Genomic DNA, 144,179 nt, shown 5'->3' with positions numbered 1-144,179 from the left:
TGGATCCCACATCTAGCGCCACAACTTTCAAGGTTCCCACCAGCAAGATGGACCCTCAGACACCAATGAAAAGCCAATGGTGCTTGCATTCATGACACACACAGGATTCTAGAAAACAAAGAGGCAGTTCTTCACAGGCTTGCTGAGGTTGTCGGCTCAGAGCCCAGCACAGAGGGAGCAGGCGAAAAAGCCCATCTCCCAGTCTTTCCCTGCAAGGGGATTGGTTGCTGCTTTACGAACGGCGATCTGAGGGTCCAGTTTCTAATCTGTGCGCATCTCTCGTATCTCATCTCTCGGGGCTAGCTGCAACCTGCCCCGGAACCCAGGGAAGCCAGTGGGCACTTCCTCCACCTTCTCCCAACTGTAGCCACCAGATCGCCAACATCTCTCTGGGAAGAGCTTGTGCACATGCCTGGTGCCCCTGCTTCTGTGGCTGCCAATCAGGGCTACTGTATTGAATAATTATAATTTGCTAAGGGAGTTGAACTGAGGGTTCTTGCCAAAAAAGAAAAACAAAAAGGGAATATGTGAGATGCCTGATGTGCTAACTTCTCTGGCGGTGGGAATCCTCTTGCGATGTGTGTGTATAGCAAATATCAGAGTGTATTTTTTTTTAAAAGATTACAGGTCTGTTTATTAATTATACCTCAATAAATTGGAAAAATAAAATAAATAATAATAAAAATAAATGCAGTTTAAGCCTCCTGAAACCTCAACTCTTACTACGTCCTCCTCCCCTTTTTCTGTTCATCCTTCGCAAAAGTAGCTACTGGCCTGAATTTTTGCATTTGTAATTACATGGCTTTTCTTTGTAGTTTTTATTGCAGATGATTGTATTTTTAAAACACGTATGCATATATGCATGTTGTTTAGATTTGCAGGTCAACTTTTAGCACATTTTCTACCAAATCCTAACTGATCTCCTGGCTGATTTTCCCACCTCTTCATTTATCCTATTGCCATTCTACATACTTCTTCTTTTTTTTTTTTTTTTAAGATTTATTTATTTATTTGAGAGAGAGGGAGAGAAAGAGAGCGTGTGCGCAAGGGGCAAAGGGAGAGTGAGAGAGAGAATCCTCAAACAAAACCCCCCTGTGGTGGGGCTCAATCCCAGGCCCCTGAGATCATGACCTGAGCTGAAATCAACAGCTGGACGCTTAACTGACTGAGCTACCCAGGCGCCCCGATTCTATGTACTTCTTTTCTTTAGTCTCTGATCAGGTCACATCAGTGCTCCACAACCTTCTAGGACTCCCGCATTCGACACTGAATTAATTCCCTTCCCAACCTTGATATACTGAGCTTTGCCAAGTCAAGTAATTTCTCTGAGCCTCAGTTTCTTAATCTGTAAAACGGGAATGAAAATACTCACCTTGCGGCGTTGTTCCAAAGACCCAATGAGACAATTATCTAAAGTGCAGCCCTGGGGCCTGACACATGGCCTGTAGGAGTGCAATACACTGGAACTAATCTTTTTATTTTTATTACACCTCCCTGAGCTATTCTCTTTTTTTTTAAATGATTATTATTACTCCTCTCTGAATTTTTCCCCAAGCCATTGTACAGAGCCCTGCACATAGTGAACACTCAGGAAATGGTTGCTGAATGTGAAATAAACCAGTCTCAAGCAACTCACCTCCAAGCTGATAATGCCCGGGTGGGGACTCCTCTATTTATTGGTCAAACTCCAATGGGAGGTTGGTATTGCCTATTCCGAAAGGAAAGAGAACAGTGACAGTTGCTTTTGCTAAGCAACATAAATAAGATGTTACGAATCTTTAAAACATTTTCAGTAGCAGCGTGTGGGTATGAGGCAGGACTGGGCTGCTCCCCGAGCTGGCTTTTGTCAAGCGTTAGCTGGCTGCCCTCAGAGCAGAGCTGCCCTCTCGGGAAGACCGCAGGATTAGCTTCTGTCCCAGCCGAAGGGAGGGAACCCATTCCTCTGGTGTGCACAATTGCCTCGGGGCCTGGAATCCATTCTTTGCCCAGTTGCCAAAGGACTATTTTAGATCCTGTCCAGTTGGCAGGAGTCCCTGGTACGCCCATGTCTCTGTGTGTGAACTGCTCTCACTTGCCTCTAGAGAACTGCTGTCACTTGCCTCTTCCCCTCGGGATTTTCAAAGAGGATGGAAGAAATTAATGGCTACAAATGATGGAGGCCCTCTAGTTATGATTTTATTTATGCATAATTTTGACAGGTTGTCTCCTCATTGAGAAATGGCATGTTTTCTATCCTTTGAGGAAAAATTGTTCTCATTAATCTGAGAAGTGGTACTATTCATGTTGCTGGAGTAGAGGACATGTAAGCAATCTTAGCAAAAACACACCCCAGGAGGCCTGTGGTCCCTACAGAACCACTTGTCTTTAATTTGGTTTGTTTCCCCAGTAAGTCCTCAGCCCGGCCTCTCCACTAACACTGTCTCATCTTCAGACTTGCAAGGGAAAGTCAATGTTTGTTCTCGAAGGAGGGCCATGTTTTAAAAACTATGCACATACTGGAAAACAGAAAAACTTGCATACATGTACAATTTCTTTAACTTAACTGTCTGCAAATATATTTCTATACATTCTAGCAACAAAAAAGAATTGTGTTCTGTGGGGCGCCTGGGTGACTCAGTCGTTGAGCGTCTGCCTTCGGCTCAGGGCGTGATCCCGGCGTTATGGGATCGAGCCCCACATCAGGCTCTTCTGCTGAGAGCCTGCTTCTTCCTCTCCCACTCCCCTTGCTTGTGTTCCCTCTCTCACTGGCTGTGTCTCTCTCTGTCAAATAAATAAATAAAATCTTTGAAAAAAAAAAAGAATTGTGTTCTGTGAGAAAAAAAAGAACAGTGTTCTGTGATGAGAAATGTATATTAACTACTCAAAAAAATGATTAAAGTTTATCTGTCTTCTATCTTGGGTAGCACAGAATAACTTACCAAATGTCAATGGTTATGCTAACATTTACTTTAGCAAAGGGATAATTACAAAGGTTGAAAGCCTATTGAACCCATCAGATTGTCCACACATCAGCCGGTTTTCATCCAAACCAGTTTATAATCTAAACCAGGGAAGTCTTTACTTTAGATGTAACCAAGGTCATGACCTTTTGTTTTTTGTTCTTAGGAAGATTCTGTGGCCTGAGTGACCCCAACCAAGTTTCACTTGTCTCTGAACTTTTGAATGCAGCTCTGCTGCTAATGTCAGCAGGACGAAGGTAAGAGCGGACCAATGGTTCTAGTCGCAATTTCCACTGATAGAAAATGTCTTTATGGAGGCAGACAGGGCCTCTTGTGGGTTAGAGCCCAGAGGAATTGTCAATTACATTTGTATTTGTACAACTATATTCATAGGGTCCTGAAGGGATCGTCTCCATTTTTGTATATTTTGTTTGAAAAAACAAGTAACTCACAAAATAACCCTTTCCTCAGAGATCTTGGTTGCAATTTGTGATTTGACATTGAAAATATAGATACATCGGATGGTTGGAAACTTCTTGCTGACTTCCATGAAAAAGCAACCACATATCTCTCAGATGCACTCCAGCATACACGAGCATATAAAGAGTTGCCCGCCCGGTGGTATCTTTTTCCCACTGGCGCTCAGCTCTGAGGTGCTTTGTCTTAATTTCAGATAGAACCTCACTAGGGAGTGGCCTCTACCACTGAGGCTTTGCCCTGCCCACGCTTGGAATTATTAAGTAAATAATCGCCTATAGCAACTGGACAACTTCCTCTCTAAAGAAAACGGGGTTTTAAAACAACTCTTTTATGCACCTAAAAATCCTGTGTAAAATAATAACTCATACTCACCCATTATGTAATCTTCAACCTCTTTGAAGCCTACCTAGAACACCTATGTAGGTCTGCTATGCAGTCAATGAAGTTTGAACCCTCATGCTTTCGGCCAAATCTTACTTTCCAGAAAGGGCAGGTGGCCGTTCCAACCTTCTCCTTTTTATCATTGCTTCGTTCATCCATCCACCTGACATTTATCAAGAGACTCCTGTTTGCTGGACACGACACTGGGCTTTATCAACCTCAAAATGAAGAAGACACTCAATGGAGAAAGTGACTTTGTAAGCAAGTCATTGCCACAGAATCACATCAGGTGCTCGTAGGGACTGACCACCTTGCTTGAAGGATCAAAGAAGTTTCCACAAGGAGGTAATATTTGACCTCGATCCTACAACAGTTTGCCAGGCAAAAGAGAAGGAGGGAAGGACTTTTCAGTTAAAAAAAAATATCAGCATGAAAGTGCAGGGTGATATGGGGAGTATTTGGTGGTACAAGGTGGGGAGTGACACATATGCACACATATATAATCCAATGCCTGCTGTATGCCAAGCCCTGAGCCAAGCGCATTTGCATGCATTGTTTCATTTAATTACATGACAACGCTATGAGCTAGGAATTCTTAAATCCCCATTTTACCAATGAAGAAGGTCAGTTATTGTTGCTACGTCACAGATGAGGCTCCATTTTCCAAGGTCCTAGAGCTCATTAGGCGTCACGAACACTATAGCTTTTGCTCTCAGTGACCGTACAAGCAGGTTCAGACAAGGTGATAAGGGTCCAGTGGCTAAGTTTCAGAAAGACAATGACACAGCAAGAATGTGGAGGGAGGGGTGGAATGGGAAGAGGCCAGAGACAGGGAAACCAATTAGGAAGGCATGAAAAGGGTCTAGGTAGGGACTGGTGGAAACTTGAAAGAAGGCAGGAGTGATAGAGTGGCAAAGGTGGGGTGAAAGATAATTCAGAAAAAGAAGAGAAAGGACACACGTAGAGTGCTGGGTGGCCAGGGTTACCAGATTCCTTGTTGCAAGCCACGGAACGTATGTATTCGATCTGGTTTAAGAGGAAGGAAATGAATTCGCTAAATCATAGAGAGCTTGTGGAGTCTTTGGAAGGGCCAGAGAATCAGATTTGCAAGTTTTGCAGTAAGAGAAGCATCTGAATTGCTTCTAACTGCTCTCACGGAGACCCTGCTCTACTGTCATCACTGGGCTTAAGGACTCAGGCATCTAGGCACTGGTTTCCTATTGCTGCCATAACAAATAGCCGTTACACGCGGTAGTCGAAGACAACGCAGATTGAGACTCTTACAGTTCTGGAAGTCAGAAGTCCAAAGTGGATCTCACTGGGCTTAAATCAAGGCGCCCGTGTTCCTTGGCTTATGGCACCTTCCTCTATCTTCAAAGCCAGCAGAACCACACCGTCAAATCTGTCTTTCTCTCTGATTTCTGCTTCTATCACTGTGACTCCTTCCCTCACTCAGCTTTTGTCATTCCAGGGCCTTCTCTGACTCTGGACCCTCCTGCCTGCCCCTTATGAAGACTCTACAGAGTTCATCCGGTCCACCCAGATAATCCAGGATAACTCCCCACCTCGAGGTCCTGAGCTCAATCGCCTCCACCACTCGAGTCCCATATTCATATTCAGGCTCTGAAGATTCGGACGTGGACATCTTTGGAAGGCCGTTATCCTCCCTATCATAGTAGGTCCTTTTTCCATTTCTGGGCTCTTCCAAAGGACCTCATAAGCCCTGTCTGTGAAATGCTGGATGTCACCGCATCTATCCTTTCCAGAAGGCATCGTGCAGTCCTTCTTCCCATCTGTAGCTCGCAAATCATGGTCTCATGTGGTTGTATGTGATCAGAGGGGTCTGGATCATGTGCCCAAACCTTAGCTGGAGGGGAGGCTTACAAAGCAAGCTCTGACTTCCTCCTTAGGGATAACCAGGCTTCTAAGAGGGGGTGTTCCGAAGATGCTGGGTGGTCAAAAATATGGCAGATGTCAACTCAGCCCAGTCAGACCTTGGGCTGTGGCATTGGTTTGGTTGCCAATATCACACAGAAGAGGAGCATTTGCAAACTGGAACCAGGACAGCAGGGTTGGTGAGAGGACCTGACACCATGACTCAGGAGTATTTGTAGACTTGAGGTCATACGGAGAGTCTTGAAAGGCATGTGTGACTGGAGTTTACTAATGGTAAAGAAAGGGCTTGCACAGGGAGGAGAGGTTGGACTTGTGTGTTTTCGAAAGGCAACGCCAGGACTTCGGGGTGATACAGCAGCAGCGTGTTCTGCCTCTCAACCAGCACGCTCCAGAGACAGATGGGTCACCCCAACAGGCAATGGGCTTGCTGCCACTTAAAGTTTTGAAGCAGAAGCAAGATGACGAGATATTGGGCCACAAAGAAGGGATTCAAATATCAGATGAGAATTGCACTAGATGACTTCTAAGTTATCATCATTTTGTTCTTACCCAATAACCCAGTTATTGGGGGATAACCAAGGGTCAAATCACAATTTTACATGGAAATAGTATTTTTAAGAAGAACATGCTTGATATTTAAACTCTTGCCCTTATATTTAATTTTCTGATTCCCGATTCCTTACTTTTTTTTTTTTAACAGTAAGTAACATTTTAAAACAGTATAGCTTGTTCCCACTCTGCCTCCAAAGTCTGGTTTTTATCTCAGGCCTGCTGCCGTGTTAGAGGACTTGACGTGCCTTTTGTGTTCTGTAATGTCTTCATCTGAACAACAGGCCTGGAAAGGTCGATCCCCCAGCGCTGATGCCAAACGTTGACTGGATAGAAGTTGATGAATGTACATAGGAACTAAGTGGTTCCAACCTGCTTTCTTTTTCTATGTATGCAATTCCCTGTCTGCATTCCACGTTTGGTAGAGAAGCTCTGGTCAGCTGCCCCAGTCTCTCACCTCCGTGGAGAGATGGTGGTGGCAGGCATTGGGCTGAGAGCGAAGGCCATGCATCTTTCCAAATGGCTCACAGGCCCACACATGGACACCCACCCACAAAACGTGTTTTGGAAAGTTACTTTGCAAAACTGAATCTAAAGGAAGGAACTGCACACGTTTCTAAGCTACGAGTCAAGATGTTTTTGCTTGGATTTAACTTAGCCTTCTTTTGTCCTAATCCAAACCCCACAGGGCTTAATATGTCACAGATTTCCTGAGTGACCCAGGCACCATAAGTAGAAGGCCCCCCTTTTTGTAAATGGTAAAAGCAACTTCTGTCCATCTGCAAAACACCATAATGGATAGGTTTGCAGATTGCATGCTTCAGTTTCTGAATCTGTCATGATCTAGTGTGCAAAGAGTGGTGTGTGCATGTGCGTGTGTGTGTGTGTGTGATGGTGATGAGAATAGAGAATGGGGATATAGGAAGCAGCAAAAATTAAAAAAAATGTTCTTAGTGCTCTGTTGATCTTCGTCTACCAACCATCACCCCAAATCACAAAAATTATGTGGTATATTTATAGGCATTTTTTTCTTTTATTCTTCGAAAGCATTCCTTCTGGGTTGCTGGGTTTCAGTCCTGAGCAGGCAGCTATGCTGCACCAGAACAGAGGGAATCTTCATGAGCAGCTGTTGCAATCAAATAAAATTTACAACGAAAGACACTCTGGCAGATATTCACGATAGAGATAATACTTGCCTGCACAGTGATTAGCTGGAAATGCTAAGCAGCGATTCTCATAGATGACTGTAATTAGTAATCTTTTAACACAGCTAAACCAGCTCGCACTGTCTCTTCTTAGCAGGTCTCTAGAATCTATAAATAGAATATAGGAAGCCTTCCTTCGACATTATAGGCAGCTTGATTCTCCCTCAGAGAGCCCCCTTCCTTTCCTCTTTCTCCCTTCCTCATTCCCTTTCTCTCTCCTTCCCCCACCCTTCTCTCTCCTGCAGACAGTCCAGCCCAGACACGACTTTCTCTCTTTCTCTTTAAAAGAGAAAAATTTTGCCTCTCACCCTCCCTCCCCCCACCACCAAACGCTGGAGTTCCATATGTTGGTGTCCTTGTCAGGGAAAAAGCTATTTTCCTCTTTCTGTGTAGGGAAAAGCCCAGTTGTTCCCTACTAGTGTTTCTTCCCTGTGTGTTGCCTTGACTTTAAGAGAGAACACTTCATTTCTGGTCACCAAACCTGTGAAGGTTTTTTTCCCAGACCAAACAATTTGAGACATCAGCTGGGTGTCCTACATCATAACTCAGTTCTGATACTCTCTACCTAGAAATGTGGTTTCCAGCCACGTCAGGCGAGATTGACTTGCTTTTGCTTTAGGACCTAAGGGAGGAGGAACAGGCCAGAAGAGGGGGCCAGGAGCATCCACCACCGAAAGGAGGAAGGGTAGCAGCTAGACTGTTTAATCTTTATGATTGCCAACACTTTCAACATAGTATCTGACATTCAGTCAACACATATTAATGGAAGGCCACCTCTGTGCCGTCACCGTTCCGGACTCTGGAGATATGGAGAGGAAAGGACAAAGTCCCTGACCTAGCGAAGCCTCTATTAGCAGAGGAGATGGGCAATAGACAAATAAACATAGAGCAGAAAACCAGCTTTGCAAGAGATATTTGCAGCCTTTTTGGCCATCCTGAATCTGAAACTCCATCTTATATCTGGATGTTCTGTACCTTATGGAATCTTGGGAAGCAGAGCCCATGGGCCACGACATAGAAAGAGAAATCTCCAGATAGTAGTTTGACCAGCCTCCCTTATAGAATGAGCCAAGACCCATGGTCGAGGCTGGGCCAGTCAGACACTCCAGCCCATACTTGGGGTCAGGAGCCGGGGACTCAAGGACACAGGGTCGCTGGTGGTGCAGTGTCTGCAGGAGGATGGGGATTGCAGTGGGTATAGCAGAGCTAGTGTCTGGGACAGTGGCCCTGGTGAACTTCCCTTTGGCAGCAGGGCCACAGAGTTCTCACCAACTGGTGTGATTTACGCATTGCTCTCGGCTATGAACCACTGAGCCTCCCTAACTGTTCCTTGAGCTTCTATTAACAAATCCCTCTTCTCCTTAGACTGGCTTTCACCTAAGGACAGGTAACTCCTAACACGGGGAGTCGTAAATGCAGTGACAAAAACAAAGGCAGATGAGGGACTGGAGAGTGATGGGAAGCTACTTTAAGAGCAAAGTCATGTGAAGAACTGGGGAAAGAGAACCCCAGAGAGAGAACAGCAGTGCAAACGTGAGGCAGTAACAAGGCTGTGAGTCTGAGGAATGCCAAGAAGAACAGAGTGGCTGGAGCAGAGATTCGGGCTGAAGTCAGAAAGCCACGCAGGGGCCGGAGCCGGTGAAGCTGGCTAGACCATTGCACGAAGTTTGGACGTTATTCCACGTGTGAGGGAAGCCCCTGATAGTTTTGAGCAGGGGGTGACATGTTCTGGTAGCTAAAAAGATCAGTCTGCCTGCCGTATAGAGAATTGCCTATAGCAGAGCAAGAGTGAAGCAGAAAGACAGAGACTGTTGGGGTGGTCCAGGAGTGAGGTGGTGTGGCTCGGTCTCCATCAAGCCTAGGAGGTTCGAGGGTGGTGGGATGAGGTCAGATAAGGGAGGCATTTTGAAGGTGGAGTTGACAGGCATGTGGATTAGATGCAGACTCTGAAGGAAAGAGAGGAGTCAAGGATGACTGCAAGGGTTTGGGACCGAGCCACTTACTGAGGTGGGGAAGATTACGAGAAAGGCCAGCCGGAGCACGGGGAGGGTGGGAACAAGAGTTCAGCTTTATGTTCTGTTATGTCATCTGTAATGCTGCATGGTCTCTTTAATTTTGGATGAACTATAGGTTCTTTCACCAGCCCCCTGTCGTTCATCATGTGGGTTGTTTCCAGAATTTTCCCCATATCAAAATTCTGTTCTAGCAAAGCTTTTTATAATGAATATGATTATATTTCTAGAAGTGAAATTTCTGGGTCAAAGGATGGCTTAAAGTTTTGATACATATTGTCAAGTTGTCCTCAGGAAAACCACAGCTAGTTACATTCTACCAGCAACAGATAAGTATGTCCGTTTCTTCACTTCTTATCAATGTTGACAATATTTTAGAAAAAGGTTATAATTTGACAAGGCATAAATCACATTTTACTGCTGTAATTTGTACTTCTTTGATGGCTAATGGGTCCAAACACTTTTAATAGACTTATTGACTACTTTTTCTTCTGTGAATCATTTGCCCTTTGGAATTTTTAATTGGAATTCTACTTTTTTGTTCTTTATTTGTAAGAGCTATTTATATATTAGAGATAGGAAAATTTGATTTGTCATTTACTTGGAAATTGTTTTCCTGATTTGTTGTTTGCTTTTAAATGTAGTTTATGTTTAATTTTCAAAATGTACATGTCACCCCCCTTTAAGAAGTTGATTCTGAGGTATTTTATATTTAAAACAAATTATGCCATATATGGCCCTTTTCATTATATTTTGAAGTTTTTTAGAACTAGTGCAAGGTATTAATATATGCATATTTATTTTCCAACTGACTCTTACCTGATACCTCTTTCATACTATTTTCTTTTAGATTCTCTTTGGTCTGCAGTATTGACAATCATGTCACCTACAAATAATAATTTTCATCCTCTTTTCTTCTACCCTCTCCCCTCATTTTATTTAATTGGCTAGAACCTCCTCATCATTGTCAAAATAGCATCAAGATGGCCACTGCCTTCCATTCTTTCTGACCTTTAACACGGAGGCCCCTATTTTCTCACTATTGCACAGGGTGTCAACTACTGGGTCTACATTAATGCTCTATTACTCATTAGAAGTAGTCTTCTAAAAACAAGAGTGAATTCAGCTTTAGATCTAGTTAGTGTGAAACAGCCGGGAGGCCTCCCAGTGGGATGTAGAGTCAGCAGTTAGCTATAAGACTCTGGAGGCCAGGGACAAAGCAAGAGCTGGAACTGAAGGGTTCCTCAGGACATGGAGGGAATTGATGGCCGTGTGTGCACATCCCAGAGTGAGTGTGGCTGGAGAAGAGAGTCCTCGGGACAGGTCTCGGGGACCCACAGGGAAGAGAGGACAAAAAGGAAGTGGATCCAGCAAGGGGTCTGCAAGGAAACAGGAAGAAAACCCAGATGGCAGTATCCTGGAAGCCGAGAAAAGACAAAAATTCACAAGGACTCTGGGGGACTCCGGGGGAATGCTCATAACCAGTAGGTAAAGGGACCAGGGACCGAGGCTCAGGGACCTTGGGCCACTCCGTTCCGGGGCTCGTTTCAGAGGCCCTGACTCCAGAACGTGCTTCCGTCTGCACAGGGCAGGCGGCACTGTGACCACACACCATGCCCGCCCCCTTTCTCTCTGAAAAGAGCCCTTTGTAACTTCTTTCCGAAGGAAACACCTCCATCAGGGGAGGAACATTATTTGCTTCCTGTTAGAACAGAGTCTCACTTAGGATCAAGTTCCATGCCAGCCCCATGCCCACAGGGAGCAATGAAGGGAAGAGGAGGAAGGGGCCCTCTGGGGGGTGGGCAGTTTAGCAGGAAAGGTTCTGGAGAGCTCAGAGCATGGGGGGCTGGAGGCTGGCAAACCCAGCCTCTTTCAACCAGAAATTCTCCCCTTTCCTCCACCCGTCTGTTCTCTTGAGAAGCCTGAGAAGAGTCATAAAGGCTCTCTGTCTGAGCGCTTAGTGGGTGGGTTCCTTTGACCCTTAGATGCCTGCCAGCACTTTCCAGGGAAGGTTAAAGCCGACCCATCTTTCACTCATTCAGCAGCTCTTCACTGAGCACCTACTTTGTGCTGGGCCCTGTGCCAGGCATGTGGACACGGCACGAAAGACAGACTTGGGTCATTTCCCCCGGGAACTTCAGGCTAGTGGGAGGAAACAAACCACCACAGAAACAGCTCTCTAATCACCAATGCAGCAAGGCTACAAGGGAATATTCCCCGGGGTGGGGAGTAAGATGGAGGGAGGGCAGGGAGTCCTGTCTGAGGAAGTGATGGAATCTGTAAAAACGAGAAGAATCCGCTCCCTGTGCTTTTAGAGGCCAGCCAGACACTGTCGTGCCTTGGCCAGGATGCTTTATGTCCCCAAAGCCCAGATCCAAGAGTGGAGGGGTGCTTACTCCTGGCGGGAATTGAGAAGCTGGTGCTTGCTGCCCAGAGTCCCTGGCGTGGAGCATGTGTCTTTCTAGGGAAAGCAGCCCGAGGCCCAGGAACCAGGGCCAGGAGACACCCAGGGCTGCTGAAGCAGAAATGATAATGCCTACCACCATCCACAAATATTTCTGAAACTTTGGTTAAAAGAAGAACAGAGGGGGGCACCTGGGTGGCTCAGTCAGTTAAGCGTCTGACTTGATATCTGCTCAGGGTCCTGAGCTGGACGCCCCCATCATGCTCTCTTGCATGCTCTCAAATAAATTATATAAATCTTAAAAAACAAACAAACAAAACCAGAGGGTACTATGGTAATTTTATTTTTAGTGTTTTGAGGAACCTCCATACTATTTTCCATAATGGCTGCATTAATTTACATCCCTCCCAGCTGTGCACACGGGGTCCCTTTCCTCCACATCCTTGACAACACTTGCTATCTTTTCTCTTTTTGATAATAGCTACCCTGACAGGTGTGAGGTGATATTTCCTTGTGGTTTTTATTTGCATTTCTCTGATGATTAAAGATGCCGAATACCTGTTAGCAATTTGAATTTCTTCTTTTGAGAAGTGTCTATTTTTTTTTAATATGTCAGAGATATTTCAGTAAGCTATTTAAAAAAAGAAGAAGAAGAAGAAGAGCAGAGGGACTGTCTACGCCTGTTGTGAAAGTCAAGGGAGAAATCCCACATAGGCTTCTGTAGGGTTATGATCTTCTCTGCAGCTGAAGTACACCCCCGCTTAGCCCGTACCCCACAAACGTGCATCCCACAGACTCACACACCCGCCACCTCCACACATGGGCACACACACCCCTGCAGAGGGAAAATGGTAAAAACGGGGAGGAAAGTAGAGGCTACCTCGATGAACTGATATCCTTTGGAGTCAAAGTTCTTTTATTTAATTTTCTGGAGAGCAGAATATTAACCTAAACATTCCATTTATGGTTGAAAATACCTTAGTCCCCAGTCTTCCATGAATCTAATACACCAAAGGTTACTAAATTGTTCATGGACCGGTGAGGAAATTGAACACTCAAGTCTTTTATTCTGAATTCCAGTGTCACTGTGAGAAGATTGTGCCTGTAGGAGGTTGGGTTGAGTGCATGGAAAAGATCAATGAGGGCTTATTTGGATACTGGGCCTGATCATTCTCAAGGCGTTTACTGGCTTCCAGCGAGGCAACTGTCCTGTGAATTAGGTAAGAAATATTTCAGTTTTTAAGATGAGGAAACTTATGTCCCAAGATGTTAACTTGCCCGAGGGTCATATAATTAAATTGTCTTGTTTTGTTTTTCATCTTGACCACCATATTCCTCTGTACTGTCTTCAGCCCTCTGGAAGTCATATATATATATATATATGTATTTTTTTAACTGCATTCATAGTTGTCTTAATATTCATGTCTTCCTAAAATTATGGTGCAGAAAACAAAATCTGACAAGTAACTCTAAGTTTATTGTTTGTCTGGATAATTAAATTTTACTATATTTTGTTTTAATCCTGTTAATGAAATTTTGCAAGTAGCCACAGAGTTTTCCTCTGGAGTCCCAAATGAAACACACATGGGTCACATATACACCCAGCTCAGTTGCAGGGCAGGTCCAAATTCCTCATTTTCAACCTTTCATTGGAATGAAAATCTTACTTTTTAAAAATATGTCTTTCTTTCAGGTTTTTTGGGGTCTGTTTGTTGTTTTGTTTTAATGGCCAAGGAAGGGAGGTGGGGGGTGGGATGTAGGGCCGCATCTTGGTCTCCTTTGACAATCGTCAGCGCCATCTACTGTCAAGAAATAAAATCACAAACCATTGCAACATCTTGTCCACCAAAAGGAGGGATTATGTAGTATGGAAAGACAATTTTGTACTCCTGGGGACTTAACTAATATAAATTCGAGTACACACATTTTTATTTTAGATCATGAATCCCTTAAGCAACTTACAGAAAGAACCAGGTGAAATTAAAATAAAATTATTTATGTAATGCTTAAGAGGACTAACTTTGGAAGAGGAAAAAATGGGCTCTTGGCCAAACCACTTAGTAGATATACGGCTACCTTTACCCTCAGATTTTCATCTATAAAATATGAATAATTATAAGGTCCTTTTGTGGATTAAATGACGTATGTAAAACTTACCCCAGAGCTAGCAGAAGAAGGTAGCTGTGTTCTATGACATTTACTGAGCACGTGCTAAGTATCAGATTGTGCTAGGAATTCTTCACGGCAATTCCGTGAGAGGGAGAGCTTCTGAGATGGCAGACACCATGCCCAGGATGATACAGCTAAGTGAGAGACAGTTTTAAACCCAATTTTTCATCTGTTTCCAAAGCTGTTCTCATTCCTGTCAACTCACAAAACATGGCTCTGAATTCCCTTCTGATATATTTCTGGGGATGTTCACTTTGGGGGCTATCATGTATCAATATGGGCCCCACGCTTTGGGGTCTGATGCATGTATCTCATTGCATACATGTGCTAAGTTTTCCTGACCGTGCTATACATACGTATATTTAAGAAAGTAATTTCAAGGGGCACCTGGGTGGCTCAGAGGTTAAGCATCTGCCTTTGGCTCAGGTCATGATCCCAGGTCCTGGGGTTGAGCCCCACATCCGGCTCCCTGCTCAGCGGGGAGTCTGCTTCTCCCTCTCCCTCTGCCTCTCTCCCTGCTTATGCTCTCTTGGCCACTCTCTCTCTCTCTCAAATGAATAAATAAAATCTTGAAAGAAAGATAGAAAGAAAAAGAAAGAAAGAAAGAAAGAAAGAAAAAGAAGAAAGAGAAAAGAAAGAAAGAAAGAAAGAAAGAAAGAAAGAGAAAAGGAAAGAAAGAAAGAAAGAAAGAAAGAGGAAAGAAAGAAAGAAAGAAAGAAAGAAAGAAAGAAAGAAAGAAAGAAAGAAAGAAAAAGAAAAGGAAAGAAAGAAAGAAAGAAAGAAAGAAAGAAAGAGAAAGAAAAGGAAAGAAAGAAAGAAAGAAAGAAAGAAAGAAAGAAAGAAAGAAAGAAAGAAATTAATTAATTTCAGGGAGACTCTTAGAGAGTTTGACATGTAACCTTGACCGTAACCAAGGATGAAAAGGATGACAAGCCTTCAGGCCCACGTGTCCTCGTAGCATTTTACTCAGACCTCTCTGTTACTATTATCTCACTGTGTTATCAAAGTTTTTTTACAAAGCCTTTTTCTTCCTGGGATAGAATTCCTCAAGGGCAGAACTCATGCTTGTTAAATGAATGAATGGACGGATGAAAAATGGTGACATATTATTTCTCCCAGGACAAAGAGATGATGGCTCCACAAGCCCTTACGCTCTACCCCCTCCAGCAGCAGTGATCATTCATTTAGTTTATTGGCTTGAACTGAATTGTCCTTACTGACAAACCACAGTAAAGTGCCATCCTTCCCCCTTTTTGATCACGACGTCGAGAGAGAATTTCTTTAAATTCAAATGTCTTCTGTGGGAAAACTGAGAGGATTTTACTGAGATTCAAACATACCAACAATTAGAAACTGATAAAATGCATATATGAATCACAAGACTGTGTTGCTAAAGTTGCTTTTACACCTCAGGGTGTTCTGCCACTCACGCGTTAAAAAAGAAGAAAGCTACCACCCAGAAAGGCTTTGAGCACTGAGTGAGATAACACGCACAGATCATCAGGGACAGTGCTTACTCACTTCATCCTTTCTCCTTCAAGGACATTTCCTGAGCTTCTACTATGTGCCTGATAGACAGTGTTTTGGGCACTGATGGTAGACAGTTAACAAAATAGATAAAATCCTCCCCTCAGGAAGCTGACACGTGAGTTGGGGAAAAGGGGGCAGGGGGTGGGGAGTATGGCAAGGAGGGATTCTGACAAATGAGCAAATGAATTGTGCTATGGAGCAAAGCAAAGGGGACAGGAAACCGGCATGCTGGGAAGGGCTAATTCAGCTAGAAGAGCCATCGAGGTCCTCTCAGAGCTGTGACACTTGAGCAAAGAGCTGCTGAAGTGAGAGAGTGCCCCACGACAATGTCTGGGGAAAAGCATTTCAGAGAGGACAGGGAAGATAAGAGGACAGGAAGATAAAGGCTCCCCTAGGGTGGAAAGATGCCTGGCTCAGTAAATGCCTCAAGGCGTTCCTTCACACCTTCGATTCCACACCTGAGCCCTTTGGTTTTCCCGATGTGGCTCCCATGATCCCATTGATTTAAGCTATGTAAATATTGGCCATGTCTGTGTAGAGACACCATCAACAAAGACCTGGCCCTTGCCATATGCCTCCAAGGCTATAAAGAAAAGTAGCCAAGGTGAAGTTCTCTGTGGCAAGACCATTCCTGCTTCATGACTACATGATGTTGTAAAGGATGACTGGCTAGACCACAGGACCCTACTTAACGTCTAAAGGGGATGGAATGTGGGACATTTGTAATAGCATGCAGTGGAAAACAACTCTGTTAGCAGTGTATAACACAACGTTCTAAATTCCATTTCAGCTCTGACAGTCTGTAATTCTATGATATATAAAAGGAGCAAAGGGAAAATTCATTACCTGTACTAGGGGTTGAATGAGTCTTTGTGGGTTGACCTGGAGACCCACAAACACTTAGAACACTCTCTCTACAGAAAAATGAGTTCTGGGTTTCAAATGCTAGGCTTATAGACATTCCACACACAGACCATTCATGAATCAGAGCCTCCCCCCGGGGTGGGTGAGAGCGTCCCTGGTGGCAATGGGCAGGAAGAGTTCGAGAACAAAGCCCAGAACCACGGTAGCTGCAGCCTTATGGGGAAACACTCATGACAGAGAACCCAGTTATAGAGTCCTCAGGGAGCTGCCAGCTGCAGCATCACGTGGCTACTAGTGTCACCATGGAAGGCCAGCAAAACGGGCTCTGTAGGGTACACGGCAAAAACTCTGTGGCCAATGGACGGGGCTCTGGACAGAAGTCTAAAAATGTTAATGCGCTTTTCTCTCTACACTTTGGGGGTACGTGCCCTTTTTTCCCGGAACAGCCTGAAGTGTCATCTGTCTCTAGGATTAAGATGGTTACAGCAGAAACGCCAAGTGGCAAAGAATCTGATATTTTGAATAATAGCTTTAGTTATTCAAAATAGGATTTTGTAGCAACACACTAAGCCTAAAACCCAGGCTTAATTCAGAGAGGGAGAAAGTTATTCCACATTCTTTTATTTCCTTCTTTGACATATGAAAACCCATAAGGACCATAAAAGTCCACATAGGAAATAAAATAGAGATGAGAGGAAAGTCTTTGTCTCTAGACCCAGGCGCTGGTAGGAAAGGGAAAGAAGTTGATGGATCAGGTGAGACAAGCTTCTTCATACTCACTTGGTACCAAGATGCTTGCACCAGTGACGGTGAATCAGCTCCCTGCTTCATTCATCGAGAAATCTTCAAAAGCCTTAAAAATTTGGCTGAACTACACCCTGTGCTTACTGATAACAGCAAAAATGGAATGACATTGAGGCCAGTATGTTCAGTCCAAATCATCCTCTTTATTAGGTGTTACTATGGATGCTGATGCGTAACAGAAACATTTGTTTCTTGAGGGGGCACGATGGTGGTCGGGGGGGGGAAGCTTGAACTGTGACGGGAGCTCGTAGCGTTTCTGCAAGGTGAGAAACCACCTTAGTCCCAGCTCTCGTCGGTGTGAACGGGACAGCCCACTTGCTTCTTTGTTTGACGTCATCAATATTTTTAACAATCATAACACTTCCATGCACAGAAGGAAGGCAGCAAGTTCTTCAATGTTAGAGCAGATCAAAGGGCACACATGCAAGTTAGGAGCTTGGGATCACGGTTTCTACATACGTGGTGACAATAATTGTAAGTGAGGAAGATGGTGATGCTGGTACGGCCCACCGAAGAAAGGCTGACGCGCCTTAAGTGTTCGGTACGATGTTTTGAATTTTTCCACTGAAAAGATGTTCACACATAGGAAATCGATGGATATGGAATCCATTTCTGTCATCAAAGAGCTTTTAAATATTCCATAGTTATGAAGAAAGAAAATACTAGAATTTTTTTTCATTTTTAATTAAACGTATTCATATTTAATATTTAAAATATCAGTAGATGGTACATATAATTCATAAATAGATATACATACACTGGGGGTCGGGGCTTTAACAGTTTTGCTAATTGGGATGCACATTCCATAACGTTTGGAGTCCACCAGATTACAAGATACAAATATCTGGATATTTTAGCCTGATGCAATTAAAGATTTGATTTCTTTAGTTCCCACTTGTACTGATTCCTTGTGGTTATGTCCCACCACAGGTGTGTATCTATATGGAAAGAGAATGCTGAAGATACAGACCCAATCTCTCTAGACAAGTGACCATGATTTCTTACGCCGAGGTACTAAAGTGCTTTCTGATTATGATTTAGTTCGCCACATAGCTTAACAACAGGAAAAATATGTGAAGAGTCCAGTCCATTGAAAACCCAGTTGCTGACATTTTGCTCTTTACTCCAGTCTCCTGAAGCGAGTCTCCAATGTGTGTTAATCTCTCAGAGCTGGAGGAATCTGAGGCCTTCCTTGTGGGGATTCTGGAATGAGGTGACCCGTCCATGAGTGATCCTGCAAGATCTGCCAGCCACCAAAGGCTTTCTTTTAAACCGGTGGTTTCCAAACTGTGCTCCCAGAGCCCTGTCCTTCCCCGATGTTCTCCATTCCACCCCACCCCCAACTCACGGTTCTGCCTTCATCTAGTGTGTATTTTCAGCTTTGGCATAAGATTCGTTTCTAAGAAATGACTGCCCTACCCACGTGCCACCATTTGTATCTGCTCTCAGTGCTGAGTTCCCTGGTCTCACCTAATCCCACCTGGAGATCTACAGACATGTCTTTTCTTCAGTGAGTGTGTCTTTACCAGGCTCCATTTGTCTGTCCCCATTTCAGGCTGGGGCTCCCTGCTCTGGGTGCTCCTGCCTGAACACTCCTCCCCTCTCCCGCCTCGGATCCTTAGGAATTCCTGGACTCCCTCAGACGGCACCTCTGTCCACTCCCGCCTGCAGAGGCTCTCTGGTCCTCCGAAGCGCCTATAGAATCTAGCCCACTCTACACAGTAGCTGCTTGGTCAAGCTGTGTTGATGTGAATTACTGATGAAGGAACAGGAGGAAGTGTTAGGAAATCCCATCAAAGGCGCCAGTAATAAGACTTTAATTGACTAAAGGGTTGTCCCAGCTTAATATCTGTTTTCTGGTTGCTATGGAAACCAGGCACTCTGTAGTCCTCCATGTTTTGAAGCCCAGAAGATTGAGGACAATTGGCTAGAGAGAATGCAGCAAAGAGACCATTGCTGGAAAAGTGATCTGGCCTATTACTCAATTTGCTCATGGGTAAAGCCAAGGGGACAGACTAGATGACGTCTCAATCCCTGGGCTGGTATTCAGCCTGTGTGTCCCCACAAGAGTATTCCAGGTCTTAATATGTTGAAACACTTTCCTACTGGTGGGTAGATGGCTGCTGGCACATTTCCCCGCAGGGCTCCCCTGCAACCTCCCTATCCTCCCTGTCCAGACCCTTCTGCGCATTCTCATTCCTTCCAGATCTCCCAGATCGGGCAACAAAGGTCTAAAGCCTGACTCAGCAGGGGACTGCCAGACCCAAGCCAGCCCTGTAGACATGGTAAGTCCCTGCCATGCCCACCCTGGTCAGGCCCGCACCATATTCAGCAATCCAGCCTCCTTGAGTCCACAATGGAATATGGGGGTGGCCCTCCTCGGAAGGTTTGGCTGGGTGGGAAGAGGAAGACTTGCTCAGGTCCGAAGCCCAGACTGTGTCTCCATCTCTGTACTGGTGCATTGCTCAGGTAAGGCCTGGGAAAGCAGGAAAAGGCACGATCCACAGGGACAGGCTTGGAGTCTGCAGCCGAGGAGAGGCGAACACATCCGAGCTGGACAATTCATGGTTCGGTGGGACATTCCTCTGTGAGGGCTGACTTTAAGCTGCTTGTGCAGATGTATTTAGTTGACCCAGGCCATGGCCAGTGCATTGCAAACTCAAGGCTACTGTTGGAGATAAAGGAAAGGTTTGTATCAAAATTCAAGCCGCGGGAAGGGATTTGAAGCTCAAGTCCACAGAAATGTACCTGAAGACTCAGAGAATTAACTGGATTCACTTTTCCCTCCTTTCACATCCTCTTCGGTACTTGTATTGATGGCTAAACCCTGGCATGATATCACAGTGTCGTACAATGCTTTGCAGTCTGCACAGGACTCTCACGGGCACAATTGTATTCGCTTCTCACAACCACCGCACGCTGGGCAGTAATGATTATTACTCATTTTACAAATGAGGAAACCAAGGAATCTCAGAGAGTTGCAATAACCTGCCTGCAGTCCTTTTGAAATCAGGCCCTCAGACTTTAAATCCAATGTTTCCTATTATATTGTGTTGTTTCTTAAAGTCCTTTGAACAAAGACAGGGCCCTCTTTTGTTTGACTTAGCGGGAGGCAGCCCCGTGAAGCTTTGTGATGTCTGCTCATTCCTTTTTTTTTTTCCCCCAAGATTTTTATTTATATATTTGACAGAGAGAGAGCGCGCGTGAGCACAAGCAGGGGGAGCGGCAGACACAGAGGAAGAAGCAAACTCCCTGCTGAGCAAGAGCCTGATGTGGGACTTGATCCCAGGACCCTGGGATCATGACCTGAGCCAAAGGCACACACTTAACCCACTAGGCCACCCAGGCATCCCTGTCTGTTCATTTCTGAGACAGCTAGATGAGGTAGAGTTTGCAAGGAAATGTCAGGCGCTTGCTGCTTTATCAGTAAAATGGTACATAAATGCATGAAACTCCTAATAAAAAATACAGGAACCCATCCTTCTTTTGTTGTAAGAACTTACTGATTTCTCTATGGATAAGTACAGTTCATTGCAATGTTGCCTTTTTAACAGCAAGTGAAATAAACACGAAACCCAGCAGTAGAAAATTCACTTGTTGGATACGTACCTATAAGCAAGGAGAAAGAATAGGATGACAGATTTAGTTCATGGGGAAGAAGATTTCCCAGGATTTGGAAAGAATGCAGAAGAAAGAACGGCGTAGTACTCTGATGGAAGTGTTGGGAGAGGCGACAAATTCAGGCGACACAAGTTTGGTAAGCCTGCTAAGGGAAGGCATTAGGAGAAACCTTCAGACATTCTCATCGTCGCCTGTCTGGGGTTTCTATGTGGATTGTCTTCTGTGGAGGAAAAGACTGAATAACTTTTCATGTAATTTCCTGGTTTTATGACCGCCTTACCTGCCATTTGTGTCAGGAGGGGAAGACATTTCTGTGCTTTCAGTGGCTGGTAGGTGAATTCGTCTTCACGGGAGGCTCATCCTTGTTGGGGAAATACTCAGTTGGGCCACTCAGAGCAGATTAGTCTGGGACGGGGTTGGGGAGACTGGCCAAGGCCATGATGCCACAGGGAAAGGGCAGGCGATGCAAGGAGATGGGATTGTCTGCTCCCCATGGACGGAGGGAGGTAGAGTTAGGAAGTGGGGTTGGAGGAAGAGGAGAAGGGAAGATATAGGAGATGTCAGGCTGTGGGGTGTGGCATCCGATGACCCCTTGGACTCCTCTCTGACACTATTAACTTTTAGAGATGACTGAATAGAAGGACTAGTTACAGAAGCTTCCAAGGATCTGAGTTTCCAGGTTGAGAGGGAGACAAAACAAAGCAACATTTGTGAATGTAGGAGCCCAGCCTAAATGCCCAAAGCACAGCTGGTCCTAGCTGACAACTGGGTTCCATAGTTCGTCCCTTTAAAACATTTTTTTTTAAAATATCTGAACCAGTACACATTGTATGCTTTGTTAGTATTCAAATTTGGGGTGAGCTGGTACCAGGTATCTTTTTGGTTCTCCTCAACTCAAGGCACCATGATTCCTTTTATGCTCTAAATTGTAGTTTCTGAAACTCTGGTCTTTGAAGGCCCTCCAGGTGGTCTGTGGTTGCCCAAATGCAATGAGTAGGTTTTGTTCGAAGAGTATTTTCTGCTAGAGATTTGAAGTCTCCATAAAAAGCATACAGAAATAGATATTTGGTGATTATAACCACAAAGATGGTCACATGCTAAGCAGACACTTCAAATGGTGTGGTTGTGGTGGTAGTGGTGGTGGTGGTGTGTGTGTGTGTGTGTGTTCCATGGTTGTAAGCAGAGGTTTTGAGGTGGGTGGTCCAAGGGATTCTTTCAATGTGGTTCACAGTCTGAAATCTCACTTGGGATGAAGCGAAGCCAAACACTTATAAGACACCAAGAAATCAAACCACTTTGTTTGAGAATCTTTAAAATTGGTATTTGAAACTGATACTTCAATTGAGAAAATATCTTGACCCTAAACCTTTGCAATTTCATTTCTGACCATAATGGAAGGATATCTTGGCCACATAACCCTCATATCCAATTTTATTTCTAGTAGTATAAGTAGCTACTCAGCTTTGAAGTTTAGTGCTGAGCCATATTTTAGGGGAAGGTTTGGGAAGAGATTGGCTAGGAAATCCATCCTCAGAAAAGGTCTTTTGAAAACCTTCATTAATCTTTATCACCATACCTATCTTCTAACTTCGTTGAAAAAAAAAGTAGTATTCTACCCATGGGTTCAAAACCATGGCAAGAATGTAGACCATTCAGATAGCAAGAACTCGTGACAGTAGAGTTTTATTTTATCCCCAGATCATAAAAAACAGACATAGCTACAGGATGATGAAAGAAAAAACGCCAAGGACACCTTCAACAAACCGAGGTGAAAAGGAATTCCCAGGATTCCATACCTTCATGATTTGGCTGTGTGTGCCAAAACCTGAGATAGCAGCAAGACTTGAGAGAGGAGGGAAAGACTGGAAAGATCTATGAGCCTGAGTATCTATAAATGACCAGCCTAATTCATCCCTGAAAGAAGAGAGCCATGTTAGGAGAACCTAGGTGAGCAAATTGAAAATCATCCAGCAAACAAGGCTCCAGTCGGTAAGATGGCGGCTGGGCTGTGCCGCTGTAGTGGTCTGGATCACAACCCCTCAAATACGCCCGTGTTCTAGACCCTGGAACCTGTGAATGTGTTTCCTTACATGGCACGAGGGACTTAGTAAAAGTAATTAAGTTAAGGATCTTGAGATGGGGAGGTTATCCCAAGCTATCCAGGTGGGCACAATATAACCACAAGGGTCCTTATAGGAGGAAAGCAGGAGGATCACAGTCAGAAAGGAGATATCACGACCGACACAGAGGCTGGAGCGACATATTTTGAAGATGGGTGAAGGGACCACAAGCCAAGAATGCAGGTGCCTCTGGAGGCTGGAAAAGGTAAGGACGTGAACTCGCCCTCAGAGTCAACAGAGGGAGTGGGGCACCGCCAATACCTTGATTTTAACCAAGTGGAACATATTTGGGATTTCTGACCTCAAGAATTGTAAGCTACTAAGTTTGCATTTTTAGCCACTGAATTTCTGGTGATCTGTTATAGCAGTAGTAAGAAACGAATACAGTGGAAACCACATCTCCCAGAATCCCCTTTCCCGTATGTCCTGATTAGAGTTGGCCGAAAGACAAACTTGGACAAGATTCGGGAAGTGAGAGTAAGTGAAGTAAGAGCCATTTCTCTCTGACAGTCTTTGTGATACGGTGCCCTGCAGGGTCCATCCCGGTTGGCCTCTCTCTCCTGTGCTACATGTCTAGCTCTTCCAGACGACGGGCCCTGCTGAGCCATGGCAGCCCTGGGCCTCCCATCAGGTGCTTAGGTGTGAACCCACGAGGCCATAGCAACGCTGAGGCAAGAGCTTCCTAGAGATTCCCTCTACGAGTTCCCCTTCATGGCCCCGCTTCAGCACTGGACAGGCTTTTTGGATTCCATTGCATTCTCCTACCTGTCCTGTAAGATCAGAGCCTTGGGAGGACTTGTTCAATAATGTTGGTGTTTCTCCAAGTGATTCCACCATTTACTCTGCAATGAGTGGATTTTTCTATTGCCCCACAACCTCAACAACACTTACTACGGACTGATTCATTTTGAATAATCCATAAGCTATGTGCTGATCTCTCCTTGCGGCTTTGCATTTTTCTAATAACTGATGAGGTTGGGCATCTTTCAGTATTTTCAGCGGCCTTCTGGATCTCCTTGTTTTTGAAGCACATGTGACTTTTGCCTGTCTTTGTACCAGGTTGTCTCCCCTTTTCTTATTGATTCATGATTCTTTATATACTCTGCATATTAGCCCTTTATCAGTATTCTGTATTGCAAACATCTTCTCCCAGGATGTGGCTTGCCTTTTCACTATCTTTAAAGATTTATCAGTCTTTTTTTTTTATGGTTAGTGCTTATTATGCATGCTAAAACCCAGCAATTCTTCTTCTGGATATGTGCCCTAGAAAAACTCTTGCACAATTCTCCAGGTACAGGAATACTCACAGAAATGTAGAGAGAGAAACCTAGAAGCACTGTAAGTGTCCATGAGAGAGGAGATGGGGACACCTGGCTGGCTCAGTCCGTAGAGCATGTGACTCTTGATCTGGGGGTTGTGAGTTTGAGCCCCATGCTATGGGTAGAGTTCACTTGAACAAAGACAAGAGAGAAAGAGGAGATGAATCCAGGTGGGCGTGTCCCTACACAGTAATGAACTACAAACCCAGGTGTCCCTATGGATTTGTCTCAAAAGCCTACCGTTAACGGAAAAAAACAATTCCTTTTATTAAAAATTCAAAATCAGCCCAAGTTAAATATATTATTTAGGGAATAAAAAAAAAAAACCCAGAAACCCAGAGGTGTTAAGCTCTAAAGAGAAGGAAGGGGGTGATTCCTACAAACCTCAGGATCATGGTCCCCTCTGGAGGGAGGGAGGGGATGGGAGGCGAGACCGGCACACGGGCTTCTAAGGGGCTGGCGACATTCTACGTTTCAACCTAACAGGTTTTGGCACAGCTCTTTCCCCTTATTCTTCTTCTTTGAAATGAACGTATGTTTTAGATAGTCATTGTTACGTGATCTATTTTCCCAGTAAAACATTTTAACAGGTATTATTCGCCAAACGATCATATTTGTCGTCCTGGGTTAAGGTCGCTGAAGATAATCGAAGATTCACAATACTTTAGTAGGCCAGCTGTGCAGTTGTCTCATCAGAGTCAGGCGGGCCGTGGGTTAAAACTACGGTGGGCCAGCCGCGCCCCCCCCCCACCCCTGCCCCCGCCGCTTCTGAATCAGAATGTCCAGGGTGAAGCGGAGGGATCAGGGATCGGTGTCACTTTCCCAGGTTTGGGAGGGCCCAAGTCCCCCACCATCCTCAGCCTCAGGAGTGGCTCTCTACTGCCCTCTCGTGGCCAGTCTTCCCGTCCAAACTGAGCAGAGTCAACCAGCCAAGAAGGTTTAAACGGTGCAGACTCTGTCTCGGCATCAGTGGTCTGTCCAGGCTTGGTGGCAGCTCTGAGGACTCGTACAACTGAACTAGATGCCAGCACCCACTAGCTTGTCTAGTATTTCTTTCTGGAGTCCTAAGTGCTCTAGGCTGGCTTACTTGCCTATAACTTAATCCATGCTCCTCCTGACACATGATCTCCTGGACCCAAAGACCCCTCCTACCTGCTCCAGACCCTCTTGCGGCTTGGTCCTCCCTCCCCACGGGCATGCCGGGACTCTGTATGCTGCCTCCCCACCTGGAATCACCATCTGCACACACCTGCCCAAATTAGCGGCCTCCTTTTCCGCCTGAACAAACATCTGGTGTAAGTAGATCCTCCCTAATCCCGGGCTCTCCTGCACAATTCCATCCTGCCCTTTGGCTTCTGCAAGGCCAGCGCTATTAATGAGGTAAGGCTCAAAAGCCACAGAGAAATGCAGCCCTGAGGCAGAATTTTCTGTGTCCGCTGCTTCTCCATCCCCATCCTCCATCATCCTTTTCCTCTTTCTCTTCCTCAATCAGTCAGAGTTTCTGATTCCTGACACAAAGCTTGGAATGGGCAGGTTCATTCAGAAAAAATCCTAGAATTAATGTCACTCACAATCCCAGGGCAGCAGCTCCTTCTGCCCATGGGTCCTGTTTCTGTGCTTTAATAAACCACCATTTTGCACAGAAAAAAAAAATTGTGTCACTTAAAGGAACAGCCTGGATCAGACCCCGGGGGCAGAATCCAAGTGTGTAGAGTCCCTGCTCACTTCGCCCATCTCTGTCCCCAGATAAGACCCCGTTAGAATCCTGAGTTTGCTGTACATGGTCATTGACCCCTCTTGAGCAAATAAGTTCTCACTTCGCCCCCATATATTGGCTCCCCCAGGAGCCAATAACCTGCCCAATAGAAGGTGGTGTAATGTAATAATTAAAAATGAATTTAGAATAGGAATTGGATTGGAATCTCTGCCTGCTTATATGCTTGGTAGTCTTGGGACATTGTTTTAACATCTTTTTTTTTCTAATAATATTTTTTTTATTATATTATGTTAGTCACCATACAGTACATCCCTGGTTTTTGATGTAAAGTTCGATGATTCATTAGCTGCGTATAACACCCAGTGCACCATGCAATACGTGCCCTCCTTACTACCCATCACCAGCCTATCCCATTCCCCCACCCCCTCCCCTCTGAAGCCCTCAGTTTGTTTCTCAGAGTCCATAGTCTCTCATGCTTCATTCCCCCTTCTGATTACCTCCCCCCTTTCTTTATCCCTTTCTTCCCCTACCGATCTTCCTAGTTCTTATGTTCCATAGATGAGAGAAACCATATGATAATTGTCTTTCTCTGCTTGACTTATTTCACTTAGCATTATCTCCTCCAGTGCCGTCAATGTTGCAGCAAATGTTGAGAACTCGTTCTTTTTGATAGCTGAGTAATATTCCATTGTATATATGGATCACAACTTCTTAATCCAGTCATCTGTTGAAGGGCATCTCGGCTCCTTCCACGATTTAGCTATTGTGGACAATGCTGCTATGAACATTGGGGTGCATATGGCCCTTCTCTTCACTACGTCTGTATCTTTGGGGTAGATACCCAGTAGTGCAATGGCTGGATCGTAGGGTAGCTCAATGTTTAACTTTTTAAGGGACCTGTTTTCCAGAGCGGCTGTACCAACTTGCATTCTTTAAATCTCAATTTCCTCCCCTGTATAATGAAGATAATAACATTTAACTCAATATTTGTTGTGATTATCGAATGAGAGCATGAAAAAACGTTTATCACATTTTATACTCACGGAAATACTAAAGAAATACACTTGTTATTATTTATTATGAAGTCCAGGCCTGTTAGGACTCAAAGCGCTGTATCTTAGGGGCAGAGTCGTTTGGAGCCCTTGGAAGCCTCTGTTGCCCAAAGGCTCCGCTTGGAACAGCCTGCAAAAGGGTCCAGTGTGACTCCATCCTGCTTGTCTCCTCCAAACCCCAGCAGGACCCTGGCCCAGCAGCTGGATTCACACCCTCAGCCCAGAGATCACCCGCCCCTCCTGTCAGGTAGGCCCCAACCCTGCTCCATCAGGAGAGGCAGCCCCCTTTCTGTCTGCTCTCCCGCTGGCTTGCTCCCTCCCCTTCCCGCCTTCTCCTCACCAACATTTTCACCGGGTACAGTTTTCCCCACATCCAGCTGTTGTCACTCAGAGTCTGGGGACGGAGGCTTCTGGGTCCGCAGAACACTGTGCTTCCTAACCGGTGTCACATCATTACATGCTTCAGATGTAACAGTTGACTCCCTCAAAGCAACTCTTCAGAGCACCCCTGGGGGAACAAAACAAAACAAACAAAGAAGCAAAGCATTTGTGATGTGCTTGAGAACACTCAGCTGTGAAGCCCTCTGTGCCCAGGTCAGCATGGCCAGCCCACTTCTGCTCCCGCCCTCCACCTTGCCTTGCTTGCTCAGTGCTTTCTTCCTCCTGCCCTCACCGCCGGTCAAGTCTCTGGGGGAGGAGCACGGAGCACTCCTTGGGCTGCCCCTCCTTGAAGATGGCAGCCCCAGGCCTGCGAGATGGCCCATTGCTAGGGATGACAGAATTGACCAGAACGCACACCCGAAGCAGCCCCCGCCTGGCTCACTGGCGACGTTTCCTTAAGCCATCCCTCCGTTCTCTAGGACACAGAGCCTGTCGTGTTGTTGAGAACACCGTGAGCACGCTCGCCTTGCTTCTAACCACAAAATAAGCTCATTATTCATCATTAGACATGGAGGTCACCAGAACCCTCGTGGCAATGGTGAGATCTGAGTTACAGGTCCAGCTCTGCACTTACAGACTATGTGACCTTGCTAAGTTATTTTCCCCTCTCTGGGCTCCTCATCCGTCAGATGAGGGGGGTGGGCTGGATGCTCTCAGAAAGCCTCTTCAGCTCTCATGGGTCACCATCAGGTCCACCAAGGCACAAGGTAGTCACCCCTGCTCTTTCCGTAGCACCGCCCTGTGGAGAAGCTCCAGGCACTCGGACGGACGGGTCTGTCCGCTTTGGTCCTCCACACAACTTCAGGGCTAGGTCCTTGACTCATCGATGACAGAGATCCTTTAAGGGGACTTGCTTCAAGCCACAAAGTAAATCGATGTCAGAGGCAGAACAGCCACTCGGCTCTCCCTCCCACCTTTATTTATTCCATCAAGCCAGCCCAAGACTATAAACGACCCTTGCCCCTGCCACCCCCAGAAAAAGTCCTCCTAGCTCTACATTGTGCAAAACATCTAACTTGAATTTTAACCTTCAGCATGCTGTGGCTTTAACATAGACGGTCGCTGTTCAACACTCTTCCTTTAACCTGCATGAAACAACACTTAGAAATTGTGAAACTATATCCATCAGCTTTTTCTTCTCATGCTTTGTTTTTTAAAACACAAGAACTTCAGTTGCAGTACACGGCCCCACGCCACTGAGGCCCCAGTGGGCGCTGATTGGACGTGGGGTACTCGGGATTCGCGTCAGGAGCTGACTGCTTTATAGGCACAAAACCCGCACTGACTCAGTGGGGTATTGAATCCCCGCAGACCAGTCGGGCTCCCAGGAGGAAAACCACTGAAAGCAAACATTTTTTTTCCCCAAAGGCAACATTATCTTATCTCTGACTTTGTTCCCTTATCTAAGAAGAGAGGATCGAATTCTTCCTGCTTTCCCAGAGCAGTGCTCGTGCTGTTGGAAGCAAGGCTGGTTTCTTATTTTCCCTCTATGATAGTCACAACTGGCACACAACTGTGTTAGGGGAAAGTCGGGATTTGGAAAATCTCGTGGTCAGGAAGTCTCTCTTTAGATAACTCTGCTTTATTGGGTCACCATTATTTTTATGAATAGGCTGGTTTGTCTCAGAAAGTTCTGCTACCCCACTCAGGTAGGAGAGTGGGCAAGAGTTTCTAAAAGCCCTAGGGATAGAGTGGAGAGCTGGGGAGCAGAGTGCTGGGAGGGCCAGAGAGCAGAAAAAGCTTATGGTTGGGACCCAAAAGAAACAAAATGCCAGACCTTGAAACCAAAGGCCAGGGACACGAGCAGCTGAAGGCAGAGCCTGAACCCAAGGACGGGGTGGAGATAGGGCTTGGGGGGGTGGGTGGGCAGAAACAAGCTCCCTGGAATGAGAAGCGAATGGGAATGGAGCATGGCCACACTGGCGAGGTGCCAGGATGACACAGGAGCCTCCCCAAGAGCTTAGCTCACCCTCAGGGAGAATGAGAGAAGGTGCATCAGAGTGGAAGATTCCCGGATTTAAAAATCTAGAAGTAGCTGAATTACCTTGAACGGGTGATTTTGACCTCTTCCAGTGCATCGCTAGCCAGGATGAAAAGAGCCTCCACCAAGCTCAATCACAAATTAAGAGCGCAGGTGACATTTCTGCATTTTTGAATCTTACCACTGAAAGTCCTATCTGCTCTATTAGCAATATTTTGCTTTATTAAAGAATGTCGTAGTAGTTCTGCATAAGGCTGCACTAACTCCCTAACTCCCACACTGTTTGTGAAGGTAAAAGCCAGAATCTTTGTTTCTTTTTTTAAGGTGCCATTAGACATGGAGCACCTCCTCAAATGTTTCATGTCCAACATGAAATTTGTTTATATGTGTACAAAGGAAAAAGAGTAAATGCTGTTTTTGTATGAATACAAATATGATTTATACAAAACAAAGCTCCTTCTTGACCTCCTATATTTTTAGACCTCTGTTAATCATGTTGCTGGCAACATAATATGTTGGAACACATTCTCCTTCTTCATACAGACTTTGCTCCTTCAAGTGTGAAATCACAATAGCAGGAGAGCTAGCTCATGATCAGACGCCCTGTTCCCTAAAGTCAGTTAATTGGCTAGCATTACTCTCAGGGGATAGGAAATATCTGGGCCTGAGCTGTTCTAATAAGACGCCAGGTTTAGAAATCTGACTCACTTGTATTGAAATATATAAAGGGAGACACCAGATCTGTTCATGAAGCAATTTTGTTTGCTTACCCAGAAGTTTCTTTGCACAATTGCCTTCCTATTCTGGCTGTTTGACAGAGTCCACCTCCTACAGCAGAGGTGCAAATGACAGTTACTTGTTTTTCTAAAACAGCTCCCTTTTGGCGATGGCATGGGTATGAGCAGTTATGGCCACGGAGACATAAGGAATATCCGGGGAAATTTTCCTTAATCATAAAAAGAAAGATGCAGGAGGATAGCCTCCTTCTTCTTTCCTGCCTTTAGAAGCAGTTGTGAGAGGGCATGATTCCTGGAGCTGTGGCAGCCATCTTGCAACCATGAGGATGCAGGCCTAGGATGAAAGTCAATATGCTGTGGGTTGCAAACTGGAAATATAGAAAGTGTCTGGCTCCTAATGATACTGTTGAGATGCTGAATCAATCAGACCTCCAGACTTTTTGAGATGTGAGATAAGAAAAACCTTAAGAGTTTAAGACACGTCAAGTTGTCTTTCTATTACTTGCAGCCAAGTAATACGTTGAAAGTCATCGGAAAGAGAACTAATTTCCACCAGCTGTGAAAATAGAGTAAATATATTTTAGTCTGTGTTCTGATTTTCCTGCTGTGATTCTCTGGTTTTAGTGTTATTAGAGTCCTCTTCTCTTTCCCCTCCATCCCATTCTCCAGAGGTAAATGCTTCATTCTCTCTGAGGGTCCACAAGCCCAGCTCCCAGCTCGCCTGTCCTCTCAGTACCACCCCCTCAGTGCTTTGCCTCGCATTCTGGATTTGTTCCTGATAGAGGTTTCTCTGGCACTCTGTTTGCAGTGCTTTTAGACAGCTCTTGCATGGTACCATGACAGACCAAATAAGTGACTTCCTTATTATCTTGAATATGTGGCTATTGTAAACATACACGAGCACAGAGTGGAGAGCTTCTGTACTATTTTTTGTGACCCCATCTCCACCTAGATTTTCATTCTTTGTTTTCTCCTTCCTTCCACAGCTCTCAAAGTCCCTGTGTACTCCCTTTAAAGATCTAATCGATGATCTCAAAAAGTGAGTCTAATAAGTGCCTTAAGCCATAGGGTACAGGATAAACAAAAAGTACCAAGAGGCATATTCCCTTTGAGTTGGAATCTTGAGAACGGGAACAAGTGTGGGCCTTTCTTACCCTTTCTCATCTTTGTGCTCGCCCTCTCTTTCTCTCTCTCTCACTCACAGGAGAAATTGCTTGAAGAACCTCTAATGAAGTACTCGATTTCCCAAATCTGAATTTCATTTGCTTTCTTTCAACATGGTCTTTGAGCTTCTTTTTGCATAAAACACCAAAAATGACTAAAGACCAGATTTAACAGTGGTTCCTCCAGTATAAGGCTGCCTGACCTCATTTTTACTTTAGAAATTCAGCAGATCACCATCCCTACTGCAACAAGCAATGGTTCTCAAAGTGTGGTCCGTGCGACATCAAGTCAGAATAATATTTTGAAATGCAAATTCCTGGGCCCCATCTCAGAGCTAAGAATCTGAAGACTTGTAGTCAGAGAATCCATAAAATAAGCAAGCAGTCCAGTTGATATATACGCACATAAATATCTTCAGTTTACCAATCTTTCAGTTTACCATTTTCATTACAAATGCTACCTAGATTTAGTGGGCTTTGCAAAGCAGAAACCAGTGACGGTAAACCTTGTTGAAGTATATATATATATGTTTAGAAAGAATTACAAACACTGGATAGTATAATTCTGATGAGAAAAGTAGTTTGATAAACAGAGTTAGCTTGAGGGAAAACTTAGGTCTCTGAGGTGAGGTCAAAAAAGTCCATTTAATTTTGGAAACTTGAGGTCTCCTTTCTCAGCTTCCCTCCAATTCCATATCCCATGACCAAATAGGCCTTTCTCTTCTGTAACCTACCTTACCTGGCATTAATCAATTAAAAAAAAAAATTTTTTTTTAACAATCACGTAGGCTGGTTACATATGTGCAAACTTGTCAAAACTTCAGGTTGAAAAGTAAAGAATTCAGATGCCAAGGCATTTTAATTTACCCGTCCATCTATTTATTCATTCAATACATATTAGTGAATGTCAAGTATCAAGGATAGAAAATGAATAAGATATAGCCCATGCTTTTAAGAAAAATTATCTAAACTTAGAAATGAGGAACTCACCTCACATTCTTTTGATGTTTGGGCGTTGCTTAACAAGCCTGCCCAGGGAGTATTTAATTCTTTAGGAAAATGTACGTGTGTTTGACTGGGCTACTCACTGTTAATTAAGGGCTGAGGTTCCATGATGGGACCTGTTGACTTATAGATCTACCAGCACCTAGTGCATGAATATCCTACACATTCTACAGATAATTGTCTAGTGCCCAAATTCGGCAGGACTGAAGTTGGAAAACCCTGTTCCAAAGAGCTTCAAAGGTAATAATTTGGGAAATCAGAAGACCTTTGTCCTCTTCGTGAGAGCAGTTTTAGTGGTTTCTGCCCTGGGCTGATAAATGGTTGGGGAAGCAGGAAACGAAGTCTGTGAATGGGAAGTTTTCTCTTAGTTTCTGGTTGTGCCCGGTGTGAGATAAGGGAGAAACACCAGAGGGGAGGCAGGGTTAACAAGTTTTTGTAGGGGGGTGCCTGGGTGGCTCAGTCATTAAGCGTCTGCCTTCGGCTCAGGGCGTGATCCCGGTGTTCTGGGATCGAGCCCCATGTCAGGCTCCTCCACTGGGAGCCTGCTTCTTCCTCTCCCACTCCCCCTGCTTGTGTTCCCTCTCTCACTGGCTGTCTCTATCTCTGTCAAATAAATAAATAAAATCTTAAAAAAAAAAAAAAGAAAGAAGTTTTTGTAGGAAGGATAATTGATGGTAGTAAAGTATTTAAAAATATTTGGATCAACTGAAATTTTCATTTTTCCTTTAGCTATTTGATGCCTTTGAAGCCCTAACCTAAGCCACAATGACAATAGAGCATGTTGTTGAAAGATCTTTGCAGTTTTTACACCTTAAAAAGGGGAGAAAAAAATACACCTTATTTTTGGTCGTGTCTTCAAAATCGCAAATATTTAGCAAAGGAAAAGAATAGAAGTGCCTTTATGGCGAAAGTTGGATTCTCACAATTAATTTTTTTTTTTTTTGGAATTACTGTCGCTCTGTAAAGTTGTATTGCATTTTTCTATGTGAATATCTACATGATAAAATTAGTTTAACAGTCTTTCATTTATTCATTACAGACACCCCTTGAGTTATATACTTCTTATACCATGAGTGACTAGCCAGTCATACGTCTAGGAGAAAAGTTCCTTCTGTTTGAGAAAGGCGAGGTTTCCATTACAGAGAGAGAGAGAGAATAAATGTCATTACTGTTGGAATTGTCTTTTTATTTTATTTTTTTAAGGAGCATAGAACAGTTGTTTTGCCTCAGTTGAGAAATCAAAGAGCCCTGTGGCTGAATGGATAGTTCTTTCCTTGCTAGAAAACTCAGCAGAGGCTGTGGTTGGAGGTAGGAAGATGTTTGTTTGTTTGTTTGTTTGTTTGTTTGTTTGTTTTAATTAGTTGGTAGGCAGATGCCATAGCTAGAAGATGGGGTCTCTCTTTTCATTGGACAGCTATTAGCTGTTGCAACTGGCAGGGACAAGTCCACGTTATTTTTTTTTTCTCCCTAAGTGGAAACAGCTAAGGCCATAGCTACAGATGGGTGATATCCTAATATCAGCAGTTCTGAGTGAGAATTCAGATGAAACCATATAGTTTGTTTTCATATAGATTATGAAGGATTTTATGGGGTTACTTAGAAAACAAACCACAGTTTATAGTGTGATTTTCATAAGATCTGTCCCAAGTTCCAAACAAACTATAATTATTTTGGACCCTAATACCTATGGGTTAGTCACTTGCTTTACGGGGCAAGCTTTCCTCTAAAATCATTTCAATTTTCTTCTTTTTCTAGGTTCACTTTTCTATGTGTCTTAATTGTAATGGTGAGAGTATAATCTTTATAAAATGGAAAAAGTTTTAACAATGGTTGGTGAATTAATGTGTCTCTATTGGGCACAAGAGTGGATTCTTCCTATAGATTTATTTGCATACAAGAGGCTGTCTCTACTGAGCAATTTTTTGAAAGAGATCTGTTTCTAAGGCGAAAATAACTTGTCTTTATATAGTCTGAGGACAGTGGGTCTGGGAAACTGCTAACCTACATTCTCCCCAGCTGAACCTTGTCCAAAATTGACTAACCACCCAAGTTCAAAATGAAATCTTTTGTTCTGCTTATGTATAAGTGTAACTATCCAGTTATTTTAACTAATTTGTAGAAACACTATTTTGCCTAACTGATGAACATTTGACTTTGTTTTGAACCTGCCACAAGGAAACTGACCTTGGCTTGTGAAGTTGAAACACAAATCGTCAAGAATGTCCCTGAACATTTTCTCTCAAGATGAAGAAAAAATGCAGAAGGGAGGGGCAAGATTCCTCTTTACTCTGAATCTGTTGGGTTCCATTTTTGAGTGAATCCAAGGCTGTGCTTGGAACAGGCTGACTACAGGAAACCAGTGTAAGACTGTGACTTAGAAAGCCCTTTGCAATTTCTGAGGAAATTTCATTCCTATCCTTAAGTGTCCTGGAACAACTGCTAATCATCACTGAGCAAGGTTGGTATCAATCGGGCAAAGTATATGCATTTCTGAAAATGACTGTTTCTTCATTGAACAAAAACTTAATTTTTCTAGCCAAACAGGAAGTTTCTAACAAGAATTCCATATTTCAGTGAGGTCGTTGTATTTTTAATAAATGGTTTCAACATTGGATTGCTAAGTAGTATTACATAAATATTGTTGCTAATTTTTCTTTCCTACGTGTTTTTCTAAAATTCCATTTAAATTTTATTCAGCACAGGAATATTGGATCAACTATTTTATTGGATTTAAGTGATTAATAGTTTATTACACTAACTACTTAGTCTTGTGGAAACAGTTAAGAAACTTACTTATGCCTTCTTCAAACAAAACATTTTTCCCTTGGAAGGTCCAATCTAGTCACAGTAATCTCAGAGTAATTTCATAATTTGGGGGGGTAATTTTCTTGTGTTCTGGGGTCCCCTAAGAGGAAAAATGCCCCCCAAGACACCCCATCTGCCTTAGACACAGTATTATTTTTCCTCTTTTCCGCAAGTTTATTCCTAGCCTAACCTGACCATGCTAGGTCCACCATAATTCTGTATGCACCCTGCGGCTTAGAGATAACAGTTAACCCCTGGAGAGAAGCTCCCCGGGGGGGTAAGGTGCTCTGATCTGGAGATTCAGGCCCTCTTGTAAGAGGAGAAGTGAAGGCTGTGAACCCCACCAATAACTCACATGGGAGAGGCAGACCGGACTGTGTCACCTGCAAACTTCTGGATGTGCTAATGAAAGGTGTTCTGATGAGCCTCCTTCGAATATTCTATCAGGCATCAAGATGGCTGGCCTCACAGGGCGTAGTTGAGAGGAAAGGCTCTCAGACAAAGCTCGGTTTGGTTATTGCCTTTAAAAATGACTGTGTGACTGGGGCCAAGTTTCTTCACCTCTGCAAGCCTCTGCTTCCTTACCCGAAACATTACTTATCTCACGGGATTGCTGGGACGGTGGACTGAGACGATTCATATGAAGAAGGAAGCAGGACTCAGTGTAAGACGCAATCAGTATTTTTGCTGTGGCTGGTGTTGCTGTTGGCTCTCGTCTGGTCTCCAGGTCTGATTTGGGAAACTTGGAGCTTCAGTTGCGCCGGCTGGCTTCCCTCTGCGCCTCTTTGTCTGTACGGCCAGCCTTGGATCTCTCGCTCTTCACGGTTAGTGTGTTCTTAATTTTCAAATAATGTCTTCAGTTATTGAGCACCAAAATACTTCCCTGACCCCAGCCTGGAGAAGAAGGTAGATGTTGCTGTTTTGAGGTAGGAACTGGGGGTGACGTGGCCATACTTATTATATTTACAGCTCAACCTGCAGTTCACAGAAGTTCAGGTTGTACATTAGAACCTTTGGCGAGCAAAAATATAACATATTGGAATGTAAATGGCAATATCTGACCATCACCAATTCCTGAGTCTTAAAGCAAAATCCAGGTCAAATTTCTAGAACAAAAAAAGAGTTTATCTTCTCAAGGAAATGGAGGCAAAACTCTTTTTTTTTTTTTTAAAGATTTTATTTATTTATTCGACAGAGATAGAGACAGCCAACGAGAGAGGGAACACAAGCAGGGGGAGTGGGAGAGGAAGAAGCAGGCTCATAGCAGAAGAGCCTGATGTGGGGCTCGATCCCATAACGCTGGGATCACACCCTGAGCCAAAGGCAGACGCTTAACCGCTGTGCCACCCAGGTGCCCCTGGAGGCAAAACTCTTGATTACCTTCTAACTAAACAGTTTCATCGCCCTTAATGGTCTGTTCTCTGAGTAAGTTGATAGGTGATAAAAAGATTTGGAAATAATTACACAAGGAAATATAAGAATAGTTAACTATAGAGTAGATTGATAACTGTTACAGGGCTAAAACCAACTTGGTCATTCGATTGCTTTCTGGAAATAAAGCCTCTTAGATAAAACCCAAGAAACAAACAAACAAACAAACAAAAACAGAAAAGAAAAGAAAAGAAAAAAAAAACTCTGATAAACCCATAACATGCACTTTACTACAGGAAGGACTACAAATTTCTTAATGCTTTTCTCTTGACTATCCATATTACCTTCAAAACTTTTTTTTCGAAATATTTGTTTAACACTGGCTATGTGCACTGTGCCAGGCACTGGGGATACCAAGACAGATACACTCTTGCCTTGAAAAGGGTCCCAATCTCAAGGACCCCATAGGCACTGACCAGGCTGTAATAATACAGTGCACAAGAGAGAGGTGTATGCGAGGCAGCAGGGAGGCTTTTGGGGTTTGTTTAAATCCTTATCCTTCCACGAAAGTTTTGATGGGGCCATGGATGGATACATCGTTTGGGGAGGAGAAAAATGTACAGAGTAGCTTCTCAAGGGAAGCAGATTAAAGTGGAAGAATTGGTTTTTGACAAGCAGTGAACAGTAGTAGTGTATTCTAGGCACAGAGAGCAGCCTGAAAAGGACACAGAGACTGGAAAATCTGTGGCTGATGGAAAGATGATAAGTCAGTTTGGCTATAGCCGAAGTATGGGATGATGCCTGGTAAGGAAAAGCTGGAAAAGCAGGTGAGGAAAAACTGCGAAGGGCCAGATAATGGTAGCACTGTGCTAGCTGTGATGGAGGAAAGTGTCTTCATCAGCTCCAGCTGCTTTAGCAAATTACCACAGGCCGGCTGGCTTCAAGGACACTTATTTCTCACAGCCCCGGAGGCTGGAAATCCAAGGTCATGGTGCCAGTGTGGTTGGGTTCTGGTAAGAGTCCTTTTCCAGGGGGCAGACAGCTGGCTTCTCACTGTACCCTCACGTGGCAGAGAAAGAGAGCTCTGGCCCCTTAGTCTTCTTATAAGAGCAGTAATCCTATTCACAGGGCTCCAACCTTGTAACCAAATTATCTGCCAAAGGCCCCGCCTCCAAATCGCGTCACTTAGGGGATTAGGGTTTGATAATATGAACTTTGAGGGAACACAGACCTTTGTCCATGGCAAACAGAAACTCTGAAACTCCTAATGGTTGTTTCCCACACCCCCCTTTAGTAGTTCCTTTGACGCTACACTCGGGTAAGGGTGGGGGAGTCATTTCTTCTTTTTTAGGTTATCCCTACAACAGTGCCCGGCAAGGATAGCTCCTCTCTGTGCTGTTTAGTTTGAACTTTACCAAAGATCAATGGCTACCACTATCTCAGTTTCTACCTCTCGAATAATTTTCCCTGAGCAATGAACGGAATCAAAGATACTGGCGGTAGGCCAAGGAGCAGGCACTACGTAGGCATACAGGAGTCCAGCTATTTCACCTTCCTTCCTGAACTTGAATAACAAGTCAGTGCCAGCTGCCGTCTTCCTCTTGGAGCAGAGACTTGGTAAGGCCTTGTTCTCAGTTCACACTCCGTATTTTTCTTGAGGACCTCTTCTGTGCTGTGTACTGAGGACACAGCAGTGGGCTGCTTTTGGAAAAGCTAAAATTGCAAGATGCTTTAAGCTTCTTTTAAGTATTACGGTAGAGACAGTATAGTTTCTTTTGTATCTAAATCCCATTTAAAAAAAAAAAAACCTATTATCACCCTGAATAACAGGTTTACGTTACACAGTATTCTGGTTAAACAAAGCAAATATTAGCATTATATTGTAATATCCTTGCAAACCATAAAATGAGAATGAAAGTGGTTTTTGGAATGGAGTGCTATTCTAGCTAGTTTCAATTCTTAGAAGTATTAGCTTGCTGTCTTCCAAAATATAACTTTGTTTTAATAAAATGACTGTGGCTATGGGTAGGCTCACTTATTTAATGCAGCTTGCTTAAAACTCAAAAAACACCTTACAGCCTCAAGGATCCTATAGAATCCCCATCAGTAAATAGCATTGTATAGATTATAAAATGAGCCTTTTAATTTTTCACAGAGCAGGATTTTTCGTTTTTTTATAAATAGGAGTGATTCGTTTTTAATTCCATTCAGTACATTGGTGAGGAATTTAGTAATCAAGACTAAGGTCTCTGCAAGCCTAAATTTAAAGCCCAAAGTGTTGGTTGGCAATACAGAAAGGAGTGTGCTGTTTTTGTTTGGCAGAGTTTGTTTTCATCGTACAAACCACAGAAAATAAAGCTGGGTAAAATCTCTTATGTCAAGTATCTGAGAAGCCTGTGGTTTTCAGCTAAAGGCAACTCAGAATGCTGGGGGTATGAAGAGGTTGGGGATTTTAGTTATTAAAATGGAACGTGAGTTAAAGTTAAGAAAACGTGGTTTCGGACACGGTTACTAATTAGTGCAAGACTTCTGCGCAACCCTGTAATGCGGATCAAACTTCAAGGTTGTGCCCTGGGGCGGGGGGGGGGGGGCAACAAAGAAGTTTGGGCGCGGGAAAGAGCCAGGGGCAGGCGGGTTTGGGAGCTGCAGGGATGGGAAGAACGCGATGGGCCGGGCGCGAGTGGCCCGGAGCCAGGGCCGGGGGCCCCGGGGAGATGGGCTTGGAGGGGGAGGCGGCATCCCGGCAACAATGTGCGGTGGGAGCCGAGGCGCCGGCGGAGCGCATTCTCCTTCTGGAAAAGGTGCGCTCGGCGCCCGCCCGGGTAAGTCGAACCCCCCGCGGGAAGAGGCGGGAGCCGTAGGGCGAGCGGCCGTGGGCTCCTCCCCCGGCGCCTCCGCTATCTGGGTCAGGACGCGGCGGGCCGCGGGGCCGGACGTGGGGACCCGCGGGCTTCGGGCTGCTGTCCGCCCGCCGCTCCGCTCCCGTCCGCCCGGCCGCAGGTCCCCAGTCCCCGGTCTCCGACGGCAGAGAGGCCCGCGGGGCGAACTCAGGTGCGTGCGGAGGTGGGCAGTGGGCGGCTCGGCGGGCGGAGGCCGGACGCGCCGGGGGTGCGGAGGGCTGAGGCGGCACTTCCGGCGGCCGCCGCGGCACTTCCGGGTTTCGCGGGGGTCCCCGCCGCCGGCTCCCCGCGGGGCATCTTTCCGCCGGCCGACGCGGCGGTGTGTCCTCCCGGTGGCGGAGCCGGCTGGCGGTGGCTTTCCCGTCCCGGAGCAGTCCTGTCGAGCCGGCGTCTGGAAGCGTCGGTCCTGGAACTCGCCGGTGTTTGCACGCGGGCCGCCCGTCGTGGGTGCGTGGGGAGCCGGCGGGGTGCTGTCGCGGCCCGGCCGGTCCCCGAAAACCGGAGAAGTTGCCGCCGGAGACACGGTCGCCTCAGTAGCCTCCGCTCCCGGGTCTTACCTTTCAGCCTCCCTCAGACATGTTTGTCATGTTTTGCCCTGACTCCGATTCTCTACCTATTTTATATGAAAGGAAGGCCAGATTTTCAGTGCCACAAACATTTGCAAATAAGCCAAACATCAGAGAGCCCTGACTTTAAAAGAAATTATTAAGTAGGAAAAATAGAACCTGATGAAATCGGAGTATCAGAATTCATTAGAAGGTATTAGGTTATCCAGATCGCTGTGAGGAATCTGATTGCCAATTCAAGGTCTCAGAGATAATCTTTTGGGAAACAAACCTCAGGCCTGAGTGTAACCCATGGTGTTCCTTTACCCTTCTTGCAAAATTTTTCATACATCTTCCAAGTACCAGAGTTACATATTTTATGTACTTCCCCTAAGATTCTGCTGATGAATTAAATGAATATATACACCAGATACTGCTGAAAACATTGTAAGCACAATTTCCATTTCTAAAAGTTAATTTTAATGTAGAAATTTCTTCAGCGATAATAGTTTGGTGATTATTACTTCAGTAGGATTCTTGGTTCTCATCCGCAAATAATTGAATTATGTATTACCCATTAATTTTAGATGACAATATTTTTTATTAAAACAATGTCTCGTTTTCTATCATTATTACTAACACGTTACAAATCAAAACTTGTAACGGGAATAATACTTAGCATTTGATTTTCTAGTCAATACATTTTTTAATTACTGTGTGTTTATACTAAAGGGTAGTGTATACTAATTTGATAACTAAACATATAAAAGTTACATAAATAATGTCATATAACCTTTGAAATTATACTGCCTGCAGGCAAGTGTTCTGATTTATTACTTTGCTAGTTACTTTTTTTTTTTTTTAAGATTATTTTTAGAGAGAGAGTGTGTGAATGCAGGGGGCAGGGAAAGGGAGAGGGAGACAGTCTTAAGCAGACTCCAAGGTGAGTTGGAGGAGGGGCTCGACCTCACCAGTTTGAGCTCCTGACCTGAGCAGAAACCAGGAGTCTGGAACTTAACCAACTGCCCCACCCAGGTGCCCTTGCTAATTACTATTTTTAATTAGTGGCATTTTTCACGTTGGTGGCTCAGAAGCAGGTTTATTTTATACTTATAATAAAACTCAAACATAGCTTGTGCTATCAGTCTCTAAACTGTGGTTATTTAAAAGCAATACCTGCTCTACTGATTGATTCTAGCTTTTTCCCCAGTTGATTTTTACAGTTCTGAAATCCTATTTCAGTTGCAAACATCTCTGCCCAGTCAGCATCCTCCTTCATATCCTTATGGATGCTTTCTGAATCTTCATCATGCCGCAGTACATCCAGGAGTTATCAGGGTAATGGTTTTCCTGGCCTACTCGGATGGCCCCTGGGTAAATGACTTAACGGTTGTATGCCTCAGTTTGCTTATCTGGACCTGCCTCCAAGAGATAATGTGGAATTGGTATAATTCCTAAAGAAAAGGCCAAACAAAAATTCATGCTCCTGGTCATGTATTTAAACCTGGGACAGTCTCAGGAATCAGATCGCCTTCTTAGGTAGATTTTGAATTCCATTTATTTACTTGATTAAATGAAAATAATTTCAAACAAGGCTACATTTTTTCATGTAACGTTCAAGGAAGGCCCATCAGGAATGAGCCAAGAAAGCAATCAGAATAGGAAGATTTCTTTTAATAGACCTCCGGATCAGCATGTGAACATTCTGCATTAATCTTTTGACAAAAAGCCAAGATCAAGTTTGATGCATGGTTATTAGATGTAAGGCAAATGGAAGTCATGGGCACGTAGTGACTTTTCTTATTCTCTGTTGCCTTTTTGCAATAATCTTTCAAAATTTAGTTTGGTGATATATTTTTGTGTGTGTGGAAATAAGTGTACAGCTAATAATAATCACCCACAACTTCAGCTGAATTGATCCGTCTACTGCTGGCATGTCTCCTGGATGGGATAGGAGAGGACAAGTCGTTAGATTTACAGTTCCATTCTACCAATTAGGTAAAAATGCTTTTTGCTTAGAAAAATTAATTCCAGGTAAACTTCCCTGAGGTCAGGCAGGCCAGATTAAGCACACGGCCATTCTACTAGAATCTTTGGTTTTAGAAGAAGGGATTCTTAATTCTCTTGGATATAATATTCACCAACATCTGAGGTAATTTCTGGAAAGTGATTATTTTAAAATCATTAGTCCTTCTCTTTCACACTGAGACCTGTAATGAAATGGAGCATCCGAATAGGATACGCTCTGTGTTCAGTGCATATCATCTATTACTAACGGAATCTGAAAAGATGTTCTCTTAGGCAGACTTCTTGGAAATAATCTTACTCTCCCGTGGGGCATCATTTGATGCACCACCTTTAGTTGCTCATTTAGAGAATAAGAAGCAATGCCTTGCTCAGGTATGTGGGATCATAGCATATAGACCATAGGAAGGCACATTTTAGGTATACAGCTGAATTCAGAATTTGCATCTTTCCAGTGTGCCTTCCCCCATTCTCACCCTCAGCTCTGTATTTTGTTTCCTAGTTCACTTAGAACAATGAAGAAACCACAGAGAACTTCCATAAGCTCCCACTGTCACATCTACCCACCTTCCTGAATCTGTTCACATAATCTGCCTTTTCTTTCATTGCTATGAATGAACGGTTTGTGTTTCCATCAAAGGTCAACGTCTGTGCCTGTGTACTGCAGACCAACCATCCCTCTGCCTTCTCAAGTTTACTGCTGCAGTGATTCTCTGATCTTTTACTTCATCATTGTACCTTCCTTTTTTTAAAAAAATTGGATCTCATCCATGCCCAAATAGAAATGCTATTATTTCTCCATCTTTCTGGCACCATTTTCCAATATAGTCATGACATCATTTCTTCTCTCCTTACCTGCTTTCTGTTTGCCCTTTTGTTCTTTTTTCTCCCTTTTCTGACTTCTTTTGGATTAATTGAATATCTTTAGTCTTATATTTTTATCTCCACTCTTGGCTTATTATTTATACCTTTATGAAGTTTTTAAAAAAAGTGTTACGGTTGTTTGTTTAGTGTTTGCCCTTGGATTTACAACTGTACATCTTTGGCTTCTAGTATGACACTGCATTATAATCCAAGACCCTTACAACACTATACCCTATTTTGTCCCCTCCATACTTTGGGCTATTGTTGCCCTCATTTTTTTACCTCTATGTATGTTATAAACCCATAATTGGTTAATATCATTTTTGCTATAATAAGCAAATATTTTATAAAGAAATCTTGAGAAAAATGACTTTCATATTTACCCTCATATTTGCCACTACTGACGTAATTCGTCTTCTGTGTAGATTCAGGTCATCATTTTCCTTCTGCCTGAAAAACCTCTGTTAGCATTTCTAGTAGTCCATGTCTGGTGGCAATGAATTCTCTCAACTTTTCTTTGTCTAAAAGAGTCTTTGTTTGGAACACCTGGGTGGCTCAGTTGGTTAAGCGTCTGCCTTCAGCTCAGGTCATGATCCCAGAGTCCTGGGATCGAGTCCTGTGTTGGGCTCCTTGCTCAGCAGGGAGTCTGCTTCTCCTTCTGCCTGCTGCTCCCCCTGCATGTGCCCCCCGCCCCGGAAAATAAATAAATAAAATCTTAAAAAAAAAACAACCACTTTAAAAAGTCTTTGTTTTACCTTCATTTTTGGAAAATATTTCACTGGGTATAGAAATGTAAGTTGACAGTTTCTTCCAGTACTTTAAAGATGTCACTCCTGTTTCTTTGCCTGAATAGTTTCTAAGATGATGTCTCTGAGACAATGTCTGCTGTAATCTTATCCTTTTTTCTCTGTACACAATATGTCATTTTTTCCCACTGACTACTTTTAAGATTTCTTCTTTATCACTGGTTTGCAGTGTTTTTGTCTAATTTGGAAATTTTTTGGCTATTTTTCCTTCAAATATTTCTTGTACCCCTTTTTCTTCCCTGTAACTTGAACTATATATGTTTTAGAGTGCTTGATATTGCCATAGGCTGTGCTTGATTTTTTGTTTTTTTGTTTCTTAGTCTTAATATGTGTGTGTGTATACAAATATTTTGTAATCTTTAAAAAATTTTTTTACATTTAAAATTTAAAAAAAAATTTAATTTCTCTGTTTCATTTTGTATATACTATAGACCGGGTGGCAACAGAACATTTATTACAAAACAACAGAAATTTATTTCTCACAGTTCTAAAGCTGGGAAATCCAAGAACAGGGCACTGGCAGATTCATTGTCTTATGAAGGCCCGCTGGTTCATAGACAGCACCTTCTCCTTATAACTTTACAGGGTGGAAGGGGACAGGGATATCTATGGGTTCTCTTTTATGAGTGCCCTAATCTCATTTATGAAGGCTCTGCCTCCTGAAGGCCCTACCTTCTAAGACTATTATCTTGGGAATTAAGATTTCAACATATGAACTTAGAGGGGACACAAACATTTAGTCTGTAGTAGATGGTTTCTGTTGCTTTTTCTTCAGGTTTGCTGATTTTTTTCTCCACAATGTTTTCTCTTCTGTTAATCTCATTCAATAATATTTTATTTCAGATATTTTATTTTTCATCTCCAGAAGTTCTCTTTGGTTCTGCTTAATACCTTCTATTTCTCTCCTCATCATGTTTATGTGTTTCTTTGACATATTTTTAATATTTATATTAAATAGCAAACATATTTGTAATAGTTGTTTTAACATCCTATCTGCTAACTACATCATCTCTGTCATTTTCCTGCTTCTTTGGGTATCTAGTAATTTTCGATTGGATGATCAACATTGTGATTTTATGTCGTTGCATTCTGAACTTTTCAAAGAGTTTTGGACTTTCTCTTGAAGGCACTTAAATTATTTGGGTGAATTAGTTTGATCCTTTGGAGGTGTGTTTTTAGTCTGTTTCAGAGCAAGTCTAAATAGATCTTAACTCTAGGGTTAATTAGGCCTTATTTCCAAGGCATCACCCTTCTGAGATCTCTATTGAAACCCTCAGATATTTGGTAAACACTGTCCACTCTGGCTGGTGGGAATTTGTGTAATCTTTAGGAAGTTAAGTTTATAGCTTCCTGGAAATTGTTAATTTGCCTGGCCTGATGGGGTTTGATGCTATGCATGTTCAGACTGGTATTCAGTTAAAGATTTAAGGAGACTCCTATGTATATTTCTAGAGCTCTTTCTGTACATACTTTACTCACCTTCAGTACTGTGCCACACAAATTCTAGGTCCTTCAGTTTCTCTGAACTCTGTTCTTTGTTCAACTCAGTAGACTACCAGGCTTTGTTTGGTTTTCCCCTCCCTGTGCCACAGTCCAAAAATGCCTCCAATCATAGGGAGATCATAGGACTTACCTTGTGTGTTTCCTTTTTCTTTGGGATCATAGGTGGCAGTGCTGTAATAGTCTGCTCCTTGACAAAGTGTAAAAAAAAAAACAAATGAAAATTTTGTGAGTTCAGATTCCTGTAATGGACAGTTTATCATTATTTGTAACATTTCTCTCAAATGGCTAACAAAATTTAATAAAGTTGTTTACAAAATAGTGCATATTGATGGGAAAATAATTTGGGGAACTTCAAAGTCTGTAAAGAAGCCTCACTACATTTTATTCTAAACACAGAAGTTTATCATAGCATTAATATACTTATTGCCATTTTAAAGTCTGGGAAGGAAAGGGGCTTTATATTATTATAAATATTATATTTATATTATATCATATTTTATATATTTTTATTTATTTAATATTATATGTTTATTTTTATGTATTTAATATTATATATTTATTTGGTTATGTATTATTATTATATTATATCATATTATATTATTGTTTTCCATTAATGGTCTTCTGATTTTCAGAACAGAGATAAGCAATAAAACTAGTGAAGATGGGAAAAGAACAATTATGGTGCATTTAGTCAAAGTAGCTGAGTTTATGTGGAATTAGGCAGGTTAGTGCTTGAGCCTTGAATGTAAAACAGTGAAAGTTCAGATGAAGAAAAGAGTCAAGAAAAGAGATTTTTGCTACTTTGAAAAAGAGGAAAATTTGAAAGAAAATAAAAACATTAAGACTTCAGACAGAAATAGAAATGTAAGTAGCAGAGGCATTCTGGGTCAAAAGGAGAAAGGAGATGAAGCCTGCATGTGTTAGCATTTTTGCTCTGCATGCTGAATAAAACAGAGATGACGTGGGTTCCAGACTTGCCAGAGCTCTCTGATATATATTATTTTCCAAATCCTTGGGCTTTTAAAATGTTTATTACTCTAAGTATACATGTGAACTGGATGCTAAGAAAAAGCTCCTTGGACTTCCTTAAAGATAGGATAAGACTCAGAAATCAGCATACGAATTTTATACAGATAAAAGTTTCAAACACAGTTAAGCACAATTTGAATTCTTTTTTTTTTTTTTAAAGATTTTATTTATTTATTTGACAGAGACAGCCAGCGAGAGAGGGAACACAAGCAGGGGGAGTGGGAGAGAAAAAAGCAGGCTTCCAGCGGAGGAGCCTGATGTGGGGCTCGATCCCGGAACGCCGGGATCACGCCCTGAGCCAAAAGCAGACGCTTAACGACTGTGCCACCCAGGCGCCCCACAATTTGAATTCTTAAATAGCTTTTTTCCCCCCAGAGATATATAATGATGCTTTTACCACTATTTATCATACTCTTTAAAAATATGATAAAGAGTAAATTTCAGATCAGCCATGTAGAATACAAATTCTGAATTAAAATTGAAACTTTACACTGGACTTCAGTGATATCCTTAAAGTAAATATTTCTATTAGGCCACACACATTTTAGAGGTAAATATAGTATACTTATATTATATTTTAGTTTATGATTTATTGTGTGTGTGTTTGTGTGTGCGTGTGTGTCTACGATGTAGACTTCTGTTGATTGAGAAAGCTTTAATATTTTTGTCTTGGGCAAAGACAGAAACAACATTCATTTACATTTATGCTTTCAATTTTAGAAATAAAATTCAAGAAATGCCTCATTCCACAAACAAAGAACTGATACTTGGCATCATGGTGGGAACTACTGGAATCAGCCTGCTTCTTTTGTGGTACCGCAAGATTTGTAAATCAAGGACAACATTGAATTTACCTAAATTTCTTTCTCTGGGTAACAAGCTTGATTCCGTGACTTTTCAAGATGAAATGTATAATGGCCAAGGAACAGCAGCAATCTTTCAAGGAAGGCAGCTTCAGATATTGGAGAAGTTAAATGAATTACTGACAAATATGGAAGAACTCAAAGAGGAAATCAGAGTTCTTAAAGAAACCATTCCGAAGCTGGAGGAATATATACAAGGTGAACTTGGAGGGAAGATAACACTTCATAAGATAAGTCCTCAGCACAGAGCTAGAAAAAGAAGGCTTCCCACAGTTCAAAGTTCTGGAACAAGTAATAGTTCAGAGGAAGCAGAAAGTGAAGGGGGGTAAGTTTCTTGATGATGTTTCCCATGTTGAATTGATTATTTCATTATTGCTATTATTTAGGGACTTTCATTGTGCATTTCCAGTTATATATTCTGCCACTAGTAAGATTTAAAAAAGAAATGATTACTTGGCTGACATCATAATTAAAACCATATTCAGTAGTGGTCTGTATTTAAGATAGTTTAGACTGCATTGACAAAAAGAATATAAGTGGCTTGCTAGCACCAGGTGCCATAGGTGAGTAATGAAAAAGTCAGTAATTGTTTGCCAGAATTGTAACCTATTTATATATGTGGCCACGGTGTGACCCTTTCTATAAGAACTGTCCAAGAAGTGCTCCCAGCTAGAACTTTCCATGATGATGGAAATGGTCTAAATCTAGGCTGCCAATATGGTAGCCATTAGCCACATTAGCCATTAAGCACCTGAAATGTAGTAGTACAACTGGGAAACTGAATTTTTAATCTTATTTAATTGTAATTAATTTAAACAGCCATGGGACTAGTGGCTTACTGAATTGGGCAGCGCAGAGCTGAAAAGCTTTGAGAAGGTACAAGTGATTCAGTTTCATCCTCACCATCCTCAATGGCAGTCCTTTGAATTCTAAAACCAAGAACATAAATAATATTCTTTTAGAAGAAAAACAAATGATTTATGAATTTTAAAAAAAACCTGTGCTCTGCTAGTGTTTTTGAGGAGTAAAATAGGCAAGTAAATAAAGAGTCACCAGGGGTTCTTTAGGGCAGGGACACTATGTTTTCTTTGTTATATTCTTAACACCTTATTCTTGTACCTAGCACAGAGTAGATGCCAAGAAATATTTCACAAATGAATGAGTGTTCTGCTAAATCACCATGGAATTGGGAGAAGGGAGAAGGGAGGAGGAAGAAGAGAGGAAACAAAGCCTAGGGATAAAAGTGTGTTTCATAGATAAAGAAGTGTAAGTGGTTGATCAGATCTTTGACATCATGCTAGAATTGGAATTACTTAGCATTTTTATATATGAACTGGAGACATAACTATATGAAGAATCTTTCAGATAGGGAAGAGCCACAAATGATAGATTAAATAACGGGAAGGTTTTAAACATTTGTGTTCCTGAACAACAAGTTGTAGACTGATTTTAAAATTGGCAGTGGGGTGTTTAAAAGGAATTGGAAAGAGTTCTAAATATTCCAGAACTGTAACTCTGAAAAGGCACTGTTAATTATTAAGGGTATAGAGAACGCAGCTTAGTACTCTAATGAGGACAAAGATCCTAACAACATTGGACATCAATGAAAGTTATTGAAGACCAGCAATGATTATCATACCTTTGTGTAAATCTAGGGCATTTCTTCATGAGGAATCCTGTGTGCAGCTTTGGCAAGCACATCTTCGAAAGGACATAAGGGAACTAAGGACTAGCCAGAGAAGATCTCCTAGACTGGGCGGAGAGATGGCAGTCCTGGTGTAGGAGTGGAGGCCAAAAGACTGAGTAGCCCTTCATCTAAAATGACACAGGTTAGATAGCGCACAGGCTTGTTCAAGAAATTCTAAAATTCTAGGAAGAGAGGCAACCTTTCAGAAGTTTAAGATAAGTTTGGGACCATCAGAGAAAGACAATTATTATACGGTTTCACTCATATGTGGAATATAAGAAACAGCCCAGAGGACAATAGGGGAAGGGAGGGAAAACTGAAGGGGAAGTCTTCAGAGAGTGAGACAAACCATGAGAGACTCTTAACTACAGGGAAAAAACTGAGGGTTGCGGAAAGGGGAGGCAATGGGGTAACTGAGTGATGGGCATTAAGGAGGCCACCTGATGTGATGAGCATTGGGTGTTATACTCAACTGATGAATTATTGAACACTACATCTGAAACTAATGACATATTATATATTGGCTAATTGAATTTAAATAAAAAAAGATAAGTTTGGACAAAGAAAAACAAGATAATTGTGGGACTTAATTAACTTCAAGTAATAGTATAGACATAAGTTGTTTATGTGAGTTCAAGAAGGATTTGTCTAATTTATGAAAGACAGTCATAGACGGCTAATAAAAACTTTTAAGATTTAATATCAGGTAAGACATTCCCTTTTCTTGCTCCATCCTGAGTACCTTTGTTAGCAATAGAACACCAGAATAGAGGCAAGGGAGCCCTAGTGACTTGGAGTAGATTACAGTGAATGGCCCTTAATAAAGTAGAAGGGAACTTTTTCCTATTTACTATACTTCAATAGAATAAACAAAACAAGCAAACGGACACTTAATGTGGATTTTTTTGAGAGAGGAATAAGATACAGAAAGATTTAATACCTCTTTCTAAATAAAAACCTAGAGACAAACTTTTTAAATAAATAATATACTTTTTAAAAACAAGGTTTCTATAAAATGTATTTGTGTAAATTTTAGATTGCCTGTCCTAATAAACCTCCCACGGGACAGAAGTGACTGGTCATGGTAAGATACAGTCCTTACCCCATTAACATATTTAAGATGAGATATATCCTTGATACAGCAGTGTCCTTGACAGCAAAATTAAAACATCAAATGATAATTGCATATTCCCTATGTACTCTTTTGCCAAAGGTTCCTGGAGCTTTTGATTTCTTTTAGTAAAAAAGATGCCAGTCACAATTTGCTGACACTGTTCTACACAAGAAAAGGAAAAAAAAAAATGAATTATAGCCTTAGGTGGTATCAAAAGCTCGAGTGGGTAGATCAGTAGAACGCATTTTCTGCAAACACTATCTTCTGCATGCCTGCCTTAGCACATGGTATCATTATGGATGTATGGATTTATGCCTTTTTTGGACTTAAGCTAATTTCATCTCCTTTGTTGTGGAGGTGGTGGTGCCTGAGGCTCAGATTCTCATAATGCGGCCATCAGAGGGTCTGTCAAGTTTTTTCCTTTCCCTTCTTAGCAGTAGTGCGAACATCTTGGAAAGTATCTGTGCTTCTTGGTAATATTATGTTTCGACTGATTTTGTTTTTGTCCCTGCTCCAAGACTTGGAGTCAGCCACTGCCTTGGTGACGTTGATTCCTTTCAGTGACAACTGGTACTAGACAGCAGCAGCTGGGTGTCCAGACACGGACTGTTTGTAGGCACGATGATACCAGAGCATGTGTGGGCCCATTTAGGGTCAGGGTAAAGAAAGATCATTTTAAATATTTTCAAGGTCACGAGTTCACATTGGTGTTTTCAGCTTAAACAGAAGTCCTTCCTTATTTCTGGAAACTTTTTAGCTCATTTTCTTTTTCAAGCTGCTCACTGCTCTTTTTTCTGTCAACCTTTATCTGTATTGCTCTATGGAACCATGGGTTTAAAAGTTATTTAAATCACAATGTTATGTAAAGCTTTAGAAACCTCTCTTGCAAAAGTTCCATCTTGTTCCAGTTTAAAGTAATATCCCATAATAAAGTCATAGTTCTTCGTTTTAAGTGAGCTTTATGAAGAATAGATGTGTTTCAGGGCACCTGGGTGGCTCAGTTGGTTGGGCATCTGCCTTCGGCTCAGGTCATGATCTTGGGGTCCTGAATTGAGCCCCACGTCAGGCTCCCTGCCCCTCGGGGAACCCGCTTCTCCCTCTCTCTCTGCCACTCTCCCTGGCTTGTGCTTGCTCTATCTCTCTCTCAAATAAATAAATAAAATCTTAAAAAAAAAAAAAAAGAAAGGAATAGATGTGTTTCAAAATGAAACATTCCTTTTGGGTAAATCAGGGTTGTATAGTAATCCTACAGGCCTTCTTTTTTTTTTCCTGATATAGGTATTTTCCTTTTAGTGTTAAGTTCATATGATAGCTTCGGATAGTATCAACAGACACACGATTATTTGAAAAGAAAAACCCCACAGATCTACCCTCAAAGGAACACCAAGCCATAACACAAGCCATAATACCTAGTACCTTGGATATTACTCTACAAATCATAGAGGACGGTGATGTCAGCAAGACCACAGACAGAAACAGGCTTTTGAGGTTTTATTTAAAACTATTTAAGCAGAGAGGACATTAGGAGAAGGAAGGGAAAAATGAAGGGGGGGGGGAACAGAGGGGGAGACGAACCACGAGAGACTATGGACTCCGGAAAACAAACTGAGAGTTTTAGAATGGAAGGGAGTGAGGGGATGGGCTAGCCCGGTGATGGGTATTAAGGAGGGCACGTATTGCATGGAGCACTGGGTGTTCTACGCAAACAATGAATCATGGAACACTACATCGAAAACTAATGATGTACTGTATGGTGACTAACATAATATAATAATTTTTAAAATGAGGAAAAAATAAAATAAAATAAAACTATTTAAATTTTCAGGGCGCCTGGATGGCTCAGTCAGTTAAGCATCCAACTTTTTTTAATTTCAGCTCAGCTTATGATCTTGGGGTTGCGAGACTGAGCCCTGCCTCGGTCTCTATGCTCAGCGGGAAGTCTGCTTGGGATTCTCTCTCTCCCTCTCCTTCTGCCCCTCCCCCTGCTCGCTCACTCATGCTCTCTCTCAAATAAATAAGTAAATAAATAATCTTTTAAAAAATCTTTACATTTTCATTTCACAAGCCAAAATATTGTCTTTGCTTTTTGTTCATTTACATTTTTTATTCTTGCTATTATTTACTTCTGCCAAGTCAGTTTTACTGTTGGACTTCAATTTCTCAAGGCCTCGAGAGAAAGACAAATTCAGATATTCGTGATGTGGTGCTTCCGTAATCTTTCATGTTGTGGAAGAGCACGTTTGCACACCAAAAAATCGTATTTTGTTTAGGATTTTTAAAAAATAAAACATTACCGCATAAATGAAATCCTTTTCGTAGTCCTTGCTCTTGGAGGTAACCATTACTTTAAAGTTGGTGCAGATTCTTGCCTTGGAAGTTTGAATGTTTCTCTTACACGTGCATGTTTACATCAACAATGAATAAATGGTGCTTGGGGGGCGCCTGGGTGGCACAGCGGTTGAGCGTCTGCCTTCGGCTCAGGGCGTGATCCCGGCGATCTGGGATCGAGCCCCACATCAGGCTCTTCCGCTGTGAGCCTGCTTCTTCCTCTCCCACTCCCCCTGCTTGTGTTCCCTCTCTCGCTGGCTGTCTCTGTCTCTGTCAAATAAATAAATAAAATCTTTAAAAAAAAAAAAAATGGTGCTTGGTTCTTAAAATTTACATAAATGGCATTATATGGTATATAACATTTTGTAACTTGCTTTTGCATCAAATGTTTCTTTAAGATTTTTCCAGATTGTTGTATGTGAATTTATTTCATTTTTTTCAGTTGCCGTGTTGTATTCCATTGTATGAAATGGCTTAATTTATTTCCTTATGGATGGATGTTTATTTAGGTCACCATTTTTGGTTCTTCTAAACAAGGCTTTATTGAACCCCTTCATATTTCCTTACGTACATGTGGAATAATTTCAAAGTATATACTTAGAAGTGGATGCTGAGTTATAGACCAAATATAGTGCTATGCTGTATTACTAAACTGTTCCTCAGAGTGTGCTGGTGTATGAGAATTCTTGTTTTCCCATACAAATTTTTACAGATAGACTTTTTAATTTTAGGCAACCTGACAGAGATAAAGTAGTAACTGATAATTATTTCCGTTTGCATTTCCCCGAACACTAAGAGGATTGGGCATCTCATCGGTATTTGTATTTCGGTCTTCTTATCTATGAATTTCTTTTAAAAATGAAATCATAAAGGAAGGTAACACTAACAGTTGGTGTCCTCTTCATTGATTCACTGACAATGTCTGCTCGGTGCCGGGCACCCGGTAGGCTCTGGAGGTACATTAGGAAACAAAACAAAGTCCTCCAAGTCAAATACAGGTTTTTTAAAACAATGTAACAGAATGCGAAAGAGAGAGACTGTGTTCTAATTTTAACCAGAGCCAAAGGCCAAGAAGAGAGCAATCCAGACCAAGTCCTCTTTCGTTCTAAACCTCCTGGGCAGGACTTGCCAAAACATGGAAGCCGGTGCCAGCGTGAGCATTCCCCCGCCAGGAGCCTGTGAAAGGAAGCAGCTGAAGGGCTGAGAGAAGCATTTCTTCAGGGAGAGTCGATCCTGTGCCAGGCATCCCACCAGTATGTGTATGATGCTGAATGCTGTAGGGAGGGACGGCGTTGCTCGGGCAGAATGTATCGCATGGGAAGAGTGAAGAGGTAGAGTGCAGAGCCTTTTGGAACCAGTACCGAGGGAGTGGGCGGAAGTGGGGGAACATGCCTTTGGTGTTCTATCTAAAAAGTCATTGCCAGACCCAGATTTATCTAGGTTTTCTCCTGTGTTATCTTCTCAGAGTTTTATAGTTTTGCATTTTATATTTAGGTCTATGTTCCATTTTGAGTTAATATTTGTGAAGGGTATGAGGTCTGCATGTCTGACCATTCTTTGGCTAGGCCATATGTCAGGACTGTGGGGAAAAACCCTGAGGAATGAGGTGATGTTCCCCTCCAGGACCAGCAGCACATTTAGCAGATTTGCTTACTGCTTGGGGTAAATATAGTGGGTTCCCTAAGCTCAGCATTCCTTGCTTTGTAACATGAATCTGTACAAACGATGAATCTCCAGGCTCTCTGCATTGCCCTTGTGGGACCTGGGGTCTGGGAGGACCAGCGCAAATATGTCAGTGATCCTACCGCGGGATTCGCTGTGCGTAATAAAGTCCTCTTCTTCTGACCCCTAAGAACCATGTGTGAGACATTAACCGATGAATATATTAGCTTCTATGTAGGGTAAAATCAGATCACCAAACTGACAATTATATGATGAAAATGAGAGCGCATTAGGCCTTTGAAAAGTAATTTGTTCAAAGGTTTCCCAAAGAAGATTGTTAGGAAGGGAACAAAATCAGAAGGTTACGGTAGCAGGGTATTCAGGATATCAAGAACTAAAAAAGTTTATATTCAAGGCAGTGTTTTATGTCATCGCTGGCTTGACACACGTACCTATTATATGGATAGGGCTCCAAGGTGGTTTGGAAAAGGAGAGGACGGTATTTGTTTTCTGATAACTCTGTTACCCTTGTCTTTAAATGGGTATGAGTTGTGTCAAGGAGTTAGAAACAGTGACCCAGCAGATCTCTGTTATTGGGGCATGTGGCCCACGCGATCAGACGGCATGCTTTACTGCCAACATAGATAAAGCTGATTTCGTTCTGGGGGGGCAGTGATGTTGGCTATTTAGGTTTGGGTTGCTTTGTTTTGTTTTTTTTCCCTTCTCCATATATCTTTGGACCAAAGTCTGTAATGGTGGCTTTTCCATATCACTGGAGGGTATAAAAACCTGGGGTGAAAAGTGTTCATGTGAAAGTAGAATGAATTAGTAAGCCAGGGGTGTGTAGGGCGGCTAGTGAGAGAGTCAGTCCCAAGCAAAAGATTGTGCAGATATTATATACGTTACTGCCTCCATCCTGTTTTCTCCCGCCTTGATTTATTGGCTGACTCCTTGAATATGGTGAAGTTAGAATACGCATTCCCCCTCGGCCTGTGAATTGCAGCTTTTCAGAAAGGCGAGCCGCAGAACAGTTTTATGCAAACCTGATGTCACGAGATTCTAGAGTCTGCTGTCATCACATTCTGTGTTATTGCCATGTTCATTCCACACGCAGCTGAAGCGTTCAGTCTTCTCAACTGTTCCACCTACACAGGGCATTTTGTGGCTTAAGGATGATGGCTTAGGAAGGAAGGGAGAGATTTACTTTGGATTAAATTCAGTATGGGAAAATGCTTAAGGTAAGCCTTTAAAAAGAAAAGAAAAACCCCCACCGTGCCATATGTTTCATGAGCTGAAGAACATTGACGTGCTCATGAACCCAGCTTTAATGCTTCCTTTAATTCCCCGCAATAACTGAGTACGAGGCCTATCTGGATGTTTTTCTGAAGTATTCTTTCCAGAGAGGTCCTGCTTCATCCATGGTTAATATTTTAAAATGTATTAGTCAACAGGGCATACATTTATTCTACCTAACTCCCTTAAATATGGTAGTTCAAGAATCTCAAACAGATACTATGATTTACTATTTTTAAAAGAGGAAGCCCTCTCCTTGCCTTCAGGGGATATTTTCGTTCTCGTGCCTTGTTGTATGTTTCCCCTCGTCTGTCTTTCTGCTTGTTTCCCTGAATCTTTCAACTGATCTTCCCAAGGTTTAATAGATGGGGCAGGTGCTATGTAAGTAGAGAGAATCTTTTAGACTAGGGCATTTTGGAGGGGGTACACCTGTGTGACCATCCATTCAGCTACCATAATTTTCTCATTCCCTATTGTTTCCATATTGATAAAGTGCATATGACTCTTCAAGAGGCTTGGCAGGTTTCCACCTCTGCTCCCTATTTTTTTTTCCTCATTTGACACTTTTCTCACTCTAGCCGCAGCAAACAGGACCAGAGCTTGCATCCAAATTATCCTGCAGATCAAGTTACTTCAGACCCCCTGAAGCATGAAGCCTCTTCTTTTATTCATCGAACTCTATCTCTTGATCCTAAAAGAGCTCGTCTGTCTGCAATATGTAACATCAGTTCGTATAGAGAAAGTAAAAATGTACCTTCAAATTTATTTACTCGCTCATCTTTCTCTGGAAGAAGACATTCCTTACTTGCTAGATTTCAGAAAAGCAATATTTTCCCCGGCCATCAACACAGTAGAGCTAACTTTGATTCTCAAGAGAAAAGAATCTTCAGTGATTTAAAATCTTCCTCAGACCATCTTGGCCTTAGATCCCAAGGTTTTTTCACTTCCCCTAAACTAAGTGTAATTTCCTGTTACGAGAATGCTAGTTTTTTTGATCTTCAATCAAGTGGTCGTAGAATCTTTAATGCAGAAGAAATGGGAATAGTTTCTAAAAACTCAAGTATTACTGGCCCTGGAAAATATCTAAACTCTTGTTCTCCTGAATATAACATTATACATTTTATGAGTTTTGGGACAAAAACTAATTCTTCAACTTATACACACTCTGAGGGTGAAAACTCCTGTCAACACAGCACAACAACCTTAACTTCTCTTCTAGGTGTTATTTCCTATACCTGTCAACTAAATGAAACCGGCACCGATATTGAAGAAGGAGGCCAATCAAGGAAAGTTTCCTTTAATCCCGTTCCCAAAGTCACCACACAGATCATTCTCCACCTGTGGTTCAACAGCATCCCTCTCGGGATAACTGCCCCTGTTTTCCGTAATGTTGGATTTTCTTCATTTTATAAAAAAACAAACAAACAAAAAAAAAACGCTACTTGCTTTATCCCACCTCAGAAGGATGTTGCTTCAGAGTCCTTTGAAGATGAAAACATTACTATTTCGTCTCATGATGAAGACAGATCTTCATCAATGCAATTCCTAAAATAAGGTCACCTCAGACTTTCCCCTCTCTTAGAAGGGTGGCTCAAATCAGAAATGTTTCCACCAAGCATGCTCTGTAGAAATCACGGCTCAGCTCTCCTAGAAGAGTCTCCAATCTCACTAAGCTTCACTGCCTCTTCAGAAAAAAGACCTCCACGTTGCAGTCTATATTTAACTTTAATTGCTTTATTTTATTTTATTTTTTTGGAATGATAGCTTATTGACATTCTTGGAATTTGGAAGTCAGAGATTATTAATCTGTTGCAGGCTTTTAACAGATTGTTGACAGGTTGACCAGTCTCAGATTTCTGGATGATTATTGTAAGATTTCTGTGGTCCGAAAATAACATCAAGCATTGATATATAAGTCTTCTAGATGTGTGACATTCTCTGAGCGTTTTAACATCTTCTTTTATCCTACCGTAGTCATTAAAGACAGTATTCCTACCTATGTCATCTAGAGAGCTATATTCAGAAATTCACAAATTTTAATTTGTATCAGCCTTGTAAGCTACATTTCTCATGCCAGATAGCCCAGTGACAGATGATATTTTTACTAATACAAGGATCAAAGGATGAGTAAAAAATATTACAATGGAAATATATAGAATATATTGAAACCAGGTATTTTAACTAAATAATTTTAATACACATTTGTGTGTGCATGTCTGAGACTTCAGAGAACTCTGAGATCAGAGGTAATAAATGCATATAGTCTTTATTTTTCAAAGTGAATATTTTTCAGATTTTTTCCAAAATTTTTCCTTTAAAAAATTTTTAAATAAAAATTTTATTTTAAAAAGTGTCTCCCAAAATTTTATTTTTGAGTAAATATCTTTCAGTTTTTTCCCATTATATCAAAGTCTATAGATATATTTATCAGAATAACTAATGACTGAAAAAAGGCATATAGACAATTTAAAATACTTGTTAGAATATAGTTAGTCTTTGTAGAGGAAAGAAATTGGCCCTATGTTCAATTATATATCATGATAAAATGCCCTCTAAACCTGTATCATCAGGCTAAGATGTTACTTTTACTTTCGTGTTTTTCTCCAAGTTTTAGCATGTATCGTAAAAAAATTTTTTTCTACTTCATTTTTTAAAATTGTGGTGAAATACACATCACATAAAATTTACTGTCTTAACCATTTTTAAGTTTAGTGGCATTAAGTACATCATATTGTTTTGCAACCGTTATCACCATTTTTTTCCAGAGCTTTTTTCATCTTCCAAACAGATCTCTGGACGCGTTAAAATCACTCCGTACTCTCCCATCCCCCCAGCCTCTGGCAACCACTTTTCTACTTTCTATGTGTATTTGATTCCTCTAGGCACCTTAAAGAAGTGGAATTATGTGATATTTGTCTTTTTGTAACAGATGTTTCACTCAGCATAATGTCCTCAAGGTTCATCTATGTTATAACGTGTCAGTTTCCCCTTTTAAGGTTGAACAGTATTACTTTGTATGTATAGACCACATCTTACTTATTTATTCATCTGTTGATAGGCCTTTTGTTGCTTCTACCTTTTAGCTGTTGTGAATAATGCTGCTATGAACATGGGTGTACAAATATCTCTTCAAGACCCTACTTTCAGTTCTTTTGATTGTATATCCAGAAATGGAATTACTGAATCATATGGCAATTCTGTTTTTAATTTTTTTGAGGTACTGCCATATTTTTTCCATAGCAGCTACACCACTTTATGTTCCTCCAAGAGTTCATAAGGATTCCAGTTTCTCCACATCGATGCCAACATTTGTTCTTTTCTGGTTTTTGACAGTAATCATCGTAATTGGTATAAGGTGATATCCCATTGTGGTTTGCATCTCCCTAATGTTTAGTGACATTGAGCATTTTTTCATGTGCTTATTGGCCTTTTGTATATCTTCTTTGAGAAAATGTCTGTTCAAGTCCTTTGCCCATTTTTTAATTGGGTTGTTTGCTTTTTGTTGTTGTTGAGTTGTAGGAGTTCTTTATATGTCCTGGATATTAACCCTTTATCAGATATATGATTTACAAATCTTTTCTCCCATTGTATGGGCGCCTTTCACTCTGTTGAGTGTGTCCTTTGATGCACAAAATTTCATTTTAATTTTGATGTCTAATTTATCTATTTTAATTTTGATGTCTGATTTATCTATTTTAATTTTGGTGTCTAGTTTATCTATTTTGCTTCTCTTGCCTGTGCTTTTGTTGTCACATCCAAGAAATTATTACCAAACACAATGTCATGAAGCTTTTCCCCTATGTTTTCTTCTAAGAGTTTTATAGTTTTAGATTTTACATTTAGTAAATGATCCATTTTGAGTTAATTTTTAATTTTTGTATGGAGAGAGTCTGATGTCATTCTTTTGCATGTGAATATCCAGTTTTACCAGCACCGTTTGTTGAAGAGACTACTCTTTCTCCATTGATTGATCTTGGCACCCCTGTCAAAAATCATTTGACCACATATGTGAGAGTTTACTTCTGGGCTTTCTGTTCTATTGCATTGATGTATATATGTGACTTTATGTCAGTCAACATTATTCTGATTACTGTAACTTTGTAATAAGTTTTAAAATCAGGAAGTGTGAGACCTCCACTTTATTCTTTTTCAAGGTGGTTTTGGCTATTCAGGGTCCCTTGAGATTCCACATGAATTTTAGGATGGATTTTTCTCTTTACAAAAAGCATTGTTGGGGTTTTGAGAGGGATTGCACTGAATCTATAAATTGCTTTGGAAAATATTGACATCCTAACAATATTAGTCTCCACATCCATGGCGTGGAATTTCCATGTCTTCTTTAATTTTTTTCAACAATGTTTTATAGTTTTGAGTATATAAATCTTTCATCTCCTTTGTTAAGTTTATTCCTAAGTATTTTATTCTTTTTGATGCTATTATAGTCATTTTTTATTTGCTTTTTAGATTGCTTCTTGTTAATGTATAGAAACACAACTGATTTTTACAAATTGATTTATATTCTGAAACTTTGCTGAATTTGTTTATTAATTCTTACTCTGTGTGTGTGTGTGTGTGTGTGTGTGTGTGTGTGTGAAATCTTTAGGATTTTCTACATTTAAGATTATGTCATCTGCTAAGAGATCATTTTATTTCTTCCTTTCTGATTTAGGTGTCTATTATTTCTTTTTCTTGCCTAATTGCTCTGGCTAGGACTCCTAGTACTGTACTGAATAGTAGTGGCGAATAGTAGTGGCAAAAGCAGGCACTCTTGTCTTGTCCCTGATGTGAGAGGAAAAGCTTTCAGTCTTTCACCACTGAGTATGATGTTAGCTATGGGCTTCTCATATATGTCCTATATTATGTTGAGGTAGTTTCCTTCTATTGCTAGTTCGTTACACATTTTTTTAAGTAGGCTCCACACCCAGGGTGGAGCCCAACATGGGGCTTGAATTCACAACCCTGAGATCAACACCCAAACCTAGACCAAGAGTCGGATGCTCAACCTACTGAACCAGGAAGGTGCCCCAAGTTGTTATACATTTTCATCATGAAAAGGTGTTAAATATTGTCAAGTGCTTTTTTTCTGCATCAGTGGTTATGTAGGTTTTTCCCCCCTTAATTCTGTTAATGTGGTGTATCACATTGATTTTCATATGTTGAACCATCCTTGCATTCCCACTTGGTCATAGTGTATAATTGCTTTCAAATCCTGTTTGCTAGTATTTCTTTCAGGATTTTTGCATCAATAGTCATCAAAGATGTTGGTCTGGTTTTCTTTTCTTATAGTGTATTTGTACGGCTTTGGGATCAGGGGAATAATGGCCTAATAGAATGAGCTAGGAAATGTTCCTTTCTCTTCAGGTTTTTGGGGAGTTTGAGGAATACTGGTTAATTCCTTAAATGTCTGGTGGAATTCACCAGTAAAGCCAGGTGGTCCTGGGCATTTTGTTAGGAGGTTTTTGATTACTAATTCAGTCTCCTTACTATTTATAGATCTGTTCAGATTTTCTGTTTCTTCCTAATTCAGACTTGGTAGGTTGTACATTTCTAGGAATTTGTTCATTTCATCTAGGTTATCCAATTTGTTGGCATGTTATCCTTCATTGTACTCTCTTATAACCCTTTTATTTCTGTTAAATTGATGGGGATATTCCTCTTTCATTTCTGAATTTAGTTATTTGATTTTCTATCCTTTTTTCTTAGTCTAGCTTAAGGTTTGTCAATTTTGTTGATCTTTTTGAAGAACCAACCCTTGGTTTCATTGATTTTCTTTCCTTTTTTTAAATTCTCAATTATGTTCATTTCTGCTTTAATCTTTTTCCTTTCTTTTGCTAGCTTTGGGTTTCGTTTGCTCTTCTTTTTCTAGTTTCTTAAGCTATGAATTTAGGTTGTTGACTTGATACCTTTTTAATGAAAGCATTTATAACTATAAATTCACCCCTTATCACTGCTTTCACGGTATCCTGTACATTTTGGTATACTGTGTTTTGCTTCCTTTTCATTCAAGATATTTTGTAATTTCCCTTGTGATTTATTCTTTGACTCATTTGTTGTTTTAGTGTGTTGTTTAATTTCCATATATTTGTGATTTTCTAGTTTTCCTTCTGCCATTGATTTATACTTTCATTTCATTGCAATCAGAAAAGATGCTTTGTATGATTTTAATCTTTTAGAACTAATGAAGACTTGTTTTGCAGTATAATATTTGATGTATGCTGGGGAGTGTTCATGTTCACTTGAGAAGAATTGTATTCTTCTGTTGTTGAGTGGAGTAGTCTGTATTTGTCTGTTGGGTCAAATTGGTCTATAATGGTATTCAAGTCCTCTGTTTGCTTATTGATCTTCTATCTGGTTGTTCTATCCATTATTAAAAGTGAGATATTGAAGTCTCCTACTATTATGTTACTGTCTGTTTCTCCCTTCAGTTCTGTCAATGTTTGCTTCAAATATTTAGAACCTCTAATGTTTGGTGCTCATATGTTTATTATTGTTGCATACTCTTGGCAAATTGAGTCTTTTATAATTATATAATGTCCTTCTTTGTCTCTTGTAACTTTTTGACTTAAAGTCATTTTGTTTGATATTAGTATAGCCAACCCTGTTTTCTTTTGGTTATTATTTACATGAAGCATCTTTTTTATCTTTTTACTCAACTCATATGTGTTTTCAGCTAAAGTGAGTCTCTTATAGATAGTACAGAGTTAATCCTGATTTTTAAAATCTATTATACCAACCTGCATTTTTTGATTAGAGAATTTAATCCATTTACATTTAAATTAATCACTAATTAATTAATTAGTAATTTAAATGAGTTACCAAATAATTACTAATTTATTTTGCTTTTTTTAAAGATTTATTTGTTTATTTGAGAGAGAGAGCGAGTATGAGTGGGGGAGGGGCAGAGGAAAAGAATCTCAAGCAGACCAACCCCACCCACCCCTGACCGAAGAGCCCAACTTGGGGCTGGATCTTATGACCCTGAGATGATGACCTGAGCTGAAATCAAGAGTTGGATGCTTAACTGACTGAACCACACAGGTGCCCCCAAATAATTACTAATTTAAAGTGATTAATAGAGAATAGCACACTATTGCCATTTTACTATTTGTTTTCTGTATGTCTTATAGGTTTTTGGCCTTCATTTCCTCTGTTACAGCCTTCCTTTGTATTTACTTTATTTTTTGTAATGACATATTTTTATTTCCTTCTCATTTCCTTGGTGTGTATTCTGTGGATATTTTCTTTGTGTTTACCATGGGCATTGCATATAACATCTAAAGTTATAACAATCTATTTTAAATTGATACCAGTATAACCTCAATTGCATACAATAACTTCTTTAACAGCTCCACCCACCATTTAGTTATTGATGTCACAAATTATATCTTTATATATTATGTAGCCATAAACAGATTTATCATTATTTTATGCTTTTCTCTTTTAAATACTGTAAAAGAATAAAAAGTGGAGTACGAACCAAAAATTACAATAATACTGGTATTTATATTTATCCATGTATTTAGCTACATCAGAAAACTTTATATTTTCATATGCCTTCAAGTTGCTGCTAATGTCTTTTCATTTCTACTTGAAGGACTCCCTTTATTGTTTCTTATAGAACAGGTCTAGAGGTAAAGAACTCCCTCAGCTTTTGTTTATCTGGGAATGTCTTAATTTCTCTCTTATTTTTGAAGGACAGTTTTGTTGAATACAGAATTCTTGATTGACAGGTTTTTTTTTTTATCTTTCAGCACTTTAAATATATTATCCCACTGCCTGCAGGCCAGAAGATTTCTGCTGAGAAATCCATTGAGAATCCTACTGGAGATCCCTTAGATATAATGAGTAGTTTTTCTTTTACTGTCTTCAAGATTTTTAAGATTTGTCTTTAACTTCCTACAGTTCAAGGGAGTATGTGGATTTTTAAAAATTTATCCTACTTGGAATTCTCTGACTTTCCTGCATTTGTATATCCATATGTTTCCTCAAATTTGGGGAGTTTTTGGTCATTATTCCCCAAAATAAGCTCTTTATCCCTTTTTCTCTTCTTCTTCTGGTGTTCTAATAACATATATTGGTCTGGTTTATGTTAGTCCACAGAGTTTCTTAGACTTTGTTAACTTTTCTTCATTTTTGACCTTTCAGGTTCAAGAATTTAAACTAAGCTGTCTTCAAGTTTGCTGATTCTTTTTTTTTTTTTAAAGATTTTATTTATTTATTTGACAGAGACAGCCAGTGAGAGAGGGAACACAGGCAGGGGGAGTGGGAGAGGAAGAAGCAGGCTCATAGCGGAGGAGCCTGATGTGGGGCTCGATCCCAGGACTCCGGGATCACGCCCTGAGCCAAAGGCAGACGCCCAACGACTGAGCCACCCAGGCGGCCCCAAGTTTGCTGATTCTTTATTCTGCTTGTTTGAATATGTTGTTGATTCCCTCTAGTGAATTTTTCAAGTTACTGATTTTATTTTTTCAGCTCCAGAATTTGTCTTATTTTAAAAAATAATTTCTAGCTCTTTGTTGATACTCTCATTTTGTTCATATACTCTTTTCCTGATTTTCTTTTGTTCTCTCTCCATATTTTCCTTTAGCTCTTTGAGTACACTTACAACTGTTGTTTTAAAATTGTTTAAGTCTAAAGCCTGTATTTCTTTAGAGTCAGGTTCTGGAAATTTATTTTGTTCATTTAAATAGTCCATCTTATCCTGTTTCTTTGTATGGTTTCTGATCTTTTGTTGAAAATTGCACATTTTGGAGCACCTGGGTGGCTCAGTCAGTTAAGCCTCTGACTCTTGATCTCAGCTCAGGTCTTGATTTTGGGGTTTGAGGTCAAGCCCCACATTGGGCTCCATGCTGGGCATGGAGCCTACTTAAAAAAAGAAAGAAAAGAAAAGAAAACTGCACATTTGAAAAAACAGCCACATACCCTAGCCTTTGTAGATTGGCTCCATGCAGCAGAAGACCCTCACTAATTAGCCCAGTGTGAGGGCTTAAGGACTTCTCGGGTCTTTTCTAGGCACTAGTTTTCCCTGGGCCCATGTGTGTGTGTTTTTCCCCTAATTATCCCACATACGTGACTGTTTTTAAATATCTTAATTTCAGTGAGTCTTACTCCTGTTCTTAGATGTCTCATTGTATTCCTCTCCCCATAATCTCTTGCACGAAGGCACCCAGGAGTTTGCAGTCCCCCTGTAATTCTCACATGCCACAGTGCCTGCCACTGCTTTTGGTGATCTCCAATCTGATATCCAAATGATGCCTTTATTTCTGTCTGATCTCTGAAGCAAGCAAAACAGAAAACAGTCTCCCAGGAAGCCGTTAGACATGCCAGAATGTTGCAAACAAGATCCACTCTTTTCCTTCTGCCCCAAGGGAGGAGCTGGGAATTGGAAACTTCCCATCAGTGCTATATGATGCCAGGGAGGGATGAGGCAAGGATGAACAGAAACACCATGAAGTTTCCTACCATTCTGAGTGTGGCTTTTTCTTGATTTGGCATTCACTTCATTACTGCAAATCCTTGACTAGCTTCTAAATCTCCCACAAAACTGTTTCATTCTATCTGTTGTCCATCTAGTGTTTCCATGTGGGAATGAGGACCTAGAGCTTCCTCTTCACTCTCTTGCTGACATCAGTCTCTTTTTGCATGTATATATTTTGGGGGAAAAGAAGTGGGGGGAAGTGAGGTATTGGATAAGGCTGAGCAAAAGGAACTAAATCAGGATGCCTGATATGGTGAGATGATGCCATACTGTAACCAGACTTGTTTTTGCCTATTCTGATACAACTCACTACTAATTGACTTTTGTAAATACGCTACTTTACTTTCATAGAAAATAATATCATTTTCTCTTTAAATAGTTCAGTGATACCTTCAGAGATGCTGTTGTTGCTATTGAAGCAAGTAATTGATTATGCAGAGGAAATGAAGGGATAGGGGAAATGGCATAGTTCTTATTCAAATTGGGAGCAGAAAATAGGGCCAGAAAAGTACATGAAGTTGCAAATGTTTGTAAGTAAATTTGACATTTTATGGTAGAATCTCTCTAGACCTGCTGAAAGAGTATTGGAAAATTCTGTTTGATATCAGATAACCTGTGAATTGCCTTTTTTTTTTTTTTGCCCCCATACAAATCTCAGCTGTAACCCAAAATTAAGACGTATGTTTGCATTTTGCCATGCCTATTTAGATATACCCTATTTTTAAAATTTGCTTTCAAAACTTTCTTATAATTTTTGATAAATGCCCAGTTGTAAGTAGAAGATTCCTATGCAAAGTAGGAAAACAGTTTCCCCACACTTGAGTGTTTCTAAATGTGGGGAAGAGACTAGCTCAGTGTTCTCTTTTGTTTTATTGGCCAGTTTGTCTGTTGTTAATGTCAATAACACACTGACTTCTTATAGCTTTATCCTTTATGCTGTAGTCCTTATTATTATTTAAAAGTGTCTTTGCTCTGGGGCGCCTGGGTGGCACAGCGGTTAAGCGTCTGCCTTCGGCTCAGGGCGTGATCCCGGTGTTCTGGGATCGAGCCCCACATCAGGCTCTTCCACTGTGAGCCTGCTTCTTCCTCTCCCACTCCCCCTGCTTGTGTTCCCTCTCTCGCTGGCTGTCTCTATCTCTGTCAAATAAATAAATAAAAATCTTTAAAAAAAAAAAAAAGTGTCTTTGCTCTTCTTGCATTTGCCTTTCCATATTAATTTTAGAGTCGGGTAAGTTCTTAAAAGGAAAAACCATTGTGGTTTTGGTTGGAATTGCATTAAAGTGTAGTTAAATTTAGGGCCATGCAAAATTGGTATAATGTTAAGTTTTTCTATCTATGGATCTTTGTCCATTTTTTAGATATTCTTTAATGTCCTCAAATAATATTTTTTTTAAGTTTTCTGTAGAAACGTAAAAAAAAAAGTGGAATTTTTTTCCCCAGATACTGTGTATTTTTCCTGTAAATGTTACATTTTATGAAATAACATTCTCTAGGGATCCCCGGGTGGCTCAGTCAGTTAAGCATCTGCCTTTGGCTCAGGTCATGATCCCAGGGTCCTGGGATTGAGCCACATGTCAGGCTCCCTGCCAACCTCCTCCCTCTGCCTGCTGCTCCCCCTGCTTGTGTGCTCTCTCTGACAATAAATTAATAAAACCTTCAAAAAAAAAGAAAAAGAAATTACATTTCCTAACTTGTTTTATAGATATAAGGACATGATTGATTTTCAAAAATTGATCATAAATGTTAATTAGCTTTATTTACTTACCTGTAAATTCTGATAGGATTTTTATTCTATTGCATAAACTTTAAATAATAATAGTTCTGTTTCTTCTTTCCCAGTTCTTTAATTTTTATTTGTTTTCTTTTAATATTGTGCTAACAGGACCTGCAGTACATTGTTGAATAGAAGCATCAGTATTGAACATCCTTTTCTATTTCTCGTTTTAAGGAGAATGCTTCTAATGTTTCATCATTAAGTGTGAAATGTATTACAGTTTTGGCATATAACCTTGTGTTCAGAGGTCCCCTTCTACTCCTTGTTCACAGGTTTGCTATTTCTTTGTCCTGAAATGGAACTGAATTTATTGAGAAAAAAATTTGGTAATCACTGAAATGATCATGCAGTTTTTCTCATTCTATCTGTTGTGCTAAAGAAATGTTCTAATGTTCAATAAACTGTGCTTGTAATTCCTGGGAGAAATCCAATTTGGTTATGAGGCATTCTTTCATGTTTGTTACAGTTTTTTGATATTTTTGATGTCTTTGATATCTTTGGTTGGTATTTTTACATCTATATTATGTGTGAAATTGGTCTATAGACATTATAATATTCATTTCTTATACTATCCTTCTTTGATTTTGGTGTCAGTTTTACCAGCTTCAAAAAATGAGCTGAGGGTGTTCCCTCTGAATTTCTTAGAAGAATTTGAATAAATCTAATTCTTTGGATATTTGATAGAATTCCCCATGAGAGAAACTGACTCTCTCTCTCTCTGTCTCTCTGTTTCTGTCTCTCTTTCTGTGTGTGTGTGTGTGTGTGTGTGTGTGTTGAAATAGATACACAGAATCTGGTTTAATTTATTTAATGGCTATAGTAATAGTCACATTTTTGTTCTTTTTTCTTATAAAAATAAAATCTTTATTGAGATAGTCTTCATATGCTGTAAAATTCACCCCTTTAAAGTGTACAATTTGGTGGGGTTTAGTTTATTCACGTAGTTGTATCGCCATCACCACTACCTAATTTTCAAACACTTTCATCACTCAAAAAAAAGGCCATGTACCCTGTACCCACTCATTCTTTAGCTTCCCACATCCCCAGGCCCTGTCAACCATTATTCTTACTTTCTGTTTCCATGGCTTAGCTTATCCTGTATATTTCATGCACAGGCCTTTCACTAAGCATAATGTGTTCAAGGTCCATTCATGTTGTATCATGCAATAGTACTTCATTCCTTTGTATTACCAAATAATATTCCATTGTTTACTCATTTTGTTTACCCATTCATCAGATGAAGGGCATTTGGGTTGTTTTCATTTTTTGGCTATGACAAATAAGTTTCTATGTACATTCCTATGCAGGTTTTTGTGTGGACATAGTTTTTCAGTTCTCTTGGATGTTTACTTAGAAGTGTAATTGCTGAGTCACATGATAAGTCTATGTTAAACATTTTGAGGAACTACTGAATTGTTTTCTAAACTTGATGCACCATTTTACAATCCCATCAGCAATGTAGGAGGGTTTCAGTTTTTCCACATCTCTGTCAATAGTTGTTATTGTCTCTTTTATTGTAGCCATCCTCAAAGGTGTGAAGTGATAATTCATTGTGGTTTTGATGTGCATTTCACTCATGACTAATGATATTGATTTGCATTTCACTCATGACTAATGATATTGAGCATCTCTTCATGTGTTCTTTGGCTATTTTCATCTTTTGATGAAATATCTATTAAGTCCTTTCTCCGTTTTTAAATTGAATTTATTGTCTTTTTGTTATTGAGTTGTAAATCCATCTGTGTACTTGTTGGATATACTTGTTAGATATGCGTCAGATATATGACTTGAAAGTATTTTATTCCATTTTTAAATTATCTTTCGTTTTCTTAGTGAAGAAAATTTCCTTTAAGCACCAAAGTTTAAAATTTTGTAAAATCTTTTTTATCTATTTTTTCTTTTGTCACTTGTGCTAGACCATTGCCTAGTCCAAGGTCACAAATATTTACTCCTATGTTTTCTCCTAAGAGTTTTATAATATTAGCTCTTACATTTATGTTTTTGATCCATTTTGAGTTAATGTTTATATATGGTGTGAGGTAAAGTTCCAACTTCATTCTTCTGCATGTGGATATCTATTCATCCCAGTACTATTTGTTGAAAATAAAATTGTATCCTCCACCAAGTTGGCTTGGTACTCTTGTCAAAACAAATTGACCATAAACATAAGGGTTTATTTCTAGACTCTGAATTTTTAATAGGCCTTTAATCCCTATTCCATATGTCTGTCATCCTTATGCCAGTACTGTCTTGACTACTGTGGCTTTATAGTAAATTTTGAAGTCTGGAAGTGTGAATTCCCTAACTTTGTTCTTCTTTTACAACATTATTTTGGCTCTATTGGGTTCCTTGCATTTCCACATGAAATTTAGGATCAGCTTGTCAATTTTGAGGGGAAAATGTTGTCAGCTGAGATTTAATAGAGATTACTTTGAACCTGTAGATAAATTGGGGGAAAGGTGCCATCATAATAACTAAATCTTCTGATTCGTGAGCACAAGACTTCTTTTCATATACTTAGATCCTATTCTTTAAGTTCAGCAATGTTTGATAGTTTACAGTATATAAGTCTTGCACATATTTTGTTAAATTCAATCCTAAGAATTTTATTCTTTTTAAAAAAGATTATTTATTTCTTTGTTTATTTGAGAGAGAGAGAAAGGGAGAGAGGGAGAGAGGGAGTGAGCATGAGTGGGGGGAGGGGCAGAGGGAGAGGATCTCAAGTAGACTCCCTGTTGAGCCCAGAGCCCTACTCGGGGCTTGATCTCGCCACCCATGAGATCATGACCTGAGCCAAAATCATGAGTCTGACACCCAACTGACTGAGCCACCCAGGCGCCGCAGAATTTAATTTTTTTTTTAATAACATTGTAAGTGAAATTATTTTCTTCATTTCATTTTTGGATTGTTTGTTAGATGTATAGAAATACAACTGACTTTTATAAGTTGGTCTGGTATTTTGCAATCTTGTTGAACTTGTTCTTATTAGTTCTTATAAAAGCTTTTTATGGATTCATTAGGATTTTTATATGAACAAGATGATGTCATCTGTGATTAGAGATAACTTTACTTCTTTCTTTCCAATATGGGCACCTTTTATTTCATTTTCTAGACTGATTGATTGGGTTTTTTTCTTGAGCAGTTTTAGCCAATTATATTTTTCTAGGTGGTTGTCTTTCACTTTAAAGTTTAAATTAATTAGCATAAAATTGTTCATGGTAGTCCATTATTTAAATCTATGCTCCATCTGTAGTAACAATGGCGCTTTGTTTCATTCCTGATGCTGTTTATAACAACTTCTGCTTTTCTTTCTTTTCTTACATTCTCTTATGCATGAGATGTATCTTTTTAAAATTCTTTTTAAACTTTATGAAATGCAGAGTACATGCGGAAAAGCATACACATAACAAGTACACAGATGGATTTTCAGACTGAACACAGTGGTAAAGTCAGCACCCAGATTTAGAGACAGAATATTACAATACCTCAGATATTCCCAGCGTACTCTCATCCAGTCACTCCCTGGCAGCTATAGGAAAACCCGTCTTGATTTCCAAATGCATATGTTAGTTAAAATTATGTTTGTACTTAATCTAAATGAAATAATGCCCTACGTACTCGTTTGTGTCTAGCTTCTCCCAGTTGACATGATCTTGTGATATTCATCCATTTTGTTGTGTGTGGTTTAGGCCATTCTCACTACTAAATACTCTTCCACTGTGTTAATATACCACAGTATATAAGCTTCCTATTCTTTTTTTTTTTTTAAGATTTTATTTATTTAACAGAGATAGAGACAGCCAGCGAGAGAGGGAACACAAGCAGGGGGAGTGGGAGAGGAAGAAGCAGGCTCATAGCGGAGGAGCCTGATGTGGGGCTCGATCCCATAATGCTGGGATCACACCCTGAGCCGAAGGCAGACGCCTAACCGCTGTGCCACCCAGGCGCCCCATAAGCTTCCTATTCTTGATAGGCATTTGGTACTTTTCAGCTACAGACTATTATGATTGGATAAACATATGTAGACATTTCCACTGGGTTTATACCTAGGAGTGAAATGACTGGATTCATAGAGTATGCATATGCCAGCTTTAGGATGTATTGCGAAACATATTTCCAAAGTGGTTTTTCCAATTTAGACTCTCATCATCTATGTATAAGAGCTCCATTGGCTCCACATCCTCACCAATTCTTGGTATTTTTTGTCTTTTCATTTTAGCCATTCTAGTGGGCATGTAGATGGAAATGTTTCCATTATTTTTAAATTTGGGTGTTTTCTCACCTACTCTTTAGTGGTGATTTCTAACTTAGTTGCATCGTGAACAGAAAATATGGTCTACACAACAGATTGTTTGTTACCATTTGTGGCTTGCTTTGTGCCTTGTGTATGCGGCTAATTCATAGATATTCCATATGACATTGTTTTCCGGGGACTCAGTGTCTAGTTCTATATGTGTTGGTTGGATTTGAGTTTGTTAATTTTGGTGTTTAAATTGTACCCTCACTTTTTATTACACTTTATCAATTACTTAGAATGTTATGTTAAAAATTTACCGTTCTGATAGTGGATTCAATTTCTCTTTATATGTGTTAATTTATGTTTTCTGTATATCTGAGACTTGTGTTTTTAGATGCATAGAAGTCTAGAACTGCCCTTTCTTTATCATAAATTGTACCATTTAGCTTTGGTGTCCCTCTTTAAATTTAATGCTTTTTGCTCTAAAGAATATTATGTTTGATATTAAACTAGTTACTTCCTTTTGGCTATCATTTTCTTATTATATCTCAGGTACGTAGAATTGGGTTGAAAACTACTTTTAGCTCTTACAAACTCTGAGGACTGGTCCATGCGTGTGTCACTTTTATTCAGTTGGTTAGTTATTATAAATAATGTAAAAGCTTCCATGAAATTACCTCCTAAAACAAAAGATAGAACCTAAACAATAATCCTTATCAAACCATTTGCCTTCCCTGCCTTCCCTCCCCTGAAGGTAATAATTACCCTGAATGTATAATTTATATTGTTCATTCCTTCCTTTTCTAATATATCATTTTATTGCAGTGTGTGTATATTCCTTAAGATGCATATTTAATTTTGATTGTTTTTATGGAAAGGGGATTGTGTTGTATATAGTTTTAAGAGCTTTTTTTTTCCACTTAGTAAGTTTGTTAAGATTCCTTCATATTTTGCACATCACTGTATTTCTTTCCTTCTGACTGTTGTATAATATTCACTCACTCTTTGATGGGCATTTAGGTTGTTTCCTGGTGTTTGCTATTTGAAAGTACTGCTGTCTCTATTATGCATATCTTTTTTTGCACATATGCAAGAGACCAGGTTACTGGGTCTTAGGGCATGTGAAAGTTCACTATAAAAGATAACTCCAAAGTGCTTTCCCAGCTGGGTTCACCAGTTTGCATTCATATCAGAGCCTGTGGATTGACTTCATCCCCTGCATTTGGTACTGTCAGACTTTTTACATAATATTTCTCTGTGGTCTTTATCTGTATTTCTCTAATTGCTAGTGAATGTTGAACATCTTTTCTTATGTTTATTGACTCTATGTATTTTCTCATTTGGGAAAGCCTATTTATATCTCTCAAGCATATTTCTGTTGAGTTCACTGCGTCTTTTATTATCTAATTTTAGGAAAGCATTTATGTGTTCTTGATATCAATGTTCTCCACGTGTGTGTGTTGCAAAACATCTATTCCTGGTTTTTAATTTGTGTTCTTATATTTTTGAAATTGTCTTTTGATTCGCAGCAGTTTTTCATTTTAATATAGCTAAACTGATGAGTCATTCATAATTAATTGTTTATAGTTAGTGCTTTCATATCTTGGTTAAGAAAATTTTTTGCTCCCAAAACTAGAAGATATTCACCTATAGTTTTCTACTTAGGGTTTAGAAAATTATTTTTAACACTCAATTCCTTTTATCATCCAGAGTTACTTTTATAATAGTGTCTGGAAGAGATTCATTTTCATTGTTTTCCATAGGAATAGCCATTTTCTTTCCTGGCCCTTCCCTTATTTTCCCAGTGATCTGACAGGCCAGCTCCGTCATGCACCACAGCTCCTTATATGGACGGATCAAGTTCTGACCTCTTTTATTTCACCAGTCGCTCATCTGTTCTTGTATTCACAGCATACTGGCTTGTATTTTAAAAGAATCACTCAGGCTGTTATTATATAATAATCAAGAGATTTGATCATTATTTACTATTTCTGAATTTTAGGTATATTACAGCTAATACTGACACAGAAGAACAGAATTTTCCAGTCCCTAAGGCATTTAACACACACATAGAGGAATTAAATTTAGATGTCCTTCTTCAGAAGGCTGATAATTTACGTATGAATGAATGTAGCAAGATGGAAAGTTTTGAACTACTTTGTGATCACAAAGAAAAGGTAAGAGATATGAGACAATAACGTTTGTATAGTTTTAATTTTAATTTAATCTGCTATCCCATTCATGTTATGACTGTAGCAATTGTGTTACAGTTTACACAAGCCAAGTGGTTGATGCAAAATATTTCCATAATCTAACTGTAACTTTCAAAAAGTAAATTATAAGAGTTTATTAGGCTCTAAGATCATGAAAATGAGAACCAGAGATATAATTATACACATCTGTTTTTCTTTGATTCTTATTAATTTGCCATATTTAAGATGTACTTTATAAAATAAAGAATAAGACCTACTGCTTCTGTTGGGGCAGGAAAAGCTACATTTTAAGTTTTCCATCTTACAGTTATTAGTGTAACAGCCATCAGTTTTCAGTGTGTTTCTGCTAATGGTCATTTTTCAACATTTAATGTTGGGCTGAATTGAGAAAGCCCATCCCTCCCTCTACTACCACCAAAGAGAAAGAGAGAAAGAAGGAAAGAAGGAAGAAAGGAAAGAAGCGGAAGAAAGAAAGGAAAGAAGGGGAAGAAAGGTGAAGTAAGTCAAGCAGAAAAAGACAATTATCATATGGTTTCACTTGTATGTGGAGCATAAGGAATAACACGGAGGACGACAGGGGAAGAAGGGAGAGAAGACTGAATGGGAAGAAAACAGAGAGGGAGACAAACCATGACACTCTGGACTCCGGGAACCAAACTGAGGGTTACAGAAGGGAGGGGGTGAGGGGATGGGGTAACCAGGTGATGGATATTAAGGAGGGCACGTGTTGTGATGAGCACTGGGTGTTCTATGCAACTAATTAATCGTTGAACACTACATCAAAAACTAATGATGTACTGTATGCTGGCTAATTGAACATAATAATAAAAAATAAATAATAAAATGAAATGAAAGAAAGGGAAGAAGAGGGAGGGAAGAAGAAAGGAAGGAGAAAAGAAAGAAAGGAAGAAGGGAAGGGAAGAAGGAAGGAAGGAAGAAAAGGAAGAGAAAATAAAAAAGAAAAGTTCTCAGTATCCCAGTGAGCAAGAAATCTTCCTTTCCTGTGAGCAATTTAAGTCTTAAATCATTTGAGGATTTAGCAACTCTAAACACAATGATTATGATTATATTTGTAGGTAACTTAGGTTAAAAATGGACTGCTCGTTTGAGTATATGTGATCTGTAATGCTCACTGAGGCATTATATTGACGGTAGGTAACTTAGAAAGGAAAATAAAAAGAGGACACGGCAATCCAGGGAAAACTTACAGATTCCGGCACCTATCAGTTCTCTCTTCCTTGTTGGTGTAGAGCCCGTGTCTGGATAACACTCGTTAGTTTTAAGATCCAAATGTCACGCTGTATTAAATCACATTTTGTAGCCATGAATATTTGAATTTAAAATGTTGTATGCACATGAATAGATTCAGTCATCTATAAATATCAGTACACCTGCCTAATTTTTTAAAAGTTACAGTGGAAAACATTTATAGTCTGGTTAAGTTTCTGAGCTAATCTAATGTACCATTCTATCTTTTCTTTTCAGTTTAGGGATGAAATAGAGTTTATTTGGCGGTTAGCTCGTGCTTACGGAGACATGTATGAGCTATCTACTAACGCTCAAGAAAAGAAACATTATGCTAATATCGGTAAGTATTTGGACAGATCGATTCCTCAAGTGACAATCATTATCTACAATAACCCACTAATGAATTTTAATCGAAGTTAAATTATCTTAGCTAAAACCAATATGTTTAATCTATTTTAATATATCCTAGTACTGAAAAATATACAGTCTAAGGACAGAAAGGATTTCTTAGGACTAAAGTATATATTCTTTTTAAAAAAAGTTTGAGCATATTAGAATAGGCAACTGAAAAACTCAAACTTCAGATATGAAAGTTTATAAAAATCACAGAAAGACGAAACATTCAGAGGTAATGTTTGAGGAGCAAAAGAGGCAGAGGACAGTTGTCTTAGCACAATCAAGAACACCCTCCCTGCCTCCCTTAATGTAGAACTTCAGGCGCCAGAGAAGGAGCTGCTCAGGCTTCCCTGCTTTTCTCCAAAATTCGTCTTGATAAAACAAGATTAGCCTTGAGTTGACATCGTTTACACTAAGGCATATAGTACATGGTGGTTTACTAGACTTTTTTTTGCATATTTCTGACATTTTCCATAGTAACAACAGAAGAAAAACAGCCGGAATGTCGGATCTTTCCTATATATATATATCTGTCTCACCTTGGCTCTCACTATCAAAACCCTTTCTTGCAAAAAGCCCCTTAGCTGCCATTCTCTGAGCTTCAGCCTAGTAACCTCAAATCAAAACTTCTTTAATTCTTCTTTTATTCCGAACCTCCTCTTTTCCAAGCTTTCTTTCTCTAAGATAGCATTAAGAAACAGCAAAGCATAATGATACCACAGACCTCGTTCCAGTCTCGTTCACTGTCATCTTTATTTCCAAGAAGGTCTTATCTCCACACTCGTAATTACACACCTTCCACTTGTGGATTTCCTCGCCCAATGACTTTCGCACAAAGAGAAAAAACTGATTTATGTTTGTATCTACTGAGAAAATCACAGAATATCTATGTAAACTGTTTCAACATTCATCAATATGAAATACTTTTTATTTCCCTGTAAGTCCCTGCCCTACCCTGAGCCTCAGGGCTCCGCCTGAGTGGATAGGAGATTAGAAATGATAGCAAAATCACATGTTCTCACACTCTAGACCAGCCGATGGCTTTGTGGAGGAAGCAGTATTATTGAAATAATCATACATATAAAGAAACAGACGGAAACCCATTGTGAGGAAAGGAGAATGCAGCACGTTAAGAGTAATAACAGCAAGATATGATGGCAGGGGCTGGGGGTCGATGCAGGGAAGGCTCTCCCAGGGAGGGAAGAGTCAGGGTGAAATTACTTGGGATCTCTATTTTTAAACAGAGTAGAAGTTTAATTGAGTTAATGTATGAGGTGGTAAAAATGGAAAAAGAGGCTGGAGGAAACTGGGGGACAAAAATGGAGTGGAGGCTCTATTTAAAAAGGAGAGAAACTTTTATGATGTCAAAAAAAGGGGGCGAAAGCCTCAAATGCATTCATTCAGATATTGAAATATAGTAAAAAGAATTCTTTTTCCTATCCATTTAAGAAATATTTATTTGAAATTACCGTGTCCAGGAACAATGTTAAAATGAGGGGTGGAGGGAGGCGTGACGGGAGAGAGGAGGGAGGTGAATGTGATTCAGATGATGCGCTACTAAGGAGCTTGCTAGAAAGATGAACATCAAGACAGCCCAGTCATACTTCAGGGTTCAGGTAGTGAGTGCTTGCGAAAGGTGACGCCACAGTATGCTCGAGCCCAGACCGGCACTGGGGGACACTGGAACTCGGCGTGAGGGAGGAGGAAGTGCGGAACGTTATTCCCCATAAACAGTGTTAAGCCAAGGGAAGGTGTGATCGCGGGGGCGGGGTGCAGAATTCTTTCGGTGTACTCACGCTGCCGTGGAGTATTATGCAGCACATCCTTTGAAGTACTCTGGTCATAATTTGTATTCCAAATACAATATGAATCTCCTATCTAAAGGAACATTATTATAATTTCCGGAATTAAATGATCACTACAAGTGCCTCAAGTAGATCACGAAGTACCACGTTGTAAGGGCACCAGCTTTCCCTTCAGACTCCACCGCATCAGCGAGCCTGCAACACCAGGCTGCAGACTACCCAGCTCCCTTTTATAGTCCCAGGGTAATGGACTTTCTATTTTAGGCGTGTGGTACCCGCTCAAAGCTCTTTTTGTTCGTTTGGCCAAGTAGCTAAAATATTGATCTTGTTTCTAATATTTAAATGTATATTTAAAACTATGTGTTTCAGCCGTTTATTTAAAAATCGTTCTTTTAATATACGGTGTACCGTCAGTTAGTGTTCAAACACTTCACTTTTTAATTTTCTCTGGTTTAGGTAGATTTCTACACAAGATGGTTCTAATGGATAGAGCTGTAAATGACAGAGTGCACCCCCTTAACAAATGAACAAATAGGATGGTTTTAGAATAAAAGATCCTTATTTATAAAGGTGATCTCAGCCACTTATTTAGAAGAGCATTTTGCAGATCCCTGGGTATTCTCTTCAAGGCCACAACAGCAAAAACAAGGAGATGGTGTAAGACAAAGCAGCCCCTTTTTGAGAAGGATTCTCAGACGGTTCAGTTTTGTTAGGAGCATTTTGACTTTTCAGGCCAACAGACAAACCTCTATCCAAAGTAATTATGACACTATGAAAAGTTACCCTAAAACCAAGGGAAATGATTTGGGACGATTATTTACGGACCGAGCCTGTTCATTATAGTGCGTGACTAGGTAGCACTTCCCTGGGAAGCCTTCCCTTGATATGGACTTAGTCACTCTGTTCCCTGCTTTTGGTTTTTGCGTGCACTTTGTTTGCTTTCAAATAACGATTGAGGGACTTTTCTTGCACCTGGTTACATCACTTCAGCCAGTGAGCTCAACACTTGAGCGTACAGCGAATCTCTAGAGGCTAGCAGTTGAGACAGATTGCTGAGCCCAGACCTTGTTAGGGAGTGAGTCTCCCTTGTAGTCCCAAATTCGCTTTTCTCACAAGTTCCCAGGTGATACTTCCGGTCTTGGGACTATATTTTGGGAACCACTGACCTAATGCAATAATCCACTCCTCCACCAGCTCGCGTGAAGGTACTAAATGTGAGTACATTTGTTTTTCAGGAAAGACATTAGGGGAAAGAGCGATTACTAGAGCACCCACGAACGGACATTGCCATCTGTGGTAAGTACTCAGAACTTACGTGGTCTTTTTAGATCCTCCTATGCCTCTATATACGTTACAACTGATTTTTAAGATATTATTGACCCATTTCACCTGTCTGTCACATTCACTGAAAAACATATTTAGTAGATAGCACAGTAACTATTCTTATGTATTTTTATATTTTACATATATTCAAAGTAAACTTTCCCTGATGATTTCATAAGGGAATCTACCAAGTGCAGTGCTTCTGAACATGATAAATTCTAATTCAATATAATTTAACGTTTTGTTTGAAAACAAATACCATGAAGGGATACCATGTTTCTAAATGAGATGTAGGAAGAATGCTTCAAAGAATAAAAGACTGTCACTCATTTCTTATACCTTAATGAGTCCATGTGTCCAAATTCTACAGGTCAAAGCAAAGCCATTTTTAATATAAGAAATATAATATAAGAAAGCTCAAACAAAGGGAATTTAATTCGCTGGGTTGGCGAATATCCTTGGGGAAACAAATTTATTCTTGAGTATATTTTGTTTTGGATCCTTTGTATGTTTGGAATTACAAAACACAAATAAGAAGAAATATATTGTTTTAAATTAACACTGTGGTTGCATTTTTTAAAAAGATTTTATTTATTTGAGAGAGAGAGCGTGAGCAGGGTAAGGGGAGAGACTCCCTGATGAGCAGGGGGCCCAGGGCAGGGATCGATCCTGGACTCCAGGATCACAACCTGAGCCAAAGGCAGACACTTAACCAACCGAGCCACCCAGGCGCCCCTGTGGTTTCATTTTTACAGTATCTTTTAGTTTCTTACAGCAATACAGGTACTTCAGGTGCTAGGAAGATAACAATAAGAAGTTAATTTATGACCCTTCTCTTAGACCTAGGTTTCCAGAAATCTACCTCTCTTCGGGATTATTTTTATTCTTCTGGAGCACTTTGAGGCAAAATCTCTCTCAGAATGGCTCCGTTTCTGCAGGGCCTCATTTGCCCCCCAGAAAATTCATTTTCATTCCACCAGCTAACTCTGAAACAGCAGTTTTCCCAAAGCTGACCTGTTTCTTTACACTCTGCCACCAGCAGGGTGAGCTCCACGCACACGCTCATCTTAAAGCTTCTCTGGTCAGGAGTCAAGGAACATTTTTTATGTCGTTAAGTGACACAGGCCAAAATAAAAACACGTCTTTTTAAATTTTATTTAATTAAATTTATTTATGTATTTGACAGAGACAGCCAGCGAGAGAGGGAACACAAGCAGGGGGAGTGGGAGAGGAAGAAGCAGGCTTCCAACGGAGGAGCCTGATGTGGGGCTCGATCCCAAAACGCTGGGATCACGCCCTGAGCTGAAGGCAGACGCGTAACGACTGTGCCACCCAGGCATCCCTAAAAACAGATCTTTTGGCGTGCCCTCACTTGGCTTAAGGGAGGCACAAGCCTCCCTCCTGCCCCCTCCCATGAGAAGGTGGGAGGCCGCGCCCACTGTCCGCCTATCCACAGGAATCCTTCTTTACCTTCTCTTCTGTAGCCTGGAGAAGGGTGAAGGGCCGAGCCTGGCAGAACCTATGAATCGTTTCCTCAGTGTGTCACGCACGGGCAGTGGAGCACCTTGCTTTAGGAATTGGAGTACCTGATAAAGTATCGTTCTGTGCCCCTGGTGCCTCTGCCACAACTCTAAGAGAAAGTTTTGCAGTTAACACCCTGGTACCTAGCTTTAAGACCATTTTCCCAGTAGGTAAGGGTCTTGGCTATTATTTCTATAGCCAAATATACCTTCTCACCTAATCTGCAAATTCGTATTAATAAATTAACATATGTATGCATCAAATTTGCAGATTAGTGTCAATAAATTACTATGCGTATGCATTAAGTATTAATAAGTTAACATATGTATGCATTCAGGTACTTCTGTTCTTCCACTTTTAGTCCTAACTGTAATGAATTTGTACGGATCAGCCATAAGCTCTTCCTCTCCTCTGATGCTGGAGGTGTTTGGGAGCTGGTTGGCCAGGTTTAGATGCAGAAAGAACCCCCAAGCCCTACTCTTCACTCTGAACTGCCGCTCCTCTTTCTCTCATTCCCGCTGCATTGCTCTCCCTCTGTTGTCCTCTTCCTTCTCCCACACGTACATCTGTGTCCGTGAAGAGTCACATTGAAAATGTACAGTGGATTTCAGTCTTCAGTTTGAGGGCATTTATCTCTGTAAGCTTCACATTTTCATAGAGGACCAATGTTGCGTCTTCTCTGGGGGCTTCATAAGTACCTTGAAATCCATCTTGTAAGAAGAAATTATGCGTAGCTCTGCCCTAGGAGGGTCTGTCATATGCTATCCTGGCTGCTTTTCTTTTGTTCATCTTCTTGCACTTTTTGTTGTGAACGGATTGCCTTGTTTCTAACTATGGTATTTGACTCCAAGTTCAAATCTCACACACACACACACACACACACACACACAGAGTAATGATCCCATTGTGTTGCACGTGATCTCTTATTCAGTCTCAGTTTTTAATTTTAAAAAAATGTTAAAATCTCTTCAGTTGATAAAATTTAACAAATTCAAATGTCAATTTTAAGGTAGTTCTTAGAACGTATTATAATGTGTAGTGAATACAAGAGTTCTCATTCAAATAGTAGAGGTTTAGGGTGATGAAAAAAGAGAAATTAAAACTTTGACTTGAGAAGCAGTGGTTAAAATTTAGGCTAACTGATTCCACATTTAATTGTAATAAAATAGCATAAAAAGATCTTTTTCAGGATGTTAGGACATTTTCTCATTCATTCAGCATAAATGACAAACTACGGCCCAGGGCCAATGCCTATTTTTGTAAATAGTCTTACTGGCGCCCAGCCACACCTGTGTGCATAGCAGCGAAGTTGAGTAGCTGCAACCTTGACTATCTGACCCCAAAGCCTAAAGTGTTTGCTACAAATTCTGTCGCTTTTGTGCCCAGCCTAAAATACTTCTAGAACCCAGAGAGTAAAGTCACCATGGATTTGCAGTTTGTTAGCCCGATAGGCCTGACCTTAATTACAAATAACGTCTTACGTATTTGTTGTGCTCTACTGTTCACAAATTATATCCCCATGGCTTACAGCACATGAATCACAGAGCAACCTGCGTCCGTTTTACAGAGAAGGATGAGCAAGGTAGCGTGTCTAGAAGGTGTGGGGGGCGAAATACGCTGATGAGTAAGCAAGAGTCACACAATAAATAGACAAAAACCAGATCTTTTATTCTTAGATACTCATTATTTTTTCTATTACATTATTTTTCCACTGCTTTCTCACAGGATAAGTAGCATTCATGCTGACTCGGAAGTATGCAAGGAAACTAATGGGGTTATTTTAGTAGTTGTTGAAACAGGAATGTTGGTCATGTATTAAAGATATATTCAGTATCAATGCAAAGAAACACAGAATTTTTGTCAATTTTGTATGGTGAGCCTGACCTCTAGATGGAGGTAATAGACCATATTGTGAATTAACGTTCTTCAGCGTTCCCGTCAGCTTGGGATGGTTCATGAAGTAAAGTTTTAAATTACATGTTTAAAGATGAACAGCATAAAAGCACAAAAACACACAGACACACAGAGACATAAGTGGAACTGATTGCCAGAAAAGAAGTGATGATCCTTTGCGAAAAAGTGGTCTGGTGAACTTTGAACTTACGAGGTGTAGAAAGATAAACAATATTTTAGACTTTAAAGAAACAGACTTCAGGGGGCATCTGGGTGGCTCAGTCAGTTAAGCATCTGATTCTTGATCTCAGCTCAGGAAAAAAAAAGAAAGAAAGAAATAGACTTCAAAAAAAGATTATGAAAAGCATTAAGACTGATTAGTCATAAGGAAATGTGCGTATTTCATATAATAGTATTCATAAGTCATAGGGGTTTTTTCCCCTTTTTCCTCGCTCAGAGTAGCTTGGAGAGTGTGCTGAGAGAGCAGTCCGTGCCTAGCGCTGTGCACAGAGTCATTCTGATGCTGACGTTTAGCATCAGGAGATGATTGGTCCCACCACTCAAGATCAGTGAACATACATTGTTTCCTTTTGATTCCAGCACAAATATTTGGGTTGTTCTGTAAATCTCTGGATGACAAAGTTCAAATAGATTTGACAGATTTTTCTAAAAATGTGACATGATTTGTGTTTTATTTCTTTGCCAGCATATAGTGTAGGGAAATTGAGCTAGTCTGTCTGGATTTAAGCAAGCCATGAAGCTAAGTTTACTTACAACAATCTTGTGGACAAGATGTAGAAATGTGGGCAAGCTTCTGGGTTACCCACATCGAGAGAAGGGGTCAAGGCTCAGCTATCCAACAGAGTAACTTGCGTGACGAGACTTTTTCAGAGAGCCTCCTTGTAACTTCGATGTTGAGGATGGTGATAGCAACAGCTCATATGTCTTGGAACTCACTACGTGCCAGGTAGTATTCTAAGCAATTATGTGTTTTAGGCGTCTTGCCCTCGCAGCGTACGTATGAGATGGTGCTAGTCTCCCCAGTTAGAGGTGAGGAAACGCCTCATGTTCACGTCAGGTATTTTTTATTTTTAGGGCCCTTGCGTCCATATGAATACTTCTGTCAAATATTAATGAATGCTTTAGAGATTTTTTTAAATGTTATATTTGATGGTATTTGATAGTATCCGCTGCTTTTATCCTTTTCAGGTATGCGGTTTTGTGTGGCTACGTATCTGAGTTTGAGGGCTTACAAAACAAAATCAACTATGGGCATCGCTTCAAGGTATGTCTTGATATTAACAATATTTTAATGTAGCTCTATGTTCCCTTAAAAGATAGAAATCAAATTATTCAGCGAATGAATCTCAAGGAATTTATCTTTTTTATTTAAATGAAGTGACAGTCTTGACTCGTACTGCACAAAAAAGAATGAAACTTTGGGAGACTGAAGACTATTATTACTCTGGATCTTGAAAGAAGTCACATAGTAGATGAGTATGGCTTTTTCAAAGACTGAGGATTAGTCTTTTGGTTATGAGCTCAACAACATCATCAACATGACTGGGACTAATTAGTTACACTCCTTGCCTGTTGATTTGGCGGGAGGAGGAGAATCCAATCTAAGGCTTAAACGTAACATGATAAGTGAGTGAAGTAAATAAGGCCCATGCACGTCATTTATAACGTGCCTCTAGCTTTGATAGCTCCATGTAAGTGGTCAGAGTTTGTTTTCCAGCTCCCTATAACCATTAAAGTGATGTCAGGGATGTCGATTTCTCTACCACCTAGTTCTGCTATTCTTCCCCACGTTATACCCTCATCATTTGATATTTGCAAGCATGCTTCCTAAGTATCAGCGAGGCAAGGCATGGGCAGACAAAAAAGTCATCAGACGTTTTCTGTTTTTAGAGTGACATTTGGTTTTAAGTTATCCATCGCTTAATTAAATCATAGCCACAGTCTGGTTCTAGTTGTGAGCAGTCATTCCTGATAATTGAATTATTGGTAAGACTTACTTGTATTAGTGATAGGGATTGAGGAGAAGGACCAAACAACACGGTAAAGCCTCCTTGACATTACTAGGCACACTCCCATTCAACACTGCCTGAAATCTGAGGGATGGTATTTGTTTTGGATTTTCTTCCAGGAACATCTAGATAAAGCAATCCAATTTTTACCTGAAGAACCCTTTTTGTATTACCTCAAAGGAAGATACTGTTATACTGTGAGTTGAATGTTTTTATCTATAAATCTTGTTTAAGTATACTATGATTACCGGGTATATTTTCAGTGACTTATTCTTTAAGTGTTTTACCTTGTGCCTACTGTAGGGAAAATGATAAGATCAGTACATATTTTATGAGTTTATTATTGATTTGTTTAAATACTGTGTTACATACAGTATATGATTATATATATGTGTGTGTGTGTGTGTGTGTGTGTGTGTACGTATCTGTATTTTTCCCCTGACCACCTGTCTGTTTCCCCTGGCAGCAATCACATGTCCCCTTTGTGCTCTCGGTTGGTGGTCAGCCACCTACACGCATGTGCTCTGTGTTGGTGTACTACTCTGTGTTTTGTGAGAGGACTTTTTCATTTATCAGAGTGTGTTGAGCATAAATTATGTGCCCACTGTTCTTGTCTTCAAAGAACTGAATTTAGAAAGGCACATGAAACATATAGAAATAAATCAAGGCAGCTGGCAAGTCTAAGATCCAGTGTCTTAAATGATGTTAGTTTATAGAAAATTAACAGAATGTGAAAATCTGTCTTAAGAGATGCGTGAAAAATTATGCTGAACAGAAATGCTATTTCTGAATGAGAAAATTAGCATAAGCAAAAGAGGAAGCTTTTTAATTGAGGTTTGAGGATTAGGAACAGAGAAGGAAGCTCTTTTATTGAACACCTGCTATGTATCAGATGTGCAGTTTATACTTGGTATTTCTTATCTCCTTTAATCCTTAAAACAGCCCTGTAAGCAGTTTTTATCATGCCAGTTTTAAATATTAAGAATCTGAGTCTTCATTAAGGTAAAAGACCCCTCAGGCTTAAAAACCATTGACCCTATTTCACATGAGTCTGGGACTTGAATGTACATTATTTGTTGAGGCTTAAAAAAAAATCTGGAAAGACCACATCTACACAAAGGTTAAATAACATGCTACTAAACAGTGAATGGATCAACCAAGAAATCAAAGAAGAAATTTAAAAAAAAAGGCATGGAGACAAATGAAAATGAAAACACAATGATCCAAAATTTCTGAAACGCAGCAAAAGTGATTCTAAGAGGAAAATGTATAGCAACAGAGGCCTGCCTCAAGAAGCAAGAAAAATCTCAAATAACCTAACCTTACACCTAAAAGAGCTAGAAAAAGAAGAACAACAAAACCCAAATCCAGCAGAAGGAAGAAAATAATAGCGATTAGAGCAGTAATAAATGATAATTGAAACTAAAAAAAGAAAAGAAAGAAAAAAGAACAGATCAATGAAACCAGGATTGGTTCTTTGAACAAATAAACAAAATTGATAAACCTATAGTCAGACTCATCCAAAAAAAAAAAAAAAGAGGACTCAAATAAACAAAATCAGAAAAGAAAGAGGAGAAATAACAACTGACACCACAGAAATACAAAGGATTGTAAGAGAATATTATGAAAAATTATATGCCAACAAACTGGACAACCTAGAAGAGATGGATAAATTCCTAGAAACACATAACCTACCGAAACTGAAACAGGAAGAAATAGAAAATTTGAACAGACCAACTACCAGTGATGAAATTGAATCAGTAATCAAAACTCTCCCAACCAAAAAAAAGTCCAGATGTCTTCACAGGTGAATTCTATCATATATTTAAAGAAGAGCTAATATCTATTCTTCTCAAACTTTTCCAAAAAATAGAATAGGAAAAAAAAAAACTTCCAAATTCCTGATTCCAAAATCAGATGAAGACACAACAACAAAAAAGAACTACAGGCCAGTATCTCTGATGAACATAGATGCAAAATCCTCAACAAAATATTAGCAAGACAAATCCAACAATACATTAAAAAAATCACTCACTGTGACCAATGGGATTTATTCCTGGAATGCAGGGGTGGTTCAGTATTTGCAAATCAATCAGTGTGATATATCACATTATTAAGAGAAAGGATAAAAACCATGTGATCATTTCAATAGATACAGAAAAAGCATTTGACAGAGTGTACAACATCCATTCATGATAAAACCCTCAACAAAGTCGATTTAAAGGGAATATACCTCAACATAATAATGGCATTATATGAAAAATCCACAGCTAACATTATACTCAATGGTGAAGAACTGAGCGCTTTTCCCCTAAGATCAGGAACAAGACAAGGATGTTCATTCTCGCTACTTTTATTCAACATAGTACTGGAAGTCCTAGCCACACCAATCAGATAAGAGGAAGAAATAAAAGGCTTCCAAATTGGTAAGGAAGAAGTAAAACTCACTATTCATGGATGAGATGATACTATATATAGAAAACCCGAAGGACTCCACCAAAAAACTATTGGAACTGATAAATGAATTCAGTAAGGTCATAGGATAGAAAGTCCCCATGTACACAAATCCATTGCATTTCTAAAAAGCAGAAAGAGAAATTAAGAAAACAATCCCATTTACAATTACAAAAATAATAAAATACCTAGGAATAAACATAACTAAAGAGGTAAAAGACCTGTACTCTGAAAACTGTAAAAAATTGATGAAAGAAATTAAAGATGACCTAAAGAAATGGGAAGACATTCCATGCTTATGGATTAAAAGAACAAATATAGACAGTCCCAACTGTCTATACTACCCAAAGCAATCGATAGACTTAATGCAATCCCTAACAAATTACCAACAGCATTTTTCACAGAACTAGAACAAACAATCCTGAAATTTGTATGGAACCACCCAAATAGCCAAAGCAATGTGGAGAAAGAAAAACAAGATTGTGGATATCACAATTCCAGGTTTCAAGTTATATAACAAAGCTGTAGTAATCAAAACAGTATGTTACTCACACAAAAATAGACACATAGATCAATAGAACAGAATAAAAAGCCCAGAAGTAAACCCACAATTACATGGTTAATTAATCTTTGACAAAGGAGACAAGACTATGTCATGGGAAAAAGATAGTTTCTTCAACAAGTGGTGTTGGGAAAACTGGACAGCTACATGCAAAAGAATGAAACTGGACCACGTTCTTACATCATACACCAAAAAAACTCAAAATAGACTAAAGACCCAAAAATGTTTCTGCACAGCAAAGGAAACAACCAACAAAACTAAAAGACAACCTACTGAATGGGGAAGATATTTGCAAATGACATATCCAATAAAGGGTAAGTGTCCAAAATATATGAAGAACTGATACAACTCAACACTCAAAAATAAATAATCCAATTTAAAAATTGGCAGAAGGATGAACAGACCTGTCTCCAAAGAAGAAATACAGATGGCCAACAGACACATTTGGAAAGATGCTCAACATCACTCATCATCAGGGAAATGCTAATCAAAACCACAATGAGATATCACCTCACATCTATCAGAATGGCTAAAATAAAAGCACAAGAAATATCAAGTGTTGACGAGGAGTAGAGAAATAGGTATCCCCATGCCTGTTTGTGGGAATGCAAACTGGTGTAGACACTGTGAAGATAGTACGGAGGTTCCTCAAAAATGAAAAATAGAACTACCTTATGATCCAGTAATAGCACTACTGAGTACCCAAAGAATACAAAAACTTTAATTCAAAGGGATACATGCAACCCGATGTTTATTGTAGCATATTTTCAATAGCCAAATTATGGAAGCAACCTAAAGTGTCCATCAATAGATGAATAGATAAAGAAGAAGTGGTATATTATACCATATAATGGAATATTATTCAGCCCTAAAAAAGAATGAAATCATGCCATTAGCAGCAACATGGATGGACCTAGACTATAATGCTAAGTGAAATAAGTCAGTCAGAGAAAGATAGATACCATATGCTTTCACTCTTATATGGAATTTAAGAAACAAAACAAATGAACAAGGGAACTAAAAAGACACAAACCAAAAAAACAGACTCTTAACTACAGAGAACAAATAGATGGTTATCAGAGGTGAGGTGGGTGAAACAGATGAAGGGGATTAAGAGTACATTTCTCTTGTAGAGCACTGAGTAATCTATGGAATTGTTGAATCACTATATTGTGCACCTGAAAAGAATATAACCCTGTATGTGAACTGCACTGGAATTAAAATGGGGAAAAAAGGAAGCAAAAAATAAATGATAATATGAATTTTAATTTTGGTGGTTACTGGTTTAAAAAATTTTCTCCTGGATTGCGAATATGTGTACTGGGCCCTCACTCTATACTCCCTCCGGGGTAAGGATCCTTCTATTTACATTTCTGGGATGCTGTGTTCTTGGTGAGGTTGGCAGCAGGGCGTAGGCAGGAAGGAAGCAAAGGTGGGGGCTTGTAGCTCCTACACTGTGTGCAAAGAAATACTATGCGGTCATCTCAGAATCTTGACTCACATAGACAAACAGGGTCAGCATGATTCCCCATCCCCATCCCTTTCTCTGATTGAACACAGATCTGCTCATGAGTATTTCAAATCGATTTGGCAACCAGTGCTTTTAGAGCTCATAGTTTGTTAGAACTATAAAAAGGGGAAGGTAAAATATCAATAAAGATGATCTCTGTCATATATGTCATTTATGGATATGTTTATATTTATATATTCTATGCATATACATACACGTACACCTGCACACACACACGTCTAACTGAGGAGAGAGTATTCATTCAAAAGGTGAGCAACTTTCTAAGAATGATGTCGCCTCCCTGTTTGCAGGTCTCAAAACTGAGCTGGATTGAGAAAAAAATGGCTGCTACTCTGTTTGGAAAAATACCGTCCTCAACTGTAGAAGAAGCATTGCAGAATTTCCTTAAGGTCTATTTTGTCTATCCGTTATTTTAGTATCAAACTGGCTACAACCTGCACCAATCCCTCCTACCCTTCTCCATGTGTAGCTCTCTAACGGAAGCTCCAGGTTGAATCCTAGTTTGGGCGTGTTCCAACTGCTTCCCAGAGCAGCGAGTTATGCCCTTGGTCCTAGGTGCACAGCCCTTGCTACCAAATCCAAGAGCAGCTCTCCAGGTCGTGTGAGTAAATGCAAAAGCATTCATGTCCCGATTAGTAGACTTGTTCCCAAATACTCCCAAGTAACCTAATATAGAAGCAGTTTAATCTTGAAGAATTAAAAGATGCCAAAAGGGAGAGTTATTATTTTAAAAGCCATTCCATAAGTTGCAGACAGTTCTGTGGAACATGGGGCATCAGACCAAACCAGTATTTTCATTCCTGTCTTAAAATGTATAATTGCTAGACTAGTAAAACTCTAAACAGTAATAACGCGCATGTGCATATAATCAACTTCCTGGTGGGCTAATCCCTTTACCCTTCTCTGGAAGCAATTATAGAATCTTATAGACAATGAGATGACTTTTCTTTCCATATCTACCTATTTCAGATTTGTAACAATATGGACAAAATCAAGCTCTAAACTGTATTATCCAACATATTATGTATGCTCATATTTTTTTGTTGTATCTTAGGGGTTGATCTTGCAGAACTAAGAGGGAATTTAGAGAACATATATTCTAAGATCGCAAATAGGTTTCATTGCACTTTCCATTTCTTTATGAATGGTTAGCGGCTGCTTACAATGCCCTATGGAAAAAATAAGTGTTCTGAGATCAAGCCTGAGCCCAGTGGAAAAGAGTGCAGGGTATAAAAGCACAGGGGCCAGACGTGTCTTTTTTTTTTTTTTTTAACATGAGGTTTTTAATTTTATAAATAGGAAATCAAGACCTCAGGAACTTAATTTTTTCTAGGGTCACACAATGGCAGACCAAAGATATGCATGTAGTCTGAGACTGTGTCATCCCCGTTTCTTCAGCTTTTAATCTACCACTGAGAATTAGTTCTTTCATTTTACATTTTATAGGAATTTACATTTACATTTTATAAGATCATGTTATATTTAAGATAGTTCATAGAAGGTGCTAAGCTAATTAGGGAAAATATCATTTGGACTTGAAACTCATTTTTTCACTGTATCGAAGTTATAAATGGGGGCTCAGGTTTTCAGGACATTGCACAGAAGTTCTTAAGGTGCTGATGTACCTGAAATATTTCCCAGATAAAATCAAAAATGATCAGAGACCCAATAATGTAGAGGTAAGGATTGCAAACTCTAGAACCAGACCACCTGGTTAAATCTCAGTCCTGCCACTTACCAACTGATTAACGTCGGTTAAGTTTCTTAACCTCTCTTTCAATTTAATCAATGACATGGAGATAGTAGTACCCGACTCATAGTGTTGTGAAGATTCAATAAGTTAATACAAGGAAATTGCTTAGAGAGGGCCCCAAACCTAGTAAGCTCAATAAAAGCTCACGGAATTTTAACTCCATTAAATTGTAAACACCTTGGCAAACCATCTTGGGGGCCTCATCGTTCAGTCATGACTTAGATTCTGTCTGAAAATGCATTTTACGGTATTTGTTAAGGGAGTGAGAAGGCATCAGGAAAGCTTCCGCCTGTACTGACTGCCACAGCTAAGGGTCCTGAGGAGCCCAGAGTGCTAAGGGCGAAGGCTGGGGAGGAAGTAAGAAAACTGGGAAGTGGAGGGGAAGGAACTGGGATCCCACACCCAAGGGGAGTCTGCAACCCTTGGTCCCAGCAGGAAGTTGTGGTTTTGGACCCCAGACTGTAGGACTCCTGTCCCCAACTCTGTCCCTCCAAAGAGGGTTCACAGGGGCCAGGAATGTGTCCCCAGACCATCCAGTTCAGTTCTGTAGAGATCTGGAGCTCTGGCTTTATTTATTTTTTGTTTTTAAAGATTTTGTTTATTTATTTGACAGAGAGAGACAGCCAGCGAGAGAGGGATCACAAGCAGGGGGAGTGGGAGAGGAAGAAGCAGGCTCATAGCGGAGGAGCCTGATGTGGGGCTCGATCCCAGAATGCTGGGATCACGCCCTGAGCCGAAGGCAGACGCTTAACGACTGTGCCACCCAGGTGCCCCTGGAGCTCTGGCTTTAGAATCAGTTTTGGACCAATATGTAGAAATGGTCCCATATTAATTTTTTTTCAAAAGCAGATATTTTTATTTGTGTATACTTGTTAAAGGTCTGATGGGATGCATGTCAAACTGTTGATAGTGGTTACCCCTGGGGAATGAGATTGAAATCGAAAATAAAATTAGAACAGAGAAACTTTCACTTTTTAATTTTAGAAATGTCCGTATTATTTGTATCTTGTAAAACAGGCATATCTTTGTAAATGTTTTAAAGTAACCTTCTTCTCTTGGGTTCTGCGTCTCTCTGGGCTGGGTTCCGGGGTCAGATTGGGAACTTATTTGCATATGCCCTTACAACAGCAGAAGCTGACCCTGACCAAAGATTGATTTAGGTTCTAAGAAGTGCTTTCTAGTAGCAATGCCAGATGCCTGAAAAAATTCTTCTTCACCAGAGATATAGAAAGTGAACTGGTGCATAAGAGTTTAGTAGATGAGGAGTAAAGTGCCTGCATAATACCCACTTATTAAAATCTGCAAGTAGGTCTGCTACTTGGACTAGTTTCATGGGTCTGCATTTTCTTTAAAAATACTTGATGTGAAAAAAAATACTTGATGTGATGGATTTCAGGTATGATTCAATTCATGGGATATGTTGAAATCCTAAGAAATCAAATATTAATGCAGTGGAGGATGCTTGCCATGGGATACCAGTCATCCTGTCCTCATTTCCTAAACAGATTGTAAATTGTGTAGGAATTGTCCTGGGAGAGTGTATCACCAACTGTTTTTGTTCTTGAACGGACAAAGGAGAAAGGATAGGTTATACAAAGGAATCCCAAAATCTTAAAATATCTTGTTTTTTTGTAAGGTTTATGAACATAATAATAACTTCATTTTAATGGATAATCTCAAAAGCTCTATTTTCTACCCAGGGGATACTTGAACTGATAAAATTATTCTGATGTAGCACAATCAACCTAAATTTTTAGGACAATTTGGTTAGTATTTCATTTATTGAAATATATCCTCTTTACTGGTTGTTGTTGTTGTTTTAATATTGTCCCATTATTATCTTTTCTGTTTTCTCTTAAAATCAGGTTGAAGAACTACACCCTGGTTTTTCTAAGTCCAATTACTTATTCTTGGCCAAGGTAAGGAAGACCACTGTCTTTAGGGTTTTTTTTTTGGTTTTTTTTTTTTTTTAAGATTTTATTTATTGGGGAGCCTGGGTGGCTCAGATGGTTGAGCGCTAGCCTTTAGCTCAGGTCATGATCTCCAGGTCCTGGAATCGAGCCCCACGTCAGGCTCCCAGCTCAGTGGAGAGCCTGCTTCTCCCACTTCCTCTCCCTCTCCCCCTGCTTGTGCTCTATCTCTCTCTCAAATGAATAAATAAAATCTTAAAAAAAAAAGATTTTATTTATTTATTGGAAGAGAGACACAGAGAGAGAGAGAGTACAAGTGGGGTGAAGGGCAGAGGGAGAGAGAGAATCTTAAACAGACTCTGCACTGAGCACAGAGCCCTACTTGGGGCTCGATCCCATGACCCTGAGATCATGACTTGAGCCAAAATTAATAGTAAGATGCTTAACCAGCTGAGCTACCCAGGTGCCCCAGGAAGACCACTGTTTTAAGATCACTTTGAGTCCATTACATAAAAATGTGCTTGCCTTTCATACTGACTATTTCTCATTTCTAGTGTTACATTGATCTCGAACAAACAGACAACGCTATGAAGTTTTGTAACCTGGCAGTGTTGCTTCCTTGTGTTACCAAAGAGGTAAGTCCCAACAGTGCCAATGAGGGCTGTTATTTTATTAGTCCTTTTCTGGCTTAAATATGGATTAGATACATCTGGATTTTTCTTGCATACTAAAACTTTGGATTTAACGTGTAGTATGAAGTTTTTAAAAATTGCTGTAGGTAACCCTTCACCAGCAGACTCCCTATATCTTTAAGGGACACACAAGTCATGGGCCAGCAGTTAAAACATCCTAATGACTGTTAAGTGTTAGATAGCAGGGAATAGGCTAAGCCCCGCTGGGGGAAGGAAGAGGGCAGCCTAATTCTGGGGAGCCGATGATGACACTGTGATAGGCAGCAGACAAGAAGGCAGGCTGCCCACCTTGGAGCAAGAGCAAGAGACTGCCGTCTTCAGTCCTTAGCTCACAGCAGGGGATGGCTGTCCTCTAGCAGGAAGAAGATTTGAAATCATGTGTTCACATTTTTTTGGTCTTTGAACACCTACCAATAATGAAGAAGAAACTATCGTATGGCTTCTTATCCTTTTGTTCACTAATTCAGTGTTCAGGATGTGCTCTGTTTTAGGAATTTCAGAGTTAACAGTCCAGTCTGTGTTTCTGTGAGCCATATATGGGTATTGTGGGAACAAAAGAAAATCGATAAATGTTCTCCTGTTCCCTTTTCATACCACCAAATATTATCATCCTCTGAATCACAGCTAAAAGAAATAAATGCCTCAATGGGCGCCTGGGTGGCTCAGTCAGTTAAGTGTCTGACTCTTGATCTCAGCTCAGGTCTTGGTCTCAGGGTCGTGAGTTCAAGCCCCACGTTGGGCTCTGCACTGGGTATGGAGCCTATGTAATTAATTAATGCATACGTACATACATACCTACCTCAGAAATAAGCATCCCTCTTCTCTGTTGGAGCAACGCTGGCTCCGATGTTTGTTGTGATCCCAAATATAAGCATGGAAGGCATGCCCGCAGCCCTCTAGAATAGCCCACAGTCCTCTACAGCCCAGAATAGAAGTTATATATCCAAATAACTGTAGCTCAGGGCGGAAAGCCTGAAGTGCTAAGAGAGGCACAAATAATTGGTTATGGAAAGAGTGAAGATGGAAATTATTTTCACCTAGAAGAGATCAAGTAGCATCAGAGGTGGGCTTTGAAGGTGTGGAGGTGTGAGTGAAGCACATCGCAGGTCATGAACAAAGGCGCGGCGGTGCAAGAGCGGAGATTTGTGTGCTTGGAGGGAACGGGGTGTCCAGGGCAGTCGTGGGAAATATGGATGATGGGGGAAGTGGAATGAGGCCTGCCGGGAGCTTCAGGGTTCGGGGATGCCCACGTCTGTAGACAGGGCTGGTCAGCCTTCCCGGCGCCTTCCCCGCAACGACCTGCGCCAGGTCTAGCTGGCTTCTGGGTTCGGGCTTTCCTGCAGGGTTGGTTGTCCTTTGCCTCAGATCCCTCAGTGGGTTCCGTTGGTCAGTTCTGAGCTCAACAGCACAGGCTCAGTAGTGGCATTTCCCCAGAAGACACGTTATGTAATTCTGGGGGCAGATTTTTCCCTCTGGTTGCCTGCTCCATTTCGGAGATGGGGACCCTACCATCTTTCCCATCTCTCCGGAATGATGTCCCTTAGCTTACATGCAGCCATTTTCAACTGCGTCGATGCATTCTTATTAGAATTTGAGATTAGACTACAGAATGGTAACGAGGCATAATATGTGGTGTGACATGCAAATATCCGTGCACGAAATTTAGAGCTCTCACACAAGGGCTAAATATCGATGACCCCCTAAGTCTCTCTTCTCCTCTTACCTTTTGTCCTCCCTACCCCACTAGCCTCTTGTCCGTGACTTCAAATACTATCTCCTTGCCAGGAGTCCTCAAATCAGTATCTCTAGACCTCCCCTCTGAGCTGTAGACCTGATTATCCAACTTCCCGTGTGACATCTCTACCTGGATGTTTCACAGACATCTCAAACTTAACTCGTCATCAGGCCTTTGGGTCTGCCCTTCTCCATCTTCCCATCTACTAAATGGCACATTCATTCATCAATCGGGAGTGCTGAGAATCATCCTTGACCCCTCCTTCTCCCTCGGCCCCCAACACAGACATCCACCCAGTCCCGACGTTCTCAGAATTCCTCTCCTGAAACATGCCGTGAGCCACCCAACGGCTCTCTCGCTCTGCTGCCACCACTCCAAGCACAAAAGCCCCCAAGTTCACCTGAACTGCGATGTGGGAGCCTCCCACTGGCCCCACAGCTTTCTTCCTCCCTCCAGTGCATTCTTGGCTCTTCATAGCAGCCAAGGCAACAGATTAAACAAACCTCAATCTGTCCCTTCCCTGCTTGAAAAGTCCTAAATGTGTAGCACGTCCTTCACGGCTCTGATGGATGTGCCCCGCTCTCCTCACCTCTGCACCATGCTCTTCCCTGCCTCACACCCTCGGACCCTGTTGTTACCTCTTCCTGCAATGCTCCCATCCAAGCCCTCCACTCCCTTCACCACCTTTATTCCTACTCACCCTTCAAGCCTCACCACGAATGTCATTTCTGTAGGAACGACTTCCTTGACGCTCCCAGGCAAGAAAGTACCTCGTGCTTTTCCTTCATATCGATTAGCAGGGCTGTGGTGGCCTCGTTATGTGCGTGATTGTTCCACGAGAGTCTCAGCTAGGTGTGTTTCGCTCACCCCTCTATGCCTAGTGCCAGGTGCCAGGCCTGGCATATAATAAGCCCTCGTAAGTCCTGGTAGGAAGAATCAGAAGACTAATACCATGCAAATAAAAATACTAGTGCTAATAAGTAGGACAGATTACGAATGTAACTAAGAGAGCTGGGCACTGTGGAAATACTTATGTAATAAGCGAAACAGCATTAGTAAATATTTCCCATGTTATTTTTTTGTTTCCATTTGTATTTTCTGGGAGGTTTGGGTTTTTTGTTTTTTTCAAGTAGTAAATGTACTGTTGGGAATATCTCAGTTTCTTTTTCAGTTAGCAGATAGACTGAGGAGAGTTATCTGTGGCACCCCTCATCTCGGTAAGGTTTTCCTGACTGAAATATACCCCATTAGTGATTCTGTTGACCAGTCTAGTCATTTCCAAAAAGTCCAGCAGAGTCACTAATGACATTGAAGACCACTGGGCCATTGGCGTGACCTGTTCGCTTCTTCCTAAGGGCGCGTATAACCTGTTCCTGGCGAGGTAGTCACTTGTGAGCTGTCTTCCGTCCCTTTTGGGGAGCTCTCACTCATCACGCTGCACTCGGTACTGGCCATGTCAGCCCCTGGGCTCTAGGGCCCAGATTCATGCGTGTGAGCAGCTCCGTATTCCCAGAACTTGAAACTGCAGTATGTTATTATTCATGTGGACTTTTCTTGACCCTGGGAAGGTAATCTCAGGTCCTGAGAAACATTCTGTTTTTAAAATAAGAGGGATTCCTGTGTCTAAGGCAGGGTGAGAATGCTTGATGAACGAATTCGGGACCACACCAGCAGCCCGGGAGCTATTTGCCAGCAGGAAGCGTCCAAGTTACTGACCTGGACGGCGCTGCCAGCGCTCCGCGGGCCAAGCAGTGCGTAGGGTTGTGTTACCACGAGCGGTGCGCTGATCGGTAAAGGAACAGACTGTTCCTAAACGGCTGTGATATTTTGAAGTGGCATTAATTGCTCTTCTAAGACAAAGCTTAGAGGACAGTAAATAAAGTATACGAGAAACAACTCCAGGAAGAAGAGGACGCCGGGAGCACTCAAAGTAAAGACTGCTGTGTCCCGGCCAACAAGGAAGTTACCTGCGGTTTAAAATCCTGGGCGGTACCTCCATGCTGTTACATAGATGAAGAATCAGCCCACGTATTAGTAACCACTCTTAGCGATAAAATCCTAATCCTGCTTTTAATCTTCTGACTTAGTTAAGACCTCATATTTGATTTTTTTAATTAGGAGATTGGTGCTTCAGAGAAGTTTATAAAATAGAATTAGTCTACAGATGTTCACCCTGCCTTCCTGTTAAGGGAACAGGACAGCGCAGTGATGAGTGGGTCACTTACTGGAACCCAGCAGTGTTGTCCAGGGTCCCATTTGTTAGAAATTCTGATTTGCCAATTTATCTCTGGTATGGATTTATTTCTTATAGATTAAGTCATCTGTGGCATCCACACCTGGAGAATTCATTCTTCCTGGTACATTTTAAAAGAAATTAATAAGCCGCTAAAGGACGGACAGACTTGTCCCACTCTCTGAACAGACGTTTTCATGAGCTGCAGGTGGGGGTGCTGCTCTGCTCACAATCCCCTAATTCTACTCTTTTGGCTCTTCTCTTATATTGATTGGCGTTCTGAAATATATTCTTCGTTAAGCTTTCTAGATATATAATGGTCTTGGTTGTAGTTTTTAAGTTGATCTTAAAAACACCTGAAAGAAGTTTCTAAGATCTCCTTTTAATAATTTTCTTAAAATAACTGATAACACAGCATCGGTTTGGAATCGTCGTTCTTAAGCAGTACCCGGTCTAGTCAAGTTGATATTGGTAATCCTCACCCAAATGCCAGGAGTATAACAATGTAATATAAGCAAGTCTCTCTCGTAGTTGTGCAAAGTCTTTGGCAGAGAGTGGCGATATATTTTCCCATATGTGCTTCTTTCTTGTGGCACTCGTAATCTCTTCCTGGCATGGTAGTTACTTGTGACAAGTCTTCTGTCCCTTGCAGGGAGCTCTAAGCTCATCAACTGCACTTGATACTGAGAAGGTCAGCCCTTGGGCTCTAGGGCCTAGATGCATGCATGAGAACAACTTTCTATTCCCGGAATTTGAAACTGCAGTGTTTTGTGGAGAGTAAGTGTGCTGTCTCGGCAGAAAGATTTGGATAGTCTGAATCTGGGGAAGAAAGGAAGTAACCTGAACTCAAACCCATAACCTGAGTCCTCAGAAGATGACATTTGCAAAATATGGCCAATATAGCGAGTGCTTGACACATAACGAAGACCTCAAAATTAATCAGCTAGCTGTGCAGTTGACATGCTATGAAGGAAAAAACTTACATGCAGGCAGGTGAGTATCACACCATGTGAGTGTAACCAAAGTGGCAAAGACTTCAATTGGAGAGTGTCGCCGAAGGATCAGCATAGAATTCCTATGTAGAAAAATGAATTGATGAATGGATGTAGTCAGACGTGCAGCAGCCACTCCTCTCCCCCTTAGTAGCAGAGATTCCACACTGGAGAGGAGCTCTTTGAATACGATGAACGTGGGGAACTAGCCACGGCTCAACTGACTCAGTCTGTGGTACTGGAGAGAATCCCTACACATGTAATGAGTGTGGCAGACTCTTCAGCCGGAGGGCTGACTTTTGTTTATATGAGAGAATTCACACAGGAGAAGAACCCTTTGCCCGTAATCAGTGTGGAAATGGCTCCAGTAATGACTTATCCTTTAAACAGCGTGAGTGAATTCACACTGCAGAGAAACTATACGAATGTCATCTGTGTGGAAAGCCCTTAGCTGATGCTCTGACCTTACCCATCATGAGAACACACTGGAATGAAACCCTATACATGTAATGAATGTAGAAGAACCTTCAGCCTCAGCTTTAACCTTTACACAAGAGTTGCCACAGGGGAGACACCCTGCATCCTTCAGCCAAAGCTCAGGCCTTGGAATGCACAAACACTGAGCAAAACAAGATGGAAAACAGCAAGTCTTTCCCAGGAGGAAGAAGCCGTTTGAGAAATACCAGATAATTCATGTTAGAGAAGTAATTCAAGGAAATCAACAGGAGAAACCCTTTCCTCACAGAGTAACATTCCAGGACATGTGAGGGTTCTCACTGTATGAAACACCGTCAGCATCACGAATGAAGGAAAGCCTTCAGTGATCGTGCATACCTTAGTCAGCCTTCAAGTTCTCACACTGGGGAGTCCCTCAGACTTCAAGTCCAAGTAGAAATGCCTTTATCTGCAGTTTATATAAGAAAACTCATACAAAACTCTTAAGAACCCTTTAGAACACAATTCAACATAAAACTTAGACTTTTGGCAAATGACATGGCACTGAAAATAATGTAGTGTAAAAAGGTAGAACTGTAATGCATTCTTGGAAATGTTGAAAGCAGAATTTGGTAAAATGTAATAGGCAGTAAGATAATCCCTCAGTAGATTAATAAAAGTTGTTGATAAAAAAAAATCTAATACATTGGTATTTGGCTTCAAAAAGTCATGAAATGTTATGCTGAATAATCAGGCCATTTTCCCTTTGGTAGATCACTGTTGAAAGCTGATCAGTTTCTATTATTAATGCAGCTGTAAACATATTTACAAAGACTTTGTTCAATCAGAAAACAACTTTCAATGTAACTGAAAAATGTAGAACACAAAATATTGTGTTCTAATGATTATATTGGTGTTGAAATATGTATCTACATGGCAAAGGTGAATGGAAACATGGACAAATAAACACACACTATGTGATTCAGATAACTCAGGTGATACTGATGTGGGTCATATATATATACATGCCCTACTTTATAAGACGCTAAAAACAAACGAAGGCTTGGAATTCACAAATATGCCTACAAGCATTGAATCAGATGTACAGTATGGCTGAAATATTGAGTAGTAGAGGGAGAAAAGAGATGAGAGCCTTGTGTACCTTTTTCTTAAAGGCAAGGGGAAACCATTACAGGGTCTTAAGCAGCAAGTCTACACAATGAGGTTTGGGGGAGGGCACACTAGTTACCATGTGGAGACTGGCGGCTTGGAGGGGAGCAGAATTGGAAGAAGGAGTACCATTTAGGTAACTACTACAATAACGCAGGCATGAGCCAGTGACCCAGACCAAGATGATGGCAGTAAGGAGTGAAAGGAGAGCACAAATTTAACAGATATGTGGGTGGTACTCTCTGCAAGATGTAGAAATTGAATTTCCAGGAGACAAAGGACTCAAGAATGAGATCTCAGTTTCTGGCTTTAGAAACTGACCAGGGTAGATGGAGGTACCTTTTAAGGATCTAGGGGACATCAGAGAATCAGATTTGGTAGAGAAAGTGAGTTCAGTTATGGACCTTTTAAGTTTGTGTCTGTGAGGTTTTCTAGCCCATAAAGTGATTGTGTATTTATCTTATAACTGAGGCCTGGAGCCACAAGATGGCAGAGATCACCCAGTAAAGCGATGGAGTATTTGAAAGACAGCGGGCCAAGGATCAACTCTGAGAAACACCAACATAATGGAAGGGGAGGAGGAAAAGGAAGCTGCAGGTGAGGTGGAAAGAAGTGGCCACAGGAGACGGGGCCTCAGAAGCCAAAGGATGGGGGAAGTGGTCACCTCTGTCAGACACTCTGAAGAAGTCAGGACTGGAATGAGCTGAATTTAATGGTGTCTCTGTTACTGGGGCTCTTCACCCAGATTGTTTCCGTGGAACGATAGAAACAGAGACAGTGCAGAGCACCAGAGGTAAGAAAAGGCCGTCAGGACGTGTAGGCGCCTTCCAGTAACTTGATGGCGAGGAGAAGAGAGAGGTCAGGTGGCAGTTAAGGTGGTGCCAGAGTTGAGAAATCATATTTTTTTAGATGGGAAATAGGGGAGCATATTTAAATGATGAGAAAGGGCCAGCAAAGAAGGCAGGGTTCTAGAAAGACTGGGGAGAGAGGACGTAATTGATAGAGTAAGGTCCTGAGGAGGTCAGAAAGGGATCTAGAGCACATCACGGTCCTCTTTTTCTGTCGTGGCCTCAATAGAAAACTCAGTGGGTTTGTAGACGTGTGGGTTTGTAGAGAACCGGGGCAGGCGCCACAGACAGAGAAACGGTTTTGATCTTTTGCTAAGAGAGTTGATGGATGTAGGACCTAAAGTGGGTAGAAAATAAGTCAAGGCAGGGGAAAGCCGATAGAGAACAGTAAGGGAAAAATCACTTAATAAACCTGCAGAAGTTGAAAAATTGGTGTTATTGAGAGTGATTGGATAAACGACCCGAAAAGATAGGCAGTTGTGTTCAGAGAGCAGGATGCCTATTTCAGACGTAGAGCAGTTCTAGGTCGTGATGCAGCCCAGGGTGTGCTCACGGGGGTGGTGGGGAAGAACATCGAAGATGAGGAGACCAACTCCTGGGAGGCTGGGATCCACAGGCCACAAGGACAAGGATGTCTCCAACAGTGATGGCAGACGGTGTGCAGAATGACCCAGGTGCTGAAGTCATAAAAAAATAAACCTAAGGAGGAGAGTGACCAGGAGTTTAACAGCTATAAGAAGTGGTAGAGGGCAATTATCTTCTACCATTGGCTCTAGCCCCTCCGTCAGTAATATCCCTCATCCTCTCCCCTTGCCCCCAAAATATATTCTCCCAGCAAATGCATTACCAGTGATGGAAAAGTGGCTTCAAAACAAGTCCCCATCAGGGAGTTCTGTAGAAATGTCTGAGAAAAAAGGAGAAGGTGAGAGGTTGAGTCAAAGAGGAATACCCCCGAGGATTGATGGTGTAAAGGACATATAATTTGGACTCTACCAGAGGAGAGCATGGTCGGAGGTGGTGGCTTTAGCTGGCATTTTGGGCTAAAAAGCTCTGCCAGTACCCTCTGTACATAAAAACATAAGTAAATAAAGTACTTGGATGGAGGCCCTGGGAAAGAGGTGAAATGGGGGGGATGTTGTGGGTGTGTGAGTGTGCGCATTCACTGCCAGCTGAATGGGGGTGGAGGTTGGAGGAATTCTTTGTGGTGCATGAGTGCAAATATTGCTACGCTCTGATCCTAATTTTAAGTCTTTCATTATGGTTTATGCATTTTCATTTCTTTAGGCATCTGATTGAAATAATTCTCTCATGAATGTCATTATTCTGTAAGAAACTGAGTCCTGGAAATTAATTGATGGAAAATGTTACTGTATGTTCTAGCATCAAACCGCTAATAGTAGGCATCCGTTTCGAGACTTCCAGGTGCCAGGCACTCAGCTAGCCGTAGGGTTGCAAAGATAAACATGGGTTACAGCTTATTTTTTATACGTTCTTTTAAATAATACATTAATGCCCTAAATTCATTCGTCATATTTTCTCACAACCTTCAGAAAATATTTATTTGATAGAAGCAGACATCCTATTGATCAGACACTACTTTATGAGTAAAACTATTGAAGAACTTCCAGGTTTGGTTTTTTTTTTTTAATCTAACAGCTACTTCCAAATATTACTTGTTCATTTTTCCTCATCTGTTTATTTTAATTTGTTACATCCCTTAAATTCTTTCTGATTAGGTGCTCAATAAATGTTTGGGTTTTTTTTTTTTTTTTAAGATTTTATTTATTTGAGAGACAGCATAAGCAGGAGGGAGAGGCAGAGGGGGAAACAGATTCCCCAGCGTGGAGTCCAACACAGGGCTCGGTCCCAGCACCCGAGATCATGACCTGAGCTTAACCAACTGAGCCACCCAGGCACCCCTCCATAAATGTTAAATGCAAAAGTATAGAGGAGTACCCTGCAGTCTGAATTTACTGCCACTGTTTCTAACCTCCACACTTGTTTTAAAGAAATGACAATACATGTGCGATACTAAAAAACATATTACATGGTTTTTCATCCTAAATGTAAACTACTTGATAAAGTCAGTAATGAAAGTTTTATTTGCTAGTCTGGATCTTGCAGTAGAATCTCAGATTTCCTCAGATCCTTCTGCTAGGGCTGGGACTTCTTCCTCATGGTACAAGTTGAAGAAGAAAACAGAGTTAACCATTAGCACATTGGTGATACTGAGTGTGTCCGCTACACGGAAGGCTCTCTTCTCCCTGTATTCCCACCACTCCAGGCCTGGTGGGGGAAAAGCCTGGAAATAGCTCTCCACGTGACATGTATTCTCAGAGATCTGAATCATGCCCGGATCTAAGAAATCTGTAATTTCTTTGTAGTGGTCCTTCAGAAAGTATCGCCTCACTCCACCAAAGATTGCTTCAAAGTACCCAGAATAGCAGGGTCAATGTGTGAAATTTCATTGTGTACTTGTATTTTCTTTATAGGATAAAGATGCACAGAAAGAAGTGAAAAAAATAAGCACGTCCTTGAAGAGGTAAATAAAAGAGCTTACTCTTCAACAAATCAGATGTGGTCTACTAAAAATTTAAACTAATCCAAGTTGTGTTTTTTATTATCCTTTTTTCTTTTTTGAAGTAAGGGTAATGTGCTCAGATTTGAAGGTAAAACCGCGTTTCTGCAGAATGCATTCCAATAGTAACACTTCGAAACTAATCATGTTATTTGGAGAAATCAGGTTCCCATAATGTCAGTACAAAATGATCTTTAAACATGTATGATTTATATTTTTCCTATCAATAAACTATAGTCTTCAGAATATTTCTTAATAAAATATTTAAATCAATTCAATTAAATGAACACTAGTGAGTGTTTTATTGCTGCTTCAATGGGAGACTTTACAAAACAAAATTTCATTAATGTGGATGAAAAATGAGAAAAATGGGCAAAGGTCATAAACAAATTGTTGACAGAAGAGGAAAAACAAAAGAGTAAATACTTTGTAACTAGTAATCAGAAATGTGAGTAAAATTACAGTAAGATACTGTTTTGTCATCAAATTAGCAAGGAATTTTTCTTTCAAGAGATGTTCAGTGCTGGTAATGATGCCACAAGTTTGGAACATTCTCAACCACAGCTGGCCCAAGGGTATTTTAAACACAAACATTTGGTACAATGTATCCTGAGCCTTAAAAATGTGTTAACTCTTTAACCTTGAAATGTCATTTCAGGGAAATAGTCCTAAAGAGAAAAAGTGCAATTACTTATGCACAAATGTTTATAACAACATTATTTATTATAGCAGAGCGCTAAGTCCTATGATAAAAAAAAGCACCGTATGAGAATATAACCATATTAGGATAAAACTACAACAGGATATTATTTTGACATAGAAAACGTTACAAAAATTGTGCAACGCTCGAATCATCTTAAGAGCAAGTACAAGGCAAAGTAGTGTGTACATGTCATCTCGGCTATATGAAAACGTGTGCGAAAAAGCATCACCTGGAAAGATACTAATCTGGTAGCAGTTCATATTTCTGTGGAGTTGCATTTTATTTCTTGTATTTCCCAATTTTTAATAAACTAAAAGGATTTTTTGTTTCGTTGAACTTAGCTCGCTGTGATCTATAAAGATTCCTCACTGCACTTCAACCAGCCTCATCCTGGAAATCGGGTCAAAACTTGAATTTCCTGCTTGCGATCCCAAACACATACACACATTTATACACTCAAGATTTCAAGCCCTGGCCTAGAGATGCCATTTAATCACAATGAGCTGGTTCCTCCCTCTTTTCCAGTGACCCATCGAGATACCTGAATGGGTTCGACTGATTCTTGCCCAAACTCGGACAGCTGGTCTAATGTTGACACCACCAGCTGGAAGCGACAGGAGTCTTGTAGGTCCCTGCTCAGATACGCGGTATCCACAGGCTCGGATGCCTCTGGCTCTCTCTAAAGAGCTCAAGGAATGGGCCAGTTGAGACAGGTGATTGTCACTGGCAGCAAATGACAGAATCAACCACGTGGGAGCAGCTCATCCCAGTGGAGAGCAGTGCAAAGACTTCTGCTAGGAAATATGAGGGACATCGAACCGATCTCCATTTGTTTTAACAAAATTCCTGTTTGGTCCCTGGAGTCAATATGTCTTCCGTGGACAGGCTGATGTCCCTTGGTGGAGTGATCCAGTTTCTGGATAAGGACTTGACCCCAACGGGAGTGTAACACTCCTAAAAGTTACTGGAACCTTTAAAGCATCAGGAATTGCTGACACATTCGACAATTTCTTCAGCAGGATGTTAGCAGAGGAAGTCTCCCTCCTCGTCATGCTTCTCCTGGATCCCCTTCAAATGAACGTTAAAGCCCTGTGGTCTAGGTCACAACGGAACACAGTCTCCACATTAAATCTGCCCCCTTTGAAAAGCTGAGTGTTTTTCTCCAATGGCAGCTCTATTGTAGATGGTAATACTCCAGTGAATTTCCCACGAAGCGAGTCACGTGAACTGACTGTAGCTTTCTTTCCGTGGTTGCTTCACTCGCCGCTCATGCTGCTGGCCTGCGAGAAGACAGCATTGCTCCAGAGCACTTCCGAAATGATTTCTCCGGGGGTCCCTGAGGCCAAGCTAGCGGTGCGCCGTCCACCACAAGCAAGATACTCCAACTCCTAAACTTCCAAGAGACTTCACGCACAGCTTTGAAAAGGGGAGGTTCTGATCCAGAAGATCATAAACTGCATGTTTAAATTTCTCATAAAACATTAAGTCAGCGTTCTGCTAAAATTTTAGCAATCGTCCTAACAATTGTCAAAAAGCTTTTCATTTGATAATATTTGTATAATTCTGAATTCTAAAAAGCAGCACTAACAGCTGGATGGGACCGTGGAGACAGTCTTCTAGACCAGCCTTCTCCTTCTCCCCAGTAAACAGTCTAAGCTCTGATGCATAGATCACATGGAAGGGGTTGGGGCGCTGGGCACTGGCCGAGCCAGGACTAGGTTCCAGCTCTCGGAATCTTGTGCCCTCTGCCCTCTTCTCTGAGCCCAGTTACGTTTAACTGATGGCAGCCCAGCATGTCTGTCGTAGATTAGGGGCTCCCGGAATGGTAGCACTGCATTGTGTTAACCCATGGTTCTGCCTGTTTTAAGTGCTTTACCTACAGCAACTCATTTAATCCTCACAGCGGCGTGATGAGAAGGAACCTTTGCTATTACCCTATTTACAGACAGGGCGGCTAAGGCAGGCGATATTAAATACCGCACGGGGCTCAGCGTAAGATTTGAACTTGGGCCGTCTGCTTCAGTCCACGCTGTAGTCTGAACCACTGTGCAATCCTGCCAGCAAATGGGGGTCCAAAGGGATGTGGGGGTAAAAGAAAAAACTTGTATTTATTTTTTGGATATTGATATCCATTTTCTGGGTCACATAAATTTCTAATAGCCTGTTGTGTATCTTGCCTTATATTAAATCTATTTTCATATTCCCCTCCTTCTCCTTTCCCAAGATAGGAAGGAGGAAAAGACGTGGTGAAACCTGTTTTAAAGGATGCGTTCCCCTCGATCTGTGTGGTGGGAAAGCTTCCGTAGAGACTTTATGGCCTATTTTTGGACAGTTAACAAGAATATTTTATTTCACAGTTAGAGACAAGGTCACATTTCAGAACTAAGTATCATTAATATCTTGCTGTTCCATGACTTCCGCTGCTTCCAAGCCAGGATTTTGCTCTAGGTACCCAAAGTCATGTCATTAGTTTCAAAAATAGCTTTATTGAGGTGTGATTGGCATATGTACACCAAAATGTACATATTTAAGGTGGATAACTTGATTGTGTGTGTGTGTGTGTGTATCCCTGAAACCATCACCACAAGGTAACAGACATTTCCATCACCCCAAAAGTTCCTTCACACCCTTTGCAACCCCTCCCTCCTGACTCTCCCTGCACCTTCCATCCCCAAACAACCACTGACCTGCCTTCTGTCACCTAGATTGCATTTTCTAGACTTTTATATAATTGGGATTGTACGTTATGTTTTCTCTTTTTTTGTCTGATTTCTTTCACTCAAAATTCTTTTGAGATTCGTTCATCTCGTCGTGTGTTCTTTCTATTGTTGGGGTATTTTATTGCACGGACATATCGCAGTTGTTTCTCTCCATTCACCTGTTGATGAACATTTGGGAAGTTTCCAGTATTTGATTATTACAAATAAATCTATGAATATTCATATAAATTCTTCAAATAGACATGTGCTTTCATTTCTCTTGGATACATACGTAGGAGTAGAATGGCTGAATCATGTGATCTATGTTCAGCGTTTTAAAAAATGGTCAAACTGCTTTCCAAAGTGGTTATCCCATTTTATCTTCCCACCAGCTATGAATGAGAGTTCCACTTCCCCTACCTTCTTAACAACACTTGGTATGGTCATTCTCCATAATTTAGCTATTGCTCTGTGTGTAGCGATATCTAATTGGGGGTTAATTTGCATTTCCCTAGTGGCAAACTACATTGAGTATTTTTTCATGTGCTTATTTGCCATTTGTATATCTTTGGTGAAGTATCTATTCAAATTTTTTTGTCCATTATTTTAATTAAGATACTTGTTTTCTTTTTTATTGAATTTTGAGAATTCTTTATATATTCTATATGATAGAAGTCCTTTATTAGATAGGTAATTTGCCAATATTTTTTCTCTGTGGCTTATCTTTTAATTTCCTTAACAGTGTCTTTGACAGGACAAAAATTTTTCATTTTGATGAATCAATTTATACTTTCATGTATGTTGCTTTTGGTGGTGTTTCTAAATATCCTTGCTTAATCCGAGGTCATAAAAATTTTGTCCTATGTTTTCTTCTAGGAACTTTGTATGTGGAGTTTTACCTTTAAATCTATGATCCATTCTGGGTTCATTTTTGTATATGGCATGAGGTATGGATTGAAGTTCATTCGTTGTGTATATGGATATATCATTGTTCTAGCACCATCTGTTGAAAAGACTATCGTTCTCCCACCAAGTTGCCTTTGCACCTTTGTCAGAACTCAGTTTTCCATAAACGGACGTACTTTCTATTTTGTTCCATTGATCTGTTTATCAGTATTCATGCCAGTACCACACTGCTGATTACTGTGGTTTTATATTCTCTTGAAATCAGGAACTGTTATTCCTCCATCTTTGTTTCTTCTCAAACTTGTTTTGGCTGTGCTAGCTTCTTGGCATTTCCATATGAATCTTAGAATCAATTTTTAATTTCTAAGAAAAAAAATCTACCTGGGATTTTGATGGGCATTTTGTTGATCAGTTTGTCTCTTCCACCCAAGGAGGTTGTGGGGCTCCTCTCGGGCTCCCCCTCTGTGCGCTGTTGCCTGGAAACTGTCCTAAGGCAGTAACCCCAGCCAACTGTAGGGCTTACCTTGTTTGTTACAGTCTCCCAGCCATGACTGTCCTTTCTTTCTCGCTGTCCAGTATCTTGATAACCATTGATTCATACGTTTTCATCCATGTTTTGGATTTTGAAGAACAGAAATTGTAACTTCAGGGAGTTGTCATTCTGGAGCACTTCTCAGTCCTCTAAACCGTTATTTTGTATACAGCAAGCTCAAACGTATTAAATTGCTTTTTAAAACAAGTTTCTATAATGTTCAGATGTATCCATTCTATAATACAAAACAAGTTGAACAATTGTACTATGAAATTATTTAATTAGACTTTGGTTACAACTCAGATAATTTGTTTTTAAACAGCATTCTTAAGCATTGGCAAATAAAGTCTACATACGAAGAATTAAATTATACCTTTCTTCCTTCTTGAATACTTTAGATTTACATAACCCAACTAATTTAAATTTGGGAAACTTGACTGGGAAAAGAATCTGCTGAAAATCACAAGTAGAAGCAGCATTAGGAGTTATTAATGTCACTCAACTGTGCTGTTCGCAGAGCCCTAAGTGGGCAACCACTTCCTGTCAGGTAGACCAGTCACACCGTGGTGTGTATGAAATCACTGGAACCCAACATTGGCTGCCCTAATTTTTAAAAGGTCCCAGTCAGGGGAGCCTGGGTGGCTCAGTCGGCTAAGTGTCCAACTCAGTTTCAGCTCAGGTCATGATCTCAGGGTCCTGCAATTGAGCCCCAAGTTGTGGACATCTCTCTAACCCACTCGAGCCCTGGCTCAAGTGACAGAAGCTCCACCATAAAACCTTCCTGATTCACATAACCAGATGTGCTCTCTCCTTCCCCAAATAGCAAGGCACTTTTTGTGTCCTTTGTTAGCCTGACCAGCCATCAGATCTTCAGCAAGACAAGGACTATGGATTAGTCACTTTTGTATTGCCTGTCTAGCAGTATGCACTCAATTAACATGTGTTCACTAAGAAACACAAAAGCACTTCACAGCTCCTAGGCTTCCTAAAAAAGAAAATTAAGGGTCATTTCTGCTCGGAGATGATGTGACAGGGAGCAAGCAGAGGGAGGGAAGGGAGAGCAGGGCAGGAAATGGAGCGGCCCTGCAGCTCAGGGACTAGGCCAGAGGCAGTAAGCTCGAGGCAACGCCAAGACCAGCCCTTGACTTCAAATTCCTAGTACTCTCTTACTGCCCTAAACAACACAGACACGTGGACATTCCATTTTCTTTTTTTACTACGCACTGAATGGAATATAGACCATATACTAGGGTTAATCATTGTGGCATTTCTAGGACCCAATTGCTTTTTTTTTTCTTTTTGAAATTTTAATTCATATTCCATTTCTAGGCTGCGGTTTGCAGTCTCTTGGTTTAGTAATGAAGTAAGTCCTGCCATCCCCCAGCGTGGAACTTGAGACGATTTAGAGCGATGACAGAGGACCGTTCCTAACAGCCACCTGGTGCGAGTGAACGCTGTTCTTGGAGGACACTTAGCCCTTGTGCTTGCTGCTAACAGATTGGAAGATTTTAAAATGAGATGATTTTTATTGCTTTAGGGACCAGTCCTACAGCATGTACATCTAGTGATAGCACATATATTATGTTCGTAACATTGTCAAAGTTATCTTTTAAATGCAAAAAACCCCACTGCTTTATATTTATATCAAGCTTTCGGTTTTTCAAAGTGTTAGCACCAGATGTAACATTTCAGTGCAAGCTTTTTCCTTGCTGAGATTGGGAAAGACATGGTGCCATCTTAACTTGACCGTGAGGAACCGGAAGGAGGTTCGATTTGCTGGAGGTCACATACCTAGCTAATGAGAGAGTGGAGACCGCCCCGGGTGCTGACTCCCAGCCCCGACCTGTGCAGGGAGAGAGGAAATCCTATTCAAAACCATACAGTCAGCTTTAAGCCATTTTAGATTTAATGTACTTAGGAACTCTTTCTTTTTCCTTTGTTTTTATTTACCTAAAAAGTGCCTATGGCAGTCTATCTTTTGTTTCTAAAAACAAAGACTTCTTGAAATTCGTGTAATTGTTAAACTAGCCAACGACACACAAGTATCTCCCAGGGTGGGGGAAATGGTTCATTGGAAAGGAAAATAGTAATTAAGATGGGCTTTGGATAGGGAGTTCAGTGTCCATAGAATATAAATTCATGGGAAAGTCCTGGAAAGGAGCCTTACTCAGGGAACAATTTACATACATCTGGTTGTGGTCATTTCTCTACGAGATGCCGCTCACAGTCCTACTTTGTTTCCGTTTTAATTTCAGTGTAATTATGTGAATCCTCACTGTTCCATAACTATAATTTGCATTTCAGAGCCTACTTAGTGGAGATTATGATCTATCTCACAGTTGCAAATCTCCCCTCCCCACATCTAGACTGTTCCAATGTGGCTCACTGAGTTGGCTGAGAAGTTTGGGGGTGAAGGGGAAGTTTATTTGGATTTTCCCCAAACTCGGCAACGTGCTATGAACACATGGTTTCTTCACAAAGAGGCAGAAGCGAAAGCTGCCCATCTCCTTCTGACCTCCCACCTTGTCTCAGACTGGAAATGCTCTCAGAACAGGGACCCTCTTCAGGATGCCCAAGGCCCATGAGGAATGCTCTTTCAAAGCACAGTTAGCGAGGCCCCCCAACTTAAGTTTCTTGTTCAAGAGAGGAGCCAGTGAATTGAGTTGGGTCTCGAAGAAACAGCCAACCAAGCAGACCCTGCACCGTGGCTGCCAGGCTCTGACTGAGCCTTCATCCTCGTCCTCGTAGAAGATGTGGGGCTGAGCTGCTCACTGTCCCTCACCCCCCGGGCACTGCTCAGAGGTGAGTGCTCTCTCTCGCTGGATCACCCGCGCTGAAAGCCCGTTCATCCGAGGAAGGCCGCCTCCTCCTCTTCTTACATCAGCCTCACTGAGGTATACATTACATACAACCAAGTGCATTCATTTTAAGTGTACAGTGTGATGAGTCGGGACGAATTTATACACCAGTTTAAGCCCTACCACAGTCGAGATATAAAATACATGCATCACTCCAGAAAGTTCCCTTATGGCCCTTCCCACTCCATCTCCGGCCCGCACCCCAGGCTCAGGCAACCATAAATCTGCTTTCTGGCACTATAGGTTGTTTTTGAGAATAGCACAGGAAGGGAATCATTCCTTCTCCAAGCACATTTTTGAGGTTCATCCGTGGTATCAGGGGTACCAATAGTTCATTCCGTTGTGTTACTGTGTAATATGTGTAATACTGCGTAACTCGAATATCATAAATGGTTTATCAGTTCACCTGTTTGGGGTTGTGCGCAGTTTGGGGTTATTATGAACGAAGCTCATGTGAACATTCATATACTAGTCTTTCAAGGACATGTTTTTATTTGGAAGGTGGAGACAAAGACCTTGGCATGGAATTGTCACAGGGCAAGCATATGTTCATTTTACAAGAAACCACCATACTGCTTTTCCACTGGCAGCGCCATTTTGCATTCCCATCAGAAATGGATGAGAGTTCCACATCCTCACCACTTGGCACGGCCAGACTGTCTTTAATCTTAGCCATTCTAATGGCCATGTGGTGCCATTGCGTTGTGGTTTTAATTTGCACTTCGCTAATAACTGAGCATCTTTTCATGATTTCATCGGGTATCTACTTCCTTGACTGAATTGCTCTGACTAGCAAATGGCACTAAACTCAATAATCCTACAGCCAAAAACATTCTTCTCACTTGCTGGTAGGCTGTTACTTTTTCTTTCTTTCCTTGACACTGGCAGCACGTAAGAAAGCTGACAGAAGTTCTGATTTGCCTCCCGTCCCAGGATGAGGTCATCAGAACAGACCTTCAGAAACCCCAGGTATAGATGGTTGGGCAGGTGGATTGAGCCTGTGACACTGGAACAATGCTGGGAGAAGGAAGATAAATCATATGTCTCTCTAACCCCCTTTGCTCCACTGTACTTACAGGAACCCCCACTGGTACAATCCCAACAACCAGTCATGAGTTTTCTAACCTCTTGCAATACAGTCCATGCTTCTCATTTTGTTATTCATTCTCTATTTCTTTTTTTTTTTTAAGTTTTTATTTATTTATTTGAGAGAGAGCAAAAGCGAGAGCCATCACAGAGGGAGAAGGAGAAGCAGACTCACTGCTGAGCAGAGAGCCTGATGTGGGGCTCAATCCCAGGACCCCAGCTCAGGTCATGAGCTGAAAGCAGACGCTTAACCGACTGAGCCACCCAGGTACCCCACAATTCTGTATTTCTTTGAATCGTTATCAACTCCATATGCACATGTATTCACTCCTTAAATAGGTTAAAAGTCACTCCATTTTATCTTGCTTCTGTGTTCCCATGGTGTTCAGTGAGTACTTTTAAAGTTGAATTAAATTTGCAATTTTCAACATATATGTTTATTATATATATATATATATATATATATATATATATATATATATATGTATGTATATGTATAGAGAGAGAGAGAGGAAAAGAGAAGGAGAGAGAGGAAGGGAGGGAGGGATATGGAGGGAAGGAAGGAGACTGAGACAGAACTTACTTTTGATTATAGAGTAGTCATTCCATGTGGACCCAAACTTTTCATTTCCAGACTTTACAAGATTCCTCCCCCAACTCCCTACTCCTGTTGACATGTAAAACAAACCACAGCTAGCTTGAGAATTATCTTTATGGAAGAAATCAGCATATTGTTTTGAGTTTTTGCACTCCATGTATTAATTTGAAAAGAACACATGTCTCGGTTCAGTAAAAATTTGCAGAAAGCCAGACATCCCATAAAAAGAATTTGTTGGTTGAGATGTTTATCCCTCTAGCCATCTTTTCCTCTTTCGTGACTACAGAGAATACTTGTGTTTCTTTACTTGTCATCATCTGCTCGAGAAGACTTCTGGCAGTGGCCCTGACAGGAGGTCCCACTGCGCTGAAGCAATGAGTCTTTCTGAGGTCTGGTTCCTTCGCATCCTTTGAGCGGTCTGTCCCTAGGTGTGTCACCACCTTGCCTCTGCCAGAAAGAGCATCTTTCAACTGGGACACTCTGTTTGTCCAAGGCATGCTTCAGAGAGGCAGGGTTCAGGCTACACAGGCCCACCCTCTACCCCTCCTCTGTCATATTATGGTGCCTTCACGATTGGGGGTGTGGCTGGGGAAACCCAGCATATTGCTGCTTCCCTGAAACCGTTCAATGTAGAGGAAGACTTTCAGAAGGCCACAGAAATCAGACTTTTTCAGAGGTGAACTAAGGCTTTCCAATGATTGATGCTTAGTTAGCCAATCTCCCATCAACTGAGAAGATAACCTATATCCATAATGATGAACCTAAAACATTCAGATCCTCAAGTGACTTCTGCATTTTAAAAAATTATATATGGTAAATGTTAATATTTTAATATAAGTAATTTTATTACAATCTTGTAAGCCCATTGGTCTCCAAGCTTTTTTGATTGCATGCTTGGTGCAGTTTTTAAAAGTTGGCATCCCCCAACATATTTACATTCATTTATTTATAAATTACAAACATTAAAACTCTATTAAAATACTTATAAAACATACACACAAATAGAACTTTTCAAAGTATAGGATTGCCTCCTTTCTTGATTAAAAAAGAAATTCTTTAAAAAATAGAAATAAGGGTGCCTGGGTGGCTCAGTCGGTTAAGTGTCTGCCTTCAGCTCAGGTCATGATCCCAGCGCCCTGGGATCAAGCCCCACATTGGGCTCCCTGCTTGGCAGGGGGCCTGCTTCTCCCTCTGCCCCTTCCCACCTCAGCTTGTGCTCTCTCTCTCTCACTTGCTCTCTCAAATAAATACATAAAATCTTTTTTAAAAATGTATCTATTTATTTATTTAGAGAGAACGTGAGCAGGGGGAGGGGCAGAGGGAGAGAGACAGAGAATCTCAAGCCGACTCCAGGCTGAGTGCAGAGCCCCATGTGGGGCTCGATCTCACCGCCCCAAGATCATGACCTGAGCAGAAATCAAGAGTCAGACGCTCAACCAACTGAGCCACCCAGGCGCCCTGGTACTAGCTCTAATTTAAAAAGACAAGTAAATTACAGAGTCCGCTTGGAAGTAATAGATTAACAGAGTATAATAACTATTGTTATTTATGTAGGTAAAGCGACCTGCATACATGCAAACCTGAGAGAAGTAGCTGAAAAACTATTTCCAAACATGAGAGAGTTTACTAAGAGTGCAGTGCGTAGAGACCAACAGCCGTCCCAAACACAAACAGCCGGTTCGAAGAGGTAGTGGAAGGTAAGGCCTTATGTGCCATAACCACAAGACAGAATCCAGTCTCTAGGAATAGACACGAGAAACACGCCTGATAAACAGCAGAAATCTAAGGGCCTCAAGGGTTTGAACAAGTAGAAAGACCTACTATAATTTTGACTAAGAGGACAGCATCCTGAAGTTACCAAAGCTTCCTCAGTTAATCTACAAATTTAGCATAATTCCCATTAAAATGCCAACAAGATTCTTTTCAGGTCCCAAGATTCAAACGGACAAGCGACAGCAAGAGTGGTTGTAGAGACTCTGAAAAAGTCAAGGAAGGAAGGGCAAGCATACCTACCAGATAGGAAAAAAATGTATTATTAATCTCTAAGAATTAAGGCTGTATTGTGAGTGAATAGATGAAGCGATCAGGGGCGCAGAATAGAGAGGCTGTAAGTACACCCAGATACACGTGCCAATTTAATATGGGATCCAGGGGGCCCGTGCAATGGATGATGCAGTAAAGGAGCCCTTAGCAGAAGAGGGTGGGAAGATGGACAATACTGCCGGCTTGTTTCCCAGCAGGAGGCAGCAGCATCCTGAGACCCGTCCTCCCGAGGCACTGTTGTTCACAGCCCCACGCCGGGCATCGCCCCGTCATAGGCACCCTCCTGCACGCAGTAACTGCTCAGGGAGGTCCGGACGCTCGTCAGCCCTGAACACTACAGCAGGGAAGAGTATGCTATCCAGGAAGGAATGCAAGGCTCAGGGGCAACGAGGACAAGTGGAAAAAGAGCTTCGCTGGGCACACATCCGGGGGACCCTTGTTGATGGGCCCGACTTGAGGATAAAGAAAGAGGTGCCGACGATGGAGGATCATGGAGATCTCATCACAGAGAGACCTGAGGTGTCGCCTAGGGCTATCCACCCCCTGCAGGACAGTCTTACCAGGAGCCCAGAGGCACGGCTCAGGGTGTGAGCAAGGCAAGTACGTGTTGGGGAGACTCCTCCCTGCCGTGCCCAGCGCATAGGCTTCCCGCAAGAAGGCCACGAAATGACAAATGTGAGCGCACTTTGCAAACTCTGGTCAGAGGCCAGTGTTCACTCCCAGTTGCACCTTGCTTGTAACATGCACGCCCCTTGCCGTTGTCACCTTTCATTTCCAAAGGAGCCATGGGCTTTGGAGCCCCAGCAAGAATCCAGACACCCTCCCCCGAAGGAAGAGAAGGTTGGGAGCCACGGAATAATCAGCACCCCATCCAAAGGCAGGTCCCGGGAGGCGCATTCCCCCTGGGAGCGTCGCGCTTCGTTTGCCCTCATCTTGGCAGGCAGCGCGGCGTCCCGAGGAGCTCGATGAGAGCCAGAGCAGGGGAGCAGCGAGGCTCTCCTGGACGCGGAGCCGCCCCCAAAGCCCCCTCGTCTGCGCGGACATGTGTAACTCCTTAGCCGGTCTGATCACACATCCCGAGACAGCCGCTCGGGTTCCCGCGGGGAGAAACCAGAGCCGGAGACGAGCTGTGCGGAGCTGGCAGAGACGCAGATCTATGGGAAGCACCCGGGCCAGAACCCCGTGGTGGGGACGGCACGCTGCCTCGGGGTGCTGGGGGCTTCGTGCTCTATTTCCAGAGAAAGAGCAGGAAGGGCGTGCGAAGCAAAGACTGTGGGGAACATGTGCCGCTTTATCCCTGGAGTTCGTTTATTTTCCATAAACAGAGGCTTCCAGGGGAAGGGGGCACGATGTGAGAGAGAAACAGTACTGCGTTCAGAAGCGGATTCCGATCCAGGCCCGCTCTCGCTCCGCGCACACAGCTGCACCTGGGACTTCAGCTCTGTGAGCCTTCGTTTCCCATTCATCAAGCGGTGCTGGAAAGTGCTACGATGCAACATTTTGTGAGAGAGATTAAATGCATGCAAGTAAAATAATTGACATAGGGACCCGGTGAGGATTTCTCAGCTTCCCTCCTGCGGGGGCCAGCGAGCCACATCTTCTCGAGATGTTGCCACGTTGCTTCTTATGCCCCTAACGCTGTCATGTCACCGAAGTTGCCCACATGTAAGAATGAGGTTAAGTGCTTGCTGACTCTGCATCTAGATTCTGGTTGTTGAGTGACTATCTGCAGGGACAGGTGACAGGCCCAGAAGCCCAGAGGAAGGGTCGGGCGGCGTCCACAGACTCGGGGTGGGGGGGTGGGGGGGGCGACACACACTCGTTGGGGAGTCCGCGTCGGTTTCCTTGACTTAATTGGGTCTCGAAATGAGTTCAGAATCCTGATGAGTCTTTCCTGAACTCACATATTTTGTTCGATCATGTTTTCAGGTTTCCGTTGGCTGCTGAGAGCTTGAAAGAAACTCAGGCAGGCAGTTCACAAACCACTCACGGAACACACTGCATGAAATGCTTGTGCATGACACTCCGGCTGTTGTCCTTCTCTCCCCCACAAGGTCATTATGCCCATTTTACAGGTGATAAAACAGAGGCTCCCTGCAGCTAAATGACTCCTGCAGTGTGACCGACCTCAGGGCTGGGAGTCGCACCCAGAGCTGCCGGAAAGAGAGGGGAGGGAACGAGAATTTCAAGAAAAGGTTAAACGCGATGCTTTGGAGTGGTTTGTCAGCGTGTAGAGTTCTGGAGCCTGGTAGTTTTGACTTCACCTTCAAGTCTGGCGTCCAGGACGCTGGCTGCCTTCCTTCTGTCCTCTCGTGTCTCTTCTCCCTTGTTCCCTTCTTTGTTTCCACTTCCTCCCGCAGTTAGACCAAGGAAGGCACTTAGTGGCTCCGATGAGCCAGCCCCCCGAGGGAGGCCTTCGGGGACTTTCCACTGGAGGGCTTTATTCTGGCCTTGGGGGTGGGGGGAGCCCTGCGCGGAGGCGTCCTGGTCCCCCCGCCGGGCAGGGAGCATGTGGGCAAGGCCACCACTAGCTGCCAGTCTCTCTGCACCAAACACTCTGGCCTCCCTTCCCTTGGGGTGTTTTTGGTTTTTCCCAACAATCAAATAAGCCGAGTGTTCTGTGTAACTGGTTCAGTTATCTTGGTACATGGGGGAAGGAGCCAAGGAGAAAACTGATACCCCGTGTTGTGTAAGCTGTTTTCTGGGAAATTCAGCACTGTCTCCTGCGAGGCTCAGGGCTGCAGCCCCGATGTCTGCAGCCCACGCTGTGGGGCCGTTTGCGTCTGCAGGCCAAGGGCCTGCGCATTCGGGGGCCTGGTCTGTGGCTTCCTTCCATCTTCCTGAGCTGTGTGCAAGCAACAGAAACCACACACCTCAGTCTTTGCACCCACAGCATCTAGAACGAACCCTGCCACGCAGCAGGCACCCGGTAAAAGTCTTTTGAAATCAAAAGGAAACTGGGGGCTTCTTGGAACCCCGCAGAGTTGAGACTAACAGGTAGACTCGGACAGGTAGAGAAGCAGACGCTTTGGTCTCACCAGACCTGATTCTGGAGTCTGGATCTGAGGGCCGTGGGTAATGTCCTGGCATCTCTCATGCCAGCGCTGCCCTGAGAAGTGCCCTCTCAGCACCAGGAGGGTCTGGCCCGTTTCCGGTTCGGGTATGTCCCCTAGAAGCCAAGCAGGGAGTGCAGGGGTTTTTTTGCACCCAAACTTGATTGGAAATTTTTAAATGATGATGAAAACACAGTAATGATTTTTTTAAGCAACAGTTAAAGGCCAAATGCTATTCAACATTCCATATTCCGTAAATATTAAAAAATAAATACTTTTAATGTATATGATTGTCCTGGAAAAGTCACTCTTCATTTTAGGACTGTCCTTTAGGGTTTTAGCCATGGTATTTGGTATTGTTCTTGTTTTATAAGTGCAAAACTATTGTCCAGAGAGTCTAACTAACTTGTCTAAGGTCATAAAACTAGTGAGTTGCAAAATGACTCAAAACTGTGGTTTCTAAACGCATAGATTGGCCCTGGCATCTGTGGCAGGTGACATGCAGTCTGTAAAGCTTTTCCTGAGTGTCCCCAGGCACCCCTGTTTTTTACTTCTTCCTCAGAAGCTGTGACTTCCTTTTACTTAAGGGACACGGTCCCTCCTGTGTCACCCCCTGCTCCTCTGATACCTCATTTCTGTGTTGATGGAAACATTCCCCCTCCCTTTCACTCCTATTGTGAACCAGAAGGCCCTGCCTCCTTGCAGAGGAATTAGGTTTGCAGACAGATGAGGGAAGCCCCCTCTTCCTCCCTTGCTACAAAATCATCCATCGTGTTCCCTGAGGGGTCAGGAAGGACAGCAGGGAAGGATGCCGGGCTGGCCCTGCCCTCCCAAGGCCCTAATGTCTCCTGTTTCACCACCTGCCCCTGGATGCCAAGGGTCAGGCCTTGCTGTGAGGATTCAGTGAGGCAAGGAATGTGAACACGCCCAGCACCGTGTCTGACAAACCCACAGCAAGCCCTTCTCGCCCCCCTCCCACTTCCCGGTATCCCCTCCTCTCCTCAGGCTATTGGGCCATGCCATTTGCCCAGCGGGGCTCCCTGCGCTTCCAGCACAATCCACGACCGTGTCCCAGGCAGGTGAAGACCCTTGCCCTCCAGCATCCAGTGGACCAGCAGCAATCAGCAAGTCCAAGTTGGAGGAAGGCCAATGTGGGTTGAGAAGAAAGAAGAAGGCACGCCCGACCCAGTGTCCCCATGTGCTGTGCCTTCCATGTTCTGCTGCCTTCTCAGGGACTTCACTCCTACAACTGGCTCCTTTCTGTCCTGCCTCATCGTCTCCTCCCTGTGGGACCGCTGTGGCCAGCACACCCACCTGCTCCAGCATTACCTACTTTGCCAAAATGCATCCCTTGACCATCCATCTCCTTCCACACATCCCCACTTGTAGCCCCAATTTCTCTGATTCTCCTCTCGTGTTCGTGAAGAGGCGAGCAACATCACCAGCCCGTTATATTGTTTCCAGATCTCGGATGTTCTTGCGGCATCTGTAAAAGTCATGGGGCCTCTGCCCTGGCTGCCTGGGGTGCAATCTAGTCTTTAATTGGGCAGAACTGGATATTGGATATATCCAGGGCAGAATTGGGCCCTGGATATCCCACCATGCTTCAGTTTCTAAGAGCTTCCGGTCACCTCATTGTGACCTTGGAACCGAGAGAAAACATGACCCGACACGAAGGCCACATGTATTTCTTGACGTAAGATCGGAGGACTATTCACTCCGTGGCCCTGAGCGCGGACCATCACCTCCTCTTCTGTCTCAGTATAACGACATGTCGTTCTATGGAGTTGTCGGGATTCGTGTTGTCCTCTACAGGATCGATGTAAACAAAAAACCAGGCCGTCAGTATAAAGACCTTAAAAAGTTAGGACCACTCTGAGAGCAAGCGGCCCCTTAAAAGACACGAGTTTAAGAAATTGAAATGAGTTCTTACTTAATTTTGGAAGATTATGCCTAGGATTGTTATTTACGGTTTCCCCCAACATGCTTAATAGAAGCATCATAATTTGAAGTCGAATAGCAGTTCTTCATCTGAGTCTAGCTTCGTGGCTGTGAGAGAGAGGCACCCGACTTCAGAGATCAAGTGGGACAACCCCCCGTGGCCGATGCCTGAGGATCAGAAGGAAACGAGAGAGGCGAGCAGCGTCCCAAGAAGGCTCATGGGTAACCCCGTGTTTTGTCAGTCTTCCACCTGGAAGAATTACCTGGAAAGTATCATGAAGGGCACGTTATTTTTAAAGGCCAGAATCGGAGCTGCAGAGAGGGAGAGCAAGTTAGAACGTGGCCTCGTGGGGCTCGCTGTGCCCCGGGGGGCCCGCGAGCCTCTTCAGGAAAGACATCCCCAAGCCCGGTGACAAGGATTAAGATTTCCTTCAGGGCATGAAACCTCATTAGCTCAGGCTTCATCAACCTGGAATTTATGCAATTAGACCAAGTCTGGTTTGACGTTTATCTTTGATTTGCCAACCCCCTTTTTCAGGGTCACGCGGATTCATAGCAAAACCACACTGCCAGGGGAGTGTTGACGGTATCGCTGACCCCTGGCAGTCAGGAGGGGTGTGTCGGGAGGTGTTCGTGCACGGCAGCGGGCTTTTGCACGCCCTCTGTACAATGCAGTCAAGTGGAAATGGAAATTCTGCGTGACCTCCGTACTCTTAATGATTCTCCACAGGCACTGATGAACCCGCCTGAGGACCCTTCTTTGTCTGAAGACTTCTCTGTCTCTTTATTGTCATCACCAGCAGTTGTTGTTTGTCCTGGGGACATTTTCTACAAACTATTTTTCTGAATCGGTTCCCAAGAATTACAGGACTCTGAAGTCAAGTAGAAAATGTTAATGCTTTTTTGACATGGGCAGGTGGGCAGTGGGCTGGGTTCACCAGCTAATGGATTCACTCCCATCCTCCGGCCTCGCTGGCCATGGGATTCAAGTTTGTGCCTCAGAAAAATCACTATATGGCACAGATCCTCGGTCACGAACTCCACGACTGCCGAATCTATAAATGTCAGGGCTCTTTGTCATACAAAGCACTGGTCCTCAATCCCAGTTATTATATCTTCATCACTGTGAGATTGAAAGTCATTTGTTCACAAAAGTAAAGTACCAGCAAGTACAAAGAATAATGTCCCTTAAAAATAAATGAGTGGGGGCGCCTGGGTGGCTCAGTGGGTTAAGCGACCGACTCTTGATTTCGGCTCAGGTCATGATCTCCAGGCCATGAGATCCAGCCCCGCATTGGGCTCTCCACTGAGCACGGAGCCTGCTTGGGATTCTCTCTCTCTCTCTCTGCCCCTCCCTGGCATGCTCGAAACAAACAAGCAAACAGAGAGCAGTGATTTAAGATTATTCTTATAATAATATAACTTTCTCACTTGAATCATGATATGCTTTTTTGAGTGAAAGAATAGTGCCTTCCAAATACAGCTGCCAGAGACGCCCAGCCTGTCTGACCTCAGACGGAACAGCGCACAGGTGGCTGGTACTGGCTTGTTGTGAACAGTCGGCTATCTCAGCACCGGTAGCAGAAGTGTCCTGGGCGGTGCGGGAAGCTTCACAGCCGTGTCAACGATGTACAGAAATGCGGCTGAAGAGAGGGTGCAGCTGTTTCCGGGGGCTCCAAGACGAGCTATTTATTTATCCACGGACGCATGAAAAATCAAATTGAAAGTCTCATCTCATCCCCGCATGGTTCTCAAATAGCACGGTACCGCGCACGCAAACAAGCCCCCGCTCCATCTGGATTATCACGACCCCCCAGCACGTCAGCTTCCTTCATCCAGCAGGTATTTACCGAGCACGGACGAGGCGCCAGCACCGTTGCAAGCACTGGAGACCCAGCAGGGAGCCAGACAGACCCCCAGGCCCTTCCGCCCCTCAGCGCCTATCCAGGATCTTTTCAGCCCCCCTTGCCGAGCATCCTGTCTCTCTGGTCAACCCCAAGCATCTTTCGAGGCCCAGCTCACATGGAACCTCCTCTTCAGAGCCATTCCCGACCCTCATGTCCCCACATTCCTTAGGCGAATTAGGTGTTTTCTAATCTTTATTGCCCCTGCACTTCGTTCGAAATCGTTGCCGCGTCCATCCCACTGTGTTCGGTCGGGGTGCTTGAGTGTGTCTCTTCGGAAAGAGAATAAACACCACTGAATCAGGAACTGTGTTTGTCTTTATAGTAGTTTTCTCTTATAACAAAATCTAACAGTGCTTAACAATGCTTAGAAGCATAAATTGGATGTGAATAAATGATCTGAATGTATATAAAATTATACTTGATTTACTCTGCTCTGCACAAAAGATCGTATGAGAATTGCTCAAAAACACACTTCAGAGTGTCCCCTGTGACCATATAAGATGAAGAATTTCATTTATTGGATTGGTTGCCTTATCTCAGGCTACACGTAATAATTGCGCAGGGCACCCTTTCAGATGATACACACTTACGGAAACCAAATCGTTCAGGAAGAGGAAATAATTGAGCAAGAACTTCAAGTCCTGACCCCACGATCTGTTTTTTGTTTTTGTTTTTGTTTTTTTATATTTTTTTTTCAGTGATGTTACCACACTGCGTGGGTCTGAATGTTGCCTGAACATAACTGCTGTGTTCTCTAGTCTGTGATTAAATGCCTTCCTTTTCAAGCACTCTGGAATAGTGCCTTGGTAAAAAAATGCCTGTCGCCCATTTCTGCTCCCGAATGACCTCCCCTGGGGTGTGGGCTTTGTGGGTTCATGTCTATCTGTGAAGTGGCCTCGGCCTGCCAGAGCCTGCCGGAGCCCAGGACGATCCAAGACCGAGGGGAAAATGGCGCCCGGGGAAGTGGTCTGTCAGCCATAACGTGCTTGAGGAGCATGAGGAAGTTCTCATCAACGTCCACCAGAGCCGCGAGAAGTTGATGGTACAGACCAGGACCGGCACCCTTCCTCTGGAAAGGGCCAGAGAGTAAATATGGTCGGCTTCTCGGGCCTCGTGGTCCACGTCACAGCTTCTCAACTCTGCTTCCGGGAAGGAAAACAAGTCATAGACAAAAAGCCAATAAATGGGTGTCGTTGTGTCCCAGCATAACTTGATTTACGGAAACGGAATTTTGAGTTTCATGAAATGTTCACGTGTCACCAAATACTATTCTTCTTTTGATATCTGCCAACCATTAAAAAACGTAGAAACCGGTCATAGCTCACAAGCTGGAAGAAAAGGACACCATGGGCCGGATGTGGTCTGTGGGTTGCGGTTTGCTGACCTCTGGCGTGAACCACAGAAGATGGCATCTCTCTAGATGGCCGGGGGCCAGCCGAGCCCTCTGGGGCTGTCCTAGCGGTGTCGGAAGAGGCACTCCGAAGTTTTCAAATCGGATTAGTGGCCTTGGAGAGCTACACCAGCTCTTCGAAAGGTAATGGTTTTCTGTGGAAATCACTGTGCTCCTCACATGCCTTGTTCCTTTGCCCCAAGTTTATCTTCCCACGGGGAGTATATGAGAGAAGTCCAGGCTCACACAGGTCAGCACCCACGGGCTCAGGGGAGAGGGCGAATGAGCCCAGGTGGAGAATCTCAGATACCCGAAAAATCACATTCAATCGCTCGTCATCCTACGATAGAACTCTTTAGGTCAGGACTTCAAGCTTTGTTCTGCACGGGCAGTGGCATGAGGAGAAGATTCTCCCTGCATTGCGACTCCCAGACAGAGGGCAAGACTCAGAGAAGCAGACATTCACGTGTTGTTGTTTTCCACCTGCTTCTCCCAGCTCTGTGCAGGCACAGGACGTCAGGACCAGAAGTCTTCATTCCTGGGGGACTCGTTGTCCCAAGGCAAAGGTGAGGGAGGAGTAAAAGCAGAACTCCAAAGCCATGGGAATATCACTGTTAATCTCCTTGTGTGGAGTTCACTTTCCCGTCAGGTTGTTACTTTATACGGGTCCTCTCCTCTAGTCATCTCAACGTGTTGCGTGTTCTGTGCTTTCAAACTAAAGTAATGGGCAGTTTTCTGTTTCAGACCCACCTCCTCCAAGAAGTCTTCCTTGACTTCCTACCCTGAAATGGAAAATATAAATCTCTCCTTCCTTTGAATTCCTGCAGTACTTCATCTGTATCTACCTCCAGGTTTTTGATACATATCTTTTCATATTATATTTATCTTCAGACCCACTTGCTGAAAGAAGAAAATTCTCTGAATCCTCCCTGGGCAACATGCATTTCTTACAATGATGCCTTACTCCAAGTAGACACTAAGTAGATAGCTACCACTTGGATGAAAGAAAAAAATCCAATACGTTGACAAACTGATTCCTCTGTGGCAGTGCTGTCCGGTAGAACTTTCTGCTCTGATGGAAGTGTTTTATATGTGCGTTGTCCCCAGCAGTAGCTGCTAGCCACACGTGGCTTCGGGGCACCTGAAATATGGCTGGCAAGACCCTGGAGCTGAACTTCAATTTTTTCAATCTTAACTACTTTAAACTTAAATAGACACATGTGACTAATGGCTATCTTATTGGACAGCACAGGTCTATACGACAATGATTCACTAATTTTGTGTGTGTGTGAATGGATTGTTTATTTCGGGCAGTGATTGGACCACACAGATGTTGTGTAGGAAACCTAGTGGGATGATCGGATATTCTACTTTCCAAGCAACATAAAGATGCCCATTCTTACATTCTGTGGAGTGAGGTCCATTAGAGAGAGACAGTACGCCGTAAACAAGGTGGAAAGGTTAGGTTTATGTTATATTAGCCGAAAGTATGTGCTATGCAAAAGGAAAAAAGAAATGCCGGAAACGTAGAGTAAGATAAGGAGAGCTGAGAGTGCCTGGCGGTGGTCGCAGTACGCTTCATCCAGACGGTGAGGGTGAGGGCTGAGCTCGGGCTGGAGCGAGGGGCGAGGAGCAAGCGGGGCAAAGAAAGTGACAAAGGAGCCGCACTCTGCAGAGCCCAGGGGCGACTCTGGATCGTGGACTGAGCACCCTGCCCCATCGTCACAGAGACAATGGGCCTGGAGGGGCCCTGAGGAGAGAGGACCGTGTCTGGGGGGTTTGTTAACAAACCCCTTGATATGTGTTTCCAGAACCATCTCGTGAAGTTAGAAATGAAAACTAAGTGGCAAGCAGGCTTGCTCTGCTTTTTACCACAATGAGTTTCTGGAAACCACGTTGGAAAACACAACAGTAAAAAACCAACCTTATTCTTCCACGTCTTTGTCCAGCCTGCGTTTCCCCACTTTTTCCCTCAACGTCAATGCCAAGTGCTAGGAAAGCAGAGTGCCAGCTGGATTTGCTCGGGGACCGTGGAAACTGCAGAAGCAGGGTCTGAAGTTAAAACAATGATTGCTGAGAGGGGCAGTCGGAGAGCCGAGGTGCCCCATGGCCCCCTGAAGTGGGGCAGCAGTGAAAGGGGGGGAGCACCCAAGGAGGCGTCAGAAGGACCAGCCCCAAAGGAACTGTGAACACTCTCGAAGCTGGGTGTGACCTGAGATCTGGCGTCTGAGTGACACACAGCAAAGCAAGGCACACGAGGACAGCCTCTGCAGACGCGCAGTGCGGCACCGGGGGAGCAGGACCCAGGACACAGCAACCCCAGACTGCTGGCTCTTCCCCGCAAGCCTGCGGAGATGAGGGCGGAAATCCTTTTTCAAGCAGATACAATAAAACTTTCATTCAAGGGCCAGAGGTAAAGTCTGAGAAATATTCCAGAAGATCCATTAAGTGCTCCGAAGAAGCAGTTTGAAATCCTTCGCTGCTTGTAAAGTTGAAGAATCCACAGGCCCTTTTAACTTGTGTTTTTCGAAGCACCGTTGCCAAGCACGTGAGCGCCAACATCCATACGTGCGCAGAGGGCCCCCTGGCTGGGGATGCTGCGGAGCTGGTTCAGTGCTCCCGGGGAGGAGCTTGGAGGCAGAGGCAGGAGCGGGCTGGACCAGACCGACGCCGTGTGGCAAAACCAAACGCCCAGGCTGACGACGGGCTTGCCCACAGCAGCTGTCACTGGGCGCGCTGAGGTGATTTTATTTCAGACTGTGGCCTGTGACTCATTAGGGACCATAGAATCGATTGAATGAGTTGTAACCAGCTTTTTTTTTTTTTTTTGGTAACTAATTTATTCTCTGAAAACTCAATGCCGGTTATTTCCTACACAAAGGGTGGGAGGAAGAGGATGCTTGTCCTTAATTCTACTCCTTGCCACCTCCTTCAGAAAGGCTTCCCTGACTGCTCCTTCTAGAGTCCCCCAACAGCGCACACACACACACACACACACACACACACACACACTCTCCACTCTGCTTCATTGTTTTTACAACACAGGGCACTTACTACTAACTGAAGTCTTCTTTCTTTCTTTTCTCTCTCCATGTTCACTCCACTAGAATGTCCGCTCCAAGAGCTCAGAGCCAGGTGTCGTCCTCGCCGTTCTATCTCCCGTGCCCAGAACAGTGCCCGCCACACAGTAGGTCCTCGGTTAACACTTACGGTATCGAATTTAAGCCGTGCCAAGCAGCAGGTTCCAACTCACGACTTCTAGCTGCTGTTGTTCACCCCAAACACTGGCTTCTTACCTTCTGGTTCTGCCCTGCGAGCCTGCTACCACCCTGTTCCCTCAGCCAACAAGGGCTCAACACAGGCCAGGAGCCTGGTTCACACACCTGGACTTGACCTTCTGAGTTCAGGGCTTCCCTGGCTCCCAGCAGCTGCTGTCCTGTCGGCCGGCCTCCCTTCAGCTTCCCTGAAGCGTGTTTGCACCAACTCTCCTTCAAAAATACTTTCCAGCCTCTTTTAATGTACAGTTTATAAGTTTTAACACATGTGTAGGTCTGTGTAACTATATTATCGCAGTCAGAAACCTCCCCAACACTCCGCGTTCTGTAGTCACAGCCTCCCGCCAGCCCTGACCCTTGACGGCCAGTGATGCGCTCTCCATCACTGTACTTGTGTCTTTTTAGCCCGTCACACAACTGGATTCAGAGAGTATAGAAGCACTCGAGGGTGGCTTCTTGACTCAATGGTGCTCCCTCGAGATTCCTCCAGGCGGGTGCACAGACCAGCTGAGTTCATGGCTTTTTTATTGCTGAGTGTCACGCCTCTGAGTGGACGTCCCAAGGCTTGCTTAGCCAATCACCTGTGAAGCACACTTGGGGTGTTTCCAGTTTGCAGTGATTATGCATAAAGCTGCTATAAATGTTAATGTAAAGCTTTTATGTGAGTGAATTTTCATTTCTGTAGGATGACTATCCAGGAGTGGGATTGCTGGATCACGCCGTACCGTGTTGTGCTCCCCACCAGTGATGTTTAAATGCTCTAGTAGCTTCAGTGACCTCTAGCGCTTGTTATGATTCGGTGTTTGTTTTCTAATTCAACCTCTATCAAAGCTTTGTGCTGGTATCTCATTACAGTATATCTTTAATGAAAAGTAATAAAATAGATTTGAAAACAGATTGCATCACAGAAAACAACAGTAAATCCTATTTTTTAAAAAGGTTTTATTTATTTATTTATTTGACACGAGAGAGGAGGAGAAAGAGCACAAGCAGGGGGAGAGGCAGAGGGGGAGGAAGAAGCAAACTCCCTGCTGAGCAAGGAGCCCGATGTGGGGCTCGATCCCAGGACCCTGGGATCACGCCCTGAGCCAAAGGCAGATGCTTAACGACTGAGCCACCCAGACGCCCCAGTAAATGCTATTTTTATATAAGTATGTAAGTACACAGTCACACACATAGGTACATACTAAGTCATAATGCAAAATGTATTTTATCCTGCAGATTATGGTAAAAAATGTTTGAAAGCCACTGTTCATACCACAGGAGGAAAACCCAGGACTGGCATTTCTGCTTGCCACAGCGTGAGTTAGAGAGGACCTCAGAACCTTAACTAAGCTCAATAGTACAGCAGGGAGAGGAAACCGAGGTCAGATTTCAAGGGCACGGATTGCGAATGGGGTCAGGGGAAAGATGGTGTCATTCGTGTTGACAAGCAGGTTCAACAGAACTCACTCCTTTGTTCGTTCATAATTGCATATGCAAACCACCATTCAATAGCAAATTGTTGGCACCTGGTGCCTGCTTTTAATGACCGTAGCATCGAAGAGAGATGTGACAGAACTACAAATATATCTACAGGACATATTGAAAAATGAGGGTAGACATCTCTTTAAAAAAAAAAAAACCTATTTAATGCATTATACCTCCCTAAACAGTGTATTTCATGTAAAAAAAAAAATAATGAGGTCATTTCCATGTGTTGGTGGGGACATAGGTGTAGAGGGACCGTCACATGGCTGATGGGAGTGTGCCTGATGGCATCCTGGAAAACGTGCTTACTGTCCCTAAATCACGTAGACACGGCCTTGCTAACTTGACAGTTCCGATCGTGGGTATGGCGTGTATTATGGACTTCTCACAGGTCCGTAAGAGAACACGTACAAAAATGCTCCTTGCAGCATTATCTGGGGACACATGAAGTTGGAGGCCATTTGGGTGCCCATCCCCAAGACTTGGATAGAGAAAATGTGGATGAATGCCCGGAAGCATGAGGCAGCGGGTAGAAGCCATGGGATTAGACGATATTGAAAGTACCGTACAGAGAGAAGACTAAGCAACGAGATGAGATAGAGCGCCGACACAAATCAAAACCACATGTATACAAAACAATACTACAAGTGTTACTGGAACACCCGCGAACAAAAAGTACCCATCAAGCCCCAAGAGAGGGAGAGAAACAAAAAAAGGCAGGTAGGAATAAAAAAACAGAATTAAAAATTTTTAAGAGAGCTTAGAAGATTTTCCCGGCTGGTGGAGTGACTCTTAGCTCTGACCCGAAGAGATCTCAGCGGCTGTTGGGTTTGTGCTGCTATATTGTGCAATTTGTGCAATATTGTGTTGTTTACTTAGCATAATACTCACTTAGCTGGTTAGTTTATTTAGCCTCTCTATCACCTAAAGGGAGCTCAGGTGGTCCAATGCCAGCTCCAGTAGCTCCAGGAAGCTCTTTCAAAGGCAGGCTTCCCGTCAACATGCCTGTCTCATTCATACCTTGGTTTTGCACTCTCTCCGCGGATGTTGTGTGTTCACCCTACTCCGGTTCACCGGGAGCAGGAAAGGTTCTGATCCGTCACATGAGCCAATGTTCACTGTGGTTCCCCCCCCATCAGGAGAATGCTTGAATCAGGCCACTTCACAGGCAACCGGTCCTACCTATGGATGGCCTTTGGCTCGGGCAAGGATCCCTAGCCCAAACAGATTATAGGCTAGAGGTTTTAGGATTGTAAAACAAAGCATGACTCTTTCTCTCTGTCTTTCTCTTTCTCTCTCTCTCTTTTTTCTCTTTCTTACTTTCTTTTTCCTTCTTTCTTTTTCTTTCTTTCTCTCTCTTTCTTTCTCTCTCCCTTTCCTTCCTTCCCTGCCTCCCTCCCTCCCTTCCATTCTTTCTTTTTAACAAGGAAGTTGAGGGTGCTTTTCTCAGGAGACAGGGGTGTTGTGAGTCTTCCCGGCACTTCACAAAGTCAGCTACACCCTGATTGCCGTGTGCAATGTGCCCCAGACACAGGAGGTGCGTGGCTGTGAAACCCAAGGATCGTGGAGATTGAAATACAGACGGACTGGACTGTCCCCCCAAACACGGCCAGGTCGGAAGGTGACACTACAGCAGGATGACAATGGGCTTTGGAGTCCGTTCACGTCTCGAGCGTCAGTTCATCTCTCCACCGCCAACTTCTCGGTGTAGGACACACCACATGAGTGCGCCCCGCACAGAATTCTTGGGCGGCTCTGCTCCGCTTGGCGGTTCAAACGGCGTCGGCGCTCAGCACGTGCCGGCTGTGCGTCCCCCGCTCCCCCCGCAGCCCGGGCAGCGTCAGCAGCAGCTCCAGGCTCTAGCCCTTGCTGCCCGTAGCTTGCCCAAACCCATTCAAACCAGATTTTCTCCAGTCTTTCCCATTACAAATAATTGCTTCTGAACGTATTCTTTTCTTTTTCTTCCCTTCTCTGAGAATTATAGCCTGTAGGTCAGAACTGCAGAGCAGAGAGCATATGCGTCGCGGAGGCGAAGTGAGGAGTGTCAACAGGCAGACTTCCGCAGAAAAATGGACTGGCTTCAAGGTCAGAGAAATAACTACGCGTTTGCAGCAATCATGCCTGTCTTCTGTCTAAAGCTACATCCGTTTCCCACCCTGCCCTCCAGCCTTACATTTTAGTGCATTGATGGGATGGAATTCAACTCTGCTTGACATTTTTGCAAACACCTGACCCCACTTAGAATTTTGTTAAAATGTCTCCTATGGAAAAATGTATTTCACTCATCCTAAAACTTTACGACCATTCTGAACATCCTATGTTAGCACCTTCGGAAAACAAGTGGGTCTTCTCTTAAACCAATTTATAGCCATACCTTTGATAGTTGCTGAAATGACGTTGTCAAGCCAAGGCATCAGTAACACTGTGTGCAACTTGACTTCCCAATTTCTTTCCCTGTTTTCACGGTAATGGGAGCTTCGGTCTGGAAGAAATGAGAGCCCTCGGCATTGCACACCCTGCCATCCGTGCGGGTGGGGCGGTGAGAGCCTGGAGGGTCCCAGCAGAGGCTCTGGGAAGTCACATCTTTCACCCAGTGAAAAGGTCCCAGAAAATATTTCCACAGAGTATGTGACAGAATGTTTTCTCTTCTATTTTTATTGGACATGAATTGTATATATTAAGGCACATGTACCTTAAAAATGAATGAACAAATGTGTATCAGCCAAATTGAAGACAAAAACTTTCAAAACACACACACACACACACACACACACACACACACAAAAGCTTTCATGACAAAAGGAAACAAAATGAATGAATGAAATACTAGGGGAAAGGACTGGTGAGCTGCTGAGGGGTGAAAGGGCATCCTGCAGTTTTTAGATGAAGCAGAAATGAAAGGCTGGAGTCTTAAAAATCTCAATCTAGTCTATCTTTCAAAATTAAAAATTAACTCCCACTTTGCTAGGTATTTGCCACTGAAATTTAACCTCTGTGTTGGTTCTTATAAACTCAAAAATACAGAGATCAGGAATTTGGTAGGAAACTGAATGCTGAAAGCCTATTAAAAAAAAAAAGCAAAAAGCCTAAAATGTCAAATGGCCAAGTAAGATGTTTACAATGTAACATTTTAATCCAAGCACTTATAAGTAGTAGTTGAAATGAATGGATGCAGTAAGAATGGATGCATGTTGGAAAAATGTAGCATATTTGCTACAACATAAAGTAAAACTTCATAACGAGATTATGAAAGTGATTTTTATTACTTTGGTAATGGTGTCCGGTTATAGGTAATTACAGATACAGAATTTTTTCATCTGGTATATCAAACAAAGATACATTTTAACGCTGTGTTGCTGTATTTGAGTTACGACGAAGGATGACAGCTGCTCTGTACATGTTGGAGGCATACACGATAAAATACAAAAATAAGAAAAGGCTAAATAAAAAGTTATCGTTGAGCTATAAACATCTACTAAAGTACCACACAGTGCGTCATAGCTAAAAACATACAAATTAATATAAAGGCTATGCAGCTATCTGATCTAATATAGATCTAACAAGGAAATATTAAGGCCGTAATAGCATTTCACAGGTGAAGGCTAAGTTCTGAGACATGAAAGCTTTCGGAGGGGGAAAAAGAAAGCCTTCAGATAACCCACAAAACACACCTGAGACGTCTTTTTGTTTGGGAAAAAAGTGATCTTCTTGCAAAGTCAAAGCTTCGGTATATCAAGGAAGCATTTAAGAAATAATATACTTTAACTATCACAGTAACCTGGAGTTGATATTCTGACTACACTAGTGACCAGCGAATACATTCTTTCTCTGGAAGGAATAAAATAAGATTTTCTGATTAAACCAGTAGCCAGATTATTGTAGCCTCCAAGTTTGGTTAGTTGTATTTGTTTCTTTTTGGTTTTGCTTTCTCTCCTTTAACTAGAGTATAAAATAGAGAATAACCTAGTTGTATTTAAATAAGCCAGGTAGCCTCCAAGAGCCCACCTCACTTCCTCCTACGTAGCATAGCTTCTCCATCGCCAGAAGTCCCAGACGGACTGAGCCTGCGTCCGTACCAACAGATCCTAGCACATCTGCACTTGGTTGGCTTAATGAGGCATCCAGATTGGTACGTGATTACTCTTGGTACCACACACGTCTCAGAGTAAGCGGGCTAGGGCAGCCTAAAATCACTGTCTCGGCCCTGCCTAGGGGTGGGGGGTAATCACGTTTTGGAATAGCTGTGTGACAAAAAAAATTTTAATGTAGTGAGTAAGCCTTATGTCTATAGCTGGTTTTAGTGCCTTTAAAAATACCGGCACAGTTCTCCATACTCAAGAGGTAGAGCGATGAGATTTTATTGATTAAAATTATATGAAATGTCTATTAATAAAAGAATTCCAAATTGCAAAATAGATCTGTGTTGTAGACGTGTTTTTTTTTTTTTAGTCTACTTGGGATTTAAAGGCGGTCCATGAAACATCTTTTTTCTAAGTGTTCATATTCCAAATTTCGTGCTTCAGATGAACTAATTTGGAATGCGTGGGGAAAGGCCTAACCATATTTCTTCCTTTTCCTTTTTCACTTTTTTTCTCACCACCCTTCGCACAGCCAGACACTCCTCCCTTTGTAATTCTGATTAAAAGATTCCAAAAACCTTAATAGAATGTAAGAAGCAGTAAACCTTCAGAACATGGGCTACCTTCCTGCAAGTTCACAGCAACGCAAGTCAAAGCTCCAACCTTCACTTTGAACTTTCACCATCTTCCATTTGTTTTGGGTTTGTTTTAAAGGTTTTCTGGCTCTTTACGTAAGCGGAACATACGTATTTTGTTCAGGCTTCATGTTTTCAGTTACCAAAGTGCTCACGGGGCAGCCTTCCTGAACAGCATGTCTCACCTGATCAGCTCCCATGAAATGTGATGTAATCTTCAAAACAGCCTCCCAACACTACCTTCTGATTCTGACTTTCCAAAACACAGACATGAATGCTATTTTTAAAAAATCATTTAAGAAACTAGGCCTATTATGATGGGAATTCCCCCCCCCACCCTGGTTCTCTAATAAAGACAACATCTAGATAATTCATTGCATTTTTCCCTATTCATCAGGCAGACACGGGTTAAATTTCTCTGCCTTGCACAGACTAATGGACAGATTTCCAGTAACTTCAACTGAACTCAACAATAAAAAGTTATCGTTGAGCTAAATTTTAATGGCTTTAAAATTTAATTAAAATTTAAGCATGCCAAGAGTTTGGAATTATATTAACTACATCGATTTCACAAGAAGATTCTAGATTATGAATGTAATTTTAGAAAATATGTTGTAAAGTAATAAGAAACACATCTTGGAGATCCAATTTTGAGATTTTTCAGTTCTCATTCAAGTTACAGATGAGAGAATGGACTTTGCTTTCATTTGGTTTCCATGATGTCAAAATAGGCTCATTTCACGTATTTGAGCCCTAACTGGTTGAATTGTACTTTTTAATTTGTCTTTCTTTTGGAAAGACGTACATTATTCAAACTTATCTTAACCAAAATAACTAATACTATATAATAGTCCAATAACATACATACTGGTTATGAATAACTATCTATGTAAATATATTGAATAGTATTTGGTGACTTTTTTTAACCTATGAGACTTACTGAAATCAGTGCATTATGATCATATAATATAAACCTTAGCCGGGCTGGTAAATCTTTTTTTTTTTTTTCTTCTCATCATTGAAATTCTGTACTTTGGCAACAATAGAGGTATGACTTCGGCCTGGAGTTTTTTACATTTCAACAACTTACACTTTAAAATTCATAATAAATCATTGAAGCCTCCTATAATCACTGAATCAACCACTATTAATTTCTTTGTATGCAAATGACTTTATGATTTAGGCAAAAAAGAGAAAGCCTATCAGTAGGCAAAGAGACAAACCCAGCCGACCTCAACTATTTTTGATTGAAGAGGTGCGAGGGGGATTTCTGGTCTGGACCCTTTTCCCTTTCCCCCTCCATCCCATGTCTCACACGGAAATTATTTGCCTCTGCGTATTCAACAAAACATTCTGGAACTTCGCTTACTACGGTTTTCTGCGGAGCAGACTCGGCGCCGGAGCGTCCGTCTTGGACGCCGCCCGCGAAGGCCGGGCTGCGGGGCCTCTTCTCCGTTAGGTCATTGCGCGCATGCGGGTTCCAGCTCCCGAGGATGCTCCCCGAGAGCCCGTAACGAGCGCTCGATATTGTGTCGGAATTCCGGGACCCTTTAGTTCCTGGGCTGCGAACCCGCCCAGGCGCCCCCTCTCCGCCCAGCGCTCCTCTGACACGCGGGCGGCACTTCGTCTGCCCGTCGGTGGGTTTCTGTTCACTTTAGAGGCGAATTGAGAAAGGGGCCCAGAGGCGCTAGAAAAGTCTACCCCCCACCCCCCACTCTTGAGTACTTCTGCAGCTTGAACTTGCTTCTGGCTTCTCACTGGCAGTCCTCCTCGGCCCGTAACTTCTGGACAGCGCCGTCGAGGAGCTCCATGGACTCGCGGAGAGTGACGTTGATTCTGAATGACTTGGGTTTAATGGTCAGACCGTAATTAAAATCCATCTTCGAGGGTTCGTCGGGATTGGCCTTGAAATTGCACTGGTGAGCCAGGATGGAAGTGAAGAGAAACAGCTGCATCTTGGAAAGCTCTTCCCCGATGCACCGCCGTTTGCCCACCGAAAAAATCATCACGCCGCTGGCCAGGTCCTTGTCGATGAAGCCGTCTTTGTCCAAGAACCGGCCCGGGTCAAAGCGCTCCGGGTTAGGCCACTTCGCCGGGTCATGATTCACAGACCACTGGTTAACAAAAACCACCGTGTCCTTGGGAATGTGGTAGCCCAGGACAGAGGCGTGGGTGGTGGTGGCATGAGGAATGGTGACGGGCACGAAGCTGGAGAAGCGCATGGCTTCATACAGAAAGGCCATGACGTAGGGCAGGTGGGGCTGGTCGTCCAGGCAGGGGAGCCGGGCTCGACCCACGACCCTATCCAGTTCGGCTTGGACCCGAGCCTGCACTTCAGGATACCTGTCGGGTTGTTAGAAGGAGAAAATAAGTGAGGCAAATGAATTCTCCTCTCATCTGGAAAGCACAGGACCATTTAATTCCACTTTCTTTATCTGAATCACTGGCTGAACTAACACTGCCAGGCCCCAAAGAGAAAAGAATCCCAGCTTCCTAATTTTCACTAAATTACCGGATGGATAAATTAATAGTTACGTTTCCTGTTATAAGCCTCACACGGCTGATGTTCTCCTTCCCACCATAAGTTGAAAACAGTCTTAAGGTGTCTAGCCTGAAGAAGCTCCTAACAGACAAAGACAACTTCTCCATGAGGCACAGCAGACAGTGCGAAGGACCCACAAAACTTTTCAGGGGCCCATGAAAATGTTTTCATTTCATTCAAAATCAGAACAAGAAAAATAGAACTGTTAGGTCAAAGAAAATATTTTAATATGTAATTTTAACATATTTATCTTTACTCCAATGTAGCAATAAAATGTCATTAAAAATCTCTTACGGGGTACACCGTCTACAGAGGCCTAAGTGCCCAGGCCCACAAAAGTAAAAAAGCAGCCCCCAAAATGAATCCTTTTTCCCCACTCATGTCCCAGGATAATTCTAGCACATACACTGCTCTCACCCTACACAAACTTTATCCTGATAGATAAAGCTACACTTCTTCTCAATTTAAATTTAAAAGGAAATTCCCAGGGGCGCCTGGGTGGCTCAGTCATTAAGCGTCTGCCTTTGGCTCAGGGCATGATCCCAGCGTTCTGGGATGGAGCCCCAGCCCGGCATCAGGCCCCTCCGCTGGGAGCCTGCTTCTACCTCTCCCACTCCCCCTGCTTGTGTTCCCTCTCTTGCTGGCTGTCTCTCTCTCTGTCAAATAAATAAATAAAATCTTTAAAAAAATAAAAAATAAAAGGAAATTCCCAATGTTCAAGAGAGAACGGTACAAACTGTAATGCTTATTCGCTGTTGGTAATACAAATAGTTTGTCCTTTTGGAAAACAAAATCTGAGTACAAAGCAAGATGCAGAAGGGTAACTCCCCCCCACTCTTTTTAAACCCAGTAATCCATGCCTAGAAATATATGTGCAGGAAACAACAGGTACAAAAATATGTAACTACAACGATAGCCGAAATTTTGAAAATGAAATCGACAACATTACAAGAAGTGATCATGTATAAGGGTGCTATTATGACAAAAATACTAGGGAGCCATCAAAAATCACCAAAATAAAGTTTAAAAGACAGGCAAATGTCCATTACAATAAGTGAAAATGTCAGAAGTTAAAAAAAAGTAAATAATTATTGCATCTCTGAAAAAAATTTAAGCATGTATGGTATGAAATTATGGATGATCTAAAAATTGCTTCATGAGTATCATACTTTAGGGTCTGCAAACTTGTTCATGAAAGGCCAGAGAGTAAACATAAATGTGATTTGCCAACCTCCATCATACTGTCTTTTCACTAAAAATAAGAAAAACGTATTCATCAGCAATATTGAATTGAAAGTGACTCCAAAATTGTTTTATTTACTTTTGCTGCCCAATTCAGTTTCTGATTTAAAAAAAAAAAGGCAGTTTCAAAAGATGATATGGTGGGATGCAAAGGGCCTATTGATCTCATTTGGGGATGTCTTCTTTCTGATCTCTTACTGACTTCTTTGTGTCTGATTTCTGCTCATTGCGCATGTGTTTCTGTGCTCTTAGTACTGAAAAGCAGTTAAATATACAAAAAATTCAATCTATAAAAGTAGTTGCAGAGGATCTCAGGGCATATAGGTTGCAGGATTCTAATAAGAAGCAAAGCAGTCTTTGCCTTCCAATTTCTGGATTGCCAGCAAATTCAGTAACCCCCACCGCTGCCTTCCGCGCCAAGAAATGGCCCAACCAGGGCTTCAGGTCTTCCAAAGCAACCAAGATGTGCCTTGAAGGAGACATCTGCCCCTGGAGCAGGGTTGCCAGACAAAAACAGGCTGCTCTGTTAAATCTAAATTTCAGATCAACAGTGGTTTAATCTTTTAGCAAGAGCATGTCCTGTGTGAATTTTTTTTATTTTCTAATAAACCCTCTCCCAGCAATCCGTTTGCTTCCTGCGTGCGGAGCTTCCTTGAGCTCTGCGACCGTAATCCAGGTGGACACTGCCGACCAGTTTGGCAACCGAGCCGGGCCCGGGGACCAGAAAAGTCCGTCCGCAGACCCCTCCTGGATACCCGGTTTGCCTTTCGAGACGCCGCTCTGCGCTCCGTGAAAGTGACTGCTTCTCCGGTTTGTTACCCGGACACTTCCGACACAACTAGCGCGGCCGCTTCGTAAACCCAGCGCAACCAGCTAGTTTCTGGCCGCCTTCCTAAAGCTTCCGCGCCGAGTAAGCGCCGCCGAGCGCTCCCTCTGCCCGGGAACAAAGCCCGGACGCGCGGCTGGATTGCAGCGCCGGGGCTGGGCGGCCTCTGAGCTGCTCCCGGACTGGCCGAGCCGATTAGCGGCTGTGTTTGTTTAACGTATTTCCCGTTACCCTTTCTTTCGGACCCGTGCCAATTCTGCTTCTGCTGTGCCAAGGAGGCAGAGATCGGGGCTGACCTGCGGACACTTAAAAGATCTTGCCTTTCAGGGGGTTCTCACAAATTTGTCCCCACTTGGAGAGGTAGCGAACGCCAAGATCAAAGACGCTGGCGGTCCGGGCCCGGCTGGGTAGGGGGCGCGCGCGGTCTCCGCCCGCACGCTGCCTTCCTTCCCGAGCTGGGCTTTTGAGAGGTGGGGACCTGGCGCCGAACCCCCAACCCTGGGCGTTCGTCGCGACCTCAGCATATTCTAGTCCTACCCCGCCTTTTACAGGGGAGGAAAGGCAGGCCCGGCCCACACCTCCTGGAGGCTTTACCTGGTGAAAAGGACGAGCAGCCACTGCAGCGCGGTGGAGAGCGTGTCCTGGCTGGCGCCGAAGATATCGGTGATAGTGGCCGGCACGTACTCCAGGTCCAGCCGCGCGCCGCCGTCGTCTGAGCCCTCCGCCGCCTCCGTTCCCGCCGAGAGGATGAAGGCGTCCATCATGTCGCGGGGGCCGGCCCCGGGCTGCAGGCTTTCGCGGTGCCGCAGGAACTTGTCGAGGACGAAGTTGCTGAAGTTGCGGTTGAGCTGCTGGAACTCGCGGAAGGCTGTGCGCACGGGGTTGGGGAAGCGCTGCAGCCAGGGCAGCACGTCCACCAAGCTGCCCGCGCCCACCGTGCGCCCGAACTCCTCGTTGTGGCTGAGCAGCTCGCGGAACTCGGCGTCGTCGTGGCTGTAGCGGCAGCCGAAGCACACGGCGCTCATGACGTTGGCCACGGCCACCACGGTCAGCGGCCGCGGGTCGAGGAAGGCGCCGCCCGCGCTACCGCGCACCAGCAGCGCCACCAGCTCCCGCGCCTCGCCCAGCACGTGGCCCTCGAGGACGCGCCGGCTGCGCGGCTGGCGCGTGGAGAAGGCCCGCATGGTGCTCTGCGCCGCGCGCCGCTGCACCTTCCACTGCTGGGAGTACTGGCCGAAAGCCAGGCTGCGGCCACCGGACACCCAGCGAAAGGAAGCGAAGCGCGGCCGGTCGGCGAAGGCGGCGCCCTGCTGCACCAGCGCCTGGCGGATGGCGCGCTCGCCGTTCAGCACCACCACCGGGCAGTTGCCCAGGCGGATCTGGAAGACGTCGCCGTAGCGCCGCGCCAGGCGCGCGAACGAGAGGTGCGGCGCGGGGCCCATCGCCGCCGCGTTTCCGATCAGCGGCCAAGCGAAAGGGCCCGGTGGCGCCGACCCCCGCTGCCGCCGCTGCTGCCGCAGCAGCCACTGGCCCACGTGCACCGCGGCCAGCACCGAAAGGAGCAGCAGGAGCGTGGTCTGCTGGGACGACAGCGCACTGGGCTGCAGGGGAGCGTCGGGACCGAGGCTGGTGGCCATGCTGGAGAGAGAAGGGCGAAGGCGTGACGCTCAGGTGTGCCGAGAAGGGAGCTGGCGCCCCACGCCCCTACGCCTGGCGTCCGGCTACAGTGCGCCGGTGGGAAGGGAGGAGGTCGCGCGTAGGACAGGGCAGGGTAGGGCGGGCTCACTGGGGAAGCAGCAGAGGACGCTTCTTCCCATCCCAAACCCATTCCCCGAAGGAGAAGGCAAAGAGCGTGTCTCCACCTCTCTGTGACCCGCACTCTCGGTCCCCACCTCAATCCCCAGCTGCGTAACGGTTCCAGCAATTCGGGGACAACCCGGAGGGCATCAAGACGGAGGCGCTCAATTCCTTCTCAGTGTCTACCACCCCGGCCCCCCCCCCCCCCCCCCGCAACTCAAGGCCGCGAGAAGGCGGCTCCGGGGAAAGACTGACCTGCGAGGTGGCGCGGTTTCCAGCGGCGCGGGACGGACGGCTCCGAAACCGGGCTGGGGCCTTTGTGGAGGGCAAGACGTCTCCAGGAACTTGGAGGCCTCGCCCGGACACCTGCTGCTCTGGGAGCTTGAGCACCCACTTTGGAGCCTCTGGGCGTCGTCCGAGCCAGGGGCGCTGGGATTGGGATGGGGACCGAGAAGGGTGCCTCCTTTGCCGAGCCCCGCTATACCTGGGGCCTCGGCAAAGCGGGGGTTTTCTCACAGGGTGCGGCCTGAGACTGGGGGTCAACGAGTGCAGTCAGTTCCCAGCTCTCAGGACCCCCGCGCGTCTCTGACAGCTGGTGTCGCAGAGGCGTGGCCCGTTTGCACACAGTCACTCCAGAGTCAAAACGCGCCATCCCGCCTGGCTTTTAAGGTCTGCGTAGGAGGAGACGGCGGAACCTGGCGAGGCGGGGCTTGAGGGGGGCGGGGCGCCGGGGCAGTTCGAGTGGCTCAGACCCGGACCACGGTCGCCGTGCTCCCGCGGTCACGCGAGGCGGCGGCGATTCTCCCGACGGCCTTGGCGCAGCGGCTGGCGGCTTTGCTAGAAGCTGCGGTGTGAACTTCCCGTTCGCCGGAAAACCACTCTTAATCAGTCCCTCCCCATCGAAGCCGCAGTTTCCCGGAAGCGCCCTGGGAACAGAACCTGCCCATCCCGTGGCGCTCTCCGTGGGAGCGCGCCCCCCGCCCGGAGCGCACGAGCCCCCTCCCCTCTCGGTGACTGAGCTCCGTTCCCCGAGACAAACCCGCTCGGGATCCGTGGCCGCCCGGGCCGAGAGAGGGAACCTGTCCGTTTGGGAACGCGGAATGCCCGGTTGTGCCTTTACAGCGTCCCTAGTTGTTTTATTTTATTGTAACTTTCTTGCAAACACATATACCCCTTGGATGAGGCCCTTTGGCGCGCAAAGTTCTCCTTCCACCTCGTGCAGCGAGATAAAGAATCCTGGAAAGACGCCGCTCCCAGACCCCAAGCCCGGCGGTGCTGGGCACACAAAGGCCAGCGCCGGCCGGGCGCAGCTGGTCGCGAGGTTTCCCGCTTCGCAACCCCCAGGTGGCGCCGCCCACTGCCCCGCGGCGGGTCGCGCTGGCCGCGTCCGGGACCCTCGGCACAGAGCCCAGAGCCAAGCTAGGGCAAACGCGGGGCGCGGGGCGGAGGGAGGGCGCTCTGATGATCCCGGAGGGAGGGACGAGGGGGAGGAGGAGCAGGAGGCCGTTCTCTTCGCGCCTACCAATTTTATCGGGTTGAAGTTTCCTCTGCTGTCCCTCCCCCTTGCGTGCGGAGCAGGGCTTTGCGTGCGCGGCTTCTGGAAAGTCTTGGGCTCTGGTCATATCCTTGGGCGCTTCTCACGGCACCTGACACGCCGAGGCGGGGGGGCGGAGGCCCAGGGCGGGGTACCGGCCGCCACCACCCTCGGCGGCGCACGCACGGCCGCACCCCGGCTGGCCGGGGAGGCGGACGCCCCGACCACGCTATCGGGAGGCGGATCTGGGCGCTGTGAACGCGAGAGGGGGACGCTTCCTTCGAAGGGGAAGCTGGAGGTGCTCGGGGCCCCGGTAGCGTCCCCGGCCGGCTGCGCCCTTCCTTACTGGCTGGTACAAAGCATTTTCAAGACCCTGGGGAGAAAAGTCTTCTCCGTAAGACTGGGGAAAGGGCGAGCCCGGGGAAGGGTGGGATGTATGGTAGTTGACCAGGGTGGGCTTGTATCCCCGCGCCTCTGGGATCCTCAAGTGTCAATATAAAAGTTGGGCGTTTACCACACGACAACTCTGCGCTTTGAGTATTACCCACGCTGGGAATCTCTATTGTTCTGTTGCTTCTCAGTTTACAGATGTGGAAACTGGTGTTCGGAGAGGTTATGTGACTTAACCAAGATCACACACACTGCAATAATACAATTCCAGTCATACAGTATAATCTTGGGGCGCGTGGGTGGCTCAGTCTCTTAAGCCTCAGACTCTTGATTTCCGCTGAGGTCATGATCTCAGGGTTGTGAGATTGAGCCCCATGTGGACTCCGCACTGGGCGTGGAGCCTGCTTAAAATTCTCTCTCTCTCTCCCTCTGCCCCTCCACCCCTGTCTTTCTCCCTCTCTAAAAAGGAAAAATTTTAAAAATTAAATATAAAAGTAAAAATTAAAAAATATATATATAATCTTAAATGATTCTTCTTTTCAAGGAAGTGATTGAAATGCTTGATGGATTTCTCCCCTTCCCACCTCTTACCAGCTATCAAGAGGTGAAGCCAGAATTCGAACCCCGAGTCCCATTCCAGATCCATCATACACGTTTATGTGGAGGGAAATCCTCAGATGGTAAAAGCACAAATGCCGTCTTTCCTTCCTGCCTTAAAAAAAAAAAAATCAGCTGGGAGAATTTTTTTTTTTAATAGTTGTTTTTGTTTACAGAAGTGAGGGCTCTGAGGCCCACAAAGAAGAAATAGTGGGATCGCCTTTGCAGTAAAATCGGATGAGAGAGGCCTGTGTACTACGCCTCATAGCTGACCTTGAAATACGTGGTTCGATGTTAAAGAAGCCTAAAGAGGTATCTGAAAATCAGACCTTGTGAGAGACTGAAACCAACAATAACCAATCTGACCTGATAAGAAAATGCTTTTTGTAGAAGTCTCCATTCAGTAGTGTTTGAGAGGTTCCCTGAAAATGATTTCATGCCCTGTAAGGGGGCACTGCCATCCACGATGAAGTTGTTCTTGAGCGACTGGGTAAATAAGCGTCGGTCTCCCAGAGCTGCGCTGGCCTACACAACCTTTGAAATGAGTGTCATAACCTTACCACGTCCAGCTTTAGCAAGACCCTTGCCTGATGATTCTGTTCAAGACAGCTGCACACGTCAATCTCTCAGTAGGCTTTAATTTAAGAGACGGGAATTGTCCACGGGCTTATGCCAATTCTGAGCTGTCCACATTCCTGAAAGCTCTGTCCCAGTATCTCTATCGGGAACAGAGCAAATAGGGGTTGCCTTTAAACCAAGCAAATTACTGTTTTCAAAAATATAACCCAAGGCTTTTCCCAAGACCTCTTGTTAATAATTCCTGAATAATGTTGTGTGGTTTTTAGATAAACTAGATGTATGCCTTCTTGCCAGAGAGAATAGTGTAAACATATCCTCCAAGCAATGGTACGTTGGGCTCAGCTCTTGTTCTAGGACATGCGGAGTAACCATTTGGGCCCGTGCTGTCAAAAGGACAGGTCCTTATGGATCATGACAAAGCCAAGTGACTGGCTATGGTAATTTGCTGAATTGGCAGGTCTCAGCTTCTCTCAGACTTTGTGGTGTAGACCTCCATTGGAGGACCCATCTGGTACTTGATGGAGACATAGGGTAAATCCTAGGTGGCCAGTGGGGACCCCTGACCCAGCTCAAAGCAGGGCCCTCCCTCCAGGGAGACCCCACACCAGGCTCTTTAGTTATCAACACAACTTCTCGACCAAAGCCAGTAGTGTTTAAGGCCCTGGGATCTCCTTTCAGTCAATAGCACAGGATGTGGGAATTTCGCCCTCCCAAATCCCAAACTTGAATTGTGTGGTGCAAATAACTTTCAAAAGAACAGCTAAGCTAGAGAGAGAGTTTAAAGTGGAGATTTAAAATACCTTATATTATATTGATTCAAAGAACAGAAATCCAGCTTAAGCTTGTTTAAGCAGAACAGGAATGCACTGGCTCATGTGCTGGGAAGGATAACTGTGGTACCTTACAAGATGGAAGGCTCTGGGCTGCTCTCCTCAATCTCTGTTATGCTGGTCTCTGCTTGGGCTTTGTTCTGGAGACTCTCCTTATGTGCTGGGAAAGCTGGCCGTGAGCAGCCCCAAATGAACCACCCCAAGAAAAAGAGAGTATCTCTCTTCCAAGGTCATTATACAAGACCCTGGAAGGACTCTGACACGCCAGGCCAGCATCAGGCCACGGTCTAGGTCTGATATCAGAAAAAGAGGGATGGGGGCAGAGAGAACATGCTAGGAAGCCGAAGATAGAAGCCTCCTCGGTGCTCATGTATCTCACTTCTGTCCATCACTCCCTTTTGGGTTGAAGGATACCCCGAACCTATTATCATCATTTTTATTTTTATTTTTTTAGATTTTATTTATTTATTTGGGGTAGGGGAGCAGAGAGGTAGGGAGAGGGACAAACAGACGGGGCTCGATCTCATGACCCTGAGATCAGGACCTGAGCTGAAATCAAGACTCAGATGCTTAACGGACTGAGTCACCCAAGCGCCCATTTCATCGTAATTTAATTTTATTTTTTTTTAAAGATTTTATTTATTTATTTGACAGAGAGAGACAGCCAGCAAGAGGGAACACAAGCAGAGGGAGTGGGAGAGGAAGAAGCAGGCCTCCAGCAGAGGAGCCTGATGTGGGGCTCGATCTCAGAACGCCGGGATCACGCCCTGAGCCCAAGGCAGACGCCCAACAACTGCGCCACCCAGGCGCCCCTCATCGTCATTTTAAATCAGCAAATCAGATAGACGCATTACACCTGGAGCCAATAGCCGGGAGAGTCAGCCCTTACGTCATCAGGCTAGACGTCGGTTTTCTTGACGGGCTTTCCCTCTGGCATAATCCCCCAGCATGATGTCAATTTTGTGGCTGAACACCGTGCTCTTCCAACCCCCCCCCCCAAACACACCTATGCACACGCACTGAGAGGAGAGTGGAGTACAAGCAACTGTCTCTGGCAAGTCTTTGACGTACGGGAGGCGCAAGAATCAGTCATCAGACCCACGCTAGCAGGCAGAGAAACAGCAATCAGGAGATACACGCAGTGCCCCGGGCGCCTGAGCATACGGAGGGAGGAGCAGTAGGAAGCTACAAATCACGTGCTGGGCCTTGAGGAGTCTTAGGGGGTAATAGCAAACCCCTGTGCCCTCCCTGACTTGTTTCTGCTTCCTCCCTCCTGGGCTAAGAAGCACGGAGCTAGATCTTTCCTCTTTCATCTAATCTAAGAAGTGATCATTTGTGGGACGCGCTGGCGTTGTTTTATGCATTAATATAAACACAGGGGCTGCCATTTATAATTATGCCCTGATTAATAAGACAAGTCTCATTTCACAGATGTGAAAAACATCTCCAGCGTGCTCTGGGATGGACAAAGCACTGTGCGCACTGGCGGTGAGCCTCTGGTTCTCTGCGCTTGTATTCAGTAGTGGCGGCCCAGAGCTCGTAGACGAGGCCGCTGGGGCCAGGAGTGTTACCGACCAAAGCCATCTCCCCTTTCTTTTTTTTTTTTTTAATTTGATGTGAACAATTTTTTTTTTTTTTAATTCCATGTAAAGCATAGGGAGAAGCTGCTCTGGGAGATTTTGCTAATTTTACTGACCTAAATAAAGCCAAGAAAATGGCCACTTACTAAATCAATGTGGCTTAAGACCATTTACTTAGCCCTCCTCCCCTCCCAACCTCAGTGCCCCACTAAGCGCTTTCCATATAGTCTGGTATTAGTGAAAGCCACAAAGCTACACTGTTATTATTCCAATTTCCCACCAGAATAGTTTCATGTGTATTTAGAAGTGAATGGGCATCAGTGTTTGCAACATACTTACAAATAGTTCAAGAAAAAATAGAGGGAAGGAGGGAGAGAAGGGGAGAGAGAGAGAGAGAGAGAGAGGTGAAAATGATAAAACAAACATGGTAAAATGTCCATAATTGGAGAATTTGGGTAAATGAGAGTTCGTTGTGATGTTCTTGCAACATGTCTGTAAGTTTGAAATTGTATCCAATTTAAAAGTTATTCAAAAAAAGAATTTAAAGTTACTAAGACTAGAAACTAGGAGCTTGAGAAAGAAATATCTTTCTGACATTATGATCCTGCACTGTCTCTTCAGTTTTTATTGAGAGTCTCTTATGAGAAAGGACAGTGAAACGAACCTGGGGTTGGCGTGTCCTTCAGGGTCCTTCATCTGGTCTGGCTCTTGGAGTTCCGGGCTAGAAAACGTGTGGGCTCAACTGGGATGGTTTCCCCAGTTTCCGACCTGGTTTGCCCCTTCCTTTCTTTGCTGTCCTTGCTCTTTGAATGCTCCAAGTGTATCTGGGTCTTTGATCTCCTTCAATTCCTTTTGAAAATAAAAGGAATATAATATACAAACAGTCTTGTTTCCAGGAGATAACCCACTTATCATTTCCCATGCTTGCATACAAGCCGCCAAGGGCTCGGTTCTCAGATCGCTTCGTCCTGCTTCTGTCAGTTTCCTTCCTCCTCAGCCTTCTTTCTTCCCCTTGCTCTGCATTCTTCCTCTTTTCCTGCCTTCATTCTCTCTCCTTCCCCCTTTTCTTGGGTCCATCCTTGCCTCACCTGC

At 42.7% G+C, this 144,179-nt stretch overlaps 3 protein-coding genes across 17 annotated transcripts; 2 read left to right on the top strand and 1 right to left on the bottom strand.

Annotated features, from left to right (window-relative positions):
• Positions 1-37,891: 37,891 nt before the first annotated feature.
• On the top strand, positions 37,892-107,202 carry RMDN2 (regulator of microtubule dynamics 2). Of its 14 annotated transcripts, none has more exons than XM_057309033.1 (12): positions 37,892-38,182; positions 46,958-47,425; positions 72,676-72,850; positions 74,372-74,474; positions 77,571-77,631; positions 82,282-82,357; positions 83,222-83,299; positions 87,940-88,038; positions 91,268-91,321; positions 91,867-91,947; positions 101,910-101,959; positions 106,274-107,202. In XM_057309033.1, exons 2-12 carry the CDS (start codon positions 46,974-46,976, stop codon positions 106,308-106,310), a joined length of 1,266 nt encoding a protein of 421 aa, XP_057165016.1. In that variant the 5' UTR covers positions 37,892-38,182; positions 46,958-46,973; the 3' UTR covers positions 106,311-107,202. The 14 variants fall into 14 exon arrangements, with proteins under 14 accessions (XP_057165016.1, XP_057165021.1, XP_048078583.1 ...); XM_057309038.1 differs by having other exon boundaries at positions 103,224-107,202; XM_048222626.2 differs by having other exon boundaries at positions 103,040-107,202.
• Positions 107,203-129,696: 22,494 nt separating this feature from the next.
• On the bottom strand, positions 129,697-138,705 carry LOC113241453 (cytochrome P450 1B1). The gene is made up of 3 exons (XM_026479112.4): positions 137,833-138,705; positions 136,375-137,418; positions 129,697-133,513 (listed from the first exon to the last, which is right to left on the bottom strand). The coding sequence occupies exons 2-3, from the start codon at positions 137,415-137,417 to the stop codon at positions 132,925-132,927; spliced, it is 1,632 nt and encodes a 543-aa protein (XP_026334897.1). The 5' UTR covers position 137,418; positions 137,833-138,705; the 3' UTR covers positions 129,697-132,924.
• LOC130543117 (uncharacterized) lies at positions 138,591-143,970 on the top strand. Of its 2 annotated transcripts, none has more exons than XM_057309031.1 (4): positions 138,591-139,505; positions 140,096-140,181; positions 140,275-140,410; positions 142,162-143,970. In XM_057309031.1, coding segments are annotated over exons 1-3 (915 nt in total). In that variant the 5' UTR covers positions 138,591-138,677; the 3' UTR covers positions 140,276-140,410; positions 142,162-143,970. The 2 variants fall into 2 exon arrangements, with proteins under 2 accessions (XP_057165014.1, XP_057165013.1); XM_057309030.1 differs by having other exon boundaries at positions 140,046-140,181.
• The last annotated feature ends 209 nt before the right edge of the window (positions 143,971-144,179 follow it).

The sequence above is a fragment of the Ursus arctos genome, unplaced genomic scaffold (assembly GCF_023065955.2).
Source record: "Ursus arctos isolate Adak ecotype North America unplaced genomic scaffold, UrsArc2.0 scaffold_8, whole genome shotgun sequence".
NCBI classification, from domain to species: Eukaryota; Metazoa; Chordata; class Mammalia; order Carnivora; family Ursidae; genus Ursus; species Ursus arctos.
Note: the sequence above shows the minus strand (reverse complement) of the source record. Positions and strands in the feature narration are given on the sequence as shown.

Coding starts and splice junctions, on each gene's coding strand:
- RMDN2 (XM_048222624.2), top strand. CDS start 46,974: ATGCCTCATTCCACAAACAAAGAACTGATACTTGGCATCATGGTGGGA. Junction 47,426..55,762: donor GAAGCAGAAAGTGAAGGGGG/GTAAGTTTCTTG, acceptor TTCTCACTCTAG/CCGCAGCAAACAGGACCAGA.
- LOC113241453 (XM_026479112.4), bottom strand. CDS start 137,417: ATGGCCACCAGCCTCGGTCCCGACGCTCCCCTGCAGCCCAGTGCGCTG. Junction 133,514..136,374: donor CTGCTCGTCCTTTTCACCAG/GTAAAGCCTCCA, acceptor ACAACCCGACAG/GTATCCTGAAGTGCAGGCTC.
- LOC130543117 (XM_057309030.1), top strand. CDS start 138,678: ATGCCCGGTTGTGCCTTTACAGCGTCCCTAGTTGTTTTATTTTATTGT. Junction 139,506..140,045: donor TGGGGAGAAAAGTCTTCTCC/GTAAGACTGGGG, acceptor CTTCTTTTCAAG/GAAGTGATTGAAATGCTTGA. Junction 140,182..140,274: donor TGGAGGGAAATCCTCAGATG/GTAAAAGCACAA, acceptor TTTTGTTTACAG/AAGTGAGGGCTCTGAGGCCC.